The sequence below is a fragment of the Hyla sarda genome, chromosome 5 (genome assembly GCF_029499605.1).
Source record: "Hyla sarda isolate aHylSar1 chromosome 5, aHylSar1.hap1, whole genome shotgun sequence".
NCBI lineage: Eukaryota > Metazoa > Chordata > Amphibia > Anura > Hylidae > Hyla > Hyla sarda.
The window spans coordinates 76799393-76927133 of record NC_079193.1 but is presented as its reverse complement, the minus strand read 5'-3'; the positions used below and the strand labels follow the sequence as shown (position 1 = coordinate 76927133).

The 127741-nt window shown below is 42.7% G+C and overlaps 1 protein-coding gene across 4 annotated transcripts; it reads right to left on the bottom strand.

The window, feature by feature from the left end:
• Positions 1-19288: 19288 nt before the first annotated feature.
• TMEM196 (transmembrane protein 196) lies at positions 19289-91672 on the bottom strand. 4 transcript variants are annotated; one of them, XM_056519731.1, is made up of 4 exons: positions 90870-91672; positions 50543-50599; positions 47073-47315; positions 19289-19937 (listed from the first exon to the last, which is right to left on the bottom strand). In XM_056519731.1, exons 1-4 carry the CDS (start codon positions 91038-91040, stop codon positions 19878-19880), a joined length of 531 nt encoding a protein of 176 aa, XP_056375706.1. In that variant the 5' UTR covers positions 91041-91672; the 3' UTR covers positions 19289-19877. The 4 variants fall into 4 exon arrangements, with proteins under 4 accessions (XP_056375706.1, XP_056375707.1, XP_056375708.1 ...); XM_056519732.1 differs by having other exon boundaries at positions 90888-91672; XM_056519733.1 differs by having other exon boundaries at positions 90866-90929.
• Between the last annotated feature and the right edge of the window lie 36069 nt (positions 91673-127741).

Genomic DNA, 127741 nt, shown 5'->3' with positions numbered 1-127741 from the left:
CCATATAGGCCCTAGGGAGACCGGTTACAGGGGGAACCACAGGATCACGGCAGGGAGAACTGGTAACCGGTTTAAGGCAGTCCTTGAAACAAGAGGTACCCCAACTCTTGATCTCCCCTGTGGACCAATCCAGGGTTGGGGAATGGTGTTGAAGCCAGGGTAGTCCAAGGAGAATTTCGGAAGTGCAATTGGAGAGGACCAAAAACTCAATTCTTTCGTGATGAGGTCCGATGCACATTAGGAGGGGTTCCGTGCGGTAACGCACGGCACAGTCCAATCTTTCATTGTTAACGCAATTGATGTAAAGAGGTCTGGCGAGACTGGTTACTGGAATGTTGAACCTGTTGATGAGAGAGGCCAAAATAAAGTTTCCTGCAGATCCGGAATCCAAGAAGGCCTTAGTGGAGAAGGAGAAGGTAGAGGCAGATATCCGCACAGGCACGGTAAGACGTGGAGAAGCAGAGTTGACATCAAGGACTGTTTCACCTTTGTGCGGAGTCAGCGTACGTCTTTCCAGGCGGGGAGGACGGATAGGACAATCCTTCAGGAAGTGTTCGGTACCGGCACAGTACAGGCAGAGATTCTCCATGCGGCGTCGTGTCCTCTCTTGAGGTGTCAGGCGAGACCGGTCAACTTGCATAGCCTCCACGGCGGGAGGCACAGGAACGGATTGCAGAGGACCAGAGGAGAGAGGAGCCGGGGAGAAAAAACGCCTCGTGCGAACAAAGTCCATATCCTGGCGGAGCTCCTGACGCCTTTCGGAAAAACGCATGTCAATGCGAGTGGCTAGATGAATGAGTTCATGTAGGTTAGCAGGAATTTCTCGTGCGGCCAGAACATCTTTAATGTTGCTGGATAGGCCTTTTTTAAAGGTCGCGCAGAGGGCCTCATTATTCCAGGAAAGTTCTGAAGCAAGAGTACGGAATTGCACGGCGTACTCGCCAACGGAAGAATTACCCTGGACCAGGTTCAGCAGGGCAGTCTCAGCAGAAGAGGCTCGGGCAGGTTCCTCAAAGACACTTCGAATTTCCGAGAAGAAGGAGTGTACAGAGGCAGTGACGGGGTCATTGCGGTCCCAGAGCGGTGTGGCCCATGACAGAGCTTTTCCAGACAGAAGGCTGACTACGAAAGCCACCTTAGACCTTTCAGTAGGAAACTGGTCCGACATCATCTCCAAGTGCAGGGAACATTGTGAAAGAAAGCCACGGCAAAACCTAGAGTCCCCATCAAATTTATCCGGCAAGGATAGTCGTAGGCCTGAGGCGGCCACTCGCTGCGGAGGAGGTGCAGGAGCTGGCGGAGGAGATGATTGCTGAAGCTGTGGTAGTAGCTGCTGTAGCATCACGGTCAGTTGAGACAGCTGGTGGCCTTGTTGCGCTATCTGTTGTGACTGCTGGGCGACCACCGTGGTGAGGTCGGCGACAACTGGCAGAGGAACTTCAGCGGGATCCATGGCCGGATCTACTGTCACGATGCCGGCTGGCAGGAGGTGGATCCTCTGTGCCAGAGAGGGATTGGCGTGGACCGTGCTAGTGGACCGGTTCTAAGTCACTACTGGTTTTCACCAGTGCCCGCCGCAAAGCGGGATGGTCTTGCTGCGGCGGTAGTGACCAGGTCGTATCCACTAGCAACGGCTCAACCTCTCTGACTGCTGAAGATAGGCGCGGTACAAGGGAGTAGACAGAAGCAAGGTCGGACGTAGCAGAAGGTCGGGGCAGGCAGCAAGGATCGTAGTCAGGGGCAACGGCAGGAGGTCTGGAACACAGGCTAGGAACACACAAGGAAACGCTTTCACTGGCACAATGGCAACAAGATCCGGCGAGGGAGTGCAGGGGAAGTGAGGTATACATAGGGAGTGCACAGGTGAACACACTGATTAGAACCACTGCGCCAATCAGCGGCGCAGTGGCCCTTTAAATCGCAGAGACCCGGCGCGCGCGCGCCCTAGGGAGCGGGGCCGCGCGCGCCGGGACAGGACCGACGGAGAGCGAGTCAGGTACGGGAGCCGGGGTGCGCATCGCGAGCGGGCGCCACCCGCATCGCGAATCGCATCCCGGCTGGAGGCGGTATCGCAGCGCACCCGGTCAGTGGATCTGACCGGGGCGCTGCGGGAGCGAGAGTGTAGCGAGCGCTCCGGGGAGGAGCGGGGACCCGGAGCGCTCGGCGTAACAATAGCCTCCACGGCGGGAGGCACAGGAACGGATTGCAGGGGACCAGAGGAGAGAGGAGCCGGGGAGAAAAAACGCCTCGTGCGAACAAAGTCCATATCCTGGCGGAGCTCCTGACGCCTTTCGGAAAAACGCATGTCAATGCGAGTGGCTAGATAAATGAGTTCATGTAGGTTAGCAGGGATTTCTCGTGCGGCCAGAACATCTTTAATGTTGCTGGATAGGCCTTTTTTAAAGGTCGCGCAGAGGGCCTCATTATTCCAGGATAGTTCAGAAGCAAGAGTACGGAATTGTACGGCGTACTCGCCAACGGAAGAATTACCCTGGACCAGGTTCAACAGGGCAGTCTCAGCAGAAGAGGCTCGGGCAGGTTCCTCAAAGACACTTCGAATTTCCGAGAAGAAGGAGTGTACAGAGGCAGTGACGGGGTCACTGCGGTCCCAGAGCGGTGTGGCCCATGACAGAGCTTTTCCAGACAGAAGGCTGACTACGAAAGCCACCTTAGACCTTTCAGTGGGAAACTGGTCCGACATCATCTCCAAGTGCAGGGAACATTGAGAAAGAAAGCCACGGCAAAATTTAGAGTCCCCATCAAATTTATCCGGCAAGGATAGTCGTAGGCCTGAAGCGGCCACTCGCTGCGGAGGAGGTGCAGGAGCTGGCGGAGGAGATGATTGCTGAAGCTGTGGTAGTAGCTGCTGTAGCATCACGGTCAGTTGAGACAGCTGGTGGCCTTGTTGCGCTATCTGTTGTGACTGCTGGGCGACCACCGTGGTGAGGTCGGCGACAACTGGCAGAGGGACTTCAGCGGGATCCATGGCCGGATCTACTGTCACGATGCCGGCTGGCAGGAGGTGGATCCTCTGTGCCAGAGAGGGATTGGCGTGGACCGTGCTAGTGGACCGGTTCTAAGTCACTACTGGTTTTCACCAGAGCCCGCCGCAAAGCGGGATGGTCTTGCTGCGGCGGTAGTGACCAGGTCGTATCCACTAGCAACGGCTCAACCTCTCTGACTGCTGAAGATAGGCGCGGTACAAGGGAGTAGACAGAAGCAAGGTCGGACGTAGCAGAAGGTCGGGGCAGGCAGCAAGGATCGTAGTCAGGGGCAACGGCAGGAGGTCTGGAACACAGGCTAGGAACACACAAGGAAACGCTTTCACTGGCACAATGGCAACAAGATCCGGCGAGGGAGTGCAGGGGAAGTGAGGTATACATAGGGAGTGCACAGGTGAACACACTAATTAGAACCACTTGCGCCAATCAGCGGCGCAGTGGCCCTTTAAATCGCAGAGACCCGGCGCGCGCGCGCCCTAGGGAGCGGGGCCGCGCGAGCCGGGACAGGACCGACGGAGAGCGAGTCAGGTACGGGAGCCGGGGTGCGCATCGCGAGCGGGCGCCACCCGCATCGCGAATCGCATCCCGGCTGGAGGCGGTATCGCAGCGCACCGGGTCAGTGGATCTGACCGGAGCGCTGCAGTAGCGAGAGTGTAGCGAGCGCTCCGGGGAGGAGCGGGGACCCGGAGCGCTCGGCGTAACACCCTAACTTTTACAGTTAAAATATAGAGTTTGGGATATACTCGCCGTATAAGACTACCCTTCTTCCAATGCACGACAAATAAAAAAAATTAAAAAAACATCAGATTTGATTTCAAATTTTAATTCAAATGCTTATGACATGCAGGTACTTAGCAGGAAAACTGTCACTTATAAACATAAGGCTGTTTGTCATCAAACATGTAAACATAAAACAGTGCAAGTAGATTAAACTTTTCCTAATTCACTCTAGGCTGAAAGGAAGGATAAGACAATAAACCCATGGGAGTTGCCATGCTGTTTGTTTTGTAAGCTGTCAACCAAACTGGAACTGATGGTGATAGGAGGAAGATAACGAACTATAGTGCCATGCAAGTCCCTGGCGAGTTATCAACGCCCATCATAACTTCAAGCTACGGTATTTTTCAGGTTTTGCTTGTGTGACAGTTCCTCATTAAAAGCCTTCAAAATCCTCCTGTTCCTCATCTGATATCAGAAATATATCAATGACATCTTGTGATACATTTGTAAGGCAGTCATCGTATGTATCGAATTCTGTATCGGATGGTATGGTCTCAGCTTCAGCTTCCTCTTTCTCTTGCCACAAGTAGTCGTCCTCCATACCATCTAATGAATTTGGTATGCCACACTTCTTGAAAGACTTGATTACTGTTTCTGCATCAATATCATTCCAGGGTTTTACGACAAACTGTCACAAAACATCCAACTGTGGAGCACGCATGTTTCCTCCTATTATGAATGACTTTTTGACACTAACCATCCATTCATTTTACTGTTCTCGAATGCGATCTTTAAATGGCTTGTTTAGGCACACATTCAGTGGCTGTACCAACTATGTCAATCCTGCAGGAATAACTGCCGCATCTGTGTTTAGTCTTGCAAGCCTTTGCTTGGTGCTGGGGGTCGGATGGGTGAAAGATGCATGTTTTCCTGGGGACATACCCACACTCTCTCTATCCATACCCTGGGCTCCCCGCTCTATTTCTACCCATACCCCGGGCGTCCCAGCCGACTGCAGCACCCACCCTATAAGATGACACCCGGCGTATAAGACGACCACCGACTTTTGAGAACATTTTCATGGGTTAAAAAGTCATCTTATATGGCAGAAAATACGGTATTTTTTTTTTATACCCTGACAGCCATCCAATGGTGCCTACTTCCCTTAGCAGCAAATACAGCTAACAGATTACATTTTAGATATTACAGGTTTAAAACACAATTTGATCAAGGTTTTAGGATTTCCCATTAGCATCAGTTTATTGCAATGGATGCAAAGTAAATTGTAATAAAGGATACACCATACATGAGTTTAATTGTCAGTTATTTATTTTGTACATAAAAGGCATTCATCTCTGTGTATTGCTTTCATAACAAAATGAATCATCCTGTAGCTGTAATAGTATACCTTATAAAATATACAATAATTCATTCACAAATTGAAGTTATTGAAAATATTTGTTATTTGTACACTCTTAATATACCTCTGACTATATTTGTCTTTAGAATAGAGACATATTTATTATAATCTCTTCACACTACGATTTGATGATATGGCCACCGGATTCGGCTGGGGGTAGTGAAAACCAGGCGCTCCCGTATCCCAGCTGGACCCGGCCCGTATCTCATTCATTTGAATGAGCTGAACGGAGTCAGATAGTGACTCCGGTCGGCTCATTTTTGCCCTGTATCCGGTTTTGTGACCCGATGAGATACGGGCCGGGTCCAGTTGGGATATGGTAGCGCCTGGTGACCGTATTGTCAAATCCTAGTGTGAACCCAGCCTTAGAATGAATTCACATTTAAGCTTCAGTAGAAGCAAAAATGTATCTGTAAGGCGTCAGTATTGGGCTAATAATTTCTACGTGGACATCTTATATAAACCTTTTAGAACTTTTTTATATCTTTGGATAATTCTAATGTATCACTCATGCTTTCCTGCAGTTTTAGCAAAATATAATCTGTCTATCATTTGTACACATCCAGTATGTCATCCTAGATACAACAACAGATAAAATATCTCAAGGCAACAAGAATGTGTATCTCTCCCCTTTTTATGGAAAAACATGAGCTAGAAGAGCAATATCAATCTATGTATGTGATTATATGCAGACATCACGTAAGAAAGGTTTACATCTGGCATTTTTATAACAGATTTTTTTTTTACAATTCTTGCAGTGTGTGCATTGATCTTCCCCAATTAAGATATATCACTAGTGTTGAGCGGCATAGGCCATATTCGAATTCGCGAATATTCGCGAATATATGGACGAACATTCGTCATATATTCGCAAATATTCACGTTTTATTTTCGCATATGCAAATATTCGCGTATGCAAAAATTAACATATGTGAAAATTTGCATATACAAAAACCTGTACAAGCAAAAATCGCATATGCGAAAATTCGCGCACCAGTCTCACACAGTAGTATTAGAGCCTTCTTTATACCACACAAGCTGGAAGCAGAGAGGGATGATCACTGTTATGTGTACTGTGAAAAAAAAAAAAAAAATATTCGTAATTACGAATATAGTGCTATATTCGCGAATATGCGATATTCGCGAATAAAATTCATATTGCGAATATTCGCGAGCAACACTATATATCACACAGTTTAAGAAAGTTCTGTCACACATCTGCTAAGTCCTTTTAAAAAGTTGATCAAAACATAAGGACAAAGTTGATCACTGTATAATACAATGTATTCATACTTTCCAATTGTTATTGTAAGTTATCAGGTAATGATCTAAAAATACAATTACTAGAATGCATTATTAGGATTATTATTACTATCTTTATTTAAAGAGATTCTCCACTTTGAATAATACCTAGTTGCCTAAAGGGTCTTTTGACAATAAGCTGATAGTAAAGTGTCCATAGGACTCCATTACTTAACCCCTTAAGGACATAGGGCGTATCCATACGCCCCCGTTTCCAAGTCCTTAAGGACCGAGGGCGTATGGATACGCCCTGAGCATTCCCGGCCCCCACCGCTAGCCAGAGGGGAGCCGGAGCCGGATGCCTGCTGAAATAGTTCAGCAGGCATCCCGGGATATCGCCCAGGGGGGTCATTATGTCCCCCCATGTCGGCGATTGCCGCAGATCGCTGGACAATTCAGTCCAGCGATCTGCGGCGGATTCCGGGTCAATCGGGTCTCCAGTGACCGTCAGAGACGGCCCCGAACAGCCAGAGCCAGCAGGGGTGAGGTGGCACTGGTGCCACCTCACGATCGCCCTGATTTGTCGGCCGGATTCCCGGCCGACCAATCAGGGCGCCTGCTGCCGGTGTCACTCCCGCAACCCGCTCCGCCCCTCTTCCGGAGGACGTGGGCGGGTGCGGGAAGACGACCCCCGGTGCTGGGGACCCCGATCCCCGGCGTCCCTGTTGGGATCGGGGCCCCAGGAGCGACGGTGGCGGCGAGGGACTGACCTGTGCGGCGGCATCGTGGAGCAGCAGCAGGAGGTGAGTGACAGCCTCCTGCTGTTGCTTAGCAACAGCTCCCAGCATGCAAAAAGGCATGCTGGGAGCTGTAGTTATGCAACAGCAGGAGGCAGACCACCACAACTCCCAGCATGCCCTTATGGGCATGCTGGGTCTTGTAGTTTTGCAACAGCTGGAGGCACATTCTTTCTATGGAGAAGTGTACCTTCAGCTGTTGTATAACTACAACTCCCAGCTTGCACAATCAGCTAAAGTGCATGCTGGGAGTTGTAGTGGTGCATCTGGTGGTTGCATAACTACAACTCCCAGCATGCCCGTTGGCTGTCGGTTTCTGCTGAGAGTTGTAGTTTTGCAACAGCTGAAGGCACACTGAGTTAAGTAGCAAACCAATGTGTCTCCAGCTGTTGCATAACTACAATCCCCAGCATCCCCAGCCAATGTAGTATGCCTCCGGCTGTTGCATAACTACAAGACCCGGCATGCCCTTCCGCTGTCTGTACATGCTGGGGGTTGTAGCTTTTGCAACAGCTGAAGGCACACTGGTTGCAAAACACTGAGTTTGTTTCCAAACTCGGTGTTTCACAACCTGTGTGTCTCCAGCTGTTGAAAAACTACAACTCCCAGCATGCACTGATAGACCGTACATGCTCAGAGTTGTAGTTTTGCAACAGCTGGAGGTATTTCCCCCCCCCCCCCATGTGAACGTACAGGGTACACTCACATGGGCGGAGGATTACAGTAAGTATCCGGCTGCAAGTTTGAGTTGCGGCAAATTTTCTGCCGCTGCTCAAACTGCCAGCGAGAAACTACTGTGAACCCCCGCCCGTGCGACTGTACCCTAAAAACACTACACTACACTAACACAAAATAAAATAAAAAGTAAAAAACACTACATATACACATACCCCTACACAGCCCCCCTTCCCCAATAAAAACGTCTGGTACGCCACTGTTTCCAAAACGGAGCCTCCAGCGATTGCAAAACTACAACTCCCAGCATCCACTGATAGACCGTACATGCTGGGAGTTGTAGTTTTGCAACAGCTGGATATTTCCGCCCCCCCCCCAATGTGAACGTACGGGTACACTCACATGGGCGGAGGATTACAGTAAGTATCCGGCTGCAAGTTTGAGCTGCGGCAAATTTTCTACTGCAGCTCAAGCTGCCAGCGAGAAACTACTGTGAACCCCCCGCCCGTGCGACTGTACCCTAAAAACACTACACTACCACAAAATAAAAAGTAAAAAACACAACATATACACATACTCCTACACAGCCCCCCTCCCCAATAAAAATGAAAAACGTCTGGTATGCCACTGTTTCCAGAACGGAGCCTCCAGCTGTTGCAAAACAACTACTCCCAGTATTGCCAGATAGCCACTGACTGTCTAGGCATGCTGGGAGTTTTACAACAGCTGGAGGCACCCTGTTGGGGAATCACTGGCGTAGAATACCCCTATGTCCACCCCTATGCAAGTCCCTAATTTAGGCCTCAAATGCACATGGCGCTCTCACTTTGGAGCCCTGTCGTATTTCAAGGCAACAGTTTAGGGTCACATATGGGGTATCGCCGTACTCGGGAGAAATTGGGCTTCAAATTTTGCGGGGGATTTTCTGCTATTACCCTTTTTAAAAATGTAAAATTTTTGGGAAAACAAGCATTTTAGGTTAAAAAAAATTTTTTTTTTTACATATACAAAAGTCATGAAACACCTGTGGGGTATAAAGGTTCACTTAACCCCTTGTTACGTTCCCCGAGGGGTCTAGTTTCCAAAATGGTATGCCATGTGTTTTTTTTTTTGCTGTCCTGGCACCATAGGGGCTTCCGAAATGCGGCATGCCCCCAGAGCAAAATTTGCTTTCAAAAAGCCAAATGTGACTCCTTCTCTTCTGAGACCTGTAGTGCGCCAGCAGAACAATTTTCACCCCCATATGGGGTGTTTTCTGAATCGGGAGAAATTGGGTTTCAAATTTTGGGGGGTATTTTCTGCTATTACCCTTTTTAAAAATGTAAAATTTTTGGGAAACCAAGCATTTTAGGTAAAAATTTTTTTTATTTTTTTTACATATGCAAAAGTCGTGAAACACCTGTAGGGTATTAAGGTTCACTTTACCCCTTGTTACATTCCCTGAGGGGTCTAGTTTCCAAAATGGTATGCCATGTTTTTTTTTTTGCTGTCCTGGCACCATAGGGGCTTCCTAAAGGTGACATACCCCCCAAAAACCATTTGTCGCTCCTTCCCTTCTGAGCCCTCTACTGCGCCCACTGAACAATTAACATAGACATATGAGGTATGTGCTTACTCTAGAGAAATTGGGTTTCAAATACAAGTAAAAATTTTCTCCTTTTTACCCCTTGCAAAAATTCAAAAATTGGGTCTACAAGAACATGCGAATGTAAAAAATGAAGATTTTGAATTTTCTCCTTCACTTTGCTGCTATTCCTGTGAAACACCTAAAGGGTTAATACACTTACTGAATATCATTTTGAATACTTTGGGGGTGTAGTTTTTATAATGGGGTCTTTTATGGGGTATTTCTAATATGAAGACCCTTCAAATCCACTTCAAACCTGAACTGGTCCATGAAAAATAGCGAGTTTGAAAATTTTGTGAAAAATTGTAAAATTGCTGCTGAACTTTGAAGCCCTCTGGTGTCTTCCAAAAGTAAAAACTCATAAATGTTATGATGCAAACATAAAGTAGACATATTGTATATGTGAACCCAAAAAAATTCTTTTGAATATCCATTTTCCTTACAAGCAGAGAGCTTCAAAGTTAGAAAAATGCAAAATTTTCATTTTTTTCATCAAATTTGGGGATTTTTCACCAAGAAAGGATGCAAGATACCACAAAATTTAACCACTAAGTTAAAGTAGAATATGTCACGAAAAAACAATCTCGGAATCAGAATGATAACTAAAAGCATTCCAGAGTTATTAATGTTTAAAGTGACAGTGGTCAGAATTGCAAAAAATGCTCTGGTCCTTAAGGTGAAAAAGGGCTCGGTCCTTAAGGGGTTAAAGGAGTAGTCCAGTGCTGAAAAACTCATCCCCTATCCTAAGGATAGGGGATAAGTTTCAGATTGCGAGGGGTCCTACCGCTGGGCCCCCCCACGATCTCCTGTATGGGGCCCTGGCTCGCTGGCCAGATAGCAGTTGTCGACACGCCTCAATACAGCGCTATGGCAGAGCCGGAGATTGCCGAAGGCAGCGCTCCGGCTCTGCCATAGAGTTATATTTAGGGGGCGTGTCAGCCGCCACTTTGTGCGGTGGTCAACACGCCCCCTTTCCCGCGGGCTGCCGGGGCCCTGTACAGGAGATCGCGGGGGGCCTCATCGGTTGGAAACTTATCCCCTATCCCTAGGATAGGGGAAAGTTTTTCAGCACTGGACTACTCCTTTAAACAACGTATTGTCTCTATTTACACATTAGTGGCAGGCACATTAGATTTCTTCCATATATTTATTCATCCACTTTATCTGATGGCAAATAAACAGGTTACTTAGCTTTATTCGGTTATTAGTAACAAAATAGGGTTTTCCTTTTTAGACAATAGTTTTGCTCGCGAATATTCGCAATGCGAATTTGCGAATATTCGCGAATATAGCACTATATATTCGTAATTACGAATATTCTTTTATTTTTATTTTTTCACAGTAAACATCACAGTGATCATCCCTCTCTGCTTCCAGCTTGTGTGGTGTAAATAAGGCTCTAATACTACTGTGTGAGACTGATATGCGAATTTTCGCACATGCGAAAATTTGCATATGCGAATTTTCGCTTATGCAAATTTTGGTTTATGCAAAAATAAAATGCGAATAGTACAAATATGCGAATTTAGTGAATATATAGATGAAAATATTCCTCCATATATTCGTGAAATATCGCGAATTCGAATATGGCCTATGCCGCTCAACACTATTGGACAATCCCAGCTTGCTGGTCTTTTGACAATAGGCTGATCACAAAGTGTAACCCCAGTTGGGACTCCTCAGCAATTAGCTATAATATGATGGGAAACATGGCAGCTTGTGGTTACATTCCCTGGAGCACCTCCACAGTGTAAATAAAAAATTAAAAAAAACATAGCGCCTATTCAAATAAGAGGGTTGTCTGCATAATGCTGGACAGGACAGGTCTTCCCAAGCCAAAGAAAATCCTTGAGATAAAAGTCTGGTGAGTAATGCTGGCTATACAGCCTTAAAAGCTGTTGGTTCGGCTGAAAGCTCTCTCCCATTTTCTCCATACAAATGAACATTGAGCACAGTCAAATGGTTAGGTGTTCTAAATGAAGATAGGAGGGGTAAGCTGCTGTCAGACAGCTATGGCAGCAGCCTGTCTCTCTGAGAACAAAAGAGTAAGACTAACATGCCTGATCCTTCTACATCATCTGTTGGTAGGATTCCATACATTGTAGACAGAGGTACCATTAATGTCGGCAGGCTCAATCAACTTTTAAAGTGTATGTTATCTTAAGGTGAGAGTCTGACCAATGAAATCCCTCAAAGATGTATCTGTACAGTCTTAACTCAAAGGGAACCAATCATCACTGTTATGATCAGTGGCGTAGCTTGTAGCTCCTGGGCCCTGATGCAAAATCTGCAACAGGGCCCCATATACCATTTATAATACTGGTCTCTTATGGGCATAATCGACATTTATCATTGTCTTGAGACAGTTTTTTTGTGTCTAGAAAAGGCGCAATAAAGGTGCAAGCAGGGTTTATTTGCGCCTTTTGGTTTACACATTTCTGCTGATTTTGAGTTGCAATCCACTGATTTTAGCAATACACATGATATAGAAGGATGTTATGAACTGCCCCTTTTTTTGTGCAAATAATTATTATTGTAGGTGTAAGTGAAGCATTTATCATTGTAGGTGTAAGTGAAGCATTTATCATTGTAGGTGTAAGTGAAGCATTTTTTTACACCTTTTTTTGTGTACTGGTAATGTGTAGGAGCACCAAATGTATTAAATGGTCACAGTGAATTTGATAAATTTTGTGCAGGTCACATTTTCAGAAATGTCTCTCTTCACACCATAAAGCGTCTGGGCTGATGTAGTTTTAGAGTCTTTTCAGTGGCTTTACGCCATTTTTGCGCCTTTTCAAAAAAAGGTGCAGTTCACAAAACCCTTCCATATCATGTCTATTGCCAAAATCAGTGGATTGCAACTTAAAATCTGCAGAAATGTGTAAACCAAAAGGCGCTAAAATGGCGCAAATAAACCCTGCTACAGTCTAAAGACAATTGTAAATGTAAGCCATTAGTGTGAAAAGGTGCAAAAAAGGTGCAAAGCCACTGAAAAGTCTCTAAAACTACACCAGCCCAGACTAAGCTTAGCTTTTTGGTGTATGTAAGAGATGTAAGAGTGACATTTCATAAAATGTTTACCTGCACAAAATGTATCAAATGCTCTGCGACCATTTAATAAATTTGGTGCTCCTACACATTACCAGCAAACAAAAAAAGGTGTAGAAACATGCTTCACTTACACCTATACTGATAAATGCCAGCCAATGTGCTTTGGGCCCCCTTAGGCACCATGGCCCCAGTGCGACTGCAACCTCTGCTACCTCTATAGCTACGCCCCTGGTTATGAGGCCTGAACAACTATGTTTCTTTCCACCACAACAGCCTTAATGGATAAAGTTCTCAGGCAGGTGGGGCAGGCAGAAACCACCAAATACTGTTGCTATAACTCATGTAGCATGAAAACAATTAAAGATTCCTTTTAAAACTCTGCACTGTGCCTTTACTCTTTCATTCTTCAGGAACATTTATGAATAATGAAAAACTTGGTGATGTCATCCCCTTGTTCACAGGTCCTGAAAGCGTTACTGTCATTAGTAGGACATTTTTTAAAAATGTTTAAATCAGTGTAGTAATGTGCCCTAATACCTGTATGGATAATAATATGCATGTGGATAATGGATAATAATATGCATGGAGTGAGCCAGAAGAAGCGTGCAAACGCGAAACGTCACTCCAACTGTGAATGTGCCTGTGTGAGTCCTATGCACCCTTGATTTTGAATAAAACACCGTGGAACTGAGTGAGTAGCCGTCCCTTTCTTTCTCACTTGTTTGGATCTACATTAGTTCTGCTACTCTGGGACTTGAGCACCGCTCGTACGGACTTTCTTGTAAGCTGCGGCAGCAGTGCATCATTGCTTAGGGGTTCTGTGTGTACTCCAGTAAGGACTTATGGTGGTAGTGCCGACCTTATCTCACTTTATCTTAATTTATGTATTACTGTGATGAGTCTTTCTGAATTTCTCTGATAGGCTGGGGGTGTTTCCCTTGGAATATGACGAGCTCCTCGCCTCCTTGCCCCATCCCCTGTCATGAGGTCTGCTCAAACTTTTTAAATATGCTAAATTTTCTACCTAAATGCATGGTCTATATAACTCTAATACAGCCATGTGAAACTACATGGTACAAGGATAAAAGAAAAACCTGCATTTTGTGCAAAAAAACTAAAAATGTTTTATATTAAAAGCTTTGTGACTCAAGAGTATGCATTTTATAAGCCTAAAGAGCCATGTGGAACCTATATGGTGCAAATACACAAGAAATAAGTTAATAGAATTACCAGAGAGAAACCATTTTGATATAAATAATAGTTTAGCACCTTGTATTGCTTGTCACTGGGCATGTGAATGCTTCTCTTCTTAAAGACTGTAAGCTGTCTGCATCTTATCTGTGCTCTGAGGCACAGACTAGAGGTAAACACCTCTCCTTCCCCACTCACCTCAGATATTTTGGTCCTTTTTTCTGATGGACCAAAAATTCTGGATTTTCAGGGTTAATTTGCAAAATTAAAAAGACATATACCCCTAGTGGCCTTTTAAAAAAGAAAAAAAAATTCACATCTTTAGCAATCAAATTTTTTAATGAAGTTTATTAGGAAAATGCCTATTTTTTAAGAAGTATTAAATAAATAAAAAAAAGTTGTTTCTAACGACAGTAACGCTTGAAAGAATCAAACAGTGCAGCCACACCAACCTGGTGTCAAGGGAAAAGGTAAAATCTAGTTTTCTATTTATTCATACATTTCCACAAGGAATAAGAGAAGAACAACACAATTCAGAGATCTATAAACATGTCATTCAGCATGAAACAGACATGTTGGAAGGGTACTGTATTTATCTGCTTCTTAGTTGTACCTGTTTGTAAGACAGCTGTATGAGACACTAAGAGGGAGATTTATGAAAGGATTTAGAGTTTTTTTTGCTTACAAAAGTTGCACAAAAAGTCGCACGTGCAACTTTTTTGTGCGACTTTTGTGGGTAAGCAAAAAACACCAATCAGCCTTACCTAAGCAATTTACAGTTTTCACTTTGCAGTGGTCAGGAATTTATCAAGTGTGAAAGTCACACGTAAGCAAGTGAGAACGTGCTGGGAGTTGTAGTCCCAGCAGCTTGGGGGCACTTGACCATGGAGCAGGGCTGGCTGACAGGAATATGAAATTACAGCACTGTAATTTCATATTTCCCAGGCAGATCTGTGATTAGTCCAGACCTCCTGACCAATCACAGCTGCCAGAGGGAAATATGAAGTTACAGTGCCATAATTTAATTTTCCCCGCTGAGAAGCCAGGGAACAGAGCACAATGCCACCCGCTTCCCTGGCTTCCTTGTCACCCATTTGCGCTGCATTACTACAACTCCCAGCATGCCCTTTGCCCTTACAGTAAGGACATGCTGGGAGTTGTAGTGGTGCAGCACGGGCTGGCGGGAGACGCGCGGTCAGGTGATAAGGTATGCAGATGATAAGTAATGCAGAGGTCACATGTAAGCGCTCTGCGTAGCGCGAAACTGGTCGACTTACCTGGTGTTCTTGTTGTGTGGACCAGTGATCCGGAATAAAACTTTTTGCTGTTTCCGTGAGTGCCGTCTGCGATCTCTTCTTTCAGGTTAGGTGATAAGCTTGTCACCCGCCCACACATCTCCCGCCCGCGCTGCACCACTACAACTCACAGAATGTCCTGACTGTAAGGGCATGCTGGGAGTTGTAGTAGTTCAGAAGATGTGCCGGAGGGTGACAAGCTTGCAACCCGCCTGCACATCTCCCGCACACGCAACACGACTACAACTTCCAGCATGTCCTTACACAAAGGACATGCTGGAAGTTGTAATTGTGCGGCGGGGTGGGTGACAAGCTTGTCACCTGCCCCTGCTGCACAACTACAACTCCCAGCATGCCCTTACAGTAAGGACATGCTGGGAGTTGTAGTCCTGCAGCAGGGGCGGTTGACAAGCTTGTCACCTGCACCTGCAGCTTGACTACAACTCCCAGCATGCCCTTACTGTGTAAGGGCATGCTGGGAGTTGTAGTTGTGGGGCGGGTGACAAGCACATCTCTCGCCTGCCTGTGTCGCAAGACTACAACTCACAGCATGTCCTTACTGTAAAGGCATCCTGGGAGTTGTAGACATGCGGTGGGGCAGGTTACAAGTTTTTGCCCGTCTGCACATCTCCTGCCCACGCCGCACGACTAGAATTCCCAGCATGTCCTTACTACAAGGGCATGCTGGGAATTGTAGTTGTGCGAGCGGGTGGCAAGCTACCCTGACTTGCTTGTCACCCGCCTGCACATCTCCCGTCAGCCCACTGTCGCATGACTGCAACTCCCAGCTTTCCCTTACAGTGAGGACATGCTGGGAGTTGTAGTTGTGCAGCGCGGGCAGGTGACAATAAATGTACTAATCTTTTTTCCGTAATTTTTTTCTTCTCATTTCAGATCCGTGTATCCTGTGGACTACTTCGGATTTGGTGGACTACTACGATGACCAGCATTTTTTTTAATGCTAATAAAATGGTTAACACTGGCTTGTGGGGGAGTGTTTATTTAAAATAAAAGTTTTTTTTAAAGGTGTGTTTTTTTTTTATTTACTTTACAGGCTTAGTAGTGGAAGCTGTCTTATAGACGGAATCCATTACTAAGCCGAGGCTTAGCGTTAGCCCTAAAAACAGCTTGCACTAACCCCCAATTATTACCCCAGCACCCACCGCCCCAGGGGTGCCGGGAAGAGCCGGTAGCAAAGGCCCGGAGCGTCAAAAATGGCGCTCCTGGGCCTAGGCGGTAACAGGCTTTCGTTATTTAGGCTGGGTAAAAATTGTCCTTGCCCACCTGGTAACGTCAGGCTGTTGATGCTTGGTTGGTATCTTGCTGAGAATGAAAATAGGGGGAACCCTATGCGTTTTTTTTTTATTATTATTTATGAGAAAACATGTACGGTTCCCCATATTTTCATTTTCAGCCAGATACCAACGAAGCAGCAACAGCCTAATGTTACCAGGGTACCGTTTCCCATAATGCCTCTCCAGAAAGATGGGGGTAGAGTAAATGGAAACCTGATGTAGAGGAGGCCAGGGGCTGAATACTATCCTGTGGATGATTGATGACTCTTGGTTAGTATCATTGCCATTAAGCACTGGAGTCACTGTATCGAATCCCACAAAGGACAACTTATTTAAGGAGTGTTTATGTTTTCCCTGTGTTTGCAGAATAAGTTGGTGCTATATGAAAAAAAAAAAAAAAAAAAGATGATTGTAATTGTTTTTAATCTGCATGGAAGGGGAGTGCTGTCCCTCTGTTATATGGGGACATCTGAAACCCCACCTACCTTTGGGCTGGCTCTGTCCCTTTCTGAGACTATTGGCAACTTTGGCTGAGGTCAGTAATGCTTGCTGGGATGTTGTACAGTGGTATTAACCCTGTGCCCCAAAATTACAGGTTACCTACCATCTTCCAACTTGTCTTCCAAAAAGAAGGCTCAAAGGGGGAGATTTATCAAAACCTGTCCAGAAGAAAAGTTGCCCAGTTGCCCATAGCAACCAATCAGATTGCTTCTTTTATTTTTAAAAAGGCCTCTGCAAGATGAAAGAAGTGATCTGATTGGTTGCTAGTGTTGAGCGGCATAGGCCATATTCGAATTCGCGAATATTCGTGAATATATGGACGAATATTCGTCATATTCGCATATTCGTAATATTCTCGTTTATTTTCACAAATGCGAATATTAGCGTGTGCGAAAATTTGCATATGCGAAAATTAGCATATGTAAATTTTCGCATATGCGAACATTCGCACACCAGTCTCACACAGTAATATTAGAGCCTTCTTTACACCACACAAGCTGGAAGCAGAGAGGGATGATCACTGTGATGTGTACTGTGAAAAAAACAAACAAAAAAAAAACGAATATTTGTAATTACGAATATATAGCGCTATATTCACGAATATTCGCGAATTCGCGAATATGCGATATTCGCGAATAAAATTCGAATTGCGAATATTCGCGAGCAACACTATTGGTTGCTATGGGCAACTGGGCAACTTTTCCTTTTGATAAATCTGCCCCTTAATCCCTTAGGTGCTTCTTTAAGTTGAAGGCTTGTGCATCAGGTAGAGCATAATGACCACATATGGGATATTTCTAAGGGGAATAAATAGTGAGATGCAATTCTCTGTCAACACCTGCTGTGTAACAGAAAAAAATAGAATCTTTCAATTCCACCTTGAGGGTTAATAAACTTCCTAAATGTCAGTTTGAATACTTCGAGGGATGCAGGTTTACAAATGGGGTGATTTAAGGAGTTTCTACCATACATGCCCCACTAATCCACATCAGAACCGAACAGGTCCTTTTAAAATCTCTAATTTTGAAATTGTAAAAAACAAATCATGAAAATCAATGCTAAATATTAAAACCTTCTAAAATCCTGAAAAAGTGAAAGGATGTTTAACAAATGATGACAACATAAAAATAGACATATTGTAGATGTGAAATAATAAATAATTTATATAGCATGACAACTTCTCTTGCAAACAGAGAATTTCATGTCTAGAAAGATGTTCATTTTTCTAAATCTTCATGCCATATTGGAGTTTTTCACAAAAAATGCTGAATGTATCAACCAAATTTGATCAATAACATAAAGTACAATAAAAAAAAACAATTTCAGAGTAAGTAAAATTAATTTTTTTAAAGGAGTAGTCCGGTGCGCACTTTTTTAATTTTATCCCGTCCGGGCTACAAAATAAAAGAAAACACACTTTCTCTTACCTGCCAACGAGCCCCCGGAGCTCCAGTACAGGTGTTCGGTCCCCGGGCTGTATTCTTCTTACTTCCTGTTAGCCCGGCACGTCACACGGAGCTTCAACTATCACTGGCCGAGGCGGGACATCGCTGCGGCCGGTGATAGGCTGAAGCTCCGTGTGACGTGACGGGCTAACAGGAAGTAAGAAGAATACAGCCCGGGGACCGAACACTTGTACCGGAGTGTACAGGAGCTCCGGGGGCTCGTTGGCAGGTAAGAGAAAGTGTGTTTTCTTTTATTTTGCAGCCCGGACGGGATAAAATGAAAAAAGTGTGCGCCGGACTACTCCTTTAAGTTATTACCACATTAAGAGACATGTGTTATATTGGAAAATGGGCCTTGGTCATTAAACAGTTATTTTTTTCCAAGAACAGCAGGTAGGGATTACTTATTTTATTATATTATTAGAATTATTATTTATTATTATTATTAGGATGTCTATTCTAGATAAATGCAGAGTTGCTAATATGGGGCTCTGTTGCTGAACCCACACAAGTGTATTAAAGGGGTACTCCAGTGGAAAAATTTTATTAAATCAACTGGTGCCAGAAAGTTAGATTTGTAAATTCCTTCTATTAAAAAATCTAAATCCTTCCAGTACTTTTTAGCGGCTGTATACTACAGAGGAAATGCTTTTTTTTCTGATTTCTCTTCTGTCACGACCACAGTGCTCTCTACTGACCTCTGCTGACCATTTTAGGAACTGTCCAGAGCAGGAGAAAATCCCCATTGCAAACATATGCTGCTCCAGTTCCTAAAATGGATGGCAGAGGTCAGCAGAGAAAACTGTGGTCGTGACAGAACAGAAATACAAAAAGAAAAGCATTCCCTCTGTAGTATACAGCCTCTAAAAAAAAGTACTGGAAGGATTAAGATTTTTTAATAGAAGTAATTTACAAATCTGTTTAACTTTCTGGCACCAGTTGATTTAATAAAACATTTCCACTGGAGTACCCCTTTAATACACTTGTGTGGGTTCAGCAACAGAGCATCAGTTGATTTAAAAAAAAAAAAAAAAGTTTTCCACCGGAGTACCCTTTTAATTCTCTGGAGCTGAATTTCTTTGTTTCAAGATGTATACATATAAATTAAGTTTAACTTACTGAATTAGTTACTATTGTGGTTATAGTGAAATTTTCTGAAAACACTTGCCCAGGCTTACCAATTTGAAAGCCAAGCTCTAACTTTTCCCATACCAACCAATCACAGCTCAGTTTTGGTTTCAGGCCAATTGGTAAGTCTGGGCCTTTGTCTTTGAAGGGAACATGTATATTAACTTGTAATCTGAAGCAAATGGCAGGAAACTTTACTTTGAAATGCCTAAATGGCCTGGTTTTGTTTTTCTATGCACTTCTATGAAATAGTGAGAAAGGTCTAAAAAATAATTTTTCTACATATATTTATAGAAGACCTGGACTCCACGTTACATTCTTATGAAATCCATTTTTGTGCATAAAATATAGTCACTCTGTCCCAAAAAAGACTGTTTCTTAAAAATCATTCTGAAGAATTAGAAGGTCGTGTCCTAGCAACCAAAAGCCATAAGTACTTGTAAAAATAATGTTGTGGTGGTGTACTAAATAATCTCATCAAAATAGGTCTATATGCGTCCATTAAAAACAAGCTGTGCTCCTCCATTGCTAATGTTTTCAATGGTTTCCTGTTAAAAGAAATAGAAATATGTGTAAGTTATTAATTCTAATAGATGGAAGAAAAATACATTTTTGTTAGATTAAAAACAGAAAAATGTTGCTTACATTGAAATTCAGCACTTGCACAGATGAAAGATATTACTTAAACATTTGGCTTTGAATTGACCTCTACTAATGAGTTATTAGAATAAGACCTATTGGATTCAGCATTGAATGCCTGGCCCAGCAAATATAGGAAGTGTAGGTGGAAATGCATATGGCATTACCACTTACCTCTGGGTGGTCTGGCACATATGTTGGGCCAGCCACAGAGCCAAATAAAGTTAAGTGAGTGGTGAGGAATGCAGCATATATCTACAGGAGCAGGGACTCCTGTCTGTAACAGCAATCCCTGATCCTATATGTGCTGTGCCATCCTAGGCTACTGTCATAATGCTCTACTGAAAATAAATACAAGAGCAGAGACTCCTGTCAAATACAATAGCCCATGCTCCTTTAGATACTGTACCTCCCCCTCACATTTAATGTACTGCTTCAAGTGTTTCTGCCTTTGATATTACTCCCCTGTAGGTATTTTGATAGATATAAGAGAAAAAAAACAGAAAAGACCGGAGCGCAGCTAAATGCTATTATCCTTTTTAAATATATCAGTGATATTGGGGAAAAAAATCTGCTCGCCTGAGGATGTTGTACTTTGAGCACAACACCATTGATCGCTTGATTACCACACACCGTGGTATAGTGAGAGGAGTGCAGCCTGCCTCAATACCGTTTCCAATGCTGGGAGACGGTCTTTCCAATATTGTAGTTGGAGAGAAGAATATCCTGCCCAGATCAAAGATGCTGTGAAGGGCGCTCACCTCCGAGGTATTCCGAAGTGAAAGTATCACTAATAGTAACTTTTGCATAGGGACTAGTTAAAATAACAAACAAATTTAATAGCCAGAAGTTAACAAAGAGACAATGCATTTTGAGAGAGGACCTAACGAAGAGGGGGTCCCGCCCCTCGAATGGCGTTGTCTGGTTGTTACCGTGTGGCTATTAAATTTGTTTGTTATTTTAACTAGTCTGTGTGCATCGGTTACTATTAGTGATACTTTCACTTCTGAATACCTCGGAGGAGAGCACTGTTCACAGCATCTTTGATCTGGGCTGGATATTTTTTCTCCCACTACTACCTGTAGGTATTTTACACAAGACAAATTAAAGACAAAATATGGGTAATACAGAACTAATTTGCTCATCTCTGGTGAGGCCACTAGGAGTGACGTCCAGCCACATGTGGCTAAAACAAGACCCACACATGGTAGGTGTGGCCTTCAACTAGACTGTTAATGGCTGCTTGTTTTTACGGGTAAAAAGCTGTTTTACCTGCAAAAATGCATGACAGTAACATTAATTGCATATAAAATGGCAGTTTACCAGCAAAATTTGGTAACTTTTAACAATCCATTTATAGGAGTACTCCCATGGAAAACAATTCCTGAAAGACACAGGATGAGTCAGGAGCAGGCATTTGCAGTACCCAAGAGGGTTTCATAACCCTTTACAATTTAAGATCAATGTTGACATTCGCATTAAGCATGTATTTAGCTACTGCTAAACATCCAAAAATTAAAGGCCCAAGGCCCGAAGCATCAGTGAGGCAAGTAGTTCCTGAAAGACACAGGATGAATCAGGAGTAGGCATTTGCAGTACCCAAGAGGGTTTCATAACCCTAAATAATAACCCAAGAGGGTTTCATAACCATAATTGTGAAGTGTTGGAGTAGCAGGATGGTCAATCTACTCTGAGGCATCTGGCATTGGTGGCTGGAAATCCTGGCTGATCTATGCCTGATTCATCTTCACAAAGGTCAGTCTCTCCACATTTTTCGTGGACAGACGAGTTTGCCTTGGGGTGACTATGGCCCCGGCCGCGCTAAACACCCACTCTAGTTGCGGCTATAAATCAAGTTTGGCTGCCCAGAACTCCAGCGGATCTTCAAGGTTTGTTGGCATGGCCATGTCAAGGTATGCCACCACCTGCTGGTTCAGGTCCTCCTCCATGTCTAACTGCTGATGATGAGTTGCTTCACTATGCGGATAAAGAAAGCTACTCATCACCTACTGTAGACTTAGGTTGTTGATAATGGAGCTGCTACTGCTCCTGTCACCCCTACCCTCGCCAACTGACTACGTAGGATCTCTATGTAGTAGTTCAGTTTGTCCTCCCTCCCAGTGGGTGTAAAAAAGGCCCCCATTCTGGGACGATAGCGAGGGTCCAATAAGGTGGAGAGCAAAAAGTCATCCCGCTGATGAATTTTGACAATTCGGGGGTCACTACGCAAGCAACTGAACATGCAACGTGCCATTTGCGCAAATGACTCGGAGGGACTACCTGCCTCCATCTCCACTGCATACTGCCATGGTGTGTCTGGGTCTTCTGTCTCGCCTTCTGCATAACCCTCTAGCTCCTCTGGCTGCTCCTGCTCCTCTTCTTCTGTCCGATGACTAGAAACACCGCCCATCTCATCCAACCTAAACTGTGCTCTACTCTGCCCCTCATCCTCCTCCTCCAGTTCAGCCCCCACATGGCTCATGTGGCCACGAGATGTAGGCGCAGCGTCTCCATTGCCGTGACCAGCTATCGTTTCAATAATTAGATGTAGGAAATGTAGGAGTGGAATTACGTCGTTCATCCCGTAATCCAGGCGATTTACAAATAATGTGGCTTCCTCAAAGGGCCTCAGCAAATGGCAAGTGTCACGTATGAGCTCCCACTGGTTCACATTGAAGTTACACAGGGGAGCACTCCTATCTGCTTGGATCATCAACAAATTGGTGATGGCTTTTCTTTGTTTGTATAGTCTGTCCAACATTTGGAGGGTGGAATTCCAACGTGTGGCAATGTCAGAAATAAGACTATGTTGTGGGATACCGTTCTGACGCTGGTGCTCAAGGAGGGTGTGCTTTGCGGTGTACGAGTGGCTGAAGTGCATGCACAGTTTCCTTGCCATTGTCATGATGTCTTGCAAATGGGGTGAAGACCAACTGCCTGAAAGCAAGAGCGTGGAGGAGGAAGCGGTGTGACCTTCCCAAAATGCTTTTGTGGCTGTGCAGGAACCACATTTACCCAGTGGGCCGTAAAAGACATGGATTGTCCCTGCCCGTAGTTACAGCTCCACACGTCGGCGCTGCCGTGCACTTTTGAACACACCGACAGCCTCAAGGACTGGCCCACCTTCTCTTGTACAAACTTATGCAGGGCTGGTAATGCCTTCTTCGCAAAGAAATGACGGCTTGGGACTCTCCACCTCGGCTCGGCACACGCCATCAATTCTCTGAAAGGTGCAGAGTCCACCACTTAAAAAGGGAGGGACTGCAGCACCAGCAACTTAGACAGGAGCAAATTCAACTTCTGCGCCGTTGGATGAGTGGGCGCATACTGTTGTCTCTTGGACATGGTTTCGCCGATGGATTGTTGGCGGAATGGCTGACTAAAAGCGGGAGAAACAGGAGCATCTGGAGCGACAAAAGGAGGGTTTGACACACAGCTCCCTTCGGCTGAGGTGGTGGAGCCTTGGCTGGATGAAGGAGGGAGCGGCTGGCCACTGGGTGATGCAGCAGGCTGGACCACTACATCGGAGCCACAGTTCTCCGAGGCGACTTTATGGTGGCGAAGCATGTGTTGACGCAGGGACGTGGTACCGACATTGGGACCCTGGCCACGCTTCACCTTCTGCCTACATATCTTGCATGTGGCTATGTGAACCTCCTCCGGATGCCTGACGAAAAACTGCCACGCTGCCGAGTAGCTGATTTTCCCACGTACAGTCCGCACTAATTGACTGCTACTGGCGCCGTCTCCAGGAACCCCGGTTCCACTACCTCCCGGAAAGGTAGACTGCCACGAAGCAGGTGGACTCCCCCAGGCACGTTTGGCTCCAGAATTTACACTTCTGCCACCATGCTGACTGCCAACCATGCTACTGCCTTGCTGGCTCAGCTGCTGCCTCAAGGGCAACTTGCAACTCTCTTCTCCTGATGATGATGAAGCCCCTTCTGCACCCGGCTCCCAATTCATCATCATCAACAGGTGTCTGCATGTCACTGATGTCCTCCTCCGGTTCCCCAACAGTGACTGCTTCAGGACCCTGAACGCTGGCAACATCGCCTCCCACGTCACTCTCCTCATCACTACTTGGCTGGGCAGTAGCTGCTGACTGTCCTCTATTAGATCGTCTTCATTGAATAGTGGAGCTGAACCCACAGCATAAGATACTTCTGTAGGAAAGGGAACAGGATAGGACAAAGGCAATGGGAGGACAGGGACTGCTCCCGGGCCATGCCAACTGAGGGTTGTGTCTGAGGAACCCACTGACTGTTAACTGGGGGTGTCAGATGTCACTTGTGATGAAGTGGAAGAGTGTGTTAACCAATCGATGACGGCAGATGGGTTGTTGGTCGAGACACGACCGCTGGCTGATAACGGGAGCTCAGGCCTCTCGCTGCGACTCCTGCTGCCACTCACCCCTAATCTGCTGCGACCTCTGCCTGAAGTATTTAGGCCTCTGCCACTCCTCTGTGCACGTCCTGGCACTTCTCTGCCTGACATAATTAGTGCATATATGAGGGTATTACAATACGCTTCACTACTCTTGAAACAGTTTTTGTCTAGAACAACAGCAGGTGATTACTTTTGGCTGTCCTTTCACAGTATGTAGTCCCTTGACAGATTAACAGGTACAAAATGGTACACTACTTAGATGTAGGTATGCGGTATGCACTGATGAGGGCAGAAAAATGCACAGCAATACGCAGAAAAACTCTGTATTTTTGTAAAACACCAGCCGGTGAGTACTATTGTTTGGAATTTCACAGTATGTAGGCCCTTGACAGATTAACAGGTACAAAATGGTACACTACTTAGATGTACGTATGCGGTATGCACTGATGACGGCAGAAAAATGCGCTACAATGAGCCTAAAAACTCTGTAATTTTTGTAAAACGCCAGCCGGTGAGTACTATTGTTTGGACTTTCACAGTATGTAGGCCCTTGACAGTTTAACAGATACAAAATGGTACACTACTTGGATGTACGTATGCGGTATGCACTGATGAGGGCAGAAAAATGCGCTACAATGAGCCCAAAAACTCTGCAATTTTTGTAAAACACCAGCCGGTGAGTGCTATTGTTTGGACTTTCACAGTATGTAGGCCCTTGACAGATTAACAGGTAAAAAATTGTACACTACTTGGATGTATGTATGTGGTATGCACGTGTGAGGGGAAAAAAAATGTGCAACAATACACCAAAAAAATCTGTATTTTTTAAAACACCAGCAGGTGAGTACTGTTGCTTGGACTTTGACAGTATATAGGCCCTTGAAAATGGTAGACTTATTAGATGTAAGTATGTGGTATGCACGTATGAAGGCAAAAAAAATGCACAACAATACGCCAGCCAGTGTAAAACACCAGCCAGTGATTATTTTTGCCAGGACTTTCCCTGTTTCTAGACTTGTTACAGATGCAAAATAGTAGACTGCTTTGATGTAGGCATGTGGTATGCACGTATGAGGGCAGACAAATGCACTACAGTCCGCTGAAAAAACATAGTTTTGCACAGCAGCAGGACACAGTGCAGCACCACAAAAAAAGACAGGGATTAAACCCTAAATTGCACTCGGTCACAGAGTGTTAAGAATGGCGTGCACACAATTATAAGCAGCACGTGATTTCTTGTGGGAATAAAGCACAGAAGTGTGCTAAAAAATAAGGTCATAAGGTGGTTCATAAAGTTCAGGCAGCTTGTTGATATGTATGAGGCAACGAAAAGCTATGTGCCCCTCTCTGATGAAATGCTCAATAACGTGAATAGGAGGTTTATGGCGTAAGACCCTTGTCAGTGAGAATACCAAAGTACTGCACTTCTGTCTGTCCACAATGCTGATGTGACTAGCAATTGCCAGTGGTATGCTGTGGTATAAGCAATTCACACACAGACATGCAGCCCGTCTTCTCTCTCTGAGTGCATGGAGAAAATGAAGAGAGGCAAGATGGCTGCCGATTATATGGGGCTGTGACATCACAGGGTTCAATGAATGCTGATAGGCTGCATCTCGCATGTGATTCAGGTTCATCCCACCTACCTCCCTTCCCGCCATAGTTTCCCACCCTCCCATAATCCCCTGCCCCATGTAGTGACATGTGGATCCGCCATTTTAGGTCTCCTTTAGCCTGGAACGCTGTAAAATGGAATTTAATGAAGCGATTCGCATCATAGAATTGCGGCGATATTAACCTTCATTGCAAATCGAATATTTCATGAAATTCGCAATGAATTCGGGTTCGTCAGTTTACGATTTGCTCATCTCTAATGGAAACTCCGGAAGAATTGGAAAGGGTAAAGGAGGACAAGGATGAAGTCCATAGACCACAAAGAAGGGTGAAGATCCAGAGGATTCAGAATCCTTATGGTTGTACAAAAATTCGGCCCAGGGTAGCAGATCAGCCAGGTCGTCTTGGCGAGCGGAAACAAAATGGGGGAGATAGTCTCCCAAGACCTGGTTCACCCTTTCGACCTGTCCATTGGATTGAGGGTGATAACTTGAAGAAAAATGAAGGCGTGAACAGAGAGCCCTCCAAAACTTAGAGACAAACTGGACTCCTTGGTCAGAGACAATATGGGAGGGCAATCCATGCAGGCGGAAGATATGGCAGAGGAACAACTTGGCAAGCTGTGGTGCAGAGGGTAATCCTGGTAGAGGCACAAAATAAGCAATTTTAGAGAATCAGTTCACAACAACCCAAATAACTGTATTTCCGCCAGAAGAGGGAAGGTGAGTCATAAAGTCCATTGCAATATTGGTCCAGGGCTGCTCTGGAACTATTAAAGGCTGTAGTGGACCAGCAGGCTTGGAATGGGGAATCTTGTCCCGGGCAAAAACTGAACAAGATCGGACAAAATCAACAACATCCTGTTTTAGAGTGGTCCACCAATACTGTCAGGCGATGAGCTGTATGGACTTATGAATTCCAGCATGACCGGCCAGTAGAAAGGAATGACCCAATTTCAGGACTCGGAGTCTTAAACGAGGAGGTACATAAGTCTTTCCTGGTGGCAAGTGCTGAAAACACGCTGGCACTGCTGAGATGAGATGATCAGGGGAAATAATATGTTGGGAATGGGATTCCAGGCCTTGAACATAGGAAGATCTGGACAGAGCATCAGCACGAAGATTCTTCTCTGCAGGATGGAAGTGGATGATGAAGTTAAATATGGAGAAGAACAGAGACCAACGAGCCTGTCGGGGGTTGAGACGATAGGCAGACTGGAGATAGAGCAAGTTTTTGTGGTCAGAATAGATAGTAAGGGGGTGTACAGAGCCTTCCAAGAGATGACTACATTCTTATAAAGTCAACTTAATGGCCAAGAGCTCGCGATCTCGGATGGTATAATTTCTCTCCGCAAGGGAGAAGGTTTTAGAGAAAAATCCGCCGGTTAAAGTTCTCCCCTTAGAAGACTTTTGCGTTAACACTGCACCTGCTCCAACTGATGAAGCTTTCACTTTGAAGATGAATGGCTTGCTAGGATCAGGTCTAAATAAAACAGGAGCCTAAGTGAAGGCTTTAATTGTTTGAAACCTTGTTTGAAACCTTCTTCTGCATCAGGAGTCCCTTTCTTGGTGTAGTTCCTCATGTCACTCAGAGAAACAGATATCAATCCGGGACGCCAACTGTATAAACTCATTCAGATTAGATTCAGCGAGGACATCCTTGATTTGACTTAATAATCCTCTCTTGAAGGCGTCGCAAAGAGCTTCATCATTCCATGATAACTCCGATGCCAGGGTATGGAAACTTATGGCATACTCGCCCACAGAGGAGTTACCTGAGAAAGACTCAGCGGAGGTAGTTCGAGCAGGTTCTTCGAAGACACCCCGAAATTCCATCAGAAACGCCTGGAGATTGGTTGTGAGAGCATCACTGCAATCCCAAAGCAAAGTTGCCCAGGCCAAAACCCTTCCAGTTAAAAGACTGAGGATGAAGGCCACCTTTGCTCATTTCGTAGGGAACTGATCCGCCATGAGTTCAATGTGCATGGAGCACTGAGTCATGAGACCACGACAGGACTTGTGATCCCCCTCATATTTCTCAGGAAGAGACAGGCAGAGTTTTGATCCAGAGACGACTGCAGGAGCTGGAGGTGACACGATAGCAGGAAGAGGCTGTGGCTGAGGCAGTTGTTGCTGAGCAGTTAGCAACTGCTGCATCATGGGGGACAACTGACTGGAGTGCCATGATGGAAGCGAGATCCGGACTATCAGGCAGAGGAACCCCAACGGGATCCATGGCCTGATCTTGCTGTAACGAAGCTGGATGTGGATCCTCTAACCTGTGTGGCTGATGACTCGGACCGTATCGGGGAGCGGAGTGTAAGGTGCCGCTGGTCTTTAGTGTTGAGCGGCATAGGCCATATTCGAATTCGCGAATATTCGCGAATATATGGACGAATATTCATCATATATTCGCTATATTCATAATATTCTCGTTTTATTTTCACATATGCGAAAATTCGCGTATGCGAAAATGCGCGTATGCGAAAATTAACATATGCAAAAATTAGCATATACAACACATTTGCATAAGCGAAAATAAGCATATGCAAATTTTCGCATATGCGAAAATTCGCACGCCAGTCTCAAACAGTAGTAGTAGAGCCTTCTTTACACCACACAAGCTGGAAGCAGAGAGGGGTGATCACTGTGATGTGTACTGTGAAAAAATAAAAAACGAATATTCGTTATTACGAATATATAGTGCTATATTCGCGAATATTCGCGAATTCGCGAATATGCGATATCCGCGAATAAAATTTGCATTGCGAATATTTGCGAGCAACACTACTGGTCTTCACCAGAGCCCGGTGCAAGGCAGGATGGGCTTGCTGTGGCAGGCAACACCCAGCATGGCTCGACCATACAGGTAGCTGGGCTAGGAGAGGTACTGAAGGATAGTCAAACGTAGTCAAACGTAGCAGAAGGTCAAGACAGGCGGCAAAGGTGCGAAGTCTAATAACGTAGCGAAAGGTCTGGATACACGGGTAAGGCTAACAGGCTATAAGCGTTGCTTAATCTCAGGCTAGGGGCACTAAAGATCCGGCAGGGAAGTGTGGGAGGTGCAGGGACTTTATAATGTAGTGTCAGGTGCACCAACTAATTATGGGCGTACTGGCCCTTTAAATTTAAGAGCACCGGTGCGCACGCGCCCTATGAGACAGGGACACGCGTCTGCTGCATCACCCAGTGGCACACCGCTCCCTTTTTCTGCCAGCCAATGCTCCACCACCTCAGCCGAAGGGAGCTGTGTGTCATACCCTTCTTCTGTCACTCCCGATGCTCCTGCTCCTCCTACTTTTAGTCAGTCACTCTGCCAACAATCCATCCGTGAAGCCATGTCCAAGAGACAACAATGTGCGCCCACTCATCCAACGGCACTGAAGATGAATGTGCTCCTAAGTTGCTGGTGCTGCAGACCCTCCCTTTTCAAGTGGTGGACTCTGAACCTTTCAGAGAACTGATGGCTTGTGCCGAGCCGAGGTGGAGAGTCTCAAGCCGTCATTTCTTTGCGAAGAAGGCAGTGCCAGCCCTGCACAATTTTGTGGAAAAGAAGGTGGGCCAGTCCTTGAGCCTGTCGGTGTGTACCAAAGTGCACTGCAGCGCCGACATCTGGAGCTGTAACTAGGGTCAGGGACAATACATGTCCTTTACGGCCCACTGGGTGAATGTGGTTCCTGCACAGCCACAACACCAACTTGGACAGGTCATGCCGCTTCCTCCTCCACGCTCTCAGGCCGTTGGCCCTGTGACAGTGTGCGACTCCGCCTCCTCATCCTCCCCCATGTCCTCAGCCTCCACTGCATGGACAAGTTTCAGTGCCCCTTCAGCATACATGTGTGCAGGGCACAGTGGTGTCACGCTGTTCTTCATATGGTTTGCCTTGGCGAACGAAGTCACACAGGCGAGGAACTGCTAAACGTCATTCATAAAGAAATCGGAGCATGGCTTTCTCCACCAAACCTCCATATGTTGGACCGACTAGACGAACAGAGAAAAGCCATCACCAATTTCTTGATGATCCAATCGGATAGGGGGACTCCCCTGTGTTACTTCAATGTGAACCAGTGGCAGCTCATATGTGACACCTGCCGTCTGCTCAGGCCCTTTGAGGAAGCCACATTATAAGTCAGTTGCCAGGATTACAGGATGAACAATGTAATTCCACTGCTTCATTTCCTACAACACGTGTTGGAAGCGATGGCTGGTCAGGGCACTGGAGACGTGGCGCCTAAATCTCACGGCCACATGACCCCTGTGGAGCACAGTTCATGTTTCGCGAAATGGGCCGTTTTTCTAATCCTCTGACAGGAGAGGTGGAGCAGGAGCAGCCAGAGGAGCTAGAGGGCTATGAGGAAGGCGAGACAGAGGACTCAGACACACCGTGGCAGTATGCAGTGGAGATGGAGGAAGGGAGTCCCTCCGAGTCACTTGTACAAATGGCACGATGCATGATCAGTTGTTTGCGTAGTGACCGCCGAATTGTCACCATTCGGCAGCGGGATGACTTCTGGCTCTCCACCTTATTGGACCCTCGCTACCGGCGCAAATGGGGGCCTTTTTTTACACCCACTAAGAGGGAGGACAAACTGACCTACTACATAGACATTCTACGTAGTCAGCGCCACCGTCCATCCTCTCACAGGTCTGACTCGGGGGGCCCTCTGTGCTCACCTTCCACTACCATGGCTGCTGGGGAGGGGTGGGGTTGGGTAAATAGCTTTTCACCAATAAGAGCTCTCCTCTCCCTGCGACGGGGATTATGATTTGTGACAGCGTATGCAGTATTCCCTGCCGGGAACCGGCGGGGAGCGCAATAGAGCCGCATGTTCCACCGGCATGTTAACTTAATAAACGTGGATTGCAGCAGATCTCTGCAGAATGACCTGGCGCAATCTGCCCCTCAGCCCCTGGACTATAATTCCCATCATGGGCAGAGTCTGTCCATGATGGGAGTAGTAGTCCTAAAAGTCCCAAAAGAGTCCCACAGCCAGGGAATGTGCAAGTGCCATCCCTCAGCACTGCGGTACTACAACTACTTCCATCATGTGACTGACTCTGCATTGAGGGGGCAGGGGGTGACATCACGATGGGGCGGAGCCGTGACATCACAATACTCCGTCCTCTGCATCGCCCGTCATCAGCCACAGAGCAATCCTCGCTCTGTGCAGCTGAAAAACGGGGATGCTGCAGGAGAGATCGCGGTGATCCCCAGTAGGGATCAACCGATATTGATTTTTTAGGGCCGATACCGACCTTTCAGGCTGATAGCCCATAACTTATACCGATATTCCGGTATAAGTTATCGGCAATTTCCCCACTGGTCCTGCAGAAGCCGCTGCAGATCAATGATTTAAAGCAGATTCTTTAAATCAATGAACTGCAGCGGCTTTTGCTGGGCCAGAGACCACCACTGCTGCCCGCTTCTCTCCCCCTGCCTGTCCTGGGGGCCTCCCTAGTCCAACCACCGCCGCTGCCCCATTGCCTCCCCATCCCCGGTTTCATAATTACCTGTTCCAGGGGCCCGGGGTCCGCGCTACTTCTGGCTCCCGCAGCGCCCTGAGCTGTCACTGTGCGCACTGATGGTGACGTCGCATTGAGGACCTCACTCGTCATTGTGCTGCGCAGCGCAGAATGCAGGACGCCGCAGGACCCAGAGGTAGCGCGGACCCCGGGCCCAGGTAATTATAAAACCGAGGAGAGGCAATGGGGCAGCGTCGGCGGTCTCTGGCCGCAGAGGTGGGGCATTATCGGCATATCGGCAAAATAATTGCCGATACCGATAATGTCCAAAAACGTGAATATCGGCCGAAAATATTGGCGAAACCGATAATCGGTTGATCCCTAGTCCCCAGCGGTAGGGTCCTCGCGATATAACATCTTAATGTTTAACTACATCTTAGGGAAACCAGTGTCCACAATGGCTTAAGCTTTCACCCCATGGAGTCATTTCTATTTGCAAAACTAGATACCTAATGGTAATTTTATACAGAACAAAAACTTTGATTAATTTTCACATTCTATAATGCCTAAAAGCTATGAAGAATAAAAACTTCCACCTAATTTCTTCTACAAATATAAAATATAAGCTTGTGCTGCTCATTTGAAATATTTTGCAAGGGAGTTGAATACATGAAATAGTTTCCCTCAGCTATAATCTTTTGTCCCCATCCCCAGGTACCTTTTACATTACTATTTGTAGCATATAATTTAATTTCCAGTACGCAAAAAAAAAATCACAGCATTTCTGATAGACAACGTCTAGCTATATACCAAAGCAAAATATTAGTCATATAATTTCCATTTCTTTTCTGTTTGTGGTAATTGGTATGCTGTATAGTGCAATGCAAAAATCATTGCTATTGGCAATGGTAATGCTGCCCCTTTGATGTTGACATCTAGATTATTATTTCTATTGTAAAAAAACTAATTACCAATATGTTCCTAGACATATTTTTCAGATAAAAGTTATATATTCATAATTGATTCATTAATGTTATAGTAATGATAAAATGCATCTTGTTTTCCTTAATATTGTTTAGACCTTCTGTATGGCGCAACATAGAACCTAATACTATGAAGTTGTTCCTCATGTGTTACTGTAAGCAGGGATGTGTTTGCCATTAGGCATCCATGGGCCTGTGCCTAGGACAGCACCTAAATAAGTAAAAAAAATTATATATATATATATATATATATATATATATATATATATATATATATATATACAGTGAGGCAAAAAAGTATTTAGTCAGCCACCAATTGTGCAAGTTCTTCCACTTAAAAAGACGAGAGAGGCCTGTAATGAGAAAAAAATCCATAAAATCACATTGTCTGATTTTTAAAGAATTTATTTGCTAATTATGGAGGAAAATAAGTATTTGGTCAATAACAAAAGTTAATCTCAATACTTTGTTATATACCCTTTGTTGGCAATGACAGAGGTCAAACATTTTCTGTAAGTCTTCACAAGGTTTTCACACACTGTTGCTGGTATTTTGGCCCATTCCTCCATGCAGATCTCCTCTAGAGCAGTGATGTTTTGGGACTGTCGCTGGGCAACATGGACTTTAAACTCCCTCCAAATGTTTTCTATGGGGTTGAGATCTGTATACTGGCTAGGCCATTCCAGGACCTTGAAATGCTTCTTACCTTAAAATGCTTTCTTGCCCATGCGGTGTGTTTGGGATCATTGTCATGCTGAAAGACCCAACTATGTTTCATCTTCAATGCCCTTGCTGATGGAAGGAGGTTTTCACTCAAAATCTCACAATATATGGCCCCATTCATTCATTCCTTTACACATATAAGTTTTTCTGGTCCCTTGGCAGAAAAACAGCCCCAAAACATGATGTTTCTACCCCCATTGCTTCACAGTAGGTATGGTGTTCTTTGGATGCAACTCAGCATTCTTTCTCCTACAAACACGATGAGTTGCGTTTTTACCAAAAAGTTCTACTTTGGTTTCATCTGATCAAATGATATTCTCCCAATACTCTTCTGGATCATCTAAATGCTCTCTAGCAAACTTCAGATGGGCCCAGACATGTACTGGCTTAAAGCAAATCTGTCATCCATATTACCCACGCTAACCTGTCATACAGGCTTGTAGTGCGGGTGATACTAATCAGTATCACCCGCACAACAAGCCTGGAAGACAGGTTAGTGTGGGTGATACTGATGACAGATTTCATTTAACCACTTAAGGACCCAGGGCGTACCTGGACGCTCTGAGTCCGCTCCCTTTCTATAATGCGGGGCCATAGCAGGTCAAGCACGGCCAAATCGTGGCTAATAGCGTGCGGCACTGATCAATTTACCTTTTAGACACAGCGTTCAAAGTTGATCGCCGCGTCTAAAGTGAAAGTAAACTACTTCTGGCTAGCTCAGTCAGCTGTTTGGGACCGCCGCAGCAAAATCGTGGCATCCCGAACAGCTGGAACACACAAGGAGCTGGAACAGCTGGAACACACCTTCCTCCTGCATGTGTCAAATGACTGCTCAGTGCCTGAGATCCAGGCATGAGCAGTCAAGCGGCAGAATCATTAATCAATGTTGTCTTATGGGATAACAATGATCAATGTAAAAGATCAGTGTGTGCAGTGTTATAGCCCCTATGGGGGCTATAACATTGCAAATAAAAAAATTGAAAAAAAAAGTTTATAAAGATTATTTAACCCCTTCCCTAATAAAAGTTTGAATCAACCCCCTTTACCCATTTAAAAAGAAAACTGTGTAAATAAAAATAAGCATGTGTGGTATCGCCGCGTGCGGAAATGTCAGAATCATACAAATTAAACCGCACGGTAAATGGCGTACGCGCAAAAAAATTCCAAAGTCCAAAATAGCGTATTTTTTGGTCACTTTTTATATCATGAAAAAATTTATAAAAAGCTATCAAAAAGTCTGATCAATACAATATGGTACCACTAAAAACTTCAGATCACGGCGCAAAAAATGAGCCCTCATACCACCCCATATGCGGAAAAATAAAAAGTTATAGGGTCAGAAGCTGACAATTTCTAACGTATACATTTTTGGTACATGTAGTTATGATAACATCGACAAATGTAGTACGACAAAATCAAATCTATATAAGTAGGATATCATTTTAATCGTATGGACCTATGGAATAAAGAGAAGGTGTCATTTTTACTGGGAAACGGAAGCCCCCAAAATTAGCAAAATGGCGTTTTTCTTCAATTTAGTCGCACAATAATTTTTTCCTGTTTCGCCGTAGCATTGTGGTTAAAATGACTGATGTCATAACAAAGTAGAATTGGTGACGCCAAAAATAAGCCATTATATGGATTTTTAGGTGCAAAATTGAAAGAATTGTGATTTTTTAAATGAAGGAAGGAGGAAAAAACGAAAGTGCAAAAATGGAAAAACCCTGAGTCCTTAAGGGGTTAAGCAGGGGGCACGTCTGTCACTGGATGATTTAAGTCCCTGGAGGCGTAGTGTGTTACTGATGGTAGCCTTTGTTACTTTGGTCCCAGCTCTCTGCAGGTCATTCACTAGGTCCCCCTGTGTGGTTCTGGCATTTTTGCTCACCGTTCTTGTAATCATTTTGGCACCATGGGGTGAGATCTTGTGTGGAGCCCCAGATCGAGGGAGATTATCAGTGGCCTTGTAGGTCTTCCATTTTCTATTAATTGCTCCCACAGTTGATTTCTTCACACCAAGCTGCTTGCCTATTGCAGATTCATTTTTTCCCGCCTGGTGCAGGTCTACAATTGTGTTTCTGGTGTCCTTCGACAGCTCTTTAGTCTTGGCCATAGTGGAGCTTGGAGTTTGGCTGTTTGAAGTTGTGGACAGGTGTCTTTTATACTGATAACAAGTTCAAACAGGTGCCATAAATACAGGTAACAAGTGGAGGACAGAGGAGACTCTTAAAGAAGAAGTTACAGCTCTGTGAGAGCCAGAAAACTTGCTTGTTTGTAGGTGACCAAATACTTATTTTCCACCATAATTTGCAAATAAATTCTTTAATCTCTTAAGGATGCAGGGCATACCCGTACGCCCTGTGCCCAGTTTCAGTATAAAACGTGGGGTCACGCCGTGACCCCGCATCATACAGGGTCGGTCCTGGCGGCTAATGACAGCCGGGACCCTGGGCTAATAGTGTGCGTCCCCGATCGTTGTGCTGCGCGCTATTAACCCTTTAGACTTGGTGCCATGTCTAAAATGAAAGTAATCATAGCAGTTCAGTCAGGCTAATCAGCTAAAACGCGAGCGGAGGTCCCCTTACCTGCCTTCGTCATGTTCGATCGGCGACTGCTCCAAGCTTGAAATCCAGGCTTGAGCAATCGACAGCCGATTACACTGATCTTTGCCATGTTAATGCATAGCAGTGATCTGTGTGTGAGATCAGTATGTGCAGTAAAAAAGCCACCAGGGAGGGGGCTATAACACTGCCAAAAAAAGTGTAAAAAAAAAAAAGTTTATAAAGATCATTTAACACTTTCCCTAATTAAAGTAAGAATCACCCCCCTTTACCCATAAAAAAAAAACTGTAAAAAAAAATATGGGGTATCGCCGTGTGCGAAAATGTCCGAACTATAAAAATATATTGTTCATTAAACCACACGATCAATGGGGTACGTGCAAAAAAAATTCAAAGTCCAAAATAATGTATTTTTGGTCACTTTATATATCATTAAAAAATGAATAAAAAAGTCCGATCAATATAAAAATGGTACTGATAAATCTTCAGATCACAGCGCAAAAAATAAGCCCTCATTCTAGCCCATTGGCGGAAAAATAAAAAAGTTGTAGGGGTCAGAATTTGACAATTTTAAACGTATACATTTTCCTGCATGTAGTTATGATTTTTTTTTTAGAAGTAATACAAAATCAAACCTATATAAGTAGGGTATCATTTTAACCATATGGACCTACAGAATAAAGATAAGATGTTTACAACTGCATAGAAACGGAAGCCCACAAAATTTACAAAATAGTATTTTTTCTTCAATTTTGTTGCACAATTAATTTTTTTTTTCACTTCACCGGGGATATTTTGGTAAAATAACTAATTTCACTGCAAAGTAGGATTAGTGGCACAAGGCACAAAAAGTAAGCCATAATATGGAATTTTAGGTGCAAAATTGAAAGCGTTATGATTTTTAGAATGAGGAAAAAAATAAAAATGCAAAAACAGAAAAACCCTGCACCCTTAAGGGGTTAAAAATCAGACAAATATACATATATATATATATATATATATATAGATATATATATATACACACACACATACTCACACCTTTATACACAATTTTGATGTAGCTGCCACGAATAGATTTCCGCCCTGTGATTGAACCCACCATGGGTAAGAACGGCTGTGAATTTTAATTGCTCATTTGTAGCTGTAGCCACTCAATTTGTTGAAGATTTGTCATTGATTTCCCCACTTTCTGTGTATAGGATCTGCAATAAAATCTACATGTAAATCATATGGTTTTTGCTGTGTAGTTAGACAGATCTGCATGAATAAAATTCCAATTGTCACGCACCTGAATGCAGGCTGTCACGAAACTGGATGTGGATAATCTATCTGTGTGGCTGATGACTCGGATCGTATCGGGAGCAGAGTCTAAGGTGCCGCTGGTCTTCACCAGAGCCCTCCGCAAAGCAGGATGGATTTGCTGCAGCAGGTGACACCCAGGTCGCTACCCCCGACATGGCTCGACCACACAGGTAACTGGGCAAAGTGGGGTACCGGAGGATGAGACAGAGGTGTAGTCAACGTATCAAAAGGTCTAGGCAGGTGGCAAAGGTTCGGAGTCAAGAAACGTAGCAGGAAGGTCTGGAAACACGGGTAGGCAAAACAGGCAATGGGAATGCTTTCTCTTAGGCAATGAGCACTGAAGATCCGGCAGGGGGGCGTGGGAGGTGCAAAACACTTATAGCATGGTGACAGGTGGATACACTAATTATGGGCCCCGGGCCCTTTAAATATTAAAGCTCTGGCACACGCGCGCCCTAAGGGGCGGGGATGTGGCACCAGGGCTGAGAGGAAGCAGCAGCAGGAGTGGAGCAAGGTAAGGGACGGGCCGGCATTTGCATGCGGACGCGTCTCGCAATGCGAATCCCGGCCCCGCCGGGAGTCGGGGACACGGGGACGCGGGGCTCACGAACGGTGGGCGACAAAGGCCCGAGCATAGTGTGTTACACCAATGCTTGTGGAATCACAAGCAGCCAGGACCCAGGGTTAATGGTTAAAAATGGAAAAAAAAGTTTACAAATTTGAAAAATTCCTTCCCCCAATAAAATTGTAAATCGTCCCTTTTTCCTATTTTACCCCCAAAAAGTCTAAAAAAAATTTTTAGAAACATATTTGGCATCGCCGTGTGCGTAAATGTCCGAACTATCAAAATATAATGTTAATTATCCTTATGGTCAACAGCATACATGTAAAAAAAAAGCCAAAAATTGCTGCTTTTTTGTCACATTTTATAAAAAAAATTTTTTAAAGTGATTAAAAAGTCAAATATAGGCAAAAGTTGTACCGATAAAAACTACAGATCATAGTGCCAAAAATTAGCCCTATACCACTCCATATATGGAAAAATTTGAACGTTATAGGTGGTCAAAATAAAACAGTTTCAATCTTACTAATTTTGTTAAAATAGTTTGAGATTTTTTTTTAAGCGGCACAATTATAGAAAAGCTTATAACATGAGTATTATTTTAATCGTATTGACCCACAGAATAAAGAAAGCATCATTTTTATCGTAAAGTATGCAGCGTGAAAACAAAACCTTCCAAAATATGCTAAATTGCGCTTTTATTTTCAATATCTCCACATAAATAATATTTTTTTGGTTGTGCCGTACATTTTATAGTAAAATGAGTGATGGTTTTCAAAGTAAAATTGGTCACATAAAAAAACAAGCCCTCATATGGGTCTGTGGATGAAACTATAAAAGAGTTAGTAATTTTAGAAGGCGAGGAGGAAAAAACGAAAATGCTATAAAATTAGCCTGATCCTTAAGGCCAAAATGGGCTTGGTCCATAAGTAACTAAAGGAAAACTTTCAGTTAAGTCCCCTACACTAACCAGAGGTACTGGTGCGAGGACGCTCATTAATTTGCTGCTTTCCATGCCCAGATCCGCCCCACGGTTCGCCCGTTATCCTCGTTTTTGCAGATATGATAATGAGCTGCTTACTGGCACGAGCGAGGTTACAAGCCACCTTCGGGCACTCTGACGTCAGCGCCGCTCGTTCACCACACTGCCCGGCTTATGAATATTCATGCCCTCCCTCCGACTGTCCCCTTCCTCCCCGCTCCTTACTGGACTCCACTGCGCATATGCCGCTTCCAAACAGTGTATAGCTAGCTTTCGCAAAACTCCCAGCAGGCCTATACTGGATATTGCTGTCTGTGTACGCTGCATTGCATAGCTCAGTTTCATCAGCGCTCTGCTTAATCGCCAAGTGGCCAGGACTGAGGCTCGGGGCTGCCATGGAAACTGTTTGCCCCCCTCACCCCCACCCCACACACACACACACACTTGACCCCATAGTCACATTGCAGGGGTACTAATTGGGCAGGTAACAGGCACAGTTCTTGTCACAAAACTCTTAAATGCGTCGTGATTACTGATGTCAGTCATTGACTGTTAGTTCAGGATGCTGATAGCAGCCATCACTTACCGCCAATGAAGCGGGCTCCGGTGTTAGCTGCATACCCTTACTGCACAGTACATTGTACATGCTCACACATTTGTACAAATTTCTGAAGTGGCTCTTTGGATGACCACCAGCACAACTGAGGAGTCCAATGCTGTCTTTCATTATCTTATTTCTGTATCTCCTACCCATGTTAGAAAAATGGCTGATGCCATTGACAAAGTATCAAGCAAAACCAAAAGGATGGTATTTCCATTTGGATGTTTTCTGATACCTGAGTGAAACGCCGGCCTCCATGATCACCTTTGATTTCTTTCAGTGGGGCTACTTCAAGGACTTAGGGCATACATAGACCTGTGGCATATTACATTGCAGACTTGACCCAGTGATGTGAGGAGCACAATCACGTGTTTGGGCAGTGGCAGCTGTCACTGCACTTTTAGACAAAGCCATTGAGGTCATACTGACTTATTCAGTCACCGTCTATGTCACTCATGATGCTCATGGCATACTTACACAAGTGCAACCTTAACACATACATGCTTCAGGACATTTGCACATGCATTCCTGATGCCCACCTTACTGCTCAGCATAGGAGGCAGAGCTGAAGGCTCTCACAGAATCGTGTAGATTAAAATCAGGTAAGCGCGCAAGTATTTACACTGACTCCAGAAATGCTTTTGGGATAGCACATCACTATGGTCCAAAATGGAAGGCAAGAACTTTTCTCACCTCAGCAGGTAAACCAATCAAAAAGGCACAGGCAATAAAAGAAACTCATGCACACTTTACTGCTGCCAACCGACGTGTGAATTGTCAATGTAAAATCCCATACTAAAGAAGACTCAAATTCCACAAAGGAAAATGATTCAGCTGACCAAGTGGCCAAGTCTGCTGCGAGAATGAGACATTGCCCTTAAACCACATGCAGATTAGTGATGCTACCTTGGAACTTGTCTCCTTGGATGTTCAAAGGAATCTGCAAAAGCAGCTGGCCCAAAAAGAGAGACTCATGGAAGAAAGCGGTTGGAAGTCTGTGGGGACAGGGTAACAAATATTGCCTACCAAAGACTCTGTACCCAATGATGGCACAAGTGATTCATGGGGTCAAACATTGTTCGAAGATAGTGATGATAAAAACAGTCCAAGAACATTGAATAGCCCCTGTATTTGCAGGGTCCCCCAAACCAACTACCCAGTCCAGAATGGGCCTGCAATTTTTCCAGATTTTGCAAATGTCCTACTCAGGTCTGTCTGCCTAAGTGAAAGACTTTAAGGGGTACTCCGCCCCTAGACATCTTATCCCCTATCCAAAGGATAAGGGATAAGATGTCTGATCGCAGGGGTCTCACTGCTGGGTACCCTCACGATCTCTCCTACAGCACCCGGTGTCATGTGCTGCATGGAGCAAACTTTGACCAAATGACCCCGCCCTCTTGTGACGTCATGCCCTGCCCCTTCAATGCAAATCTGTGGGAGGGGGCGTGGTGGCCATCATGCCCACTCCCATAGACTTGTATTGTAGGGGGCAGGGCATGATGTCATGAGGGGGATGGGGGGGTGACCTCACGATACTCTGGCCCCTGTATCGCCAGTCATCAGGCACAGAGCACAGTTTGCTCCATGTAGCAGATGACATGGGGTGCTGCAGCAGAGATCCAAAGGATAGAGGATAAGATGTCTGATCGCAGGTGTTCCGCCACTGGGAACCCCCGAGATCAGACATCTTATCCCCTATCCTTTGCATAGGGGATAAGGTGTCTAGGGGTGGAGTACCCCTTTAAAAGAAATCTGTCAACAGTGTCAAATGCACTAACCTATGCTCTCTGCTGTGTCCCGTTGCTAGCAAACAGCAGCGGTGATGTCACTAAGCTCCACCCATGCTCCAAGTTGCCAAGCTGAAGATACCGAAGAGGATGTGATCAGTGTCAACTACACTACCTGTCTGTACCGACAGGCTAGTGCAGGTGACACTGATGACAGATTTCCTTTAACCTGTTAAGAACCAAGGGCATACCTGCATGCCCTGAGTCCGCTCCCTTTCTATGACACAGCGGGAAGGGCCCGGCCGGGACCCGTGGCTAATGATCGTGATGCCGCATGCTATTAACCCTTTAGACGCAGCGTTCAAAGTTGATCGCTGCATCTAAAGTTTAACTAAACAACCCCAGCTGGCTCAGTGGGCTGTCCGGGACCGCCTTGGTGAAATTGTGGTGTCCCAAACAGCTGTAGGACAAGAGGAGGGTCCCACTACCTGCCTCCTGGTGTCTGATCGCCGAATGACTGCTCAGTGCCTGAGATCCAGGCATGAGCATCAAGCAGCACAATCATTCATCTATGTTATCCTATGGGATAGGTAAAATAAATGTATAGGACCTTCCCAGGTCATGTGATCTACAGTTGTGTATGTACAGAGGTTTAAGGACCTTCCTGGGTCATGTGATGTACCCAGAGTTCACTGGGTTCAGGACCTACAGGTTTGCTGGCCAATGGGCTTAGTCCAGCCCCCTTAATATATAAAGGGCTGTAGTCTGTAAATTCTCTCTCTTGGTTCCTGCTCTTAGTTCCGGACTATCAAGCAAGCACAATCAGCATATCTTCAATCTCAATTCAACTAGGCCAAAGTCTAAAGAACTAGTAGCCACTAAAACTGTGAGTTATAAAGCTCAACCTATCAATCCTGTGTGACCACTATTCTACTCAAATCTTATAACTAGTAGCACGGTGGCCTGCATAAAGCTCATTGCTACAGATCCCAGCAAAGCCTGTGAGGAACCTGCATCCCGGTTACCTCAAGAGAAACTGTTTGATTGTAAAGACTGTTGCATAAAAGTTCAAGTAAAAGTTTCCAGTTATTTCATAAAATTTGCTGTGGACATTCCGTTTATTATTATCCTGCCATTTGTGGGACTGTTGGCGGCAGGACCTCCGATAGATACTAAGAAAACATCACCCTGGCGTCACAACAAGTAAGGGTTAATGCCACCAGAACCTGTTACACCATTGCCTCACCCAGCTCACCACATAGCCATTAAGATAAAGTTCATAAACTTGTACCTAATTCCTTTCCAGACCCTACCCAGTGTGACAGGAGCCACGTTCTCTAGCCAGGGGATTGGGTGGTAATCAATAGACATGTGAGAAAGTTTGGAACCCTTTCAGTTTTTTGTTTTTTCTGTAGTGATTGATAGAACTTTTTCTAGAGAAGGTAACACATATAATCTACCATTTAGCAAGGTTAACACCAGAGTTACTTGTTTTTCCAATAGGAATAGCTGTTCATGCTCACAAGTAGAGGACAGGAAAATAATTTTACTATACACTCCCACAGTCTTGCACAGGTAAATTGACCTCTCAGATGAAATGGTAGGAAGTGAAGCCAGGAACAAGAAAAGCAGGAATGGGGGATTTAAACTGTGTCAGACAATAATAGTAATTGGGAGAGGTCTCCAGTGTGTATTTAACATGATAAGGGACAAAAAGACTAACTGCTCCCTCATGAATGAGAGGGAAGTTGCAGATATGATAACGCTGATGGGTCTGGCAGGTGTTATTAGCATGACCATGACAATACTCTCTCCCCATGTTTACATAGTATGCAGCTATAATATATATTAATGGCTAAATTTAGAAGGTCCTGGCTAAACTGCCACATGCCACATTTATACTATTAGGCAGTGCATTTCCATATAAAACCATTCTAAAATATATGTAATTTAAACAGGCTGCAGATAACCAACCTGAGCCCAAATAACTCATGCCCAAATAGGAAGCATCATATAGTGTCAATGGGGATAACAAATAAGATTTCTTTCCGTATATCCAATGCTGATGCAAATGTCAAACAAATTAGTTGAGGCTACCGATGTAGTCAAACCAAATAAGTAGAGGCTACCTAGATGACCAAATCATCATGGTCCTGGGTATGGTAAATCAAACCAACGCTGTGCAAGCCCAGCTGATTGTTGTCAGCGGGGCTTGATAGTAGCTTTTAGCTTGAGCCAAGCTTTACTGTTGTGTTTTGTTATATATTCTGTTATAAAGTGTGTCTCCATGTGTGTCTCCATGAAAAAGTCCTACAGGATAAGTTGGGTATCCTGTGTACACTTCACCAAAGAGTGGACATTGATATAGCAGCCATGTTAAAATCATGTGCTATGCTAAGCAATATCTATTGTCAGATGCTTTGGAATTTTTTAGAAATGATCTATGTATGACTGCAAGCTAGACCTCCTTTTGTTTCATAGTTTAAATGTTAAAGGAAATCTGTCATCAGTGTCACATGCACTAACCTGTTGGTACAGACAGGTAGTGCAGGTGACACTGATGACAATGGTACTTACCTTGTTCCGTTCCGTGCAGTTGTTCTTCGGTAATCCTATTCGGTATTTTTAGCTCCAGGCCCAGCTTGGAGCATGGGCGGAGTTTAGTGATGTCACCACTGCTTTTCTCTACAGCAGTGACTTCACTAAGCTCTGCCCATGCTCCAAGCCAGGCTTGGAGCTGAAGATACCGAAGAGGATTACCGGAGAACAACTGCACGGAACAGGACAAGGTAAGTACCATTGTCATCAGTGTCCCCTACACTACCTGTCTGTACCAACAGGTTAGTGCATGTGACACTGATGACAGATTTCCTTTAAGCCACATACATAGTGAAATCAACTTTCTCACTATGCAACAGAATGCATATTGCTGACAAATGACAATGTGCCTGGCATTGCTATATAACTGTATAGTAACGTAAAGTAAAGCAGAATTGATTTGGATAAGATAGGTGTCCCACTTGTCTCTTTACAAATGCACCCATGCTTATTCATGCATACTTGCACATATGTAGAGTCTCACACTTATGCATGTTGACGCTTTTATACGAATGCACAGTATCATATACATGCACACTCACATACCAACACACATGACATGACTGCATACATGTACATACATACATGCACTCATATACATGCACACTTATACACATACATGTACACATGCGGACAAATACATACATCCATGCTCACACATGAAAAATAAATATTATAACAAGTATAATGATTATATCAAGAATAAAATTACTCACTCAATAATGTGCCTAAAACACCAGTGCATGATTAAAAGAGTATTCCAGTAGTAAAATGTATCCCCTATCCAAAGGAACCCCCATGATCTCCTGTCTGGGGCCCCTGCTCTCCACATACACAAAGCTGGTGGTTGACACACCCCTCCATGCATCTCTATGTGAGAGCCAGAGATACACAAGTACAGCGCTTTGGCTTTCTCATAGAGATGCTTGGATGCATGTGCCGACCTCTGCTCTGTGCATGAGTAAAGGCAGAGCGCTGTGTAGGAGATTACGGGGGATCTAACACTAATCACCTATCCTTTAGATAAGGAATACATTTTACTAAACTGGAAATACCCCATTTGAAGCAAATACAAAGAAGAAAAAATGCAAAAATGTTATGATGATAAAGGGAACCTGTCAGCAGTATTTGCTGCTAAGAGCTGCTGGCGCTGCTGGATAACCTTTAATGTTTAAAAGTAAACTGTACCTTTCCTGGAGCTGATTGTAGTAGCCAAACTTATAAAATCACCTTTTTATTTCTCAATCAAGTGTCAAGGTGGTGGGGCTGAGCTACTCAAGTGCCACAGCCTGGCATGTCTTCTTACTCTCCTTCACCTCCCAGAACCTCCCCTCACCATGCCCTGTGAACAAGCGTAACGCAAAACGTGCATTAGGGAGGTGTTTGTATGCTATGCTGGTGGGTTGTTGGGTCCTTGAGCTATGTGGCATACTGCACGCTATGCTTGATAAAAAAAAAAAACTGTGTCTATATGCATGGATCGTGGATGATTTTTTCTGGCTAAAGGGGTTGTGCAATAGTTTAATTATTACGATATAAAACTTCAGAGGTTTCTTGCTGGGATCCATATATTTTAGTGAACTTTTAGTGAATGCACTGTCCCCCTTTTGTGCATAGGCTTTGCTGTACAGACATTTTGCCAGTGTATAGCTTTGGGTGGTATCCCCCTGTACTATTTTCTTTAGAGCAAAAAATTTTTACTCAGCAACAGTATATTCAGCCATTTCCCTGTGCTGTTTTTTTAGTTACTTTTTCCTTGCAATTTTATGTATTTATCTGCTTTATTGTCTATATGTACTAAAAAAAATCATGTATTTTTGAGATTTTGTTGTAAAGTCTACCATAATTATTATAGGATTTATTGCTTGATTATGGGTAGCATACCACCTGAGGTGGTTTAGTTTGTTAGCATATTGTAGCTGTATTATTACTGGCTCCAGCCTCCCCCCAACCCTCCTCCATCCCACGAATAGCTCGGCTCCCTGGCATAATGCTGATAGCAGAGCTTACACTGGAGAAAAGGGGCACAACCAGCAGCAGCATCACGGAGGTCATGTGCCTGTGCCCCTCTGCTACAACTACTGTAGGTGAAAGGTATGTACTGTAACTAAAGGCAGCACAGAAGGAGGGGATCATAAGCAGAGAAGGGTGTCATTCTTACCAGAGTCATTGTCCCCGCTACTCCTCCTCTGGCCATCACATTCTCCAGCAGTCACACTGCAGGGAGGGCAGATGTAAATACCTGGGAGAGCTGCTCTGACCAGGCACCACCCCAAGCTCTTCCTTGGCCAGTCAGGTAAGCAGGATGTTCAAGTAACAAAGTAAGATATTCCTTTTCTTAAAGGGGTTTTCAGACGATGAAACATTTTACTGTCTAATTAATTAATGTGTATTGGTAAATAACATTATTACCTTTCTGTAGTCTTTAATGTTTTTTTTTTCTGCTCTATTCTGTTTCATTTGTTTCACATCCTGATCTAGCTGTAAACTCCAGCTGGAGTGTCAGCCAACTCTATCTCCCTCCCACTATGTTGAATACTCCTGTGGGTGTGGTGGGTGGTGTTGTAGTCAAAAAGGTGTAGTGAGAGGAAGATACAGTTAGGTGAAATCCCAGCTACTGTGTGTAGCAAGAAAAGGAAGTCCATCACAAGATGTAAACTAGAAAGGAACTGTGGCATTGAGAACAACAGAGCAGACAGTTTGCATCAGTAGCAAAAAGAAATCACTAGAGATGACAGAAAGGTAGTAAAATAAATTTATTTACCAATACATGTTCATTTATTAGACATTTGAAAATAAATTTCACTATTAAAAATAATAATAATAAATAAACCTTTAGAACATCCAAAACGCCCTTAGCTAAAGTGGTATGTACAGTTCCACTAAATGGTAAAACAGTTGATAGTAAATAACTCAATAGTGAATTATGTGTGGCTGGTGCTGGAAGTGGACTGCAGTGTCTCTGATCCAGCATAAAAAGTGGATGCAAATCTGGGCGCCTGGGTACAATGGTCCTATGTCCCAAAGTCCGGATGCTGGAATGAAGGTTCGGAGGACGTTTTATACAAAAACTTCCTTTATTATTGGACTAAAAATGACTATGACTTTAGTCCAATAAAAAAGGAAGTTTTTGTATAAAACATCCTCCGAACCCACATTCCAGCATTCCGACATTGGGACATAGGACCATTGTACCCAGGCGCCCAGATTTGCATCCACTTTTTATGCTGGATCAGAGACACTGCAGTCCACTTCCAGCACCAGCCACCCAGACCGACATCGCCGATGATCGGGAATGATGCACGGCAGCCACGGGAGAATCATTTAGTGTTTCAATACACTTCCATGCGAACACCAGTGTTGTGCCTGATGCTCAACAAAAGAAGGTGAGCATGCGTATCCTACCTCGTCCTCCTCCTATTCCAGTACCTTACCAAACCACAGTAACGGCACTTAGATAACGCCCCCTTTTGTTTCCTCTTTTTTCTCTTTTTATGTCACAATTTCAATAGGTAATTAAAAAATTTGTACCCGTCAATTTACCTTTTCTGTCATTTCATGAGAGTGATGAAGTGAGTGTTCTCTTTCTAAAAACATCCTCCTTTGCTCATAACTGGCTAGGCGACACGTAAGCCATGTAGATATCGTGCAGCCACTGATACCAATGCATGCAAGTGACAAAGAAGCAAGGTGCAATGAGGATCTTTTGGTGAGGGCACGAAGGAATTGAATGTTTAGGATGCCTCCGATGAGTCCACATATGCAGCAGGCTGAGAAAAGAATCATCTGTGTGGAAGAAATAAACAGCAAAATAAATCAGTCAATTTCTGCAGGACAAAATGGGATTCACTCACCTTATAAAAGCAGTAACAAAATAACCAAAAGAATCAAAACAGGATTGTTGCTGAACTTAAAACACTGTAGCATGGTAGTAAATTATAAATGGATCCACATATACATAAAACCATTAGGTAGGCTGAGAATTTTCTTGTAAAAAGTTAACTTGAGCATTGAAACCTTTCAGAAATGGTTGAAAAGAGTTTGTAGCAAGTAGAATATAACTATAAAATAGACACTTACTGGTGTTTCATCTTTTTGTGAAAAAGTGTCTTTATAGGGGTATTTCAGGATTTGATTTCTTCAACCTTTGTGCCCATGGTGCCAAGTTATAATACTGTGTAATCTGCTTCTATTACCTCTGGACATTACTTTGCCCCTTGTTCATGCACGGGACACACACCGTGCTGTAGTGATTTTTTTTTTTTTTTTACTGTTGTCTCTGACCTTTCCTAGCATTCTATGTGGCCCAAGACAATATGATATTAGTCCCATGGTCTCCATAGGGCATGGTTATGCATGGCAGCAGTAGGTGGTTCAATTGCATTACTTCAGTAAATCCCTTCAACCCTGGTATTGACCCGCCCACTGCTGCATAGATACCCTAGAGACCATGTGACATATTGGCCCTCATTTACTATTGCAAACCCGACATGTTTTGTGGGGTTGTGCGCCAGATTCTGTTGCATTGCGCCAGAAATTCTGTCTGCGCTACATTTTGCGCCAGAATTCAAAAAACCCCGACTAACTCTCCATTTTGCTAAGATAACCCGAAAAATGGGCGTGGTCACCGGGAAAAGGGGGGGTGGTCTCTGAAAAGAGGCGTGTTCCTTACATTTTCACAAAAAACCAACATATTTACTAAGGATTCCACAGAAAATGTGGTGGATTTGAGCTGAGGAAAACCAGACAGGTCAGAGCATGTGTAAAAAAAAGCAAAGTGTAGGGAAAGTGAAAAATGTAGGGTAACTTTAGTAAATACCATGGGAAATAAATTGTAGGGAATTAAAACCCACAAAGAAACCTACACAACACTCTTAGTAAATGAGGGTCATAGTCTCTGGCCACATACAATGCTTGGAATGACAACAGTAAAATAAAAAAGACTTGTCTTACAGAACTTCTGGGTATACTTGTGATACAGTATGTATATAAACATATAGTTCAATAAATTTTGTTACGTACGTTACTTATATGCCAACTAAAAATATAGTAGAGTTAAATTGACCCTAACCAACCACTTTTTATGTGGGTGGGGTTTTCATTTGAAGTCAAGACATAAGGATGTAATAAGAGGTCAGATAATGAGAATGAGAGCGTCATTGCTGCTTTTCCTCTCCCACAAGATTCAGGTAGAAAGACCGGGCAACACGCTATATATAGATCGGCACTGTTATAATAAGCCAGGCTCGTGGAGCGGTCCCAACAGGGAACGAATGCAGCACTACTCTGATTGCAAACACCTATTAGGCTCCTCACTGTGCTCATACCCCATGAACAAATTCATCAAGACAATTGTAGAAGAAAAGAGGAATGAAGGGGGAGCACTTACGATCTGGAGACAGATCAAAAGTGAAGACTTTGGCCGACATTTATCATTGTCTTTAGACTGTTTTTTGTATCTAAGAAAAGAGGCAAAAAGGAGCAAGCAGTGTTTTTTTTGCCCCTTTTGTTTACACAAAATTCTTTTGATTTTGAGTTGCAATCCACTGATTTTGGCAATAGACATGATATGGAAGGGTTTCATCAACAGCACCTTTTTGTGAAAAGGAACAAAAAAGCGCACAGCCACTGAAAAGTCTCTAAAACAACACCAGCCCAGACTTAGCTTAGCTTTTTGGTGTATGTGAAGAGAGAAATTGCATAAAATGTGACCTGCACAAAATTTATCAAATGCGCTTTGACCATTTAATAAATTTGGTGCTCCTACACATTACCAGCACACAAAAAAAGGTGTCAAAAAATGCTTCACTTACACCTACAATGATAAATGTCGGCCTTTGTCTTTATTCAAGGTGCATGCATACTTCCATAGCACAGGCGCCAGGGTCTGCAGTATAGTGGAGTACACCACAGTCCCTGGCGTTCTGTGCTATGGAAATATGCATGCACCTTGAAACCTTTGATGTGTCTCCAGATCATAAGTGCTCCCCCTTCATTCCTCTTTTCTTCTACAACTGTCTTGGTATATATATATATATATATATATATATATATATATATATATATATACATATATATATATATATATATATATATATATATATATATATATTTCTTATTTTCCTTTTGTGATTGTGATTTATTCATCCAATATATAAGGCTTTATCCAATTTATTAGGTTTTAATTAAAAAAAAAATTCTACTAGCCAGCCTCAAATCAAATGTATCTTAAAGGGGTGCTCCCATGGAAAACTTTTTTTTTTTTTTTTTTTTTTTTTTAAATCAACTGGTGCCATAAAGTTAAACAGATTTGTAAATCATTTCTATTAAAAAATCTTAATCCTTCCAATACTTTTTAGGGGCTGTACACTAAAGAGAAATCCAAAAAAGAAATGCATTTCCTCTGATGTCATGACCACAGTGCTCTCTGCTGACCTCTGCTGTCCATTTCAGGAACTGCCCAGAGCAGAAGAAAATCCCCATAGCAAACATATGCTACTCTTGACAGTTCCTAAAATAGACAGCAGAGGTCAGCAGAGAGCACTGTGGTCATGACAACAGAGGAAATGCATTTCTTTTTTGGATTTCTCTTTGGTATACAGCCCCTAAAAAGTACTGGAAGGATTAAGATGTTTTAATAGAAGTGATTTACAAATCTATTTAACTTTCTGGCACCAATTGATTTAAAAAAAAAAAAAGTTTTCCACGGGAGTACCCCTTTAATGAATTAAAACATTAAATTAGGTTGGTATATATAACCACAGAAGTTGTGCAATGCTGAGCATTTTAGCTCAGTTGCCAGCATCATATTTTAACAGGTTAATAGGGTTATAGGATTTTTTCACTTTGGACAGTGTCTGCTTAGTGACTGCTTTCTCTATTGACTAGCAAATAAGCCATACTGTTCAGTTTTTTCCCTACATTTGTTATTTATTATAAGGTTTATTTTTATTTTTTTTACTTTTTCACATTTTTACATCACAGATAGAAATTCTTTACATATAGATGCTTACTATGAGACCCGATTTCTTTTTGGCGCAGAAGATACCACAAACTCCACAAATGAGAAACTGCAAGAAAGAAAAACAATGTATTAACTAAGAACATAAAACATGAAAATAGTGGGGATTATTTCATTTAGATGACATTATTTTATATTGTTATACTCTTAAAAGTGTTGTCTGGGAAGAATTAAAAGTGTTCCCCAAATAAAAGAATTATACATAATCAACCTCCCGGATCCCCTGCTGCCATTCTAACAGCTCCTAGTTCCCAGTGCTCTCTGCTTCATCCTGCGTCTGATGATGCGCTGATCCTGCAAAAAATGGCCGCTCAGTTGGGTAAAGGCTACAGCCAGGCAGAGCGGCAGAGGTCAGGATTGGGACAGGTGAATACATATAATTTTTATTTTTGAAAGACTGGGGGTCTTTCATGAACAACCCTTTTTAATTTAATTTGACAAAATAGATGACAATGCAAAACGTATCATCAAGACATTAATTGCAATCAAAGAATATTGTTTTATATCGTTATAATTTCAAAAATGGTGTTGTAATGGTAGTTAGGATCATCTGATGAGACAACTTTTTTCAGTTTGATCTTGCTAGCCTGGCATATAATTATTCATGACAACCATACAGATCAACAACCATCCATGTGGACATCTCCAGTCTTCCACTACTCAGTGTCGACATATCATGTCTGCCACTACAGAAATCTCTCTTGCAGAGTGTGTTTCTGTTCTGGCTCATAGAGGAAGTTCTTTAGAGGGACATCCCCATCTATGATATCTATATGCTCTAATAGGGCACATGAAGCGGAGAAATGAGACAACTTCTTTAGGGGGTCTATTCACCATTATTCACAGTAGCAAAACAAGCAATAAAACTTAACATTTGATAGTTGTTTAAAAAAAAAAAAAAAAGAAGGTTCATAATTAATAACAATAATTCTGACTGTGACCACAATTTACCAATAAATAATCAATAGTCAAAGCAACGCACCCGGACAAACACATATCTACCTCTGATAAAGACAGAAAAAGGCACAATTATATCCTAATCCCAATGCATTTCACCCTTAATATTCTATAGGGGATCCTCAGGGGACACAAAATCCAGAATAATACATTAAATAGATAAAGGTTTATATCCGCAATCAGATTATATATGTTAAATACAGACAATATATAGATATGGTGTAAACATAGTTATGCAGTGACTAATGCCGTATGTGCGCATGCGCCAGGAAATTGCTTTACATCTGGTGCGCATGCATCTCAGCCTTTGCGGGCACATGCGCACTTTCGTATTTGTGAAACTTTCTCATACTTAGCTCGAGCGTGCCCTAGGACTGGAGGGCGTGTGCGCATCTGTGCATTATCGGCATACCGCTGCTGTTATACTGATACCGGAAATACATCACTGCCGGCAGTATGTCACTATGTATGCGCGGGCATTTTGTATGCGTCTTCGGAGCTATGCAGGTAGGCACACATGTGTTAGTTATCAGTGTATAGTTTTCCATGTACATATACATATATATATATATATATATATATATATATATATATATATATATATGAATGTTTGAGTTGGTAGTCTGAGCTGCACATCTACTCCATCATCCGTGTGGGGCGCAGTGAGTGGCCTAATCATAGACCGTGGTGATTTGTTTTACTATTTTGCTACCATATGTTTTTATTATGCTATTTCTTGTCTGGTTCGCAGATATTTATTTTGATTTGGTGATTACATTTTTGTTAGCATGCAGTGTCGTTCACTGAGGTGGACCTGACTCATTATAGTGGGGCATCAGTTATACCGCTATGATCACTGTATGACTATATATATATATATATATATATATATATATATACACATCTATATATTGTCTGTATCTTACAAATATAATCTGTTTGCGGATATAAACCTTTATCTATTTGGTGTAGTATTCCAGATTTGTGTTCCCTGAGGATTCCGTAAAGAATATTACGGGTGAAATGCGTTGGGATTGGGATATAATTGTGCCTCTTTCTGTCTTCATCAGAGGTAGATAAGTGTTTGTCCGGGTGCGTTGCTTTGACTATTGATGATTTATTGGTAAATTGTGGTCACAGCCAGAATTATTGTTATTAATTATGAACTTTCTTTAAAAAAAAAAAAAAAACTATTAAATGTTAAGTTTTATTACTTGTTTTGCTACTGTAAATAATTTGTTATTTGCAAAAACATGCCCTTTGTATCTTTTCATCCAAATATGCTGTGATTTTGTGTATTCACACACACACAATGGAACTGCTACGGATTTAAAGTTGTAAAATCTGGAACTGCAGATTTTACAAGGCAATCAAAAATAAAATAAGAATTGTCTTGTAAAACATGACTGTGGATTTTACAGCTTCAAATCCGCAAATGTGGGTTTTACCACTTCAAATCTGCAGCAGATCCTGTGTGTAAATGCACTCTAAAGGGTTATCCAGTTTTTATAAACTTATTCCCTATCCACAGGATAACCAGAAAGGTGTCCATCTCTTTCCACTGAGTGTTCTGGCCCCCACCATCTTTGGCATACAGGTCTCAGCAGATCAGTGGCTGAGGTAGGAGATTACTGCCCATCACTGCCAAGACCAGCCTCGGAAGGTGGGAGCTGGAGTGCTCATAGTTGAGAGCCAGGGCCCCCATTATGGAGATTGTAGGAAGTTGGATAGGGGATACATTTTTAAAAGCTGGATAACCCCTTTAAGCTAGAAACTAGTGGATAGAGCAATGTTTGCTATGAAACCATATCACAAAGTAGCGAAAATTTTACTTTATTATAAACAACACTAAAAACCCTATTAACTATTATCACAATTTCCATAGAAAAAAAAATATATAACAATCTCCAGATGAAAATGTTATAATAAACAACAGTTCTCCTGATGCACACACCCACAAATTCCAATGCGTTTCCCCGTATGTCAGATATCATGCAGCAGTTCCTCATCAAAGAATAATAATTTACAGTTAAGGGGAAGGATACACTGACAGACAACAAGATATACATCAAATAAATAAATATACAGCGGCCAAGGGTATAGCTAGTTACAAGACAGATGTTAGATACACAGTGGGGCAAAAAAGTATTTAGTCAGCAACCAATTGTGCAAGTTCTCTCACTTGAAAAGATGAGAGAGGACTGTAGTTTTCATCATAGGTATACCTCAACTATGACAGACATAAGGAGAAAAAAAATCCTTAAAATCACATTGTCTGATTTTTAAAGAATGTATTTGCAAATTATGGTGGAAAATAAGTATTTGGTCACCAACAAACAAGCAAGATTCCGGGCTCTCACAGACCTGTAACTTCTTCTTTAAGAGTCTCCTCTATCCTCCACTCATTACCTGTATTAATGGCCCCTGTTTGAACATGTTATCAGTATAAAAGACACCTGTCCACAACCTCAAACAGTCACACTCCAATCTCCACTATGGCCAAGACCAAAGAGCTGTTGACGGACATCAGAAACAAAATTGTAGACCTGCACCAGGCTGGGAAAATTGAATCTGCAATAGGCATGCAGCTTGGTGTGAAGAGATCAACTGTGGGAGGAATTATTAGAAAATGGAAGACATACAAGACCACTTATAATCTTCCTCTATCTGGGGCTCCACGCAAGATCCCACCCCATGGTGTCAAAATGATCACAAGAATGATGAGCAATAATCCCAGAACCACATGGGGGGACCTAGTAAATGACCTGCATAGAGCTGGGATCAAAGTAACAAAGACTATCATCAGTAACACACTGGGCCGCCAGGGACTCAAATCCCCAGGGACTCAAGACGTGCCCCCCTGCTTAAGCCAGTACATGCCCAGGCCCATCTAAAGATTGCTAGAGAGCATTTGGATGATTGTGAAGAGTATTGGGAAAATGTCATATGGTGAAATGAAACCAAAGTAGAACTTTTTGGTAAAAACTCAACTCGTCATGTTTGGAGGAGAAAGAATGCTGAGTTGCATCCATAGAATACCATACCTACTGTGAAGCATGGGGGTGGAAACATCATGCTTTGGGGCTGATAATATTTTCTGATAAGAGACCAGGACGACTGATCCATGTAAAGGAAAGAATGAATGGGGCCATGTATCATGAGATTTTGAGTGAAAACCTCCTTCCATCAGCAAGGGCATTGAAGATGAAACGTGGCTGGGTCTTTCAGCATGACAATGATCCCAAACACACCATCTGGGCAATGAAGGAGTGACTTCATAAGAAGCATTTCAAGGTCCTGAAGTGGCCTAGCCAGTCTCCAAATCTCAACATCAGATAAAACTTTTGGAGGGAGTTGAAAGTCCATGTTGCCCAGCGACAGTTCTTTGACTGGCTTTTTCAGTATGAAATGCTGAAAAATTTCTAATGAAAGCAATTGCAAAACCTATTGGTTATACATGCTTTACAACATAGCAAACATTTTTGTATCTGACAGTGCCCATTTAAAGGAGCATCACATGTTTGAAACAATCTTATTTTTCCACAATTTTTCTGTCCAGCCATTTTTGGAGTTCGGTGTGACATTATGTCCAATTTGCTTTTATTTCCTCCCTTTTTTTGGTTTACATCCAATACACGGAAAGGGAATAAACATGTGTATAGCAAAACATGTGTTACTGCAATCCTTTTCTGTGAGAAATACTTCATTTTCTAGATACATTTCAATGGTGCCAACATTTACGGCCATGACTGTAATAATTCCCACTCTCTGGGCCTCAGTGCCAGAAGAGTAAGGTCTCAGATGAAAGTATAACTTACAACTTTCACAGGGAGACTAAATTGCGTGGGAGTCAAGACAGGAACAGATGACACCTGGGTACGGGCAGACTCGAGCTCCTGGATTCTGATTAGCAAGCCCTGGATAAGCTTCTCCGGGTCTTGCAGTCTCTGAGTCAAGGTCTGTACTAATGCTGACTGTGACTGAGAAGACTCACACTGCTGATGTCTTTCAGATAAATCCTGAACCAGCTGAGTCAAGCCCTGCATTTGCTCTCCCAAAGCATTCCATAATGCAGGAGCAAGGTAAATACAGGTTTGTGGGCCTGCAAACATATCACATCTGGGCAGGGAAGGAGTGCAGGACTGATCTCACCCACTCACTCTATCCCTGCCTACTTGCCTAACCTACCTGTATAGTAGATCGACAAACACAGTGGCAGTCCCTCCCTAAATATGTAAAGGAAGTCACTGTCAACAAAACAAACTACAATACAGACATAGGTCAGGATACAGTAAGGGAGCAAACAGACTAACAGAAAAAATATCTAAACAAACACACACAATAAGTCACATTCCACCAGGCGAGTCAATACCAGGAGTTATCAGAAGTGCCAAGTTGCAAAAACTGGAGTAAAGTCAGAATGCCAAGCCAATAAGTCAGAAATGCCAGAAGATCATGAATACAAGAAACAATGCTAGCTATTAGAGAAATTCTTTCGCAGGAAAAGCCTGGATGAAAACTGCAGGTTAAAATAGGGAGTACACAGGTGAAAGCTGGTCAGCTTACCCTCCCAGAGAGTAAGGTGTAACCACAGAAACCAAAATAAATAAAAGCTCTCAGTGCAGTTTAACCCTTCAGGTTTTTACAGCTGGTCCCCAGTCTGTGACTATTTAAGTGTTATGAAGCCACAGCTGTTATTGTACCAATGTAAATATCCCTGTTCTTTTCAGCATAAGGATCCATATCCCAGTTCTGCATTAGTAACAAAAACACATTTGGAACACTGATGAGTTTTCATCTAAAGATTTAGCAATATTTAAATTCAGTCTCCAGGCAATAACTAAAATGTTCTATTTTAGCCTGCAAACAAGCAGTTTTGTAATCTTTAACAATATGACATTGGGTTCGGTCACAAATCTAAAATGTGTTTAAATTTAGATTCCTCTTCCATATTTTTAAAGGAAAAAAAGAAAATTGGTATATTTGTTTTGACAATATTTGGATATTATTCTAGAAAATACCATAACATTTAATTGTAAATTCAGTACACTTCTGTTAGTGCCATAGCCCCATGGGTCATATGTTAATATTATCTTCAGGACAAGGAGGGTCCTGATACTTCTCAATACAGTGACCGATAAGGACATAGATATACTTCTATATAGAATCTAATGTTTGTCTCAAAAGTTACTAGCTACATACTAGTTATAGTTAAAAGGGTTGTTTGGTTTAGAAAGAGTGTCTTTTCTTGGAGACTCTTACATGTCTATGCATTACTGGACAGTCCACTGTTTCACTGGGAATAATGTTATACCTGTGGTGGCACTGCAGAAGAATTATTTATTGAGCTCAAAGCTTTCACCCTTATAGACTAAATGAGTAATTGTAGGCCGTATAAATTACAGCTATGATTATCAACAATGTCTGTTTTGTGTGGCATATGTTGTGTGGCATATGTTAAGATGTAGAATGGAGGTTTTGCCTAAAAATGGGCCAAAAAACTTAGAGTGATAGCCTTACTCTACAGCAAAGCCATTCATGTATAACAGCAAGGTTTGCAATGCCATTTTAGTCTATTATATTTAACATCAACCAATAAACCTGGTTTGGATGTCACCATGCCAAGTTATTATTCCCACCAGTAACAGTTTGGTCTTCACATTTTGGCAGCTAAAACCATGGTTGCCAGATCCTATAAAATACACTTTGCAACTCAGCATTTAGGAACTGCACAGATAAGGATACTTCTAATGCATGATGGAACAACTACTAGCTTTACGCATAAAGCAGACAAAAGAGTCCCCAGAGTAATAGAAGTCATCACTCTCACAAAATCAGCAGTGAGTATGAGATCTAATTCTGCACAGGACACACTGGAGCGTTATACTGTAGCTGTGCAACCTATTTGTTGGTCTGAAAATACACTGATCAGCCCTAACATTGAAAGCAGTGACAGGGGAAGTGAATAACATTGATTATTTCATGTCAATTGCATATTTCAAGGGGCAGGATATATGAGGCATAGCTTTAAAAAAAAAAAAAAAACACTACCTGAGGTCCTTGTACCATCCAGAACATAATCCTGTCCGGCTGCAGCATCATATTTGTCCAAGCTGAAGCACAGGCATAAAAACAGTTTAGTAAGTGAGGGTGTTACTAGCACTCCTCTGTGTTCACTCCTGCCCTATCAGACTGCAGCATGAAACCAAGAGGAAGGGGTTAAAGAGCAGCCTGCAGTAATTGGATCAAGAGACCTAGCACAGCACAGCAGACTCAGGAAGGAAGATGAGTCATGCAGAGTAAGGGACAAGACAGACATGTCCCTGCCAAAGAACAGGACAAAAAAACAAGTGAGCAACAGAAAAAAGGTATTTGTGGATGAAAAATAGATGCTAGACACAAAAAAATATATGTACATGAGAATTAGGTACTGAGTAACATATACATTTTTTTTGTGGAATATGACAGGTACTCTTTAAAGGGGTACTCCGCCCCCAGACATCTTATCCGCTATCCAAAGGATGTCTGTTCGTGAGGGTCTCGCCACTGGGCAATCAGCAGTGAGTATGAGATGTAATTCTGCACAGGACACACTGGAGCGTTATAGCTGTGAAACCTATTTGTTGGTATGAAAATGCACTGATCAGCCCTAACATTGAAAGCAGTGACAGGGGAAGTGAATAACATTGATTATTTCATGTCAGTTGCACATTTCAAGGCGACCACTTAAGGTCCCCGTAACATCCAAAACATAATCCTGTTCGGCAACAGCGTCATCTTTGTCCAAGCTGAAACAAAGGCAGGGATGTGGAATTCCTATCACCCAACACCTGGGACATGCAGTTCCGGGCGCCGAACAGGTGAATTTTTCAGGCCCTTAGCCCTGCTTCGGGCAAGCAGGGCCAGACCTGAGAGCCCCCCCGACAAGCATGGCGGTGCTCGGAGGATTGCATGGAGAAGGCTCCAGACTCATGCCTGCTCCATACTCTGCACAACCCCCAGCTGTTTTCCGTAGCTGGAGGTTGACGCTAATAGCCAGCATGCGGCAATCGCCGCAGCTGGCTATTAACCCTTTAGATCGCTGCTGTCAAATCTGACTAAGGTGTCTAAAGGAACATGTGAATGCTCCCTGGTGGGCTAGTGGGGTGGATTAAAAGTGATTAAAACGTCAGGTCAATACCAAAATGGAACAGATACAAAAATCAAATGATGGCGCAAAAAATGAGCCCTCATACAGCCTTGTATGCGAAAAAAAAAAGCAAAGCTACAGGGGTCATAGAATGGCAATTAATTTTTTTTCGGAAACTATACAAATCTGGTATTGCTGTAATCAGGCTGGCCTAAAGTATCAAAATAACATGTTAGCTCAACCACAAGGTAAATGGCGTGGAAAAGAAAACCACCAAATTATTATTATCTTTTACTATTTCAATTTCACTTCACCAATATTTTTTTTGTTTCGGAGCATATGTTATGGAAAAATTAAAAGGTATCATTATAGTAGTTTGTTGTGGCTATTATAGGGCGTGGAGGGAAAAAAAGAGAGTGAAAAAGTGAAAATTGGCAAGGGAAAAGTGGCTTTTGCTCTGTTTTTGTCCCGTGGACAAGTAGTTTTTTTTATAAAAACTTCCACACCCCTGACAGGCATTAAAAAAAGTTTAGTGAGGGTGTTACTAGCACTCCTCTGTGTTCATTCCTATCAGACTGCAGCATGAAACAGAGAGGAAGGGGTTACAGAGCAGCCTGCAGTAATTGGATCAAGAGACCCAGCACAGCACAGTAGACTCAGGAAGGAAGATGAGTCATGCAGAATGAGGGACAAGACAGACATGTCCCTGCCAAAGTACAGGACAAAAAACAAAGTGAGCAACAGAAAAAAGGTATTTGGGGAAAAAAATAGGTGCTAGACACAAAAAATTATATGTACATAATTTAAAGGGGTACTCTGCCTCCAGAAATCTTATCCCCTACTCAAAGGATGTCTGATCGTGGGGGTCCCACCACTGGGCCATCTGGGGGGGTCGTGGGGGTCCCGCCATCTGGCATTCTGAAAGTTATTTTCAATGTGCTGGGTTTGGGCGGCCATGGTCATAGAATGGAGGGGGTGTGGCGTGACATCACTAGGTGGCGTGATGTGATATCATAATCATGGCCACCAAAACCCAGCATTCTGAAAATAATCATATGCATGGTTTGTGGAACTTGACAATGTTTGATATATTTTTTTTAACTTGATATCCAAATTCTCCAGATTTCAAACAGATTATGGTATTTGCTGAAAAGTCAAGTCTGATCTATGGAAACCCCACTTTTCCCCACAACCTACAGGACTGTTGTTAATGTCTTGGTGCCAGATACCATAGGACTGCTTCAGAGGTTTTGTGAAGCCCATGCCCAGACAGGTTAGAGCTGTTTGGGTAGCAAAAATTAGGATCTATACAATATAAGGTAGGTTCATTTAAATGTCATGGCTGATCAGAGTCCAGTATTCATAGAATATCTCTGTACACAAGCAAATATTGACCTCTGTGGACACATTTAATGGCACAATATGTCCATCACTACAGGTTTGTCTAGTTCATTAGGACATTGTGAGGTAGTAGAGCCAGGACTCTGAATAGATACAGAGCTGCTGAAATAAGCAGTTCTTACTTCAGAGCCAGAAATCAATGGAAGGCCTATAAATGTGGCATCTCCATTGAAAAGCGGAAATGAACATTGAGTTATCATCGGGCATAAAGAAAGTAAAGGGTTTTCCAAACTAGGCAATCACTTAAAATAAAACAACAACGTATAAGGAAAGAAGATAATGCACTCACCGCTGGTCACAATGCAAAAATTCAAGCTTTATTTCCAAGGGAATACAAAAGCTTCAGTAGACAGGACAGGTCTAGACCTGTCCTGTCTACTGAAGCTTTTGTATTCCCTTAAAAATAAAGCTTGAATATTTGCATCGTGACCAGCGGTGAGTGCATTCTCTTCTTTCTTTATACATTGTTGTGAATACTTACCTGTGGACATTCTTGATAATAGCACCTCCGTTTCCTATGCACTTTATATCAGGACTGATATACGTTGTTGGCTACCATTTTTGTTCATTACTGCACTCTCAATTATATTGCATTAGCGGTGCCAGACTCAGTTTTTCTACTTCTATGCTGTATTCACTTAAAACAAAAGATGGACAACAAAAATGTGAACAAGTGTTGCTGAAATTTGGAATCTACTGACACAGGTCTGTACTTTAAAATATATAGAGCCACCATGCAATTTATAAAATATGATTATTGCTTTAGCTACAAAACAGACTAAGTTGGTGAAATGATGCAATATATTATCTTTTTATTGTAGTCACATAGGTTAAATTTAAGTTGGTTGTTTCCACTGGAGCGTGAAATGTGTCCCTAGAGTCTATTGATCCATTTTTACTCTATCAAGATCAATATATGTTATTTATCTTTCCTATAGCCAAAAATGTATGTGTACACATGTTCAAAAATAGATAGGCAGACATCAAATGCTATAAATATTACAGTCCCAGCCTCAAGCTATAGGGCTCACCTTTTTATATTTCATGTTTGTTCCTTTTAGTTTTTACTTTTAGTTACTGTTAGATAAATGTAGATAAATCTCTCTAAAAGATGCAAAATTATTGTGTTCTATTTAAGTCTATGAGAAAGTGATTGTCTGTGCACACTGTATATATATAAAAGTGGATTTTTTTTAAAGCGTATGTGAGATCCCACAAAAAAAAATATTACGCCACTCAGTACCTAATCCTGACGATACATCTATTTTTTTGATGCCTATACAACCTATATTTATTATGAAAAGACCTCTTTTCATTAGCTCACAGTGTTAGAAATTTTCTCAGAGGAAGGGGGCATGTCTCTCTATGTGGTGATGGGATGTGATCGGTGTGTCTGCTCATGCAGCCTTGTCCAGGAGTCATCTCTTGTCCACAACTCATGAACAAGCCTGATGATGCTGCAAGACTGGTTGGTGTCCCATTAGATATGGGGACCCCTAGTGGTGGGATTTTCAGGGGCCAATTTCTTTATTACATATAAAAAAAAATATAAACAACCATATTACAAAAGGTCTTTAATTTTCATCAGTAACAACAAATACAAAGTTTTGGGATTTGACAGTGCCCATCTTAATCTGCAAAAATAAGTGACATGTCACTTATTTTCACAGATGTAAAGCATCTGTATTTTATATACTGTATGCACAGTCAACCACTTTCCCATAGACTTACAGAAAGCACATGTTTTGGAAATACGTACACAAACTTCCTGTGATTTTATGGACACATTTTTTTTTCAGTAGACTACGCCCGAACATACAATGTGTGAACATATCAGTAACATAACATAATTCCTTTTTCCTCCTATCACACAGTAGATTCTTCTTGCTAGAATTTGTGCCCATGCTGCTGTGATCATAGTACTTTATTGACTATCAATGTTTTTGTACAAGCACATTCACTGTTTGGTTAAGAAATTCAAGGTATTTAATTTTTCTCTAGTCTGCAGCATACTGAAATTAATAGAACGTGATTTATAGAGGTGAGCAAAGTTTTTAAAACTTCGATTCGGCCAATTCGCCAAATTTTCCCAAAAAATTTGGTTTGGTTAGAATTTATTTGCTGCAAATCGCTATTAAAAACATCTGTTTCTGGCCTACAGAGAGCCTCAATAAGGGTGTAGAACACTTTGCCTTGCTGTAACATGCATAGATTGTGTGCTGGGTTTGTGAAATAATACTGTTATTCAGTATGACAGATCAGAGGCGTCGCTATTATAATCACTGTCGCAGAGCGGCACAATGGCAGAGCCTGGAGGTGGCATCAGTATGAGGAGAACATATAGTGGCTGAATGACACAGCGTGGAGGTGGCCGCAGCATGAGGAGAACATATAGTGGCTGAATGACACAGCGTGGAGGTGGCAAAAGCATGAAGAGACCATATAACCTCAATAGGGGTGTAGACCACTTTGCCTTGTCTTAACACGCATAGGGAGTGTTCTGTGTTAGTGAAATAATATTGTTATTCAGTATGACATGCAGATTACAGGCATCGCTATTATAATCACTGCCGCAGAGCGTCTGGATGTGGCAGCAGGGAGACCATGTGGTGTCAAAATTGAAGAGAATAAAGATAATTTTTATGTAATTTTTATTTTATTTAATTTTAATTTATTAAAATTTTTTTTAGTACCCATTCTGGTGAGTATCGAGCTGGCGAGATACCACCTGTTCCAGCTCCTGCCTCTCAGTGCCCCCCTGACTGTGAATGTTTCATTTAATTATGGTTCATTGTTATCGCTCTATCATTTTTTTAAAATTTAAATTTAATAAGAAAATGTGTCGTTACAAAAGGCCAAATCCAACAAGGAGTCACATGTCACATGGTGGCACAATGACAGAGCCTAGAGGTGGCAGCAGCATGAGGAGACCATTATCTGGCAGAATGACACAGCCCAGAATTGGCAGCAGCAAGAGGAGACCATACAGTGGCTGAATGACACAGCCTGGAGTTGGCGGCAGCATGAGGAAACCGTAGGGCCTCCCAATCCCTAATATAAAAAGATGAATTTTCTAATTTAAATTGAAGCATGAGGAGACCACATAGTGGCTAAATGACACAGCCTGGAGTTGGCGACTGCATGAGGAGACAAAATGGCTTCACAATCCCTAAGATTAAAAGATGATTTTTCAACTTTAAATTGAAGATTTAAGGTATCTAGTGCTACCATAAAAATATTTAGGTAATGTCCCAGCAGCATGTGGAGACCATATAATGGATGAATAACACAGCCTTGAGCTGGCAGCAGCATGAGTAGACCATATAGTGGCTAAATGACATGGCCTGGAGTTGGCAGCAGCATGAGTGTAACATGCTGTGCTCCGGCCGTGAGCACAGCGTCCCCGTGTCCCCGACTCCTGTCGGGGCTGGGATTCGCATCGCGGGACGCACCCGCATGCGGATCCCGGCCCGTCCATTACCTCGTGCCACTCCTTTTCCTTCCCCTCAGCCCCAGTGCGTGCGTCCCCGTGCCTGAGGGCGCGCGCGCCGGGACTTTGAAATTTAATTAGTGAATGCACCTGCCCCTATGTTATTTGCACCTCCCACACTTCCCTGCCAGATCTTCAGTGCTCATTGCCTAAGAAAAAGCGTTCAGTGGGAACGCTTTCTCTTGGACACTGTTTCCAGACCTTCCTGCTACATTTTTTGACTCTGAACCTTTGCCGCCTGCCTAGACCTTCTGCTATATTGACTATGCCTCTGCCTCATCCTCTGGTACCTTGCTTTGCCTGGTTACCTGTGTGATCGAGCCGCATTGGGGGTAGCGACCTGGGTGTCGCCTGCCACAACAAATCCATCCTGCTTTGCGGCGGGCTCTGGTGAAGACCAGCGGCACCTTAGACTTTGTTCCCTGATACGGTCTGAGTCATCAGCCACACAGGTAGAGGATCCACATCCAGCTCTGTGACAGGCCGCATTAAAGGGGCGTAACAATGTGGAGGAAATCATAGGGCCTCACCATACCTAAAATAAAAAGATGAGTTTTCAAATTAAATAGAAAATTTATGTTAGCTAGTGCTACCATAAAAATGTTTAGGTAATGTGCCAGCAGCATAAGGAGACCATATAGTGGCTGAATGACACAGCCTGGAGTTGGCGGCAGCATGAGGAGCCCATAGGGCCTCCCAATCCCTAAGATAAAAATCTCTAATATAAATTGAATATTTATGGAAGCTAGTGCTTCCTTAAAGATTTTAAAATAATGTACAAGCAGCATGAGGAGACTGTGTTGACAGCATTAAAAGACAACAGGGCTTCACAAACCCTAAGATTAAACAATTAATTTTCAAATTTAAATTGAAGATTAATGGTAGCTAGTGCTACCATAAAAATGTTTAGGTAATGTCCCAGCAGCATGAGGAGACCATATAGTGGCTGAATGACACAGCATGGAGTTGGTGGCAGCATTAGTAGACCATATAGTGGCTAAATAACACGGCCTGGAGTTGGCGGCAGCATGAGGAGGAGACCATAGGGCCTCACAATCCCTAAGATTAAAAGATGAATTTTCAAATTGAAATTGAAGATTTATCGTAGCTAATGCTACCTTAAAAATGTTTAAGTACTGTACAAGCAGCATGAGGAGACCATATAGTGGCTAAATGACACAGCCTAGAAGTGGCAGCAGCATGAGAAGACCATATAGTGACTAAATGACAGCCTGGAGTTTGCGGCAGCATGAGGAGACCATATGGTGGCTTAATGATACAGCCTGGAGTTTGCGGCAGCATGAGGAGAACATATGGTGGTTGAATGACACAGCCTCGAAGTGGCGGCAGCATGAGGAGTAGTGTAGCTCGCAAATATTCGCAATGCAAATTTTATTCGCGAATATAGCATATTCGCGAATTCGCGAATATAGCGCTATATATTTGTAATTACGAATATTCGTTTTTGTTTTTTTTGTTTTTTGTTTTCTTTCACAGTACACATCACAGTGATCACCCCTCTCTGCTTCCAGCTTGTGTGGTGTAAAGAAGGCTCTAATACTACTGTGTGAGACTGGTGTGCGAATGTTCGCATATGCGAAAATTAGTATATACTAATTTTCGTATATGCAAAGTTTTGCTTATGTTAATTTAGTATATGTTAATTTTCGCATATGTTATTTTTCGCATACGTGAATTTTCGCATATTTTCGCATATGCGAAAATAAAACGAGAAACTTACGAATATGCGAATATTCGCGAATGTATGACGAATATTCGTCCATATATTCGCGAATATTCGCAAATTCGAATATGGCGCTCAACACTATTAGATTCCTGGTGTGCTGTAACATGACCCTTATACGCTGTGTACATACTTCTTAATTTATTTTGGACCTGCTGAATCCTTTCCGCCTTGCAGTAATGCAGTAACATGTCAGGCACTTTATGTTTATACCGGGGGTCTAGTAGCGTGGACACCCAGTACAGGTCGTTCTCCTTCAGCCTTCTTATGCAAGGGTCCCTCAACAGGCACGACAGCATGAAAGACCCCATTTGTACAAGGTTGGATGCCGAGCTACTCCTGTCCCGTTCCTCGTCCTCAGTGATGTCAGGGAAGGTATAATCTTCTTCCCCCCAGCCACGTACAACACCACGGAAACCAGATAGGTGACGAGGTGTACCCTGGGATGCCTGTTGTGGTTGGTCTTCCTCCTCTTCAAAGCTACATTCCTCCTCTGACTCCTCTTCCTCACAATCCTCTTCCAGCGTTGCCGCAGGTCCAGCAAGCGAAGCTGATAAGGCTGTTTCTGGTGGTGATGGTGACCACAACTCTTCCTTTTCAAGTTCATCGACTGCCTGATCCAGCACTCTTCGCAGGGCACGCTCTAGGAAGAATACAAATGGTATGATGTTGCTGATGGTGCCTTCGGTGCGACTGACTAGGCCCTGAAGGCCAAAAGACTCCAAAGTGTTAAGTGAAGTGACTGATTTTATTTTACAGCCAATAAAGGTATTTTTTTTTTTCAAATTTACACTACGGTCACCCCAAAGATGATTTGCACTAGTGTTACAATGAGCCCTGAAGGCCAAAAGACTCCAAAGTGTTAAGTGAAGTGACTGATTTTATTTTACAGCCAATAAAGGTTTTTTTTTTTTTCAAATTTACACTACGGTCACCCCAAAGATGATTTGCACTAGCGTGACAATGAGCCCTGAAGGCCAAAAGACTCCCAAGTGTAAAGTGAACTGACTGATTTTATTTCACAGCCAAAAAGGTTTATTTTTTTCAAATTTACACTACGGTCACACCACATATGATTTGCACTGGTGTGACAATGAGCCCAGCAGGCCCAAAAACTCGCCAGTGTGAAGTGAACTGACTGATTTTATTTCACAGCCAAAAAAGTTTTTTTTTTTTCAAATTTACACTACGGTCACCCCAAAGATGATTTGCACTAGTGTGACAATGAGCCCTGAAGGCCAAAAGACTCCAAAGTGTTAAGTGAAGTGACTGATTTTATTTTACAGCCAATAATTTTTTTTTTTTTTCAAATTTACACTACGGTCACCACAAAGATGATTTGCACTAGTGTGACAATGAGCCCTGAAGGCCAAAAGACTCCAAAGTGTTAAGTGAAGTGACTGATTTTATTTTACAGCCAATAAAGTTTTTTTTTTTTCAAATTTACACTACAGTCACCACAAAGATGATTTGCACTAGTGTGACAATGAGCCCTGAAGGCCAAAAGACTCCAAAGTGTTAAGTGAAGTGACTGATTTTATTTTACAGCCAATAAAGGTTTTTTTTTTTCAAATTTACACTATGGTCACCCCAAAGATGATTTGCACTAGTGTGACAATGAGCCCAGCAGGCCCAAAAACTCGCAAGTGTGAAGTGAACTGACTGATTTTATTTCACAGCCAAAAAAGTTTTTTTTTTTCTAATTTACACTATGCTCACCCCAAAGATGATTTGCACTAGTGTGACAATGAGCCCTTAAGGCCAAAAGACTCCCAACTGTGAAGTGAAGTGACTGATTTTATTTTACAGCCAAAAAAGTTTTTTTTTTTCAAATTTACACTACAGTCATCCCAAAGATGATTTGCACTAGTGTGACAATGAGCCCTGAATGCCAAAAGACTCCCAAGTGTAAAGTAAAGTGACTGATTTTATTTTCCAGCCAAAAAAGTTTTATTTTTTTTTTTCAAATTTACACTTAGGTCACCCCAATGATGATTTGCACTAGTTGCTGGAAAGAAAAAAAGTTTGCCAGCGGAGTACCCCTTTTAAACAGTGGTTAGCCAACCAGGGTGCCTCCAGCTGTTGCAAAACACACGGACTGATATTTGAGCCCTTTTAATACTGTAGTTGCTGGACTGAAAAAAAGTCTGCCTGCGGAGTACCCCTTTTAAACAGTGGTTACCCAACCAGGGTGCCTCCAGCTGTTGCAAAACACACGGACTGATGTTTGAGCCCTTTTAATACTGTAATTGCTAGACTGAAAAAAGTTTGCCAGCGAAGTACCCCTTTAAACAGTGGTTACCCAACCAGGGTGCCTCCAGCTGTTGCAAAACACACGGACTGATGGTTGAGCCCTTTTAATACTGTAGTTGCTGGACTGAAAAAAGTTTGCAAGCTGAGTACCCCTTAACCAGAGTGCCTCCAGCTGTTGCAAAACACACGGACTGATCTTTGAGCCCTTCTAATACTGTAGCTGCTTGAAAGAAATCAAGTTTTCAACCGGAGTATCCCTTTTAACCTGTTGTTCCCTCCCAACCAGGGTGCCTCCAGCTGTTGCAAGACACACGGACTGATATTTGAGCTTTAAAAAGGGCTTTTTTGTGTTCTGTCCTTAAAGCAGATGTTATATTAGTGGTTAAGAAGTGTAGTGGACCCTGAATGAACCACATAGCTATCGCTTTCCCTATTACAGCAAGAGCAACTTCACTTTCCCTCCTCTCTCTAAGCCTACAGCATGCCGAATGAAAGTAAAATGGCATCCGTGCAGGAGGTAGTAGGGTCTGGAAGGGAGGGTCGGCTAGTGATTGGCTGTAATGTGTCTGCTGACTGTGACACACAGGGTCAAAGTTTACCGCAATGTTAATGAATAGGGGGCGGATCGAACTTCACATATGTTCGCCCGGCGAGGCGAACGCGAACAAGCTAAGTTCGCCGGGAACCGTTCACCAGCGAACAATTCGCGACATCTCTACACAGCATAAGATACTTCTGTAGGGGAGGGAACAGCATAGGACAGAGGCAATGGGTGGACAGGGACTGCTCCCGGGCCATGCCAACTGAGGGTTGTGTCTGAAGAACCCACAGACTGTTGGCTGGAGGTATCAGATGTCACTTGTGATGAAGTGGATGACCGTGTTAACCAATCGATGACAGCAGATGGGTTGCTGGTCGACACATGACTGCTAGTTGATACTGAGAGATCAGGCCCCTCGCTGCGACTCCTGCTGCCACTCGCCCCTAGTCTGCAGGACCCTTTGCTGGTGCCGGATGAATTTAGGCCTCTGCCACTCCTCTGTGCACGTCCTGGAACTTCTCTGCCTGACATACTTAGTGCGTATATGAGGGGAGTACAATACGCTTCAATACGCTTAAAACAGTATTTGTCTAGGCAGCAGGTGAGTACCTTTGGCTGGCCTTTTAGAGTAACTAGGCCTTTAAAGGGGTTATCCACCATAAGGTGATTTTAGTTCATACCTTGCAGACAGTAATGGACATGCTTAGGAAGGATCTTAGCTTATCTCGAGGCTAAATGGCTGTGCTGTGAGATTACCAAAACACTGTGGCTAGCTTTTTGTGAACTTGTTTTTCCTTTTTGAGTTTTCCTTTTTTTGAATCCCATATTTCCATTTTTCTCCCTCCCACACATCAACCACCCCACCCATTTAAACATAAATGAGCTGCATCCATTCAAAAGATCTGTGGTTTTCAATCAGGGTGCCTACAGCTGTTGCATTAGTTGCAGTTTTATCTCTCCCACCAAGTGATCGCTCCACCCATTGAAGCAGACAGGCTCCCTGTCATCAGATGACTAGTGAGGTCAGGTCTCGGCCGCATTGCAACCTGGGAAAAATTTGAGTACAGCAGTCATTTTGTATGCTGTTAATAATAAATATTGGGGTGAAAATCACATAAGAATTGTGAGAATACCGTCACACACAGGTACAGACACTATATTATGAACTACACTAACTTTACAGCCCCTGTAGCATGGTCAAATAAAAAAAATTCCTGGAATAACCCTTTAAGACTTTATAAGGAACAAAATGGTACAACACTTAGATGTACTTTGGGATATGCACTTATGAACGCAGTAGAATGCACTCCACTACGCTTAACAGTATTTGTCTAGAACAGCAGCAAGTGTGTACTTTTGGCTGTCCTTTCACAGTATCTAGGCCCTTAAGATTATAACAGGACCACCACTTAAATGTACGTATGTTGTATGCACTTTATAGGGCAGAAAAATGCGCTACAGTACGCTTAAAAAAGTATTTGTGTACAACACCAGCCGGTGAGTACTTTTGCCTTGCCTTTCACAGTATCAAGGACCTTGAGACTTTAACAGGAACAAAATAGTACACCACTTAGATGTACATATGTGCTATTCACTTGTGAGGGGAGAAAAATGTGCTACAATATTATAAATGTGCTTAAAATATTATTTGTGTACACCAGCCGGTGAGTACTTTTGCCTGGCCTTTCACAATATCTAGGCCCTTGAGACTTTAAAGGGTTACTCCGGTGGAAATCTTTTTCTTTTTTTTTTTAAATCAACTGGTGCCAGAAAGTTAAACAGATTTGTAAATTAAAGGTGTATGAGAAGAAACCGCACTCGGCTAGGTCGGCTAGGACTCTCAGGAGCGTTCCATCTGGTGTGACAGCTGTTTCACGGGTCTCAGCCCGCTTCGTCAGCGGTGGTCTGACGAAGCGGACTGAGACCCTTGAAACAGCTGTCACACCTGATGGAACTCTCCTGAGAGTCCTAGCCGACCTGCAGTCACTGTGTTCCATGGACATTTTTGTCACCTCTTTGGAATAAATTTATATCCTGAACGAAGAAGTACAGGTGAGTGCGGTTTCTTCTCATACACCTATATTCGAACCAGCGATTTGTGCACCTTCACCAGCACCCCCATACAGTGCAGTTACTATAGCCTCGCAGGACACTAGTGTGGTGTATGCTGATCTATTGATTTCACCAGCTACCAGCTAGCAGTGCCGGAAACCTCTTTCTCACTTGGTACATAAGATTTGTAAATTACTTCTATTAAAAAATCTTAATCCTTCCACTACTTATTAGCTGCTGAATACTACAGAGGAAATAATTTTCTTTTTGGAACACAGAGCTCTCTGCTGAATCACGAGCACAGTGCTCTCTGCGGACATCTCTGCTCTCTGCTGACATCTCATTTTAAGAACTGTCCAGAGTAGGAGAAAATCCCCATAGTAAACATATGCTGCTCTGGACAGTTCCTAAAAGGGACAGATATGTCAGCAGAGAGCACTGTGCTCGTGATGTCAGCAGAGAGATCTGTGTTCCAAAAAGAAAATAATTTTCTCTGTAGTATTCAGCAGCTAATAAGTACTGGAAGGATTAATATTTTTCATTAGAAAAATTTTACAAATCTAGATAAAGAAAAAATATAAAAAGGAACCATTTACCTCCAGACTAATATCAGATAGACTGATACATGATGATTTGTTTAAAATAGAACTGTGCTTAAAATTGATGATGAATGGAAACATTTATTGTAAATATAATAAATAGAGATGAGCGAACTTAAAGTAAATTCGATTCGTCATGAACTTCTCAGCTCGGCGGTTGCTGACTTTTCCTGCATAAATTAGTTCAGCTTTCTGGTGGTCCGTTGGGCTGGAAAAGGTGGATACAGTCCTAGGAAAGAGTCTCCTAGGACTGTATTCACCTTTTCCAGCCCACTGGAGCATCGGAAAGCTGAACTAATTTATGCAGGAAAAGTTATCAACTGCCGAGCTGAGAAGTTCGTGACGAATCAAATTTACTGTAAGTTTGCTCATCTCTAATAATAAAATAAAATAATCTAATTATACTTGTATATATAAAATACAAATATAATAGAAATTAATACCTCCTTACATAGGGCCCTTATGGGGAGGTGAAAATGAATTAAAACATACAATAAAATAACATATGATATAATACCATATAATATACTGCTATATGAGTCAATTCCACTAATCCGGCATTTGAAGGGCCAGCAATATTTGCAGTCCGCAGTTATAAATCACAGTCCACAAAGTATCAATATCCAGATTAGGCAATATCACCATTTATAGTTACTGGCTTTGATAGAAGAATGTATCAAAGGAAGATCTGCGTTTTAGCCAATTCTGCTTTTCGTCAGATAATTAGATGGAATATAATACCGAGGCTGTATGCGGGCGCTGGCGTGCACTCCGGCGGCTGGCCTGCCTGCCACAGGCCGTTGCAATCACCTATATCGATTTTCCATCTTGCCGGCATTTCTCCACCTTCACTTTGCTGACATCAGACACCAAGATCTTCTCCACGAGGCTGTCTCCATCTCTTGACTTTTTTCCATCCATCTCCATGACCAAGCGGCTTCTCCTTCGGCCTGTGGCAGGCAGTGCCCGCATACAGCCTCGGTATTATATTCCATCTAATTCTCTGACGAACAGCAGAATTGGCTAAAACGCAGATCTTCCTTTGATACATTCTTCACTAGAAGCCGGTAACTATAAATGGTGATATTGCCTAATCTGGATATTGATACTTTGCGGACTGTGATTTATAACTGCGGACTGCAAATATTGCCGACCCTTTAAATGTCGGATTAGTGGAATTGACTCATATAGCAGTATATTATATGGTATCATATGTTATTTTATTGTATGTTTTAATTAATTTTCTCCTCCCCACAAGGGCCCTGTGTAAGGAGGTTTTCATTTCTATTATATTTGTATTTCATATGTACAAGTTTAATTACATTATTTTATTTTATTATATTTACAATACATTTTTCCATTCATCATCAATTTGAAGCACAGTTCTATTTTAAACAAATCATCATGTATCAGTCTATCTGATATTAGTCTGGAGGTAAATGGTTCCTTTTTATATTTTTTCTTTATTTAGTTTTTTGTACTTTTGGGTGTAAGTACTTTACCATTTAAACCTCGACTAATTTTTCGTGAGCTGCACATACTTTACATTTTTCTTCTTTTTAATTTACAAATCTGTTTAACTTTCTGACACCAGTTGATTAAAAAAAATAAAAGTTTTCCACCGGAGTACCCCTCTAACAGGAGTAAATTAATACACCACTAAGAAGTACGTATGTGCTATGCACTTATGAGGGGAGTAAAATGCGCTATAGTACGCTTAAAAAAGTATTTGTGTACAACACCAACCAGTGAGTACTTTTGCCTGGCCTTTTAAAATATCTAGGCCCTTAAAATTTTAACAGAATTAACATAGTACACCACTTAGATGTACATATGTGCTATGCACTTATGAGGGGGAGAAAAATGCGCTATCGTATGCTTAAAAAAGTTATTGTGTACACCATCCGGAGAGTTATTGCCTGGCTTATCACAGCATCTAGGCCCTTGAGACTTTAACAGGCATAAAATGGTACACCACTTAGATGTACGTATGTGCTATGCACTTATGAGGGCAGAAAAATGTGCTACAGTATGCTTAAAAAAGTATGTGTCCATCACCAGCCAGTGAGTATTTTTGCTAGGCCTTTCACAGTATCTAGGCCCTTGAGACTTTAACCCCTTAACGACCAGGGGCATCTTGGCCTTAAGCACCAGACCAAGTTTATTTTTGCATTTCCGTTTTTTCCTCCTCGCCTTCTAAAAATCATAACTCTTTTATATTTCCAACCACAGACCCATATGAGGGCTTGTTTATTGCGTCACCAATTGTACTTTGTAATTACATCACTTGTTTTACCATAAAATTTACGGCACAACCAAACAAATATTACTTATGTGGGAAAATTTAAAAGAAAACCTCAATTTAGCAAATTTTGGAGGGTTTTGTTTTCACTCTGTACACTTTACGGTAAAAATGACATGTTTTCTTTATTCTGTGGGCCAATACGATTTAAATGATACCCATGTTATATGCTTTTCTATAACTGTACCGCTTAAAGAAAATCTCAAACCATTTTAACAAAATTAGCATGTTTGAAATTGCCCTTTTTTGACCACCTATAACTTTCAAATTTTTCCATATATGGGGCAGTATGTGGGCTAATTTTTTGTGCCATGATCTGCAGTTTTTATCAGTACCACTTTTGCCTAGGTTTTACTTTTTATACCTTTTTTATAAATTTTTTGGGAATAAAATGTGACAAAAAAGCAGCAATTTTGGACTTTCACAGTACTGGATAATTAACAATATATTTTAATAGTTCAGACTTTTATGCACACAGCAATACCAAATATGTGTATTAATTATATTTTTTACGCTTTTTGGGGGGTAAAATGGGAAAAAGGACGTTTTACCTTTTTATTGGGGGAGGGGATTTTTCAAATTTTTTTACTTTTTCCTTTTACATTTTTTTTCCTTTTTTTTTTTTTTTACACTTTAATGGTCCCCATAGGGGACTATTTATAGCAATCATTTGATTGCTAATACTGTTCAGTGCTATGCATAGGACATAGCACTGATCAGTATTATTGGTGATCTTCTGCTCTGGTCTTCTCTATCTCAGACCAGAGCAGAAGACCCCAGGAGACAGCCGGAGACAGGTGAGGGGACCTCGACGGCCATGCTGGATGATCGGATCCCTGTGCTGCAGGCGATCTGATCATCCATTTAAAGCACCGCACTGCCGCAGATGCCGTGATCTGTATTGATCACGGCACCTGAGGGGTTAATGGCGGACATCCACGCGATCGCGGATGTGACGCCATTACCGGCGGGTCCCGGTAAGCAGCCGGGATCTGCCTTGCATGACACGAACACCGTTCCGGTTCTCGCAGTCATGGCGGAGCATAAATGTACGTCATGGTGTGTTTTTACCACGGCACCATGACGTACATTTACCTCCAATGTCGTTAAGGAACAAAATACAACACCACTTTGATGTACGTATGTGCTATGCACTTATGAGGGGAGAAAAATGCACAACAGTACGTTTAAAAAAGTATTTGTGTACACGAGCCGGTGAGTATTTTGGCTGTCCTTTCACAGTATTGTTACGCTGAGCGCTCCGGGTCCCTGCTCCTCCCCGGAGCGCTCGCGGCGTTCCTCTCTCTGCAGCACCCCGGTCAGACCCGCTGACTGGGAGCGCTGCACTGACACTGCCGGCGGGGATGCGATTCACATAGCGGGACGCGCCCGCTCCCGAATCGCATCCCAAGTCACTCACCTGTCCCGGTCCCCGGCTGTCTCATCCTGGCACGCACGGCTCCGCTCCTTAGGGCGCGCGCGCGCCAGCTCTCTAAGATTTAAAGGGCCAGTGCACCAATGATTGGTGCCTGGTCCAATCAGTCTAATTAGCCTCCATCTGCTCCCTGTCTATTTAACCTCACTTCCCCTTCACTTCCTTGCCGGATCTTGTTGCCTTTGTGCCAGAGAAAGCGTTTATAGTGTTTGCCTTACCAGTGTTCCTGACCTCTTGCTATTGCTATTGACTACGAACCTTGCCGCCTGCCTCGACCTTCTGCTACGTCTGACCTTGCCTCTGCCTAGTCCTTCTATCCCACGCCTTCTCAGCAGTCAGCGAGGTTGAGCCATTGCCAGTGGATACGACCTGGTTGCTACCGCCGCAGCAAGACCATCCCGCTTTGCGGCGGGCTCTGGTGAATACCAGTAGCAACCTAGAACCGGTCCACCGACACGGTCCACGCCAATTCCTCGCTGACACAGAGGATCCACATCCAGCCTGCCGAATCCTAACAGTAGATCCGGCCATGGATCCCGCTGAGGTACCGCTGCCAGTTGTCGCTGACCTTACCACGGTGGTCGCCCAGCAGTCGCAACAGATAGAGCAACTTGGACAACAGTTCGCCCAACAAGGACAGCAGCTGTCGCAGTTGACCGCCATGCTACAGCAACTTCTGCCACAGCTACAGCAGCAACCATCTCTTCTGCCAGCTCCTGAACCTCCTCCGCAGCGAGTGCCCGCTCCTGGCCTCCGCTTGTCCCTGCCTGACAAATTTGATGGGGACTCTAGACTTTGCCGTGGTTTCCTGTCACAATGTTCCCTACATTTGGAGATGTTGTCGGACCAATTTCCTACAGAACGGTCGAAGGTGGCTTTCTTGGTCAGTCTCCTGTCTGGGAAGGCCCTGTCATGGGCCACACCACTCTGGGACTGCAATGATCCTGTCACTGCCTCCGTACAGTCCTTTTTCGCTGAGATTCGAAGTGTCTTCGAGGAACCAGCCCTAGCTTCTTCTGCTGAGACTGCCCTGCTGAACCTGGTCCAGGGTAATTCTTCAGTAGGCGAGTACGCCATTCAACTTCGTACTTTTGCCTCCGAATTATCTTGGAATAACGAGGCCCCCTGCGCGACCTTTAAAAAAGGCCTATCCAGTAACATCAAAGATGTGCTGGCCGCACGAGAAATTCCTGCCAACCTGCCTGAACTTATCCATTTGGCCACCCGCATTGACATGCGTTTTTCTGAAAGACACCAGGAGCTCCGCCAGGAAAAAGACCTTGATCTCTCGGCACCTCTCTCACAGTATCCTTTGCAATCTACCCCTGTGCCTCCCGCCGAGGAGGCTATGCAAGTGGATCGGTCTCGTCTGACCCATGAAGAGAGGACTCGCCGCAGAGATAAAAATTTATGTCTGTACTGCGCTAGTACCGAACATTTCTTGGTGGATTGCCCTATTCGTCCTCCACGTCTGGGAAACGCACGCACCCAGCTCACGTGGGAGTGGCGTCTCTTGGTCTGAAGTCTGCTTCTCCACGTCTCACTGTGCCCATACGGATTTCTCCTTCTGCCAACTCCTCCTTCTCAGCTGTGGCCTTCTTGGACTGGGTTCTGCGGGAAATTTCCTTTTGGCCTCTTTTGTTAATAAGTTCAACATCCCTGTGACCCGTCTCGCCAAGTCGCTCTACATTTCCTCAGTCAACCGAGTGAAATTGGACTGCACTGTGCGTTATCGCACAGAACCCCTGCTCATGAGCATTGGACGGCATCACGAAAAAATGTAACTTTTTGTTTTGCCCAACTGCACCTCTGAAGTCCTCCTTGGTCTGCCATGGCTCCAACGCCACTCTCCTACCCTTGATTGGACCACCGGGGAGATCAAGAGCTGGGGTGCTTCTTGCCACAAAAAATGCCTCACGTCTGCCCCCAGTCCCGTCTGTCAAACCTCAGTGTCTCCTCCTATACCTGGTCTCCCCAAGGCCTATCAGGACTATGCCGTGCCTCCTCATAGCCCCCGTCCTGGTAACACTCTGCCCCTTGCCAAGCTTCACCCTCTGCCCCCCTCCCCATTCCCACTCCTTCTGAACTGCCTGCCGTTGATGAGCATACCCAGGACTTCACTGTCCTCCAGAAGGAGACTCTACAATCGCTCCCAATGTCCTCGTCCTATGTGGAGCGACATCCGGACAAAAAGAGGGGAAGACCTAAGAGGGGGTACTGTTACGCCGAGCGCTCCGGGACCCTGCTCCTCCCCGGAGCGCTCGCGGCATTCCTCTCTCTGCAGCGCCCCGGTCAGACCCGCTGACTGGGAGCGCTGCACTGACACTGCCGGCGGGGATGCGATTTGCATAGCGGGACGCGCCCGCTTGCGAATCGCATCCCAAGTCACTCACCTGTCCCGGTCCCCGGCTGTCTCGTCCTGGCGCACGCGGCTCCGCTCCCTAGGGCGCGAGCGCCAGCTCTCTAAGATTTAAAGGGCCAGTGCACCAATGATTGGTGCCTGTCCCAATCAGTCTAATTAGCCTCCACCTGCTCCCTGTCTATTTAACCTCACTTCCCCTTCACTTCCTTGCCGGATCTTGTTGCCTTTGTGCCAGAGAAAGCGTTTATAGTGTTTGACTTACCAGTGTTTCTGACCTCTTGCTATTGCTATTGACTACGAACCTTGCCGCCTGCCCCGACCTTCTGCTACGTCTGACCTTGCCTCTGCCTAGTCCTTCTATCCCACGCCTTCTCAGCAGTCAGCGAGGTTGAGCCGTTGTTGGTGGATACGACCTAGTTGCTACCACCGCAGCAAGACCATCCCGCTTTGCGGCGGGCTCTGGTGAATACCAGTAGCAACCTAGAACTGGTCCACCGACACGGTCCACGCCAATCCCTCGCTGACACAGAGGATCCACATCCAGCCTGCCGAATCCTATCAAGTATCTAGGCCCTTAAGACTTTAACAAGAACAAAATAGTACACCACTTAGAATGTGGTATGCAGAAAAATGCGCTACATTACACTTAAAAAAGTATTTGTGTACAACTTCAGCAGTACACACCAGTGCTTCAGCACAAAGTAGCTGTGTACTACACCCAAAATTGCACTTTCTCTCTCTCTCAATCTCAATCCCTTCTATATCAGTGATTCTAGGAAGGATTTGAGCTTGAGCTGAATCGCTGCTGTTCTGTGCAACACACTGTTCCACACACTGCTCTCTGTAATAGTACGCTGTAGACAGTGACTGGGTGATAAATCGCTGCAGTAAGAATACTTTCCCTCTCTCTGTGCAACAGAACTCTAACTTGACCAGGAGGTGAATCACTGCTGGAAAAAGCTTTTCTGTACAACACACAGCGTTCTCTGTCCCTATCTATTTCCCTGTAGTGAAAGGCTGATGTCACTGTCCGCAATGTGGCTGCCGATTATATAGGTCTGTGACATCATAGGTGTGACTGGCTGCTGGTAGGCTGCATCCTGGATGTTATTCAGGGTCATCCCAATTCCTTGCCCCATTTCCTCACATGTGAATCCACCATTATAGATGCCCTGGAGCCTGGACCGCACAAAATGGAGTTTAATGAAGTGATTAGCACGATAGAATCGCGGCAATATTCGCATTCATTGCGAATCGAATCTTTCCTGAAATTCTCAACAAATTTGCGTTCGTCACATTTGATTCACTCATCCCTAGTGATTTCCAATAGCAAATATTAATCAATACTTGGCATAAAACCTTTTTATATGTGTAGATGAATGTAAACATTATGATGCACATACTAACAGTTTTTAAGTGGATCAGGTGTTAAATATTCCTAATATGCAATAAACAGCACAAAAGACAAATAAAGTCTCTGTGGGGTATCACTATTTGATCACTCAAATAACCACTGGTTAGACTAACCAGGCCCATTGTCCTTGACATATTTTTAATTATGTTAATGACTCCCATTGCTCATTCTTATTGCACAATATTAAGTATTTCCTTATATTAACCTATTTTATCTGTCTGTCCCTAATATTCTGCCTGAGAGTTTCACTTCTAAACAGTGGCTCTGCAATTCCTTCATTCCCTTCTGAGCCATAACTACCAAATAACAAGTGCCCTTAGCTTCTTTACCTCCAGTCTGTACTTATTTGTGTTCCTTTGTCATTCTCCATCTCATGCCAAAATAGCTCATTACACTCAGCAAGATCAATCACATATCTGATAATAGAAGGAGATTAGGACTCCAAATAGTTCCAGCTGCTAAGTATTTCCAATTTACACTATGATAAAAAAGAACCTTTACAGCTTTTCAAGCACTTCTATAGAGCACAGTGTAATAGTAATAAATAGCATAATGCTTACAGTTCTTAAAGACAAATCTTTATATTAGAAGTAATTTGAATGAATTTCACATCTTCTATGTAAATGGGCATTAGAAATTGTTATTAACCAGTTGCTGTCTAAGGACGAGCTGGCTTGTCCTGAGACGGCAACCAGTGTATGGCGCGGGCTCCTGACTCAAGCCCACGCCATGTCGGCCAGCCCCCAGCTGAGTATAGTAGCTGGGGGCTGCGTTAATAGCTGACTTGCGGCAATCAACACTGTCAAATCTGTCCCTGGTGGTCCGGTGGGGTGGATGCCAATCGCAGGGGAGCAATCCACTTCTGAGGTACCTGCGGGGCCTACCTCTCTTCCTGTTTTGGTCCTGGCTCTGAGATTTATAAAGCCTGGCTGGACCAGGCTTTATCAATTGAGTGCAGAGCACACAAATCATTGTAGTTCTATGGAACTACATTAATCTGTATGAGGAATCTAATGATTCCTTCTTAAAGTTCCCTAAGTGTTGAGCGCGAATATTCGAAATGCTAATTTTTACCGTGAATATCGTCACTTTGCAATTTTGCTAATATTTTGAATATAGTAATATATATTCGTAGTGCCGATTATTCGTTGTTTTTTATGTGAATTTATGTGAATATTTATGCGAATGTTGGCACTTCCAGACTGGACACTAATCCTTCCTTTTAGGTGAAACATATAATTGCGCATGCGTACTATGCAAATTCCATTACGAATTTTTGCATGAAAAAAAAAGAGAGAACGAACATAGCGAATATGCGAATTTCGCAAACATGGGATGAATATTTGTCCATATATTCGCAAAATATTGTGAATTCAAATATAGTCTCTACCGCTCATCACTAATAATAAAGTGTAGAAAAACTGTTTTAAAAAAAACACCCATTAACCCCTTCCATATTAAACATTAGAATCACCCCCTTTTCCCAAATTTCATATAAAAAATATGTAAACACAATAAAAGTAAACATATGTGGTATCGCCGCATGTGCAAATGTCCGAACTATAAAAACATAATGTTAATTAAAATGCACCATCAATGGCGTTTACATAGAAAAATACCAAGTCCCAAATTGCATATTTTTGTTCACTTTGTACACCCTAAATTTTTTTTATAAAAAGCGATCAAAAAGTCCCATAAAAACTTCAGATCCCTGTATACGGAAAAAATAAAAAAGTAATAGGGGTCAGAAGATGACAATTTTAAAACATACTAATTTTGGTGCCTGTATTTATAATTTTTTTCAATTGCTTGGCTTCCGATTCTACGCAGGGCACTTTCGGTAAAAGTTACACCTTATCTTTATTCTGTTGGTCCATTTGGTTACAAGGATACTTAATTTATATACAGTGGGGCAAAAAAGTATTTAGTCGGCGACCAATTGTGCAAGTTCTCCCACTTAAAAAGATGAGAGAGGCCTGTAATTTCCATCATAGGTATACCTCAACTATGAGAACATAATGATAAAAAGAAATCCATAAAATCACATTGTCTGATTTTTAAAGAATTTATTTACAAATTATGGTGGAAAATAAATATTTTACTAGCCTACAAACAAGCAAGATTTCTGGCTCTCAAAGACCTGTAATTTCTTCTTTAGGAGTCTCCTCTGTCCTCCACTCGTTACCTGTATTAATTATTGGCACCTGTTTGAACTTGTTCGTCAGTATAAAAAACACCTGTCCACAACCTCAAACAGTAACACTCCAAACTCCACTATGGCCAAGACCAAAGAGCTGTCAAAGGAGACCAGAAACAAAATTGTAGAACTGCACCAGGCTGGGAAGACTGAGTCTGCAATAGTCAAGCAGCTTGGTGTGAAGAAATCCACTTTTAGTGCAATTGTTAGAAAATGGAAGACATACAAGACCAATAATAATCAGCTATCAGCAGCCAGGACCAATGGTTAATGCCGTACAATGGCATTCAGGCCGATGTCCTGCAATAACTCTTTAGACACCACGATCAAAGTTGATCACAATGTCTAAAAGTGCCAAAATCTATTTCCGGGTGCTTAGCGGAGCTGATAGGGACCATCGTGGGGAAACTGCGATGTCCCAATCAACTGTACAGATGGAGGGAAGCCTCTTACCTCCTTCCCTGCCATTCAATCAGTGCTCCTTTGCTTCAGCCAGCTATTGCAGGCTGAAGCAATGGAGCATCGGTAATACTGATCAATGCTCTCCTATGGAGTATACACCTGTGCATTGGAATATAAGCAAGTGTGGTATCGATGAAATATCATATACATTTAACCACACCGTCAATTCAAAAAGTCCCATCAAAACAAAAATCACTATCACAAAAAATTTAAAAACATGGCGCAAAGAAATTAGCCCTTATACGTCCCCGTATATGGAAAAATAAAGAAATTATAGGGGTCAGAAGAGGTCAATTTTAACCCCTTAAGGACTTAGGACGTATGAGTACTTCCTAAGTCCGGTCCCTGTCTATAACGCGGGGTCCCGGCGGGATGGTCATAGCGGGATGGTCCCGGCGCCTATCCACAGCCGGGACCCGCGACTAATAGTGCCCGGCCGCTATCGTTCGGCCACGCGCTATTAACCCTTCCGATGCCGCGCCCAAAGCTGAGCGTCACATCGAAAGTGAAAGTAAATGCTTAAGGCTGCTCAGTCGGGCTGATCGGGGTCATTGTAATAAAATCGTGATGCCCCGATCAGCTACCCGGAGAGAAGAAGGTCCCTACCTTCTTCCGTCGGCGTCCCGGCTCTAACTGATTGCTCCATGCCTGAGTTACAGGCTGGAGCAATCAACCGCCGATTACACAGCTTGTTGCCATGCAACGGCAACAACAATCTGTGTATGCAATCAGCCATTGCAAGCTCATAGGTCCCTATAGGAGCTATGAGCTCGCAAAAAAAAAAAAAGTGTAAAAAAAAAGTTAACCCTTTCAGGTATTCCCTTCTGAATTAAAAGTTTAAATCACCCGGCATTTCCTAGTAACGAAATAAAACAGTGTAAATAAAAATAAACATATGTGGTATCGCCGTGTGCGTAAATGTCCAAATGATAAAAATATACTGCTTTTAAAACCGCACGTTCAATGGCGTACGCGCAAAAAAATTCCAAAGTCCAAAATAGCACATTTTTGATCACTTTATATGCCACAAAAAAGTGAATAAAAAGTGATCAAAAAGTCTCTGATCAGAACAAAAATGGTTCCACTAAAAGATTCAGATTACGTCACAAAAAATGAGCCCTCATAGCGCCCTGAACACAGAAAAATAAAAAAGTTATAGGGCTCAGAAAATGACAATTTTAAACGTATACATTTACCTGCATGTATTCATGATTTTTTTCTGAAGTAATACAAAATCAAACCTATACGAATAGGGTATCATTTTAACCGTATGGACCTACAAAATAAAGATAAGGTGTAATTTTTACCAAAAAATGTACTGCGTAGAAACGGAAGCCCCCAAAATTTACAAAATGGCATTTTTTCTTCAAGTTTGTTGCACAATTAATGTTTTTTCCATTTCACCGTGGATTTTTCGCTAAAATGACTAATGTCACTATAAATTAGAATTGGTGGCGCAAAAAATAAGCCATAATACAGATTTTTAGGTGCAAAATTGAAAGGGTTATGATTTTTTAAATGCAAGGAGGAAAAAACAAAAATGCAAAAACGTGAAATCGCTCAGTCCTTAAGGGGTTAAAATTAAAATTTTCATACAAAAATGTCTACCTTTTTTAAAAGTAGGAAAATATAACATAACCTATAATTTGGGTATCATTCTAATAGTATAGACCTAGAGAATAGATATAACATCTCATTTGTATGAAAAGTGCGCTGTAGAATTGGTGGTTAAATGGGTGACATCATTACAAAGTAAAGTTGGTGACGCAAAAAACGAGCCATTACAGTATATGAGTCTGAAAGCGTTATGGCTTTTAGAAGACGAAGAAGAAAAAACAAAGATTGGAAAAAAAAAAAAAAAACATGTCCTTAAGGGGTTAGAAGAAAGAAAGGAAGGAAAGAAGGAAGGGGGGGGGGGGGGGATATTGATAGACAGACAGAGAGAGAGAGGAAGGAAGAAAGGAAAAGAAAAGAAGGAATACTTTGTGTCTGGTAACCATTCAGTATATCCTTATATATATATATATATATATATATATATATATATATTTATATATATATATATATATATATATATGTATATATATTAAAAACAAAAAAAAGTTATTCTCCTAAGCAGGTTTTCTTGTTTTTTTTCATCAATGTGTCTTATATGATCTTATTAGAAGTCATTTTATGGTAAGATTAAGATATTGGCTAAGATGAAAGGCAGTAGACAAAGACAAGAAGCAGCATAACAGTAAAGTTATTGCTCAGTCATCATCCCACATTGTAAATCAATTAGAGGTGGGAGCAATGCCTTGACGGCTCATACTGTAGTACTTTACTCATTAAATTATACGCTTCTATTCAAACCACATAGCATTAAGAGGAATCTTACAGTCCAGATTTTTTTTTTTCAAAGCTTTTCTTCAGTATTCACATGAACAGCTAAAGACAGATTTCCAGCTTATATTAAAGCTGTGGACAAAAAAAGATCCTTATTTACAGGGACGTATAGACTTCAGCTGAATATATGTGCAGAATAAGAGTAACAGTTCAGTACTTCTAAAATCTTATCTCCAAAATCCACAAGGGAGAAGCAAAGGTCATAGCATATTTCTCCATATAAAAAAGGATTTTTTTTTCTACAGGGCTGCTTGTACAGTTTTTCTAGAATTCAATGCAACGCCCCACCATTGTAAATTGTGTTTAACCTTTGTTAAACAAATTAATATTTTAAATGGAAATGTATGTGTAACTGCGTAAAACCTTAAGTCATCCGCAGTTTTTGTCATTGGCATCCAGGAGGTATGTTATATGCAGCTGGTATATAAGGGATCACTTACAAAACAATCTAAACAATTGACTACTAGAGTAATATACATTCCAATCCGCTTCGTGCAACCCCTGAAACGTATTAACAAAAACAATGGAGCAATGTATCAAAACCTGTGCAGAGGAAAGGTTGAACAGTTGCCCATAGCTACAAATCAGATCACTTCATTTATTTTTGAAAAAAGGCTTCTGCAAAATGAAAGTTCTGATAAGTTGCTATGGGAAACTGGTTAACTTTTCCTCTGCACAGGTTTTGATACATTTCCCCTATATCCAGGAATAATTCAAATAATAGAAATAAATAATAAACTTATTCTTTCACAAAGTCAGTGTAATAGACCGACACCCTATTTAATCCATTAAACTAGTAGTGTTTACCCTGTACCTACCTTTATATCTTGTTTTTACCCATGCCCACCTTTGTTTGACCCCACTGACGATCTTTTTGACCCATTTGTGCATAATGTAGATTTCTACTCTTATGCTTCTCTACCACAACAGGTTTTCTATGTATAGAGATTTGAAACCACTACTGCACCTTACTTTTGACTACCCACCAGCTTGATATGGTCTACAATTCGGTCTTTTTCGCTGCTATATCTATATTTACGTTTTTGACCCTGTTTGATGAGTACAAGACCATTCCTTGCTACCAGCAATAATGGCCCATGCACACTATGTAAATTCATTGAGGAATTTCCTCACTGAATTTACATTAGTGGATCTGCGTCACCCAGAATCAGAGTTAATTTTGCACAAAATTTGCAGAAGAAATTAACCCCTACAATTCAAACTCCTGTTGGCAATAGGCTTTTACAGTGGAATTTTGCCAGAAAAATAAACATGCTCATTCTTTCATTGGAATCCAGATCTAAGTTGGAAATCCATGTTGGAACTTCTATAGAGTGCACTGAGCATCAGAACCCCATTAAGATCAATGGGATTCTGCTGCAAGCAGATTCTGTAGAAAATCCATAGTGCGCTTGGGCCCTAACTGTGCTTATACTTTTTTATACGCCATCCATAAAAATGACCTAGTGGACAACCAACACTTGCTGAAGTTTTGGAGCCAACAGCATAACAAAACCTTAACAAAGAAGTGCTTTAAGCGAAATGTGCTTTGAAGTGTGCTTCTCAGAGCCAGATCCCTTAGGCTAGGTTTCCACTTTTTTTTTTTTCTGGCAGTTTTTGGAAAACTGCCACTGCAGTTTTTGGAAAACTGCCACTGCAGTTTTTGGAAAACTGCCACTGCAGTTTTTGAGCCAAAGTCAGAAGTGGATCCATAAGGTAGGAGAAGTGTAAGTCCTTCCTTTATATGTCCTATTCCTTTTGAAGACACTTCTGGCTTTGGCTCAAAAAAAAAAACAGAAAAAAAAACAAGTGGAAACCTAGCCTTAAAAAGATTTTCAACTTACCGTATTTTTCGTCCTATAGGACGCACCGGCGTATAAGACGCACCCAATTTTTAGGGGCAAAATCTTAAAAAATAAAGATTTTGAACCCAATAGTGGTCTTCAACCTGCGGTCCTCCAGATGTTGCAAAACTTCAACTCCCAGCATGCCCGGACAGCCGTTGGCTGTCCGGGCATGCTGGGAGTTGTAGTTTTACAACATCTGCAGGTCCGCAGATTGAAGACCACTGCAGGAGGAGGTAATACTCACGTGTCCCCGCCGCTCCGGACCCGTCACCGTTGCCCTGGATGTCGCTCCATCGCTGTCGCCGTGTCCCCGTCGTTCCGGAACGTCTCTGCTGCCGGCCGGGTATCCTCGCTCTCCGTCGCCGCCATCACGTCGTTACGCACGCCGACGTACGTACGCGACGACGTGATGACGAGGAAGGAGAGCGCCGGCATACAGGGGATCCCGGCACGGAGCAGACACCAAGGAGGCAGGTAAGGTCCCTCCCGGTGTCCTGTAAGCACTAACCCGGCTATTCAGTCGGGCTGTTCGGGACCGCCGCGGTGAAATCGCGGCGGTCCCGAACAGCCCGACTGAACAGCCGGGTTAGTGTCACTTTCCCTTCAGACGCGGCGGTCAGCTTTGATCGCCGCGTCTGAAGGGTTAATACAGGGCATCACCGCGATCGGTGATGTCCTGTATTAGCCGAGGGTCCCGGCCGTTGATGGCCGCAGGGACCGCCGCGATAGGGGTGCATTCGCCGTATAAGACGCACCGACTTTTCCCCCCCAGTTTTGGGGAAGAAAAAGTGCGTCTTATACGGCGAAAAATACGGTAAGCTGTGCACTGCATATCACCTATTTTTTCGATAATCAAGTGGCTGATCAACAGTCAAAATAGAACAGTTTTTCCATATTAAAAGAGTATCATATCAGCAAGATTATAAAATAAAGGAATATAGACATTGCTTCTGATACCAAGTGTGGCTTCTATACCTATTCATAACTAGTATATCTTTCTTACATTTAAATCGGCACTCTCATTAAAACTACCATATTTATCGGCGTATAAATAAAATTTTTTAGCCTAAAGTCTATTTACGTGTTATACGCCGATAAGCCCCTGCAGTTCAATGATTTAAAGCGGGCGTGGTATTCAGAACACACTAAGGAAATTGTGGATTTTTGCTACATTTGATGGAGGACACTTTTGTACCATGACGGTGTAATAAAGATTTGAAAAAACAACTGAAAATTGCTGTAGAATAGAGTTTGGTGCCTTGGCTTCTTTTGATTTGGGTTTCTAGGGAGGGTGCATGGTGCCCCTGCTGAGCTACACTGAAAACTCATATTGGAGAAGTTCTGAGGACTTCAACAAAGGCACATTCACCTATAGAAAAATACTTATTTTTATACTATTTTTTTCTGTACTGTAGTGATGTACATTTGACACTAACTATGACAGTTTTCTACATAAAGATTTTCACTAAGCAAAAATATCTAATAAATGCAACTATATATTTATAGAAGAACTTTGGATGTACAGTATACTGAACCAACACAAAGTAAGTTCACATTACCACCATTAAACCAAGGCTAGTTTGAACCCATCTTAGGTCACTTTGTTAGAGCCAGTGGGCTCATATAGTGTAGGTAAAATGTGTGTCAAGAAACTCAAAATGTACTGTATAATGATGGTATAAGTATAGAGATAATGTCATTTAAAAATGAAAATGTCACAATGTCTGCATTACAATCAGCCAACCCATCTCCTCTTATTCACTGCCTCCATAACACCTGTCCATCAAATGTCCATCAAAAAATGATGGACAGCTGGCATGGAGGCAGTGAATAAGAGGAGATGGGCTGGCTTAGCCTGGGCTCTTGCTGTGCTGGGGAACAGCCCCTGGGCACTTGAGCCTAATTTACATAATAATAAAGATGCTTATAATCTTGGCACTAGAAAGTACTATGGAGATTAAAAACATTGACCTGGAATCCCGATGACTAACCTTTCCTAGCCATAGATAGACTAGACAGGCTGATGTCAGGTCTGCTTTAAACACCAAGGTATAAAATATCCTATCCTGTTTAAAACATTTTCAAACATTTTCAACAAATATGGTCTACACTACATTCCTGTTTCTTCTGTAAAAAGGGAAGAATTAAACTGACTCAGATGCACCTAAGCACAAAGTGATATCACCATTTCCTTCGATAAAACATTGCCTGAATATCATGTACTCATGGCAGGTGGCATCACTTTTCTTTGGTTCTTCTCCCTATTATTTTGCAGTTCATAGTTATGTGGTTAAATATAAAGCCTAAAATCCAATTAACAAATACCATCATAAAACTGCTTAGCTGGGGAGTTTACCTTACTGAAGTATACAGTTGGGCCCATAAGTATTGATTTTAAACAAAGCCATCAGTATGTGACTGAAATGTAGATTTTCTGCGTCAATTCATGAGGTTTAACTAAAATATTGCAATAAACATATAAGAATTATAGTCATTGTTCTCACAGTCTCTCCATTTGTATGAGCCCAAAAAGAAGTTGGATAAACTAACATAAGTATTACTAAAAGGGTTATTTTGATAACTGGACACAAATACTTTACAGTCAATACATGTCTGATGTCTAGTTCTCATGGTCATTACTAAATGCTGAGTTTGCTTCCTTATGATGCAGATGCCTTTGGTTACTGCTTGCTCGTGGGTCTTTCTCTCTCTCTTTTGTTTTTAGTAAGTGAAAAGCTTAATGCTTAGGTTAAAAGACTGACTAAAAGACCACTAAAGAATATATTCAATATCTTTGCCCTAAAGGCGTTATCTTGCTTAATAGAAAAGAAAAACTCCAGGGCAGGGATAGTAGTAAAAAAAAAAAAAATAATAATACTTACCCCAGCTCACTCCCCGTCTAATGCTGCCGCCTCTCCGTAGTGCTGTTAACATCACTCTGCACTATGCGTGGGACACTGCATGGGACACTGGTCTCAACAATTACAAAAATGTTTGCACTTCTACCAAGGACTGCAAATTAATGTCAGCGTTGGATAGAATTGACCAGAGGTCCATTTTTCATCCATACTCTAAAGCACCATCCTATAATTTTTCTGGAACAATATTGTCTCAGAACGTGACTGTTTTTTTTTTCTAGTGTCACCATTGGTTGTCTTCTTAAGGGGGTTATCCAGGAATAAAAAATAAAAAAACAGACCTATTTTCTTTCAAAGACCGTTCCCTGTCTGTCTCCACTTTGGGTGTGGTATTACAACTTGGCTTCATTCACTTCAATGGAACTGAGCTGCAGAACCACATCCAACCTGGAGACAGATGAGGAGCGGTCTTTGAAAGAAATTATCTCTGTTTTTCGATTCCTGGATAACACCTTTAAGATAAACTCTATGGATTTACATTCAAGAAGCCTTCTCTTGATTGAAGACTTTGACAATGTTATGGTGACCTCTGTGAGCATGTTTTTGACTTAACTGGATGTTAATAAGGGTTTTTCTTTTCCAAAGAAATAATTCTGCAGGCATCTATGTTGGTCTTTTCTGTGCTCTTCCATGCCTTGGGTGTTGTTGATTTGGTTATTCCTAATGTTTAATTTTTATAATGGCATTTTTCACTTCCATGAACCATATATTGAGAGTTCCCATGAACAGCTATCAAATGCAAATTCAAAACCTGGAATCTACTTTAAACCTTTTATTACTTTAATTTGCCATGGAATACTGAGGTAACAAGCCAGACTGGACCATGAAACCACTTATTGGTCAAGTCTGCGCAAATTTTTGGGTCTGTGAAAATAAAAGGGATATTCCCTGAAGACATTGGGGGTATTTATCAATGGATTTAAGTGTTTTATTGCGTTTCTTTGACGCATTTCTTTGGCGCAGTGTCTTTTTGCATTCTCTCCTAAACTTGCTAGGACTTTGACAGTGGTGTGTATGATTTTTGCAGTGGTCAGTAATTTATAATTTGCGTCAATTGTTCTTTGGCGCTAAATTGACGGTATATGACGCATGTTTGAAGCAAATCACTGCCAACAATATACTGACATTGAAAACACACATACCAAAGGGAGAATATGGTAAGGCTCAATTGTACTATTAAAAAGGTTGGTGCTTTTAACACGATCGCATCTTTCCCCAATCATTCACTTGTCCATTGCTTAAATTTTGTGGACTTCGTGAATAATATTTTGAATGTAAAGAGGACACTCCGTTTAACTAGGTAGCTACAAAACCCCTGAAAAAACATTCTCGTCGCTTGTTGACCAGCTGCAGGAGAGACACCGAAATGGCTGCTCTTCACAGGTAAAAGAAGCTGTCTTCTGTGGCGGCTATTTCTGTGTAAAAGGCGCTGTCCACAGCTGAATGACGTGTGCCAAATGATAAATTTGGAATACGTCCGTAAAAACCAAAGTAAAAAAACGGGTAAAAAGAAACTGACAACAGATAAAATTGATAAATACCCCGCCATTATCCCTTATCTACAGGGACAAGAACTGGGATAACATTGTCCCTGAAATGAAAAGATTACACCGCGTGCGCATAGCAAGTGCTCAGTTCATCGTCAATAAGGCTGGCGAATAATGCCAAGTTTGGAACTCAGCAATATTCTGTACATTGAGAAGAGGTTTGTCCAGCACCCAAAACATTCTGTACACTCCATTCTTTATGGGAACAATTTTGCACCTGTTATTGAAGTTGGTCCCAATGGTTAGTTGGTCCCATTGGATCCCAATGGTTAGTCCCCCACCGATCAGCTCGTAACACCTACTCTGTGCATAAGGGATAGCTTCTTCAGATAGCACCTTTAAGGATTATGCAAAAATGTCTGTAAATGGCTAATTCTATATTTTTGCTTAACCCAAAAGTCAATACTTTCCTGACATATTGATGACTTTGCTTCAAATCCATTGTGGTGGTATACAGAGGCAAAATTATGTAAAATGTGCCATTGTCCTTATACTCCTGGACTAACTGTATTGCAGTGGCAACATATTGCATGACATATGTAAACAGTCTAATAAACAGATGGCTTGCTTCATATAAACTCTAACATATTGCATTCCCATTACTTTTCTCACTTGTCTTATACCCAGCAAACCAGTCATGACATTCAGTACTCTCAGAACACCAGTATTTAAATGGAAAATGGGTGAACTAAAAATATCTTCAGATGTATTAAATTATCTATATATACTTGACACTGATGTATGTGTTTACTGTAACTCTCTGTGCATAATGTATACCCAAAAATGAAAAAAAAAATATATATAATATTTAATACATCTATTGAGCAATATTTCTGATATCAGACATATTGCACTGTATGTGATGCTTTAAATCTAACCTGTTTGCCTACAGCTGTTGCAAAACTACAACTCCCAGCATGCCCGGACAGCCGAAGGCTGTCCGGACATAATGGGAGTTGTAGTTTTACAACAGCTGGAGACACACTGGGAAACACTGCTCTATACACTAGGTACAGTCATGCAATGTCACATTCTTACAGCAGCTTGGTTACCACCTAAAATGCAAAGGTCACATTGAAATGTTATACTATGGTGCTAGGTAGTAGTTGCAATCATTATCATCATAATACAAAAAACCTGGACCTATGTATTGCTTGCATTCATACTAATTGCCAGTGATAGCCTACACTATTGTAACATTGTTTCTGAAAATAAAAGATAAGTATCCTAAGCAAAACTGTGATTAATAATAGGGAAAAGATAGTGAAATGACTAACGTACACACGCCCCGCTCCATACCGGAGAAGAGTCTCCCAGCTGTGGTGGTGGATCTGTCCTAGTCCTGACCCTTGCAAAAGTGACAGCTCCCACAGCCACACTGGATAAGCCCAGTCCTATCTCCAACACAGAGAGCACCAAGAGGCTTCCAATGATTTGGCTACTGGTACACATGCTTCTCCAGTCATCATTCCTTTCAGATAAAGCAAGAAAGCCAGTTTCAACCTTCAGAAAAGCTTCTTCTTGGGTTCTTCTGCTCTGCTCATATCCAAACTTTTCCTACAACACATATTCGTGGATGACAAATTATAATTTGCACTCCTTATGGGAAAGAAGGACAACTCCTCGAGAAGACATTAAACTATGGTGGGATAATATAGGTAGACAGGCAATCATTGTAGCAAGCGAAGAGTCTTTCTTGTAGGAGCAGGCGCTGTCCGAAGTGCTGAAGCTTCCAATTCACTCCGGAGCTATTCCTTCAGATAGAGTTGCTGTCCAGAGTGCTGAACCTTCTAATTCACTCTAATGCTTTCCTTTCTCGCTGAGCAGCTGTCCAGAGTGCTGAACAATCCACTTCTCTTAGCAGCTTTCTTTAACAAATGAAGCTCCCGTTGCCTGCATCAAATCTCTTGTCGACTACATTCATCACGTACAACCTACACCGGAGTGATTCCTAGTTTGTCTCTTGTGTCACTATTGCAGACTGAGGTATTATGTACCAGGCAGGGAGGGCTATTCCATTAGGTAAGATTAGGCACTGTCTAAGGCAGCATAAAGAGGTGGGTGTCTCCAGCAGTTTGAGGAGACACAGGCAATTTAAAGAGCTGTTCCTCTTGGAATTGAAGAGCCTCTGGGTTAGCAGCAGCAGCAGGGGGCAGGAGATTTATCACCTCTGCCTTTATCACAGACATTCGCTGTGGTGGGAGAAACTGCATTTTCTGAGCAGCTTTATAAGTGCTAGGTTAAAAGAGTAGATAACAAACGGACTATAATGTATGTTCCTGGGAACAGCCAGACACAAAGCGAATGTTACATGAATTTGCTTCCTGAGTATTGATCAGAATAGCACATGGACGGCAGCTGATGACACAGCACAGAAACCAGAATTACAGTGAGGTTTACAGAATCCTAGCAAGCAGAGCAGAATTCGCTACCATTGCCAAATAGTATAAATTAAAGTGAAGAGGTCATAAAGAATAGATTACAGACTAAAATACCAACTATAGCAAAAAAAAATATTATTTCTAATAAAAAGAATAATAATATCTATGTATAATATATATATATATATATATATATATATATATATTATAAACTCACTTATTCTGTAATTGGCCAATGCTGGATCGTGCCCACTGTCTTCCTCAGGGAATCCCAGCTCAGCGACGCCAATTTAAAGTCCCATTCAGATGTTTTTTTACCATTATGCCCGGGCTGCCAGCATCTAAAACAGAAAAACTTGACTCACCTGCCGCCTTGCTGCCCCGATATTGCAGCTCCAGTCCTCTGCTGCCATCTTCTTTCTGGTTGCCCATGATCAACGCGTCACACTGATGATCAGCAAATCCCCGTCCGTAGCGATGTCCTGTGTAATGCATTGGGGCCCGGGGACCAGTGCTGGGGCACTGTCATTTACAAAAACTTTTTATATAATGTACAGATTAACAGGCCCGAATCCAGCACAGAGCCCTGCTTGTCCAGCCCACACATCCTGTATTTTGTCTTTGCACAGAGACACACAGGCAAAAGCTGTGGGGACAAGACAGCATTTTCACTAAAAAATATACACATCTTTTTAATCAATGTATATTACAAATATAAACATTTTTCTAATTATTATGGTATTTTAGAATGCATAGATTTTTATTTAGGAGATCCAGCTAGTAGCTGTCCACTGGTTATTATGCATGTGGTTATATGTTAAAGAGGGGGTGAGAAGGGATTGGTCTTATTTTTCAGTAAAATGCTCTTGTAGGAGTTATCTCAGGCTAAGAAGCTAAAAATAAATCTATATTGCAAAGCTATGTATCATTGCTCATGCAAGAAATGATGTGCATTAAAATTTGTGCAAGTAGAGTAATATGCAGTCAATATTTCACTGTAATTTGGCCAGACACTCTGCTGAGACAGAAGTATCTGACCAAAAGCAAAGATCTGTCTTTTGTTCACTATCTGCTGTACTCAATATATATGTTATGGCTATGTGAAAAATTGTACCCCGATTCAAAGGTCAGCTAAATGTTATTGTATGCTAAATCTATAATTTCTTAAGAGGTAATGAACGTATTGACTGCCCATTCAAGGTTCTCTCTGAAGGCTGAATTTGAAACAAGCTTATTCTTATTATTAATTAAACACAATTTCCTTGTGTGTAGTATATAAAATTCCTCCAAAGTACTGATGTTTAATGTAAATTATGCACTTTTAACAAAAAAAATTAATTGAAGATTTTTTTTTTTTTCTTTTTGGACTTGGTTTTCTAGCACTTTCCAAAGATCCTTAATTGGCTTGAGATGTTCCTCAAACCATTCCTGGGCCATTTTTGCAGTGATGCCGGGGCATTATTCTGCTGAAAAAAATGACGTAATATTATTAGTATGAAATAGGATACTTTGCCAAAGTAGCATCCACATGTATGCCAGGTTTCCCAGAACATGAAATTACTTCTACTAGCTAGCATTCGTCGCACAATGCAACCAGGTGTTATTTGTTTAGCAGGGTCAGTCTGACTAGTCTGCAACTAGGTAGCTCCATACATAACAAGCTGCAATGTACTATGTGTTATAAAACCTACTATCATTATTTCTTTCAACAATTTGTGCTACAGTAGATCTTTTCACTTTCCACAAGCATGAGTGAGCTTTAGGTGGACATGTCACCTGTTAAACCATTTGTTTTTCCTTTGATCACTTTTAATAGGCACTAACTAATGCACACTGGGAATAGCCCACAAGACCTGCTGTTTTGGAGATTTTGTGACCGAGTCATTTAGCCTTCACAGTTTGACCCCCATCAAAGTTGCCCAGATTCCTATACCCAACCATTGGGACCCCCATGACCTAAGCATGCACACTGCCACCTAAATCCAACTCTATGGGGCTGTCAAAGACAGGCAAGTATTTCAACCTCTATATTCATGATAAGGGGTATTCTTAGGCGTCAAGCCCCTAACTATCAGACCCTTATCACCTATCCTGTGTTTAGCTGTTCTGTTTTTATAACAAGAAACTCAACTTGGTACAGATCACAGATGTGCATTAAAAAAGTCAATGGACATAGATCAGTTGTGACTTCCTGTTTTTTAGAAGAAAGAAGAAGAAAAAAATGCAGTCAGAATATATTCTTTTTTTTTTATGGGTGTTCTTGCACATGTAAATTTTGCAGCTCTGTTTGAGAGGTATATACTTTGTTCCAAAAAGGGGATTGGATCCTTTTTAATTTAGACATTTGGTCAAAGTCTTATGTTGGTTTTTGGCCTGCTCTACATTTATCGAGGTGTAAATCAAATATAACAACTCAGGACGACTCCTCTAGGCACCACAATATAAGATGATAAATGTGTATATATATATATATATATATATATATATATATATATATATATATATATATATATATATATATAGCATCGTGTTTGAGGTACAAACATTTTTTTGAGGTACATATTTTGCCTCTATATAGACTTAACCAACACCTGCTATATGATTAAACACAAATGTCTTTATTATAAATTAAAATAGATTAACATACAGTCGTGTAATTAGCATTGCATGGGATCCCTATGCATATACTTAAATAGTGATAATGTACTACATAAATTAATAGGTTAATAGTAAAAGTGGAAACACTGGAAACCCCATATCAACATTTAAACCAGGAAAAACTAGGAAATGTAATTTGGTGTTTGCTCCTCTGTAGGCACTTGCAATGTAATGCTGAGTACAGCAATCCTCTGTCTGCAGCAGTGTGAGCCGCTGCGGAGGAGTTATGGAAAACAGTCCTGTGGCAATAGTTCAGTGTGAAAAGGTTTGTTTTTACCTTGGACGATCTGGTCATCAGAAACTGATTTTCAGGGAGTAGCAGGACAGACACTCGGTGGTATCGGGGGTGAGTCATACTTTCCCAATTTTTTTGATGTATGGTGGTGTATTTGTAATGCCAAGAAGAAAGTGGAATAGTTCTTAAAGGGGTATTCCGCCCCTAGACATCTTATCCCCTATCCAAAGGATAGGGGATAAGATGTTAGATCGCCGCAGTCCCGCTGCTGGGGACCCCGGGGATCGCCGCTGCGGCACCCCGCTATCATTACTGCACAGAGCGAGATCGCTCTGCACGTAATGACGGGCAATACAGGGGCGGAGCATCGTTATGTCACGGCTCCGCCCCTCGTGACGTCACGGCCCGTCCCCGTCAATACGCGGTCGTCACGCCCACTGCCATAGACTTGCATTAAGGGGACAGGCCGTGATGTCATGAGGGGCGGAGCCATGATGTCACGCTGCTCCGGCCCCTGTATCGCCCTTCATTATGCACAGAGCGAACTCGCTCTGTGCAGTAATGATAGCGGGATGCCGCAGCGGCGATCCCTGGGTCCCCAGCAGCGGGACCGCGGCAATATAACATCTTATCCCCTATCCTTTGGATAGGGGATAAGATGCCAGGGGCGGAATACCCCTTTAACTATGTATTGCACATATATATACATCACCTGAATGTGCAAAAATCAGATAAATAATCAATAATAATAAGGAGCAATCCTCCGGGTGTACTTTAGTGATAGTAATGTGACTGAAAGGAGTGGGCTAATTTATGGGGTGAGTTTGAGATAAAATGCCAATTAATTACTAATTTATTCACAGAACATATTAAGATAAGGATTAAAGTGTTCAGACCATCAGTTAATAAAGGCAGTTATTTAAAGGGGTACTACCGTGCTGACAACTTATCCCCTATCTAAAGGATAGGAGATAAGTTGCCTGATCGCGCGGGGTCCCGCCTTTGGGGACCCCCGCGATCTTGCACGCAGCACCCCGCTCTCATCAGGCCCTGGAGCGAACATCCGCTCCAGGTCTGATGACTGCCGATCACGGAGCTGGAGTATTGTGACATCACGGCTCCGCCCCCATGTGACGTCATGCTCCGCCCCTCAATGTAAGTCTATGGCATGGGGCAAAACAGCTGTCTCGCCCCCTGCCATAGGCTTGCATTGAGGGGCGGAGCGTGACATCACACGGGGCGGAGCCGTGATGTCATGGTCACCAGCCCCGTCATCGGACCCGGAGTTTCGGGGCCTGATGAGAGCGGGGTGCTGCGTGCGAGACCGTGGGGGTCCCCAGTGGCGGGACCCCGCGCGATCAGGCAACTTATCCCCTATACTTTAGATAGGGGATAAGTTGTCAGCACGGTAGTACCCCTTTAATGAAACTCAATGAAACAGATTACAGAATTCATATAGCATAAAGAAAACAGGTAAACCACAGGGCCCTTACGGCGGCCCAAAAAATAAAAATAAAAAAGTAAATGCACATACACTGTCTTGCAGATAAAAAGATAGATAAATCAATAGAGATCGATATTTGTAGCTATGCCATCCTTCGTAATTCATAATGCTCTGTGGAGTAATAAAATTGAACTGTTTGTCTATGTGGGGAGAAATTACAATGCTATTCCCAATTGTCCAAACAGGTCATGAAAGGTAAAACTTGGTATATAGCACTGCGCGCTCGAGGTTCCTTGAGGCATTGTCTGTTGTCTATGCTATGAACTGTTAGTACCCTCTATGAGGATATAAAGTCTTGAACTCCCAGAATGCTATGCTATGAACTGTTAGTACCCTCTATGAGGATATAAAGTCTTGAACTCCCAGAATGCATTGATAGATTGTACATCCTGGAAGTTGTAGTTTTGTAACAGCTGGAGGCAGCCTAGTTGTGAAACACGGAGTTAAGTAACAAACTCTCAGTGTTTTACAACCAGTGTGCCTCCAGCTGTTGCATAACTACAACCACCAGCATGAACGGAGAGCAAAAGGGCATGCTGGGAGTTGTAGTTTTGCAACAGCTTGAGGTTTGCCCCCCCCCCCCATGTGAATATACAAGTTTGAGATGCAGCAAACTCCCAGTGGGAAACTCGCTGTAAACCCCCACCCATGTGAATGTACCCTAGAAACACTACACTACACAAAATAAAGGGTAAAACACTACATATACATAGACCCCTACACAGTTACCTCCCCTCAATAAAATTGAAAAATGTCTGGTATGGCACTGTTTGCAAAACGGAGCCTCCAGCTGTTGCAAAACAACAACTCCCAGTATTACCGGACAGCCATTGACTGTCCAGGCATGCGGGAGTTTTGCAACAGCTGGAGGCACCCTGTTTGGGAAAAACCGCCATAGGGTAATTTTGGTATCGGAGGCAAGTGTAAGGCTAGGTTTCCACTTGTTTTTTTGTTTTTTTTGCAAAAACGCCAATAAAAACGCCCATTCTGCCGCATGGTGGTTTTTTTTTTGCGAAAAAACGCTGCGGCCAGATGTTAGCTGCCAGTCAATAGTTAACTGCAAAATGCCAAATCCACTTGCCATTTTTCAGTTTGGCGTTTTTTTTTATCCTTTTAGCGTTTTTGGGCTCCTTGGCAGTTTTAAAAAAATGACCTCTTGTTGAGACTTTGCCGTTTTTTGCAGGTGGTTTTTATTCTTTTACGATATCTTTAGAGATACCTTTTTTATAAAAATTTTGTAGGGTACCATAAAAAAAAAGATACAGTAGTAGTGGCCGACCACATCTATACATCATACATGAGGATAACAGCAGGTGCATGAAGCTTGTGGGTTTTAACTTTGGCGTTTTTGCAGGTGGTTTTTATTCTTTTACGATATCTTTAGAGATACCTTTTTTATAAAAATTTTGTAGGGTACCATAAAAAAAAAGATACAGTAGTAGTGGCCGACCACATCTATACATCATACATGAGGATGACAGCAGGTGCCTGAAGTTTCACTCGCTGCGATTTGTCTATTAATGCAGGTACTACAGCTCCTAGCATGAAGCAGAGTATGCTCCATGTTGGGAGCAGTAGTACTGGCAATTAAGGAAAGATCACAGCAAGTGTCACTCCTGACACCTGATGCGATCCTCCTGATGTGAATTTCGGGACTCAGCTGTGCCCACGGCTAGAGACGGGAGAACAGTTGATGCTGAGCAGTAGATATAAATATCTACTGCTCAGAAAGAACTTACAGTGAGCCTGCAATGTGTATACAGTATAAACATTGCTGGTTCATTTAACCCCTTGCTGAGCTGTGTGCTATGCCAGCCCAGCAAGGAAAGAGTGAAAGGGGTATTCCAGGATTTTTTTTTCTATTTGACTATGCTTCAGGGCTGTAAAGTTAGTGTAGTTCATAATATAGTGTCTGTACCTGTGTGTGACAGTTTTCTCACAATTCTTCTGTGATTTTCACTCCAATATTTATTTTTATCAGCATACAAAATTACTGTTGTCTCAGATTTTTCCCAGCTTGCAATGCGGCCGAGACCTGACTCACTAGTCAGCTGATGACATGGAGCCTGTCTGCTTCAATGGGTGAAGCGATCGCTTGGTGGGAGAGATCAATCTGCAAGTAATGCAACAGCTGTAGGCACCCTGATTGAAAACCACACTGATTTGAATTCATGCAGCTCATTTATGTTTCAATGGGTGGGGTGGCTGATGTGTGGGAGGAAGGAAAATGGAATTGTGGGATTTGGAGTAAAAAAAAGAAAATTCAAACAGGAAATACCGGTCTACAAAAAACTAGCCACAGTGTTATGGTAATCTAACAACATAGCCATTTAGCCCCAAGACAAGTACAGATCCTTCCTAAGCATGTCCATTACTGCCTGCCAGGTACATAGTAAAATCACCTTATGGTGGATAACCCCTTTAACCTTCACTGCTGGACAGTGTAGGTTAACCCTTTTGGCAGTGTACTCTATAGATAGCTGTATATAGTGTATACAGAAGATGTAGTCCGCTTGCCTCCCTCCAGTCCTGGCTGGGTCTGTGTAGCAATGCCCCCTAGTGATGATGTCTTGGCTCTGTTCACATTGTCTGTTTTGTATAATGTGAACAGACCCTTCTTCCAGTGTCTTCCCAGACAGGGAGACTCCAGCTGTTGATAAATAGAGAAGTCGCAACAGCTGGAGGCACCCTGGTTGGGGACCACTGCTTAAAAGGGGAACTCCGCTGGCAAGCTTTTTTGCTCATTGTCACACTAGTGCAAATCACATTAGGTGTGACAGTTGTGCAAATTTAAAAAAAATAAAATACCTTTTTTGGCTGTTAAATAAAATCAGTCGTCACTGTCAGTTCACGTCACAGTTGCCAGTTTTTTTTGCCTGCAGGGCAAATTGTGTCACCCTAGTGCAAATCACATTAGGTGTGACAGTTGTGCAAATAAAGTAAAAAATACCTTTTTTGGCTGTTAAATAAAATCAGTCGTCACTGTCAGTTCACGTCACAGTTGCCAGTTTTTTTTTGCCTGCAGGGCAAATTGTGTCACCCTAGTGCAAATCACATTAGGTGTGATAGTTGTGCAAATAAAAAAAAAAACCTTTTTTGGCTGTTAAATAAAATCAGTCGTCACTGTCAGTTCACGTCACAGTTGCCATTTTTTTTGCCTGCAGGGCAAATTGTGTCACCCTAGTGCAAATCACATTAGGTGTGACAGTTGTGCAAATTAAAAAAAAAATACCTTTTTTGACTGTTAAATAAAACCAGTCGTTACTGTCAGTTCACGTCACAGTTGCCAGTTTTTTTGCCTGCAGGGCAAATTGTGTCACCCTAGTGCAAATCACATTTGGTGTGACACTTGTGCAAATTTAACAAAAAAAATGGTCAGAGGAAGGCCACCCCGCAGGGGCCGTCGTGGTGCTGGGATTCCCTTTGGCCCTAGAAAGGCCAGTATTCAGAGGCCACGTACTCTGAAACCTCAAAGTTCTGAGGACTTAGTTGAAAGGCTATCACAAGACACCCAATCTACTATAGCTTCCGCTCGGAACCTTGACGCACTGTCCTTCTCCTCCTCTAGCTTAGCTTCGGGCACCTCTCATGCTACCACTTGCGCGCCTGCCGCCACCACCAACACTAGCACCGCAGCAGCTTTACTTGATCCGTCAGAGGAGTTATATACACATCTGTTTAAAGACATGAGTGATGCGCAACCATTATTGCCAGAGGATGTAGTTAACAGGGATATGTCCCAGTCAGGCAGCATTATACACATGGACGTACAGTGGGATGATGATGTTGTACCCGCTGCTGCTTCCTTTCTTGAGGTGTCAGATAGCGGTGAAGGTGTTGATGATGATGATGTGTCCGTGGATGCCACGTGGATGCCCGCTAGAAGAGAAGAAGAGGGGGGAAGTTCAGATGGGGAGACAGAGAGGAGGAGGAGACGAGTTGGAAGCAGGGGGAGGTCGTCGCAAGGAGCTAGTGGCACAGTCAGACAGCATGCATCGGCACCCAGGGTCAGCCAGACGGGACGCCAATCAACGCATGCTGTTGCCACCACCAGAATGCCGTCATCGCAGAGCTCAGCAGTGTGGCATTTTTTTTGTGTGTCTGCCTCTGACAACAGCGAGGCCATTTGCAACCTGTGCCAGAAGAAACTGAGTCGTGGGAAGTCCAACACCCACCTAGGCACAACTGCTTTGCGAAGGCACATGATGTCACATCACAAACGCCTATAGGATCAACACGTCAGTACAAGCAGCACACAAAGTCAAAGCCGCCATCCTCCTCCTGGTCCAGCATCTTCAGCCAGGTCAACCACTGCTGCCCTCCTTGCCCCCTCTCAACCATCCGCCTCTCCGTCTCTCGCTTTGAGCAGTTCCTGCTCATCTTCCCACAGTCAGGTGTCAAGAAGCCAATATCTCAACGTCACCTCCTAGCCCGGCGTCTGACAGCTGGCTTGTCGGAACTGCTAGCCCACCAGCTTTTACCATACAAGCTGGTGGAGTCTGAGGCCTTTTAAAAAATTTGTAGCCATTGGGACACCGCAGTGGAAGGTACCCGGCCGAATTTTTTTTGCACAAAAGGCAATCCCCAACCTTTACTCCATTGTGCAAAAGGAAATTGTGGCACGTCTGGCACACAGTGTAGGGGCAAGGGTCCATCTGACCACTGATACCTGGTCTGCAAAGCATTGTCAGGGCAGGTATATCACCTACACTGCGCATTGGGTAAACCTGGTGACGGCTGCCAAGCATGGAATGCGTGGCTCTGCAGAGGAGTTGGTGACACCACCACGACTTGCAGGAAGGCCTTCTGCCACCTCCTGTAATCCTCCTACTCCATCCTCTTCCATAACATCCTCGGCCAAGTTCTCTTCCACTGCTTCGTCTTGCTCCACATCACCGGCACCCCCCCCCAGCTCCCCAGGTGCTATTCCACATCCTGGATACGGCAGTGTCACGCCATCTTGGGGTTGACTTGCCTCAAAGCGGAGAGTCACACCGTACCAGCGCTCCTGTCGGCCCTGAACGCACAGGTGGACTAGTGGCTGACTCCGCACCAACTGGAGATCGGCAAGGTGGTTTGTGACAACGGAACAAATTTGTTGGCGGCATTGAGGTTGTGCAAGTTGACACATGTGCCGTGCATGGCACATGTGTGTAATCTGATTGTACAACGCTTTGTGCTCAAGTACCCAGGCTTACAGGATGTCCTGAAGCAGTCCAGGAAGGTGTGTGGCCATTTCAGGCATTCCTTCACGGCCAATGCACACTTGTCAGATATCCAGTGACGAAACAACATGCCAGTGAGGCGCTTGATTTGCGACAGCCCGACACGTTGGAATTCAACACTCCTAATGTTCGACCGCCTGCTCCAACAAGAAAAAGCCGTCAATGAATATTTGTATGACCGGGGTGCTAGGACATCATCTGCGGAGCTGGGAATTTTTTTGCCACATTACTGGAGGCTCATGCGCAATGCCTGTAGGCTCATGCATCCTTTTGAGGAGGTGACAAACCTGGTCAGTCGCACCGAAGGCACCATCAGCGACATCATACCATTTGTTTTCTTCCTGGAGCGTGCCCTGCGAAGAGTGCTGGATCAGGCAGTAGATGAGCATGAAGAGGAAGAGTTGTGGACACCATCACCACCAGAAACAGCCTTATCAGCATCGCTTGCTGGACCTGCGGCAACGCTGGAAGAGGATTGTGAGGAAGATGAGTCAGAGGAAGAATGTGGCTTTGAAGAGGAGGAGGAAGGCCAACCACAGCAGGCATCCCAGGGTGCTCCTTGTCACCTATCTGGTTACCGTGGTGTTGTACGTGGCTGGGGGGAAGAAGATTATACCTTCCCTGACATCACTGAGGACGAGGAACGGGACATGAGTAGCTCGGCATCCGTCCTTGTGCAAATTGGGTCTTTCATGCTGTAGTGCCTGTTGAGGGACCCACGTATAAAAAGGATGAAGGTGTGTCTGGGTGTCCACGCTACTAGACCCCCGGTATAAACATAAAGTGCCTGACATGTTACCGCATTACAGCAAGGCGGAAAGGATTCAGCAGGTCCAAAACAAATTAAGAAGTATGCTGTTCACAGTGTATAAGGGTCACGTCACAGCACAACAGGGATCTAGCAGGGGAAGAGGTGAAAGTAATCCTCCTCCTCCCATGAACACGCCGGCAAGGACAGTATGCTGTACAGACATGCTGTTGAAGGAGGACATGCAGAGCTTTTTAAGTCCTACGCATCGCCACAGCCCTTCGTGGTCCACCATCAGAGAACAACTTGACCGACAGGTAGCAGACTACCTGGCCTTAACCGCAGATATTGACACTCTGAGGAGCGATGAACCCCTTGACTACTGGGTGTGCCGGCTTGACCTGTGGCCTGAGCTATCACAATTTGTGTCCGAACTTCTGGCCTGTCCCGCTTCAAGTGTCAGGCCAGAAAGCACTGAAAGGACCTTCAGTGCAGCAGGAGGTATTGTCACTGAGAAGAGGAGTCGCCTTGGTCAAAAAAGTTTGGATTACCTCACTTTTCTAAGATGAATGAGGGATAAATGAGGGATTTGACTGAACAAGGCCTGATCAGATGAGCTGCCTTGGGCTAAAAATGGTCCACACGATGCTGTATTTGAACTCTGAATGCCGGATGACTTGCGTGACTTATCCGCCACCAACTAGGGTTCAAGCCGCAATGTTTTAGGGCACTTTCTGCCTGGCAAAACAAACAGAAATGTTTCTGTCCGCTGCTACAGCAGCGGCTGCGACAATACCACATTTTCCAGCCAGGTGTACATGCCTAATTTTTCTGGTACTCTCTCCTGACATCTCTGTCCATTTTAGCAACCATGGATATTAGATGTATGCTAAGGGTAGCATGGTGGCTCAGAGGTTAGCACTGCTGCCTTACAGCGCTGGGGCCTTGGGTTCAAATCCCACTATGTGCTGCCTCAAGGGGGGCTCTGACTATGTGCTGCCTAATATGGGGGAATCTTATGTGCTGCCTAAAGGGAGGCTCTAACTATGTGCTGCCCAATATGGGGGAATCTATGTGCTGTCTAAAGGGGGGAATCTAACTATGTGATGCCTAAAGGGGCTAAAGCACATTATTCCAAACCATTTAGGAATAATAGGTGATTTATGGATTAAAACCAGACTCTGCATCAACTATGTAATTTTCCATGGGAGTTTTGCCATGGATCCCACTCTGGCACGCCACAGTCCAGGTGTTAGTCCCCTTGAAACAACTTTTAAATCACTATTGTGGCCAGAAAGAGTCCCTGTGGGTTTTAAAATTCTCCTGCCCATTGAAGTCAATGGCGGTTCGCCCGGTTCGCAAACTTTTGTGGAAATTTTATGTTCGCGACATCACTTTTGATAAACTTCAACTCGCAGCATGCCCAGGCAGCCAAAGGAGGTCTGGGCATGCTGGGAGAATAGTTTTGCCCCAATTGGAGGCTCCCTGTTTGGACAGACATTGCATTATGGGCGCTCTCCCCAGCGGAGAATCCCAAAAATGTCCTAACCAATTTTTTGTGTTTTTTTTCTTCTCATTTCAGATCCGTGTATGAGGATTACGGCGGATTTGATGGATTACGGCGGATTAACTGGATTTTTTTCTATTAATAAAATGGTTAACGAGGGCTCTGGGGGAGTGTTTTTTTTAAATAAAATTATTTTTTCAATGTCTTGTGTTTTTTCTTAATTGAATTTTCAGGCTTAGTAGTGGAGGCTGTCTTATTGACAGAATCCATTACTAAGCCAGGGCTTAGCGTTAGCCCCAAAAACAGCTAGCGCTAACCCCTAATTATTACCCCGGTACCCACTCCCACAGGGGTGCTAGGTAGAGCCAGTACCAACAGGCATTATTTAGTGCCATTTTTGACGCTCCGGGCCTGTTGGTATCAGCTTTTCCCGGCACCCCTGTGGTTGTGGGTACCGGGGTAATAATTGGAGGTTAGCGCTAGCTGTTTTTGGGGCTAACGCTAAGCCCCAGCTTAGTAATGGATTCTGTTATAAGACAGCCTCCACTACTAAGCCTGAAAATTCAATGAAAAAAAAACACAACACATTGGAAAAAAAATGTTATTTTAAAAAACACTCCCCCACAGCCCTCGTTAACCATTTTATTAAAATAAAAAAATCCAGTTCATCCGCCGTAATCCATCAAATCCGCTATAATCCTCTGCATACATGGATCTAAAACAAGAAGAAAAAAAACACAATAAATGTGTTAGGACATTTTTGGCACTCTCAGCAGGGGAGAGCACCCATAATGCATTGTCTTCCAAAACAGGGAGCTTGCAATTGGAGCAAAACTATAGCCTTTGGCTGTCTGGGCATGCTGGGAGTTGTAGTTTAGCAACAGCTGGAGTCTCCCTGTCTGGGAAGACACTGGCAGAAGGGTCTGTTCACATTATACAAAATGGACAATGTGAACAGAGCCTTAGACTTACCAGCCTGGCTCCCGTCTGTAGCGCTGCCCATAGCTCTGCCACTAATTACATCATCACTAAGGGGTGGAGCTACACAGACCCGGCAGGGACAGGAACAATGGAAGTAAGTGGATCTTGTCTTCTGTATACACTATATACAGCTATCTATAGATAGCTTTATATTCTGTTTACCGCCCAAAGGGGCTATGGGAGCAGGGAGTCCTGTCAGTCTGGTGACAGGATTCCCGACTCCTGTATAGTACTCCTGTATAGTATAGTAGTATGTCCCCCTGTATACTATACGGCCGGGGGAGGGGAGTAGTGATGCTGTACATCACTCCTCATCTCTTTACACTCTGTGGACCTGGCGCTCAGCATCCGCCCAACAGAGTGGTCCCTAAAGACAGTGAGAAAACCTTAGGGTACAAATTTGGCTGTTTCCACACACCAGGAAAAAATGCCAGAAAAACTGCGAAAACGCAGGAAATAGCTGTGGCAGTTTTTCTGGCATTATTTTTTTAGGTGTAAAAAAACAAAAAACAAGTGTAAACCTAGCCTAATTCTTGCATCCAGGTCCGACCCTATGCAAATCCCTAATTTAGGCCTCAAATGCGCATGGCGCTCTTTCACTTCGGAGCCTTGTTGTATTTGAAGGCAACATTTTAGGGTCACATATGGGGTATTTCCATACTCGGGAGAAATTGCCTTACAAATTTTGGGAGGCTTTTTCTCCTTTTACCCCTTATGAAAAGGTAAATTTGGGGTCTACTCCAGTATGTTATTGTAAAAAAATAAGAATTTTTATACAAACATGCTGGTGTACCCCTTTAAGATGAAAATAGGCCTTGAAAAGTGGTTCTTAAGGGGTTAATGCAAGGGGTAAAGGAAATAGCAGTGATCTAAGCAGATGCACAATGTCTTCCCTTTGTCCATTGCTCCAAAGAACATTTCTAACTCTAGATGTTTGTGTGCTTTGATGGAAACCTTGGTAACCATCACTGTAGTTTCTTATGCCCTTGAGCAGAAAATGTAATTAAAAAGAAGAATGCCAGTAGGGTTTATAGAATGCCACCCTACATGACAATTTCTTGGGGTGCACTGGGAAAATACTTATGAACGTAACACATGATATAACGTAGTATAAGATTCTCAATTTGTCAATTAGAAGTAAACATTATCATTTTCCTGTCATTTTTCCAATAAAGCATTCTATATAATAATGGATACGTCTATTGTTTCATATCCACATCAATATCTTTTGCCATGAGAAAGAACTGATGAAAGGTTACAAGCAGTGAAGTTGAAGGATAGGGATTGTATTTTGATTAAATGCCATTGAGTGCTGTAAAAGATATCACAGTAGAGCTGAATTATTTTGATTTCTAACTTGATCCATTCTTCAATGTACAGTCCAGATTTCTGTAAAATATTCTGTATGATGGAAGGACAGAATCCAGAGACTAAGTAATATGATAATGATAACACAATGTTATTTTTCTTTAAGTTTTGGTATAGTTGGTATATGGTTTGTATAGTTTTCAACTCACTCCAGCCCTTGTGTACATTTTATTAAAGGGGTATTCCGGACAAAAACTTTTTTTTATATATCAACTGGCTCCGGAAAGTTAAACAGATTTGTAAATTACTTCTATTAAAAAATCTTAATCCTTCCAATAGTTATTAGCTTCTGAAATTTTCTGTCTAACTGCTCAATGATGATGTCACGTCCCGGGAGCTGTGCATGATGGGAGAATATCCCTTGCATGATGGGAAAATATCCCCATAGGAGCTGGACAGCTCCCGGGACGTGAGTCATCAGAAAGCAGTTAGACAGAAAACAGCAACTCAACTTCAGAAGCTTATAACTATTGGAAGGATTAAGATTTTTTAATAGAAGTAATTTACAAATCTGTTTAACTTTCCGGAGCCAGTTGATGTATAAAAAAAAGTTTTTGCCTGTAATACCCTTTTAATATAAACTGAGGGGGAGTCTTGTGCTGCTGAAAGGACAAAAAAGGAACAGATTTACATAATAAATGGCAAACATTTGAGGTCAAATACAATTATCTGTTAACCCCTTAATGATGCCAGAGGTAAATATACGTCCTGGTGAGCTGGTACTTAACACACCAGGACGGTCATGCGCGGCAGGTCCCCACTGCTGATAGCAGCCAGGGACCCACCGGTAATGGCGGACATCTGCGATCGCATGGATGTCCGCCATTATCCCCTCAGATGCCGTGATCAATACAGATCACGGCATCTGCAGCTTTGCGGTCAGAAAAATGGATGATCGGATTGCCCGCGGCGCTGCTGCGCAAATCCGATCATCCAGTATGGCAGACGGAGGTCCCCTCACCTGCCCCTGCTGCTTTCCACGGGTCTTCTGCTCTGGTCTGCGATCGAGCAGACCAGAGCAGAAGATGACCGATAACACAGATCAGTGCACTGAACAGTATTAGCAATCGAATGATTGCTATAAATAGTCCCCTATGGGGACTATTAAAGTGTAAAAATAAAAGTAAAAAAGTATAAAAAAAATAAAAATAAATTTTGAACGCCCCCCCCAATAAAAACGTAAATTGTCCCATTTTCCATATTTCACCCCCCAAAAAAGTGTAAAAAAAATATTTTATATACATATTTGGTATCACCGCGTGCGTAAATATCCAAACTATTAAAAAAAATTGTTAATGATACCGTATAGTGAATGGCGTGAACGTAAAAATAAAGTCCAAAATAGCTGTTTTTTTTTTTTATAACATTTTATTCCAAAAAACAAAAAAAAAATGTATTAAAAGTTTTATGTAAGAAAATATAGTATCAATAAAAAGTACAGATCACGGTGCAAAAAAAATGAGCCCTCATACCACCGATTATATGGAAAAATGAAAAAGTTATAGGTCTTCAAAGTTGGGGAATTTTAAACATACTAATTTGGTTAAACAGTTTGCGATTTTCTTTAAGCCCAACAGTAATAGAAAAGTATGTTATCATAGCTGTCATTTTTATCGTATTGACCCAAAGAATAAAGAACACATGCCATTTTTACCGTAAATTGTACGGCGTGAAAACAAAACCTTCCAAAATTCGCAAAATTGGAATTTCCCAACACAAATAGTATTTTTTTGGTTGCACCATACATTTTATGGTAAAGTGAGTGATGGCATTTCAACAGACAACTGGTCGCGCAAAAAACAAGCCCTCATACTAGTCTGTGGATGAAAATATAAAAGAGTTATGATTTTTTGAAGGCGAGGAGGAAAAAACAAAAACGTAAAAAAAATATATATATGGGCTTTAAGGGGTTAAGCCCCTTCACTGCATTATCTATTGGTTCAAATATATTGGTTCATGATGCATTGCATGCTGCATTGGAGAAAAATAGGACTGCCAGAATTAATGAATATATATATATATATATATATATATATATATATATATATATATATATATAAAGTGGTCCCTCAACATACGATGGTAATTCGTTCCAAACGACCTATCGTTTGTCGAATCCAATGTAAAGCAATGTAAAGTATAGGAAGCTGTACTCACCTGTCCCTGTCGCTCCGGACCAGGTCCTCTACGCTCCCGATGCTGTCCCAGGGGCTTCCGATGCTGTCCCGCTGCTCCGGTGTCTTCTTCGCGATCCTCCGGCTTCTTCCGCATCTTCTGCAGGGTCCGGGCCTCGCTTTCTGGTGACGTTATTACGCTGCTGCTCCGGCGCGGTGTGCGTAGTGACGTAATAACGACGCCGGAAAGCGAGGCCCGGACCCTGGAGAAGATGCGGAAGACGCCCGAGGATCGCGAAGTGGACCCGGAGCAGCGGGAATAGGTAAGCGAACCTGCCCGGGATGCTTAAACTGCTATCCGACAGCAGCTTAAGCATTTTGCGCTGTCGGATAAAAGTTAATGCGATGGCCCCGACATATAAAAGCATCGTATGTCGATGCTGACATCGACATGCGATCGCCTCTGAGAGGCCATCGTATGTCGATTTTATCATATGTCGGGGCCATCGCATGTCGGGGGGTTACTGTATATATATATATATATATATATATATATATATATATATACCAAAAGGATTCTGCAGCACTGTTCTGATGGAATAAAATACTCATCTTTTCTTCACTACTACGGAGTGCTGCAGAATCCTTTTTGGTTTTTGTCTACAGTGCCTGGGACCAGGCTTTTGTCTGCTTGCACCCTCCTACATCTCCGTATACCTGGTGTGCTGCTCCGCCACTATTTTTGTATATATATATATATATATATATATATATAAAATGAATTATACATAATATCTTAGAAACACATATGTTCTGATATATCTACTTTAACCCCTTAAAGACAAAGTTTTTTTCACTTTTTTCCTCCTTGCCATTTAAAAATCATAACACTTTTAATTTTGCACCTAAACATTCCATATGAGGGCTTATTTTTTGCACCACCAATTTTACTTTGTAATGACATCAGTCATTTTACCCAAAAATCTACGTCGAAACAGGAAAAAAAATCATTGTGCGACAAAATTTAAGAAAAACTACATTTTGGAAATTTTTGGGGCTTGCGTTTCTACGCAGTATATTTTTCTGTAAAAATTACACTTTATCAAAGGTCTCACAGTCCTTGATAAATTCTGTGCTCAGACTTCAGGGTCTACAGCTTAAACTGCATTTAGACCTGCTCCAACATGGTCTGACATTTCAGCGTATTTTGGGCAGATGCCACTTGTCGCACAAAAGTCGCACTTGATAAATTCAGCACCAATGCATTTTCCAATGCATTTCCGTCTAAACTAGACTTGCATGCATGATATTCTAAAAATCCTCTACAGCAAAAGTCGCAGAAAAGTCGCACATATTTAGACTGCGACTTTCTGTGCGACAAATTTAGACAGGAAAAACCAGTCTAAAATCCTTTGATAAATCTCCCCCTTTATCTTTATTCTGTAGGTTCATATGATTAAAATGATACCCTACTTGTATAGGTTTGATTTTGTCGTACTTTTGGAAAAAAAATCATAACTACATGAAAGAAAATGTATACATTTAAAATTGTCCTTTTCTGACCTCTATAACTTTTTTATTTTTCTGTGTACGGGGCGGTATGGGTATGAGGGCTAATTTTTAGCGCCGTGATCTGATGTTTTAATCTGTACCATTTTTGTTTTTATCAGACTTTTTGATCGCTTTTTATTTATTTTTTTATGGTATAAAAAGTTACCAAAAATACGCTATTTTGGACTTTAACAATATATTTTTTATAGATTGGACATTTACGCATGCGGCGATACCACATATGTTTATTTTTTTATGTTTATAAATTTTTTATATGGAATTTGGGAAAAGGGGGTGATTTAAACTTTTAATAAGGAAGGGGTTAATGTGTGTTTTTAAACTTTTTTTAAAACTTTTTTCCCCACTTTTAGTCCCCTTAGGGGACATTTAGGAGGAATAATTTTATTCCTCATACAGATCAATGTGGTCCCATAGAACCACATTGATCTGAGTGCTCTGCGCTCGATTGATAAAGCCTAGTCCTGCCAGGCTTTATCATTCTTAGTGTCGGAGCCGGCACAGAAGGAGAGGTAAGCTCTCAAGCTACCTCCACAGTGGATTGTCCCCACCGTGATCGCACTGTGGGGGGGGGGGGGCGATCCACCCCACTAGACCACCAGGGACGGGATAAAGGCACCTTTAGATGCATTGTCAACTTTGACAGCAGCGATCTAAAGGGTTAATAGCCGGCTGCAGCGATTGCCGCATGTCGGCTATTAACGCCGGCCCCTAGCTACAAGAATCAGCTGGGGACAGGCCGGTATGATGGGGGCTCGAGTCGGGAGCCCGTTTCATACCCCGTTAACGGCACATGGACGAGTATGAACGGGTTAATATATACTTTCATTCCCTATAAAATTCTGAAAAATCTTTTCTTATAATGTCTCAATGTGCTTTCCTCTAGAATTTCTAGAATTGAAGCTCTTTTATCCTCTGTATGAACACTGCTTGACAGTATTGTCAAAAGGGGGGACAACCCAAAATGTATACCAGTATTTTACTGGGTTACTGAATTTCATGCTCTGTATAAATTGCTGCATGTTCCCTTTAAGAAGCACTTTTTTGCTCATATCATGCACGATTCTAATTTCTGAAGAGTTATAGAATTACAGGTTATACATAATAGATTTATTCTGATTGCCATATTTGGAGTCAGGAAGGATTTTCCCCCCTAGTATAGGGAAATTGGCATCAGCCTCAGAAGTGTCTTTTTTCTCTGTATCAACACAGTCGGGACACAATGGGGGATATTTATTAATATTTAGAGCCTTTTTTTTTTTTTGCTTACTCCGGGTGCACAAAAACTTGCATATGCGCCAAAGCACTTTTTTGTGGGACTTTTGTGGGAAAGCCTTACCTAAGCAAATTTCAGTTTTTACTTTGCAGTGGTTACAAGTTTATGATGTGCAGAAGTTGCATGTAAGCAAAAAAAGTCACAAAAGCTGTAGCTTTTTTGTTTAACTTATGTGCTCCAAATTTATCAACCCCCTGTTACAGTAGGATAAATATGTAGCACATAAGCAAATCTAAAGCAAAAAAAAAATGCCTTCAGAAATTGCTTACCAAAGCAATGATAAATGTCCCCCAATAAGGATATTGGTTGAACTTAATGGACCCCGGTCTTTTTAAAGGGATACTCTGGTGAAAATATATATTTTTTTAAATCAACTGGTGCCAGAACGCTAAACAGATATGTAAATTACTTCTATTTAGAAATCTTAATCCTTATAGTACTTATCAGGTGCTGTATGCTCGAGAGGAAGTTCTTTTCTTTTTAAATTTATTTTTTGTCTGACCACAGTGCTCCCTGCTGACACCTCTGTCTGTCAAGAGCAGGATAGGTTTGCTATGGGGATTTGCTCCTGCTCTTGACAGTTCCTGAGACAGACAGGGGTGATTAAGATTTTTAAATAGAAGTAATTTACAAATCTTTTTAATGTTCTGGCACCAGTTGATTTACAAATATTTTTTTTTTACTGGAGTACCCCTTTAAACCTTATGATATGAACTTAGAAACTATGGGTAAAATCCAGCACCAGCAGCCTGATTAGATGACCTAAATGCCATACCCAATCTCTCTGCTAAGCCAGAGGATTCATGGAGATGTAGACAACATTACACAATTACTTCAGTGATAGATATACTTCCAATTTGGAGCCTTACCAATGTCACATCAACTAAAGCAGTTAAAGGGGTACTCCCATGGAAAACTTTCTTTTATAAAATCAACTGGTGCCAGAAAGTTAAACAGATTTGTAAATTACTTCTATTAAAAAATCTTAATCCTTCCAGTACTTTTTAGGGGCTATTTACTACAGAGGAAATGCTTTACTTTTTAGATTTCTCTGATGTCATGACCACAGTGCTCTCTGCTGACCTCTGCTGCCCATTTTAGCAACTGTCCAGAGCAGCATATGTTTGCTATGGGGATTTTCTCCTGCTCTGGACAGTTCCTAAAATGGACTGCAGAGGTCAGCAGAGAGCACTGTGGTCATGACCTCAGAGAAATCTAAACAGTAAAGCATTTCCTCTATAGTATATAGACCCTAAAAAGTACTGGAAGGATTACTATTTTTTAATAGAAGCAATTTACAAATCTGTAAATTTCTGGCACCAGTTGATTTAACCCCTTAAGGACGCAGGACGTAAATGTACGTCCTGGTGCGGTGGTACTTAACGCACCAGGACGTACATTTACGTCCTGTGCATAACCGCGGGCATCGGAGCGATGCCCGTGTCATGCTGGGCTGACCCCGGCTGCTGATCGCAGCCAGGGACCTGCCAGCAATGGCCGACGGCCGCGATCTCGCGGGCGTCCGCCATTAACCCCACAGGTGCAGGGATCAATACAGATCCCGGCATCTTTGGCAGTGCGCGATTTAAATGAACGATCGGATCGCCCGCAGCGCTGCTGCGGGGATCCGATCATTCAGAACGCCGCACGGAGGTCCCCTCTCCTTCCTCCTTCCGGCTCCCGGCGTCTTCTGCTCTGGTCTGAGATCGAGCAGACCAGAACAGAAGATAGCCGATAACACTGATCTGTTCTATGTCCTATACATAGAACAGATCAGTATTAGCAATCATGGTATTGCTATGTATAGTCCCCTATGGGGACTATTCAAGTGTAAAAAAAATGTAAAAAAATGTAAAAGTTAAAGTTAAAAAAAGTGAAAAATCCCCTCCCCCAATAAAAAAGTTAAACGTCCGTTTTTTCCTATTTTACCCCCAAAAAGCGTAAAAAATTAATTTTATAGACATATTTGGTATCGCCGCGTGCGTAAATGTCCGAAATATTAAAATAAAATGTTAATAATCCCATACGGTGAACGGCGTGAACGTAAAAAAAAAAAAAAAAAGTCCAAAATTGCTACTTTTGTAATACATTTTATTTAAAAAAAATTATAAAAAATGTATTAAAAGTTTTTTATATGCAAATGTGTATAAAAAAAAGTACAGATCATGGCGCAAAAAATGAGCCCTCATACCGCCGCTTATACGGAAAAATAAAAAAGTTAGAGGTCATCAAAATAAAGGGATTATAAACGGACTAATTTGGTTAGAAAGTTTGTGATTTTTTTTAAGCACAGCAATAATATAAAAGTATGTAATAATGGGTATCATTTTAATCGTATTGTCCCTCAGAATAAAGAACACACGTCATTTTTAACGTAAATTGTACGGCGTGAAAACGAAACCTTCCAAAATTAGCAAAATTGCGTTTTTCTTTTTAATTTCCCCACAAAAATAGTGTTTTTTGGTTGCGCCATACATTTTATGATATAATGAGTTATGTCATTACAAAGGACAACTGGTCGCGCAAAAAACAAGCCCTCATACTAGTCTGTGGATGAAAATAAGTCCTTAAGGCCAAAATGGGCTGTCCTTAAGGGGTTAAAAAAAAAAGTTTTCCATGGGAGTACCCCTTTAAAAACAAAGCATACACAAGAACCTCTACATTATTATCTAATCATAGCCTACTCTGCCCTATTTAAGCAGAAAAAACCTCCTAGAGTGTTTTATTTTATTTTTTACTAGCTGAATACCCGGCGTTGCCCAGGTTTTCCTTCCTAATCCTTGTTGGGGAGGAAAATAAACAAAGAAGGAAGCTTTTGACTTCATATCCCGTCCTCATATATTGTTGTCATATCCCAACCCCATATCCCGACCTCCTATCCTGACCTCCTATCCCCACTTCCTATTCAGACCTCCTATTCCGACCTCCTATCCCGACCTCCTATCCCGACCTCCTATCCCGACCTCATATCCCGACCTCCTATCTCGCCCTCCTGTCCCATCTTTCTATCCCGTCCTCCTATGCCGACCTCCTATCCCGTCCTACTATCCCGTCCATCTATCCCGACCTCCTATCCCATCTTCCTATCCAGTCCTCATATCCCGACCTCCTATCCCGTCCTCCTATGCCGACCTCCTATCTCGACCTCCTATCCTGATCTCCTATCCTGTCCTCCTATTTTGACCTCCTATCCCGACCTCCTATCCCATCCTCCTATCCCATCTTCCTATCCCGGCCTCCTATCTCGACCTCATATCCCGTCCTCATATCTCGACCTCCTATCTCGACCTCGTATCTCGACCTCCTATCCCGACCTCCTATATCGACCTCCTATCCCGACCTCCTATCTCGACCTCCTATCTCGACCTCATATCCCGACCTCCAATCCCGTCCTCATATCCCGACCTGTAAGATGTGTACCAGGTATTGAAATATAATACCCAGCGTTTCCCGGTTTTTCCTTCCTAATCCTTGTTGGGGAGGAAAATAAAAAAAAGGAGGAAGCTTTTGACTTCATATCCCGTCCTCATATATTGTTGTCATATCCCAACCCCATATGCCGACCTCCTATCCCGACCTCCTTTCCCGACCTCCTATTCCGACCTCCTTTCCCGACCTCCTATCCCAACCTCCTATCCCATCCTCATATCCCGACCCCATATCCTGACCTCATATCCCAACCTCCTATCTCGACCTCCTATCCCATCCTTCTATCCCGTCCTCCTATGCCGACCTCCTATCCCGTCTTCCTATCCCGTCCATCTATCCCGACCTCCTATCTTGACCTCCTATCCCATCTTCCTATCCAGTCCTCATATCCCGACCTCCTATCCCGTCCTCCTATCCCAACCACCTATCCTGACCTCCTATCCCGACCTCCTATCCTGACCTCATATCCCGACCTCATATCCCGACCTCCTATCTCGACCTCCTATCCAATCCTTCTATCCCATCCTCCTATGCCAACCTCCTATCCCGTCCTCCTATCCCGTCCATCTATCCCGACCTCCTATCCCATCTTCCTATCCAGTCCTCATATCCCGATCTCCTATCCTGACCTCATATCCCGACCTCATATCCCGACCTCCTATCTCGACCTCCTATCCCATCCTTCTATCCCGTCCTCCTATGGCGACCTCCTATCCCGTCCTCCTATCCCGTCCATCTATCCCGACCTCCTATCCCGTCTTCATATCCCGTCCATCTATCCCGACCTCCTATCCCGACCTCCTATCCCATCTTCCTATCCAGTCCTCATATCCCGACCTCCTATCCCGTCCTCCTATTCCGACCTCCTATCCTGACCTCCTATCCCGACCTCCTATCCTGACCTCATATCCCGACCTCATATCCCGACCTCATATCCCGACCTCCTATCTAGACCTCCTATCCCATCCTTCTATCCCGTCCTCCTATGCCGACCTCCTATCCCATCCTCCTATCCCGTCCATCTATCCCGACCTCCTATCTCATCTTCCTATCCAGTCCTCATATCCCGACCTCCTATCCCGTCCTCCTTTCCCGACCTCCTATGCCGTCCTTCTATCCCAACCTCCTATCTCGACCTCCTATCCTGATCTCCTATCCCGTCCTCCTATTTCGACCTCCTATCCCGACCTCCTATCCCATCCTCCTATCCCGTCCTCCTATCCCGGCCTCCTATCTCGACCTCATATCCCGTCCTCATATCTCGACCTCCTATCTCGACCTCGTATCTCGACCTCCTATCCCGACCTCCTATCTCGACCTCCTATCCCGACCTCCTATCTCGACCTCCTATCTCGACCTCATATCCCGACCTCCAATCCCGTCCTCATATCCCGACCTGTAAGATGTGTACCAGGTATTGAAATATAATACCCAGCGTTTCCCGGTTTTTCCTTCCTAATCCTTGTTGGGGAGGAAAATAAAAAAAGGAGGAAGCTTTTGACTTCATATCCCGTCCTCATATATTGTTGTCCTATCCCAACCCCATATGCCGACCTCCTATCCCGACCTCCTTTCCCGACCTCCTATTCCGACATCCTTTCCTGACCTCCTATCCCAACCTCCTATCCCGTCCTCATATCCCTACCCCATATCCTGACCTCATATCCCGACCTCCTATCTCGACCTCCTATCCCATCCTTCTATCCCGTCCTCCTATGCCGACCTCCTATCCCATCTTCCTATGCCGTCCATCTATCCCGACCTCCTATCTTGACCTCCTATCCCATCTTCCTATCCAGTCCTCATATCCCGACCTCCTATCCCGTCCTCCTATCCCGACCTCCTTTGCCGTCCTTCTATCCCAACCTTCTATCTCTACCTCCTATCCTGATCTCCTATCCCATCCTCCTATTTCAACCTCCTATCCCGACCTTCTATCCCATTCTCCTATCCTGTTCTCATATCCTGGCCTCCTATCTTGACCTCATAGCCTGTCCTCGTATCTTGACCTCCTATCTCGACCTTCTATTCCGACCTCCTATCTCGACCTCCTATCCCGACCTTCTATCCCGACCTCCCATCCCGTCCTCATATCCCGACCTGTAAGATGTGTACCAGGTATTGAAATATAATACCCGGCGTTGACGGGTTTTTCCTTCCTAATCCTTGTTGGGGAGGAAAATAAACAAAGGAGGAAGCTTTTGACTTCATATCCCGTCCTCATATATTGTTGTCATACCCCAACCCCATATCCCGACCTCCCATCCCGACCTCCCATCCCGACCTCCTATCTCGACCTTCTATCCAGACCCCCTATCCCATCCTTTTATCCCGTCCTCCTATCACGACCTCCTATCCCGTCCATCTATCCCGACCTCCTATCCCGTCCTCCTATTTCAACCTCCTATCCCGTCCTCCTATTTCGACCTCCTATCCCGACCTCCTATCCCTATCTCCTACCCCGACCTCCTATCCCATCCTCCTATCCCGTCCTCATAACCTGGCCTCCTATCCTGACCTCATATCCCGACCTCGTATTTTGACCTCGTATCTCGACCTCGTATCTCGATCTCGTATCTCGACCTCCTATCCTGACCTCCTATCCCAACCTCCTATCCTGACCTCCTATTTCAACCTCCTATTTCGATCCCCTATCTCGACCCCCTATCTCGACCTCCTATCTCGACCTCCTATCGCGACCTCATATCCCGACCTCCCATCCTGTCCTCATATCCCGACCTGTAATATGTGTACCAGGTATTGAAATATAATACCCGGCGTTGCCCGGTTTTTCCTTCCTAATCCTTGCTGGGGCAGAAAATAAACAAAGGAGGAAGCTTTTGACTTCATATCCCATCCTCATATATTGTTGTCATATCCCAACCCCATATCCCGTCCTCATATCCCGACCTCCTATCCCGTCCTCCTATCCCGACCCGTAATATGTGTACCAGGTATTGAATATCTCCAGCCGTACGGAGGTTATGTGGAAAACATTTATTTCCCATTGATTTGCATGGGACTTTAAACAAAAACCCCGACCATCAAAAATGGGGGTAGTTAAAGGTTAAATTAACTATCCTATATTTTAAGTGAACATATAAGTAACATGTGACCAAGTATTATCGAAATATCTCCAGCCGTTTGGAAGTTATGCAGTAACATATATTTCCCTTTGACTTGTATGGGACTTTAAGCATAAACCCTGCCCCTGGCAAATGGGGGTGGGTAAGGGTTAAATAATCCTATCCTATGTTTGTTGTAGACATATAAGTAACATGTGTGCCAAGTTTCATGTTAATATCTTTAGCCGTTTGGACATGATGCTGGAACATACATACACACGTACATACTACATATATACACACGTTGAGTTTTATATATATATAGGTACTAGCTGAGTACCCGGCATTGCCCGGTTTTTCCTTCCTAATCCTTGTTGGGGAGGAAAATAAACAAAGGAGGAAGCTTTTGACTTCATATCCCGTCCTTATATATTGTTGTCATATCCCGACCTCCTATCCCGACCTCCTATCTCGACATCCTTTCCCGTCCTCCTTTTCCGTCCTCCTTTCCCGTCCTCATATCTCGACCTCCTTTCCCGTCCTCCTTTCCCGACCTCCTATCCCGACCTCCTATCCCTACCTCCTATCCCGACCTCCTATCCCGATCCTCCTATCCCGTTCCTCCTATCCCGGTCCTCCTATCCTGTCCTCCTATCCCGACCTCCTATCCCGACCTCCTATCCCGACCTCCTATCCCGACCTGCTATGTCGACCTCCTATCCCGACCCATAATATGTGTACCAGTTATTGAAATATCTCCAGCCGTACGGAAGTTATGTGGGAACATACATTTTCATTGATTTGCATGGGACTTTAAACAAAAACCCTGACCCTCACAAATGGGGGTAGTTAAGGGTTAAATTAACTATCCTATATTTTAAGTGGATATATAAGTAACATGTGACCAAGTATTATCGAAATATCTCAAGCCATTTGGAAGTTATGCAGTAACATATATTTCCGATTAACTTGTATGAGACTTTAAACATAAACCCCGCCCCTGGCAAATGGGGGTGAGTAAGGGTTAAATCACATATCCTATGTTTGTTGCTGACATATAAGTAACATGTGTGCCAAGTTTCATGTTAATATCTTTAGCCGTTTGAACGTGATGCTGGAACATACACAAATACATATATACACACACACGTTGAATTTTATATATATATATATAGATAGATTGTACTGCAGCATTTTTTTTTAAATAATATTTTGTTTTTTTTGTATTTAACCCCTTAAGGACAAAGCCCATTTTGCCCTTAAAGGGGTACACCGGTGGAAATTATTTTTTTTAAATCAACTGGTGCCAGAAAGTTAAACTACTGTTTATGTGTAAATTATTATTAAAAAATCTTTAACCCTTCAGTACTTTTTAGCAGCTGTATACTACAGAGGAAATTCTTTTCTTTTTTAATACATTTTTTGTCTTTTCCACAGTGCTCTCTGTTGACACCTGAGGCCCATATTAGGAAATGTCCAGAGTAGGAGAAATCCCCATAGCAAACCTATGTTGCTCTGGACAGTTCCTAATATGGGCATCAGGTGTCAGCAGAGAGCACTGTGGATAAGACAAAAAAAATAATTAAAAAAGAAAATAATTTCCTCTGTAGCATACAGCTGCTAAAAAGTACTGGAAGGGTAAATATTTTTTAATATAAGTAATTTACAAATCTGTTTAACTTTTTGGGACCAGTTGATTTAAAAAACAAAAATGTTTTCCACCGGAGTACCCCTGGACCAGGCCAATTTTCGTTTTTGCACTTTCGTTTTTTCCTCTGCATCTTCTAAAAATCATTACACTTTCAATTTTGCACCTACAGATCCATATGAGGGGTTGTTTTTTTGCATCATCAATTGTACTTTGTAATGACACCACTTTTTTATACCAAAATCTGCAGAAAAAAAAACCAACACCATTTTGTAACTTTTGGGGGCTTTCTCTTTTCAGCAAAAATGACACCTTATATTTATTCTGTAGGTCCATTTGGTTACAATGATACCCAATGAATGTAGGTTTTATTTAATTTTACTACTTTAAAAAAATTATACCACATGCACCAACATTTTTACATTTAAATTTGTCATCTGACCCCTATACATTTTTTATTTTCCCACATACAGGGCTATATGAGGGCTCATTTTTTGAACAAAACTGTTGAAAAAAAAAGTTGTATACAAATTTTATAATTGAAAAATAATGCTATGCTTCACTTACCCACCCATGAAAGACTATTTTGAAAAGTTATGTAAAAGTGTTCATATGCTTGAAGGAGTCATATGCATTCAGGGTTGCACTGGCCCACCTGGATGAGCTACTAAAGGACTCCAAAGGTTTATGGTGTAAATAAAAGAAAACATTTGCTATATTGATGAAGGAATTGTTTATGTTGGTTAGCCAGAGTAACCTAAGTCTTAAAGAAGAACTCCAGCGAAAATTAACTTATCTCCTATCCACAGGATAGGGAATAAGTACCTGATGGCAAGGGGTCCAACCACTGGGACCCCCACGATCTCCGGGACAGGATCCTAGAGCTCTCAGTGAGGAGCATGTGACGTCTACTGGTAGACGGCACACACTCCATTCATTTCTATAGGTGATGTACTCGGGTCTTTCCGGCACTTCCATGGAAATGAATGGTGCGCATGCCATCTGCAGCACTCATAATTCAGGAGATCGCGAGAGGTCCCAGCATTCGGCCCCCCGCAGTTACTTTTCCCCTATCCAGTGGATAGGGGTAATACATTTTCAGTGGATATCTCCTTTAAACTGATTGTATGATAAAAAGCATAAGGAAATTGTTAAATTTAAGGCCATCTTCACATTATGTTGTTGGTCACACAATAACATATATGTTGTCAACCTGTCAAAAAGGGATGCTGATATATAGCTCAAGGTGTTCCCAGTGGGTCAATTGACTTTAATTGGTCAAAAGTAGTCTAATACATGGTAGCCTCCAAAATAAGGTTTAACCTTGCTTAGCTTAATTGGTTTGAATGCAGCATAGTAACTACGCGTTTACTGCATTGTGGATGTGTTCATTTGTCAGTTTATAGGTTCTTATCATATACAAAGAACATTTAAGGAAAGGAATATTTAAGCAATGTTAATATAATCTGCATCCTTCAAGCAGTAAGAATTTAATTGTAATGACTGTGGACAACATAGAAGCAGATTCTCATCCTTTTTCCACCACCAATAAGGGATCATCTAAATGTTTTGAATGTTTCTCATCTTTACCATTGTATTTACATTGATCCATCTAAGCTATAAAAAAAAGGACAAAAAAGACCATAAAATGGAGGTTTTTCGAGTAATTATCTCTTCATTGATTCACAGTGACTAGGTTAACACCAGCAATCAATACAACTAGACTAGGAAATTGGTCAGTAGCATTGGGATACATAAAGAACTAATTCTCAGTGGTTTGCAAAGGATGAGCTTTCAAACTGGAGACAGAAGTCTCGCAATGTCCCTGAAAAATACAAATGGACTTAAATTGATTTCCCGGGAGAAGCTGAACTGATGGAGACTGAACCTTGTCAGACCAAGCACAAAAAATACTTGTTGTCTCACCCAGCATTTAATGTATATTGATATTGCGTATTGATTCATAACAAAAGACAACTAAATAGACATACTATACATTAATTTTTAAGGTGGAAATTTGTTCTAGCTTGTGCTGCATAATATTTGGTATCCACGCTCCCCCTATAATGATGCTCTTTAAATCAAGCTGGTGACTATGTGATACCATCAGTGTTTCCATAAGCAGAGTAATTTATATAACATTTCCACTTGAGTCATAATAAGCTGTCAGACAGTAAGAGGAAGAAAACTGCTGTAAAAGTGGTTCCCAGCTGGAGATCAGTTGATCTGACAGCTGTTAGGGAATGTAGAACTGGGTTGTAGATTGGATATACAAGAAGAAAATCCCAGTTGAATATTTCCTTCTGTAGCATATTAAGGGACCTATTCAATAAACTCTGACATATCCTATGTAAAATGGCTCAAAAATGAAATGCAGTATGACATGGTGAGAAACTTGGCACACTTTCCAGGAGTAATTAGGAATTATCCGAGGATAAGAATCATGTAGATTGACATCCTATTGGCATTTCTGCTTACTGAATAACCATAAGTCAGTCATCACAATCACTATTCTAAATTCAACGATGTTCCTCATTTGTATATAGAAGTTACATATATATGTTACAGGTATTACGTTGTTTAGGGAATTCCTATTAACCTCTATGGGAGTTAACCAAATTTCATAAACCAGCCAACTTGGCTGGCTTGTTTTTAGCTCCCCTACTAACTACCACAAGCAGGCCAGATTTTTATGCCAGCTCTACAGTGGGGCAAAAAAGTATTTTGTCAGCCACCAATTGTGCAAGTTAATATAAGAGAGGCCTATAATTTTCATCATAGGTATACCTCAACTATGAGAGACATAATGGGGGGGGGGGAATCCATAAAATCACATTGTCTGATTTTTAAAGAATGTATTTGCAAATTATGGTGGAAAATAAGTATTTGGTCACCTACAAACAAGCAAGATTTCTGGCTCTCACAGACCTGTAACTTCTTCTTTAAGAGTCTCCTCTGTCCTCCACTTGTTACCTGTATTAATGGCACCTGTTTGAACTTGTTATCAGTATAAAAGACACCTGTCCACAACCTCAAACAGTCACACTCCAAACTCCACTATGTCCAAGACCAAAGAGCTGTCGAATAACACCAGAAACAAAATTGTAGACCTGTACCAGGCTGGGAAGACTGAATTTGCAATAGGTAAGCAGCTTAGTGTCAAGAAATCAACTGTGGGAGAAATTATTAGAAAATGGAAGACATACAAGACCACTGATCTGGGGCTCCACGCAAGAGCTCACCCCGTGGTGTCAAAATGATAACAAAAACGGTGAGCAAAAATCCCAGAACCACACGGGGGGCCTAGTGAATGACTTGCAGAGAGCTGGGACCATAGTAACAAAGGCTACCATCAGTAAGTAACACACTTCACTGCCAGGGACTCAAAAAATGATGTCTGAAGTTTGCTTGAGAGCATTCGGATGATCCAGAAGAGTATTGAGAGAATGTTATATGGTCAGATGAAACCAAAATAGAACTTTTTGGTACAAACTCAACTCGTCGTGTTTGGAAGAGATAGAATGCTGGGTTGCATCCAAGGAACACCATACCTACTGTGAAGCATGGGGGTGGAAACATCATGCTTTGGGGCTGTTTTTCTTTGAGATGAACTTTTGTTATTGACCAAATACTTGTTTTACACCATAATTTGCAAATAAATTCTTTAAAAATCAACAATGTGATTTTATGATTTTTTTTTTACTTCATATTATGTCTCTCATAGTTGAGGTATACCTATGATGAAAATTACTGGCCCATCTCATCTTTTTAAGTGAGAGAACGTGCACAATTGGGGGCTGACTGAATACTTTTTGCCCCACTGTATTTCTATTTCCCTCCAACTACATTGTCTTGACTATAACCCTGCCCACAGTGAGAGGGAGATTAAGTTTGCTGAATTTCCAGCTAGAGTGTACAGCAGGAACAGGAAGTGTGGTGTATCAGCATTAAAAGCTGTCCTGTGGGCTAGAGATTGCCTCGGACACTCTTACTAACTGTTTACTGGGCCCAATGTTTCACCATTTTAGTTTATTATATTGTGTGATATTTTCACATTATGTTATGTATTTAATTGTGCACTGTACCCTTAAGAGATCGAGGCAGAGTGATCAGGTGACCCTGATACCCCAATGGGAGACCCCCAAACCTACTGCTTTATGTGGTGTAGGGGGGGGGGAGGAGATTTCGGCAGTGATTATTATTTATTTATTTATATTTAGTCATATACTTTGTTTACCAATATGTATTTGTTTATTTTTTTTAAATTTTTTTTTACCAATATATATTTTTTATTAGTTTAAATTAAGTTTCATTGTTAGAATACCATTTAAATCATCTTTAAATTTTGTACTATAACAATATAATATAATTATAAAATGAAAGTGAGTGGTAGGAGTTAGGCATGGAAGTACAGTACAATTTATAGGAAATAGTTAACGGAAACAAAAAAGGATGGGTGGATTTGAAGATTGCCAAGATAGATTAGCAAAATTTAAGTTCATTTATGGTAACTATGGCAACCTCAACGATGCAGGGCGCACCTGTACGCCCTGAGTCTGCTCCCTTTCTATAATGGGGGGCCAGGCATGAGCAGTAAAGCAGCAGAATCATCAATCAATGTTATCCTATGAGATAACAAAGATCGATGTAAAAGATCAGTGTGTGCAGTGTTATAGCCCATTATGGGGGCTATAACACTGCAAAAAAAAGTGAAAAAAGTGAATAAAGATCATTTAACCCCTTTCCTAATAAAAGTTTGAATGTTACAGACCTTAGAATAGGGTGACTAACTAACTAAAAAATAGGAAAACCCCAAATCCACACGGTGCTCCGTCCTGTCCGAGGCCTGTGTGTGAGTCATGTAGCGCACAAGGGCCACATATGGGATATTTCTAAATATGTCAGAATTAGGGGAATAAATATTGAGTTGTATTTTCCTGTCAGCACCCGCTGTTTTGCAGAAAAATGAAAAATTTCTAATTCCACCTCCACTTTGCAGTACAATTTATAGGAAATAGTTAACGTAAACAAAAAAGGATGGATGGATTTGAAGATTGCCAAGATAGATTAGCAAAATTTAAGTTAATTTATGGTAACTATGGCAACCTCAACGATGCAGGGCGTACCTGTACGCCCTGAGTCTGCTCCCTTTCTATAATGGGGGGCCAGACATGAGCAGTAAAGCGGCAGAATCATCAATCAATGTTATCCTATGAGATAACAAAGATCGATGTAAAAGATCAGTGTGTGCAGTGTTATAGCCCCCTATGGGGGCTATAACACTGCAAAAAAAGTGAAAAAAGTGAATAAAGATCATTTAACCCCTTTCCTAATAAAAGTTTGAATGTTACAGATTTTAGAATAGGGTGACAAACTAACAAAAAAATAGGAAAACCCAAAATCCACACGGTGCTCCGTCCTGTCCGAGGCCTGTGTGTGAGTCATGTAGCGCACAAGGGCCACATATGGGATATTTCTAAATATGTCAGAATTAGGGGAATAAATATTGAGTTGTATTTTCCTGTCAGCACCCGCTGTTTTGCAGAAAAATGAAAAATTTCTAATTCCACCTCCACTTTGCTTTAATTTCTGTGAAACACCTCAAAGGTTAATAAACTTTCCAAATGTTATTTTGATTGTGTTGAGGGGTGCAGTTTTTATAGTGGTGTGACTTAAAGGGGGTTCTTACATACAGGAACTGGTCTCTAAAAAGATCAGATTTTGAAATTTTTTCTATAATTTAGAAAATTGTTGCCAAATTTCTAAGTCCTATAACGTCCTAAAAAAGCAAAACAACTTTTAAACAATGATGCCAACATTAAGTTTTGAGTTTTTTTGAGTTTTTTCACACAAAAATGCTGAATTTATTGACCAAAATTTAGCACTAACATTTTGTACAATTTGTCATGAAAAAACTATCTCAGAATCACTTTGATAAGTTAAAGCAGGGGTGGACATACCGCCTGTGCAGCCAGTTCGGCTGCACAGGGGCCCAGCATGTTAGTAGCCTGCCCAGTGGCGCCGCCATAGAGGTCGGGCCTCACAGCCTGGGCTTCCGCAAGGCCCCCTGCCACTATTTCAAACTATATGCTGCAGCAACAGGTCCCGGGCCTGCTGCTGCCAGCACTTATTTATCTTTATCGGTGCCGGCGAGATGAACAGGCCAGGGGCTGATGGGAACAGACGTGCCCCGCGCAGGCACGCACGTCTGTTCCAAGCCCATGACATGTCACGTGTTACGGCCCCCGGCAGAAACAGCTGATCCTCCCGCCTCACACCGCCGCATCACAGAGCTTGCAGACTGGTGAGTAGACAACGATCGGGTGCAGACCGGGAGGGAGAATGACGGGGTTGTAATGTAATGAGGACCGGGCGGGGGTGCTGCTTGCAATGATAATGTGGGGATGTGGTCCTCAGGGGATTGTAAGGATGACGAACAAGACAGGGGGGGTGTTGGTGTAATGCAATGGGGAAATGTAGTGATTATAAGGAGGATCAGAAGGGGGGTCAGGGGTATAGTGATTATAAGGAGGACCAGAAGGGGGGTCAGGGGTGTAGTGATTATAAGGAGAACCAGAAGGGGGGTCAGTGGTGTAGTGATTATAAGGAGGACCGGGTGGGGGGAAGTGAGGTTATAATGATAATGAGGAGGACCGGGGGGGGAGAGGGGGGGGGGGTCAGCGGTGTAAAGATGAGGAGGAGACCGAGGACTGTTTTTTTTTTTTTGGGGGGGGGGGGGTCTGTGGGGTTGTAGTGGGCGGGAGCAGACTGATCACCAGATTTGGTTGCCATATAGTACCCAGCTTGGGGTATATGGAGTGATGAGACTGAGGATGGAGTGTATGGGGTGATGAGGAGGCCAAGGATGGAGTGTAGAGGTGATAAGGGGACCGAGGATAGGGTTTGAGGTGATGAGAAGACGAATGATGGAGTGGGGGAGGAGACGGAGGATGGGATGAAGAGTATGCGTGATAGGGAAAGCGAGAAAGAGGGAGGGATGTGTGTTTGTGTGTATGTATGATAGATCTTGTATTCAGGGGGTACAGTGGTTGGCAGTATTATATTCAGGCGTACAGTGTGTGACGGTATTATATTCAGGGGTACAGGGGTTGGCAGTATTATATTCAGGGGTACAGTGGGTGGCAGTATTATATTCAGGGGGTACAGTAGTTGGCCGTATTATATTCAGGGGGTACAGGGGTTGGCAGAAATATAACGCTTATTGTCTTCATACAGAGGATGAGGATCTACTGACAAATTAAGGAAGCATTGATGTCCAGGTGTCAGACACTGCAGAGAAGATGCAGGACATCCTGGTGTCTGGACCAGACGAGGAAGAAAAGTAAAGACAACAGAGAAGACGTCACTCAGGTAACTGATATCATTGTGTATTCTCCTGACTGTCCCATCAGCTGTAGTCACAGTAAATTATGTAGTTATGATGGGAGATGCTGTAACCCAATCTGTGGCTCTCAAGCTGTTGCAAAACAGCAACTTCCATGATTCCTGAGGCTCTTCAGACGTGATGGGAGTTGCAGATTTCCAACATCTGGGGAGGCACTTGAACTGAGGTGATTGGTGGGGGTTCCATGAGTCAGACTCCCACCATAAAAATGTCTGCTTATTTTAAAATGCCTGGCCCTATTTCCGGTCCCAGTTCAGCCCTGCCTGTAAGTCACTTCTATCACTATGGAGCCAGGGAGCCAGGAGCTGCCCGGGTAGCTGGAGCGGGGTGACGAGGTGTGTCATGCTAAGTCCAAGAGTGCAAGTGTAAGGGGATACTCCCCGGGCCTGGGCCGCACACTTAGAGGGACAGGGCCCCCCCCCCCCCCCCGGAGCCCACCTCAGGAGCCGTTCCATTCACCTGTGGACTGCTGCACACAGATCTGTGCTGGACGAGGCAGGTGGCGACATTACACACGCAGGGTAAATGGGGCACTCAGGTGGGGTCTAGGTACATGAGGGGGCACAGTGCTGGGGGGGGGGGCAAGCACATTCTTTGCACAGGGGCCCTCTGCTGTCTGTGTCCGCCCCTAAGTTAAAGTGTCCCAAAGTTATAACAACATGAAGTGGGACAGGTCAGATTTGAAAAATGGGCCTTGGCCAAAATTAGCCCAGTCCTGAAGTGGTTAAACTATAAGCATTTACTACGTATCTCAAATGATTATATTTTGTAAACAAGAACATTCAGTATTCATAAATAATAAACGCAATTCACTTGACATTTATCATTTCAATCATTGATAACAAAAATAGCTATGCATAAAAGAGCACTTAGTCTGGATGAAAACGGCTTGGTGCATTCTGGTTATTATATGTAAATACATAAAGGTGCTACGGTATGTAAAAAAGTCACTACAGATATGTGTATCTATGTGTTCTCAGGCCCATAGGCATAGCAAGCAGGCCGTATGGTGCCACTGTATGGTATGGTAGTACAGAAAT

Excerpts from the sequence above, each read along its gene's own strand:
- TMEM196 (XM_056519731.1), bottom strand. The coding sequence starts at position 91,040 with ATGTGTACCAGTAGCCAAATCATTGGAAGCCTCTTGGTGCTCTCTGTG. Across the intron at positions 50,600-90,869 it reads CGGTATGGAGCGGGGCGTGT|TTTCTCATTTGTGGAGTTTG; the intron begins GTACGTTAGTCA and ends TCTTTCTTGCAG. Across the intron at positions 19,938-47,072 it reads CTCATGAAATGACAGAAAAG|GAAACCATTGAAAACATTAG; the intron begins GTAAATTGACGG and ends TTCTTTTAACAG.